This window comes from Ischnura elegans, chromosome 4 (assembly GCF_921293095.1).
Source record: "Ischnura elegans chromosome 4, ioIscEleg1.1, whole genome shotgun sequence".
NCBI classification, from domain to species: Eukaryota; Metazoa; Arthropoda; class Insecta; order Odonata; family Coenagrionidae; genus Ischnura; species Ischnura elegans.
Genome location: NC_060249.1, coordinates 73,468,424 through 73,590,319, shown reverse-complemented (window position 1 = coordinate 73,590,319; position 121,896 = coordinate 73,468,424). Strand labels below are relative to the sequence as shown.

General features: G+C 37.4%; 1 protein-coding gene across 2 annotated transcripts; it reads left to right on the top strand.

Annotated features, from left to right (window-relative positions):
• Positions 1-7,836: 7,836 nt before the first annotated feature.
• Positions 7,837-70,075, top strand: LOC124157666 (multidrug resistance-associated protein 1-like). Of its 2 annotated transcripts, XM_046532597.1 has the most exons (33): positions 7,837-7,927; positions 8,032-8,162; positions 8,527-8,703; positions 8,916-9,041; positions 9,179-9,316; positions 11,878-12,003; positions 12,395-12,588; positions 12,990-13,202; positions 14,776-14,950; positions 15,815-15,983; positions 17,304-17,455; positions 17,536-17,673; positions 17,895-18,041; positions 19,625-19,709; positions 23,585-23,778; positions 24,241-24,417; positions 24,869-25,036; positions 28,942-29,128; positions 29,845-29,992; positions 32,927-33,032; positions 34,512-34,716; positions 40,789-41,009; positions 45,124-45,213; positions 45,464-45,554; positions 45,687-45,795; positions 45,996-46,122; positions 47,702-47,800; positions 52,278-52,424; positions 53,205-53,363; positions 59,026-59,192; positions 61,944-62,058; positions 62,902-62,981; positions 69,049-70,075. In XM_046532597.1, exons 2-33 carry the CDS (start codon positions 8,133-8,135, stop codon positions 69,158-69,160), a joined length of 4,572 nt encoding a protein of 1,523 aa, XP_046388553.1. In that variant the 5' UTR covers positions 7,837-7,927; positions 8,032-8,132; the 3' UTR covers positions 69,161-70,075. The 2 variants fall into 2 exon arrangements, with proteins under 2 accessions (XP_046388553.1, XP_046388552.1); XM_046532596.1 differs by having other exon boundaries at positions 7,837-8,162.
• Positions 70,076-121,896: the final 51,821 nt, after the last annotated feature.

Here is a 121,896-nt window from a genome sequence, read left to right as displayed (position 1 = left end):
GAGAAGACCGTTTGCCTATCAGGCCCTTGTGCCTCCCCTCCCCAGAAAAGTTCTTGATCTGCCCTCAGGCAGGGATCAGGTAGGTGTGGTGAGTAGAGTGTTGGCCTCTCACCCAGTGGGTCTGGATTCAAATCCCAGCTATGGTAGAGATTTTCAGAGACCATCCGAACCCTGCCACGTGTCACGTAGAGAGCACTACAAGTATAGCAGTAGGAACGAAACCCTTGGGTCGGGTTCGCGGGATACACTCCTGGAGCAGGGACTATAAGCGATCAGCTTTTTTCCTCTGCCACCAGAAGGGGAAGGACGGGAAGGAACAAGGAAAGGAGGCGCCGCCGTGATGGGAGCCCGACGACGCCTCTAGGGGTAGGACGGGGAAGAAGGGGAGGGGACGAGGAATCCTGCACCGTCACAAAGGCGGGCAGGTCCTACTACTAACGAAACCAAGCTTACGCAATTAATATTCTACCAATTTTAGTAGATTTTCCTATGAGGAAGAAAAATCTATCGATCAAATCGGTAGATACTACAAGTATAGCACTCCATCCATCAGATGGGATGTGAAGCCATGATCCCCTTGGTCCCTTTCATGAAGAGTAGGCTAATGCTGATTCCAGGATGTTCCCCACTCTCCCATCCCTATCCTTCCCTCATGGTGTAAATAACCACATCTGTTGGTCGCCTCCTCCAAATACCACCAACCAATCGTGTGCATTCCCTTATTTACCATTTGATCTAATCTGCCATAAGAGTATCTTCCTTTATCTTCTCTCACCTCTTTTCAGCTTAAAAAAAACAGGTTTATTACATTCTACAGTACATCCTGCTCCTCCTCTTTTGCTAGTAGACCTACCTGTAGTTATTTCAAATGGTAATTAATGAAACAATATTGCATTATGATTGTTAATTTTACACCTCCCTTGCACTTCATAAACTCCTCTTAAACATTAAAGCACATGTCGATGAAACGCCCAGAGAAAGATGAGAGATAGTGCAGCACACAGCACATTTGCACACAAGATAGTGCAGCAGATAGGAATCCAATTAGGAAGTCCTCCATGCTCTTACATATGCAAAAAAAAATAGTTTTGGTTATTTATTTATAATTATCACAGGTGATGTTGGTACAATAAGTTGTTGCAGAATGTTGATGACTTTGGTGGAACAAGAAGATAAAAAACTAAAATTACACCATTGTGCATGGTATAGTTAACTATCGTCTTTAAATGAAACATTACAATGCCTCCACTGGTATAGGTGTTCAGGGGCGCAGCTAAGAATTTGTTTTAGGAGCAACTACTACCTAGGGTTGTGGGGAGTATTGCATACCCGCCAGGGTAAGCGGCAGTTGCGGGGGCCCTCCACAAAAATTTTAGGATTAATGGTTCAAAATGGCAAGTTTTACGGCTTTCTGAGGAATATTTGATTAATCCTAACACTATTCCATAAGTACTTCTGATCCAATTAAGTAAAATGGATTATGCTTAAAAATTTCTCTGAGCTCTGGGGGGGGGGGGGTTTATCCCCCAAAACCCCCCACTCGCTGCGCCACTGTAGGTGTGGAGGAGGCTGGAAATGGTCAGCATAAAATCTGGGAGGGTCATGACCTAGGTCTGGGGAGTATGGAAACCCCCCCAAGAAAGGAGCATTTTCCCATGTAAATTATTTTTATAATACCCATTTATTATGCATTTTGGAGCATAAAATATCATTTTTATTCTTAACAACAGATGAAATTGAACAATTTAAGACATTTAAGGATACAAAAAGGGTCAAATAATATGAGGTCACAAATGAGGATATCTCAAATACTTTTGGTAAAATACGGGGGGAGGAGGATGTCATGACCAGGGCTGGGCAGTATTACAAATACATATAAGTATTTTAAAATAAGTATTTTAAATACATTTGTAATTTTTATTTGTTATACGACCTGAATATATCTTGTATTTTGTATTTCAAATATGTACAGATGTTTGGTATTTCACCATTATAATATTACAAATGCATTTGTAATTGTACTTTTGAAGTAGCTCTGATAACGCATCTGTAACACTATGCATCAGAGCAGTGGCGTAACTAGGAATATGCTTTGGGGGGGATGAGAGGGGATGGGGAAGGGCGACCTCTCACCCACCACCCTCCATTTTAGGAAAATTTTGGAAAAATGACATGCCTTCAAATAAATTTTACATAATTTGAGCACTTAAAATTTGGGTTTCATTTAAAGGTCATGCTAAAGTTTACTATGAGTCAAAACTAGTTAATAGTTTTGAATATTATTTTTATTTCTCTGAGGCTTTGGGGGGGATCTATCCCCCTCATCCCCCCCCCCCATAGTTACGCCCCTGCATCAGAGAATTCTTCGTTTTGGTTAGAATAATTTTCTTCAATTTTGCAGCTATGTATACATAATGTGCCAAGGCAGGTTTTATTTTTTAAGATCACTTAGTTTCCATGCAAATGTATTTTTTATATTAAAGGTTTCTAAGCTACTAATTTTTAGTTTGTTTTTCAAATACCCAAGGCAAAGGTATGTAGTATTTTGCAATTCAAATACATTTGGAGTAGTATTTTGTATTTCAAATACTCCTCAGCCTGTATTTTGCCCTGCCATATCCATAACCCCCCTTAAACCACCCCTGATATTTTAGGAGAAAAGGATATTTTAGTATGATTTTACAACTATTGGGTAAAAGCTTCCATGGGATAAGAGGGGTTGTTAAATCCCTCAATAGAGGTAGGTTGCCACATACTCAGAGAATATTTATGGATGTAATGAAGAAATAATGGAAGCCCTATTAGAAGCTAGTAGTTGTAGACACGGATAAAACCAGTAGGGTAACTAGGAATATGCTTTGGGGGGATTAGATGGCCTGGGGTGGCAACTTCCCCCCAAGGCAATTGGGGGTCCAGGAAAATTTTTGAAAAATGACATACCTGGAAATGCATTTTACATCATTTTGGCGCGAAAAATTTAACTTTTTAGCAGTTGCAGCTGTTATGTATATGAAAAATAGACAATTGTTAAAAAAAAAAATTTTATTTCTCTGAGGCTTTATCCCCTTTGGGAGAGATAAGGGGATATATTCCCTTATCTCCCCCAAAATTACACTACTGGAGAAAGCAATATAAAAAATAAATAAACAGCCAAATGGGAATAGCTTAAAATCAATGCCAAATGACTACAAATTAATGATAACCCCTCTACTGTGGGCGGCATACACATATGTACAAGTGTACTGGTGACTGCAGGAAATATTGTCGGGACGGGGCTACTATACTACCTATCTTGGTACTTATGGGATAAGGTTGCTGAAGGAGAGCAATACAAATACTCGTGATTGAGTCGCTTTTATCGCAGCTTAACTTCAGTGATACTCTTATACGGGGGGGTTTGAGACTAGCACGCATGGAGTTGGGAGTCTGGGATATCAACTTACGTGGCAGCGAGTAGGGAGAGGCAATGCTGATGGTCGGGGTCCTGGGCGTTCCTGGTTCAAGTCAGCAATTGTCGTCATTCGAGGTCTACTGCAGTTCCCGCATCAAGGTCCCAAAGCGTTCCCGGAGAAGAGAGCCACAGTAGCCTCCGAAAAATAAAATGAATTTTAAATAAATGAATTTTTCACCTGACTCCAAATTATCGCATTGGGAAAACTGCTACCTACTTAGTACTTTGGGGAAAAGGTTGTCGAAGGAGAGCAAATCAAATACTCTTTGGGAGTTACTATACTCAGCTTTTATTGATGTTTATGCTTCAGTCCTTACAGTCCAGGGGGGATTTGAGGTTGGCGCGCACGGAGGTGGAAGTCTGGGTAATAAACTTAAGTGACTTGCTACTGGTAGATGCTGGTAAAGTAGATTCCGATTAATTGGGACGTATCAGATGTGCACACTTTGCCCCAATTAAGCGGCTGCCCCAATTAGGCGAACACTCTCGTATATGGGCATAAAAACCGTTAAAATGGTAGAAAGAAGACTAAAGAATTTTTATAATGCAAACAAAGTTTATTAAACTATTAATCTGTTTAATAAATCAGCGAGTTTAGTAAATTTATTAACATTTTTAATAATTGTATCAAATTTAGTTGAAAATATTTTTCATAGCTTCGGGCGATGCTGTATGAATGTCTTTTACTAATACCTACCAAAGAAAATATTTGCAGTTAATTAGTTAAGAAAATAAATGGTTCCTTAATATTTCCTATAGTAATAAACATGCAGAGTACTTGCTGTTCTAATCATATCTCCTCGTCTGATGACTTTGTCTACTGTACTATTGCCTTCTCGTCAACATCATCATCATATGAAAAAAGTTGGCATGGAAATCCAATGACGACATTAGGATGCACTCATAGCCTTCTGCATGAGGAAGAGTCGTAACCCCTTAATTAACCTCCTTGCATCCTGAAATGTCACTCGGCTACGCTCAGGTGCAATTTTATCTCCATCACTATACTCACCTTCAGCTTCACCTTGATGCATGTACAATATGGTTTCATCAATATCAACTCCACTGTTTTCATTGGTCCAAATTGCAGTCGATATTTTTTTACTCTTCATAGCTTGTTATTTGGTACAGTTTAGTGTTGATTTTGCTATCAGATTCTGCTGTAATGTTGAAAACTGAGTAAGAATGTTTGAAACCGAAATGAAAAAAGCAATTTGGAATTGTTGGACTGGTGACATCTGGCTAGCATTCACCCAAAAACATGATTGCTTGCAAAATGTTCACCTTTGAGCTTATTTCGTTGGTGGTGGATGACGATGTCAGAAATATTCTATAGGTTCCAGAATATATTTTACTAATTTCCCACGGTTAACTGTTTTCAAATTATTAATTATCCCCATATCCTGTATAATGTTGGGCATGATATGGTAGAAGTTCATAATATTAGAAAATTAGACATTGCAATATTTTCTCTGAGTTTTATAATGACACTACACGTTTCGTCGTTGATACTGTTGATAAACTTGTTAATGTTGTTTGTAATGACGAAACGCATAGTGTCATAATAATACTCAGTGGAAATATTGCAATGTCTAATTTTACTAATCCCCATATTCATTGGTTGCACCAAGGATGCTGTGCTTGGAGGCAGAAATTGCAATTGATTATTTTTTAACTCACTTAAGCAATTAGCATGTGCCGTACAAGTATCAAGTACAAGAAGAATCTTTATCCATTTTCTAGCTAATTCGTTATCCCAACTGGTCAACCATTGGGTAAAGAGGCTCACAGTCATCCATGCATTGCTATTGGCGTGGTTCTCCACTGGTAAACTGTTTGTTCTTAACCCTTTGAAGTGCCGAGGCTTAGCAATTTTCCCAATTAACCAGAAGAGTTTTTTTATCAGTTCCCGAAACATTTGAACAATACAAAATAGTGATGCAATCCATCGCTTTTTTGGAGTCAGTTAGTGCTACGTAACTGTAACAAAGAGAGCCATTTGGTGTTGCTCGATAGTACAGTTCTGTTTCATCGGCGTTGTAAATGTTATCAGCACATAAATTCTTGTGTAATCCAGAGAGTTAGTTCAATTTCAACTCCTCTGCACTCGCATCATCAGCACTTTTTTATATGTTTCTCTTGAATTTAATTTTATTTTTGGTCTTCCATCAAGACAGCCAGCCAACCATCTGTTGCCTTAAAATGGTCATGACCAAGTTTCAAAGCTAGTTCCTCTAACTTCTTGCTTAATATTGGACCGCTGACGCAAACCCCTCATTCGCTCACAGTGGAAAACCATTGATTTTGACGTGTCGATTGAAGCGTCGTCAACATCTGGATCCTTACCACAACTTTAAGTTTCAGGGGTGGTGCTTATTTTGAAAGGCTTTCTATTGTGGCTCCATTCTTCTCCAAGTTTATCCTGTTGCTTCAATAACTGAGCTATCATCAATTTCGGCACCCAGTTATCTCAGACAAACGGTGATGACTGCAATGGAGATAAGCTTTACTTTTGTCCAGTATAGCAATTTTTCCCACCAAATATGAGACCACTGACACTGGTTTTAGACTGTTAATTCACAAATGGCTAGTTACGAGTGAAGAGAAATATGACTTCTGTGCATGCATCAACTAATGAGATGGGGATGGGAAAAAGAGAAAGGAACGAAGAAAAGTTATAATCTTCCAATGGTGATAGCTCAGTTGTACAGTGGAAAGGGGGTAAGGGGATAGACCACATGAGGCACTTGAATTTTGTTCAATGCGTCGCAAACAAAATAAAGCTCTTAGAAAGCAAAATTGTTCATCTCAACCAGTCTCCTCTGCTTGACATCAGCCTATAATTCCTAGAAATTGGTCCTTACCAGCTCGTTTACCCTCATTATAGGTGTCGCCATCTCTTTCTTACAATACCGAGCTCATTCTATCATCCATAGTCCAGATACTGCCACAGAAGTCCTCTCCTTTTAAACACAACACTATGTTGAATGAGGTCTCATGGTCAGAAATGGAATCCTTATCCTCTGAAGGATAGTATTACAACAAGGGCTTTTAGAATAGGGCATGAATAGGAACTGGTACAAAGGAATAGGAATTGGTGCAAAATAAGAGTAAATCAAAGGAGGAAAATATAAAAAACAGTACTCTGAAACCAAAAAATTTTAATGTTGTCGCAAATATAGAGTCTATGTCGCCGACTCATGGCCCAATAAAGCGGCATGCTGTCCCAATTAAGCGGAGAAAACTCAGGGATATTCCTCTATTGGGTTCTGTTCTTCAATACCTGCCCCAATTATGTGGCTGCCTCAAGTAACCAATGGACCCATTAACTGGAATCTACTGTATTACCGGAAGGAAAAGGCAGATGAACTGGCTAAGGCCAGCATTGAACTGTATCCATATGGCCCAAAACCATTTGTGCTAGTTGCACCCTCATCAAGGATGGCTGTGATCAAATAATGGGGATCTACGTCCAACACTTCTCACAAGAAACACTGGGACTATGCCTGGCCAAACTCCTTATTGGAGAACCTTGCCCTAGACTTGGGAGAAGGCTAATTCTTATGAACAGAAGTCAACTTTGAATGGTAGTATCCATCTAATATGTGAGTGCCCCTCGCAATCACGTGGACTCGATATGGACATTAGAGCTCACCTTTAATCAGGGACGCCTACTTACAAAAAATATTGGGGGGGCCCAAACCGTGGATCTTGCCCCGGGAAATTTTATAAGTAGTGAGTTTTAAGTTTTTTAAGCATTTTAGAAGAGTCATATGATCAACATTAGAACCCTGATAACTCGAATATCGATATCTGGACACTCCGGGAAAATCGACAAGCATGACACATTTTTTCCTCACACCATTAACGAATTTTTGAGCTCGGGCCCCCTCAGGCCCCATGGAGTCGGCGCCACTGCCTTTAATAGAGCCCAGAGAGGTGAGAGATCTTCCTCTTGGCCTTTCGAGTGAAGAACAATTTCCTTGAAATTTCCTTTTGTCAGGGTAGCAAGAGATGAAAATGGACTTGTTAATGGTGATATATTTTACAGCACATTTTTAAGGGGTGCATGGTAAGCAACGTGTAACAAAGATCTAAAAATGAAAAATAGCAAAAATTTCCTTTTATTTCATTCAATGAAATAGTGGACTAAGTTTTACAGTAGAAGATAGTTCTCATTAGGAATATTTGAATATATAGAATTTTTATTTTTATTGTATAAGGGCAAATACCTGGAGTATGTGGAAGTTACTTATCGAATGTTAGCAAAAACTATTGAAATATGCTGGAATATGTGTTCAAATAATACAATTAATGGCGGGATTGAGGGTCGAGAGGATTTTCGATTCGTTAAATACGATGACTTAACAAAAGACTTACGGGAAGCACCGCAATATGTTTGACCGCCTCTATTAACTCGTATTTTTTAGTATTTCATATTGTTACTTGAATTACTAAGTAGCAATCGTTTAGTAGGTATGATTAGGTTTTTATACGGTTGTTAGAAGATGTATTGGTGTTATTGTATTTCTGTTTGGTTTGCGTCATTGCTTTATCTGCTGGAAACATTTATGATTTAGGCGATGACCGTATTGCATAAGTCGTGTAGCAATACTGCCCATTTGTTTAGCCTTCAGAAGACGTATGCTGATTCTTTCGTGAAGTTAAAAGAAGCTAAATTATGGATTCATTTTGTGGGTCTCCATTTTGGGTAAGTCCTAGGTGAAATTAAGTTCTATTCTCATCAAGTTTTCTGCATGCAGAAATTTTCTCGCCTATCATCACTAATATCATGTGTGAAGATCTCTCATTGGCTCCATAAGTATATTTAGTTCCTTTAAATGGTCTTTGTCTGTGTTCTTGGGATCTAAGTTATTTTTTAACTGCATTTATCTTGTCTCTGTATTTTTGACACCCTAATGTGAAAACAACGAATATTTGGTGAAAGTAATACCACCTGTCTAATGTCTTTTTATAATTATTTTGTTATTATTATAACGCATCAGAATGTCTGCTTAGTGTTATAATATGTCATAAGTGTTGTGATAAGGTTTTCCTCTCTCTATAATTTACAGGATTTGAACGTCACATGGCATACAGAAAATCCCGATGTTACGTTCTGTTTTCAAAAAACCGTACTTGTTTGGGCACCGTGTGCTCTTTTATGGCTATTTTCCCCTGTGGAATTTTATTACGCTTATAGGAGCAAGAATAAGAATATTCCTTGGACATGGCTGAATGTATCAAAATATGTGAGTAAATTTTTAATTCATTGTTTTTATAGACTTTAAAAGTTGTTCATATCAAATTAATTTTCCAGTAGAAACTACACTGTTAGCTTTTATAAATTTCCATGCCTTCGGTATTTTTAGCAAATGAGTTCGAATTTAATTTTGGTATGTCGGTCTTTTGTCGCTTTGTCTTAATATATGAATATAATATATAAAGAGTATTTATCTTCCAGGTACTTAAATTGATAATAATGGTGGTAGCCTTAGTTGATTTGGCCCATACCTTTGACTTGGATATGTCAGGTGAACAGGTCTTTCCAGCTGATTATTTTGCTCCTGCTATTCGGTTGTTCACTTTTGTGAGTATCTGTGTTTATGTTATATTTTTTTCCATTTTTATGTATCACCATATTGAAAAGCTGCATTAGGCTTTAAAGAAAAGAATTCACATGGGCACAGAATTTTTTATCTTAAGAATTTATTTTTACCGTAACAGGGATATTCCATGGTACTTCTGAATCTCAACCTTAGAAGAGGAATTAGGACTTCTGGGTTGCAGTTTATTTTCTGTTTACTGCTTTTGGTGTGTGAATCATTTCAATTTAGATCTCGTATAGTGAATTCCTCTCATGATGTAAGTATTTCTTCTATTCATTATGTATTAATTTGAGTCAATTTTGAGCTCCAGTTTGTTAAGTTAGATGTAAGTATTTATTGTCAGAATGAGTAATATTATGATGGATGATGAGGAATAGGCATTATATCATGCATGGGGATGAATTTTAAGGTTTTCCATTTATCCTCATCAATTTATCCACCTCAAAGCATTGGTAATTAGTATCGTGTATTTCTGAATGTTTATCTGGGAGTGGTACCCTTGATACCAATTCGCAATGCCAATTTAACCTTATGAAGGCAGGGTGGATTTAAGGAGGGCAGGGGTATTGAAATTACCATACATTCACAATTTGAACTCTTTTTGTCATTCTCTGCCAACTTGCTGTGCCTACTCCTCGGGTTAAAAGTTGCCTCGATAAAATATTACTTCCTGGAACTTACTGCTATTAATTTCTACTCGATATCTCTTTTTTGCTATTACCATGTCATGGAATTAAAATTAAGTGAAATGGGAGTCAAAGGATGAAGAAAGATCTGAGGTTTTCCTGGCGTATGATGATGTTGAAGTTATTTTGGGTTTCCCACCGGATGACGTTCTCCATCTCTGCCGACATTTCGATGGTCGTGTCGTGGCAGAGATGGAGAACCTCATCCAGTGGGAAACCCGAAATGACTTCAACAGAGTCAAAGCATGCTTATCATTGAATAAAATAACATTTCAAGGTTTGCTTCAGCATGACTCTAAAGGTTCTCAAGCAATTCAGTTGTATGAGGTTGAGTGTTGCTTCATATTCTTTGCCATCATGAAGCTTCCCTGTCTTAACTGTCATCAGAGTTTGGCTTACCTCAATTTCTTGCCTTGATCAATACGTAAAGAATGATGACCCTATGGATTCATTCAAAGGATGTTTTGTGTGATCTTCCCTTTATGCATTTTTCATTACAAACTTATGACTGTGGATATCAGCCTCAACCTATAACTCCTAAACTCTAATTTTTTCTTTAACATTTTTTTGCTATAGCATACTTGGGACTGGAAGACTTTCTTAGACATCTATTGTCCTGCCAAATTTTAAATTACATTTACCTAGACTAAGACCACCCTCATTGCATACTATAACTAGACTTGAATATCATGCTTTGCCACTTTTGGCAGCATTTGGTGGGTTGAAGGCACCTTCGTCATTAGGGTTGGATAGAATATTTGAGAACTTGCTGTTTTCATACATGGACTTTATTGTCCTCTCTTACTTTCAACTTGTTAGAATTGTAAATAGTTCCCAAGGCCTGGGTGGTGAAAACTCCTAGACAGAATGTCAAGCTGTGACCTCAGGATTAGCAGATGAGGGCTCCACCCTGCTTCTGCCAAGGCTGTGAATCATGCAATATCCTTGTTGTTACAAGAGCAATGTACAACTATTATCTGTACTCAATTGTTTTATAGTTTTGAAAACTTAACCTTTTTCCTGGTTCAAGCACAGGTATCCATTGCTTAATTATGCAACTTACTTCATTCGAGCAAACTTCGTGCTTTACATCAACTAAGGAACAATTCAAAACTCTCATGTCATCTTAATTAGCATGGGAAAAGGGATAAAGAAAGAATACCATTTACCGCATGACATCCTTTGATATCTATTGACCTCATGAAATAAACTCTACAAAAGATAATTAATGCATTAGCTTTGGTCACCGTGCCTTATTAACTGTATTGAAGCTGATGGATGTAAAATTGCCCCCAGAAAAGTCAGCCAATGGAGCACAAATTGACCACCTGAAATGCACCTCTCACTTGACGTTTTAAGAGGATATGTATTTTGTTAGGCAAGGAATAGCTGTATCTCGTAGTGGATGAAAAATTTTTCGGGGTAGCTTATTTATCACATATTTTTCATTTAAATTTTGATACACTTGATGAGGAGTATAGCAACCATGCAGCAACTGGTATTAATGGAACTATAGTACTTTTTTTATTCAGTTTCTTTTCCTAATTTATAATGTTTACAGATATACCCATTCAGGAAGTTTAACGAATTGAAAACATTTTATGGATGTGTAACTTTTGAGTGTAGTTTACTCGCAATGATTTGTTTTTTTCACAGTTTTCATGGCATCTTACCAAAATTTTGATTTATTGAACAATGTTTTACCCAGTGGTCCACCATTCTCCTACCTTTTTGGATGTCAAACAATACGAATTGTGCAAATGTACAGAAGTGAAGGATGGCAACATTCCTAGCTGTATCCAATCATAAAACTGAAATAACTTTCCAACCTGCATGGCTGGTTCCCCATAACTAGTTGGAAACTTTTTTCTTAAGTCATAAATGTGCCTACACTGGTTTGTAACTCAAATTACAGTACATTTAACCCATGCATCTTTTATGTTAGCCATTTTTAACCAAAAACTTAGGAGACTAAAAATACAAATGTGGACTGTTGATTGGTTTGAATTTCTCATATTTACACGGTCTGGACAGGGTGGCTCAATTTTTTGAGCTTTCCTCAGATAAAAATTGTATTTACTTGTGATGTCTTTGCTCTTTTCTCAAGAATGATTTTCTGTTCAATTTACAGGACTCTGCAGGGCGGAGAATGTCATTCATTTTATTTGTTATTTATTTTCCACTCATTGGCTGTCTTTTGTTGCTGAATTCCTTTGCTGATTCCCCACCCAAAAAACTTTTTTACCCTCCTCCAAAGGTGAGTCTTGTAAGTTTTTAGATGACTTGATGGAATGAATTTGTGTTTTAGTGTAATGAGACTACCAATTTCATTTGAGCAGTTGTAAGATTTTGAATATTCTTAGGTGATGAATTATTCTCCTAGCATCAATATTATGATGCTAATGTATTCATATTGACATATAATGACCAGTAATATATTGAGATTGCTTTTCATAGGTATTTGCACTATTTAATTAGCCATATATTTTAATGCTAATAACTGAAAACATAAGCATGCACATTCATAGTCTTTTATATCTAAACTGGTAAAGATTTCCAACAATCAAAGTCTTTAACTTTATTCTTGCTCTGATAAAAAAAAATGTTAATCATAGCTTCTCATTACCTTTCTTTTTTTTTCCTACTAGAACCCTTGTCCTGAAATAGGAGCATCATTTTTATCCAGAATGTTGTTTTCGTGGTTTGATAGACTTTCATGGACAGGCTTTAAGAAGCCATTAGAATTTAGTGATCTGTGGAGTGTGGAACATGAGCATTCAGCAGCTGAAGTTTACCCCATATTCAACCAGTATTGGAGTCAAGGCCTTAAAGGGAGCCCCGAGTAAGTATTTATTTAATTTTTGCTACTAATAAAAGTGATGAAATAGACTAAGGTACTTAAATGGTGTCATCATTTCAATGCAATTTCATTATTTACTTGTAAGTATTAAAAGAAAATAGAGATGGCAATTTTCCACAGGTTTATTTTAAGTACGACGCATTTCAAATGTTAGGTCATTATCAAGTACAATGTCAAGTCATTGTACTTGATAGTGATCTAACGGTTGAAACGCGTCGTACTTGTGAAAACCTGTGGAAAAATGCCATCTCTATTTTCTTTTAATACTTACAGGATGTCATTACACTACATTTCGCCTGCTTCTGTTACTTTTATAATTTACTTGATCTCATCGTGTGAAGTCAAACTTTTGCCTAAAGTTTATTTGGTCATTTTTTTTCTAGCTCCTATTATTCCTTGCCGAGAATGAATGACTCCAATTCGGCGATGAAAGAAAGTGGAAGTAAAAAGAGTCATATCGGAGGAGATCCTGTGAAAAAAACCAAAGTTTCAATTGTACCTGCCATTTGTAAAGCATTTGGTAATTCTTTCCTCTTTGGTGCTTCCCTGAAATTTCTTCAGGATGTTTTGACTTTTGTCAATCCTCAGCTCCTTAGGTAAGCTCAAATCAGAATAAGAAAATATGTACCCTTGTGAACTGATTTGCTAGAAGACATTAATGGAGTTACATGTATCAAAGATAGGGCTTAATATTTTTATTTTATTTTGTACTTGAACATGAAATGCTGGAAGAGATTATCTGGTTTATGTAGCATAGGCCTGGTAGCCCCATAATATTGCCAATGTATAATTTGGACTTAAGCGTAAATCTTTGCTGTGAACACCCTGTGCTGAATTCTGTGAGTGATTGTAATTTGGCTCGCATATTGTAATAATTCAATCAAAGGAGTTGGTTTGATTATGTTTAGTGAAAATTTTTATGCTTGAATATCATGATATTTGTAATCCTGTACCAATTGCAGTTGTAACTACTGGATTTTTCATATTCATGCCGATTTCATGGACTTCCAAATAATCCTTTTTGGGGGCTTTGAAACCAATTATTGGAATATTCTCTTTATTAGAAAATATGCTGCACATGAGGATAAATACCCAAATATTTTTATACAGTAAAACCTCTTTGTATCGTAATGGAGGGGACCCAAATTTGGGCAATTTCATGTATGGAGGTTCACTATAGAGAGGTTTCAGTGATAGGCTCCATTTTTTCATATCTTTCAGAAATGAAGGGCACTACTGTCTTTTAAACCATTAAATTTATGTGTTTAAACACACATGCATGCATCAGTGAACATACATATATTTATTATTTAATAATTACAAAAAGCAAGCACTATCGCGTGATTTTTGCCATGATTCGAGAGAAAACGATGTGATCTCTCTTAATTCAACAGACATTTAAAATGATTAGGATAGATCCTTTTTTTCTATTAATTTGCTGTTAGGTATGCTCTTATATGGAACAAAATGGCCACAACTAATGATTAACGTGAAAATTACAGCACATTAAAGGTGTATAAGAAAAAAAATAAGGGTTAAACATTTATTGCTGAAAATTTCATTCCATGTACGTAATCGCGGCTGCATTAATGGCATATAATTGTCTCGGTATGATTTGCAGAGGTAAGAAAGCCGTCTCGGGGGTATCTCAGTGGTATGATAAGTGGAGGTATTACGATATAAAGAGGTTCACTACAAAGCTCAGTTTCCCTATAAATTTACATGTAAATCTGACGGGACCGTAGGAGTGGTATGAAGTATGGAGGTTTATAATGTAAAGAGGTTCACTACATGGAGGTTTTACTGTAGTATGTGAATCCAAGGATACACATAGGAAAAGGAATGGATCCTACAGGCTGTGGAGCTTTTTATAGGTCCTTAATGATGTACAAAGATAAATTCTGTATTCAGCTTACATTGACTTTTCCAAAGATTCTTGTGATCCCAAAAGAAGAATAATAAAATTTAATTGGCATGTTTTCTAGTAAAGTAACTCATAGGATAAAACTGTGGCAAGAAATTAGTGGGTGGATGTTATTAAATGCATGGTACCTTTTCCATTATTTAATTATAATGATCATTTCGAGAGAATATAGAATCACCAAGCTATCCATTTTTCTGTTTCTCTTTTGCTATATTGTGAATTTAATTGCTTCTATTTTTTTTTAGTGCTGTGATTGCCCATGTTCAAAGTGGCGACAATATGTGGAAAGGATATCTTTATGCTGTGTGTATGTTCCTAGCAAGTATTCTGCAAACTATTATTTTATCACAGTACTATCATCAGATGTATCTTGTTGGAATGAAAATCCGGAGTGCCCTTGTATCTGCAATCTACAGGAAGGTGAGTGTAGCTGCCACTGTGAATTTATAATTGAATGAGCTTTGAGTTGTAAAATATGTATTGCACATTGATGGAGGTATGAAGGTGAACTGAAGAAAGGCTTATTTAACAAAATTACTTTTGTTTTGATGTCTAAACAAAGATATCATTGCGACTGGCAACATGTACCCTCTGAATGTGTCCCCCTGACAGTTGTTCTACCTGTGCTCATGAGTGTATCAAAGTAATTAATTCTTTGAGAATAGGAAGTACAAATTTTATGTACATATATGGAATTTAGTAGTCCTAAGATTGGAGTTTCAATTTTTAAATGTGCATAGTTTGCATGCACAAACAAGTCTTCTGTTGTTTCTATCCATGCAGGCCATGTAAAGAGTCAAATTTGTGGTGTATATATTTGTGATAAGGTACTGTTCACTTTATCGGGATGTACATATTAGTCTCAAATGGAATATTTTCATTGAGCTGTATAATCCATTAATTTGTTATCAGTTTTTATTCTAAATTTGTATTAAATTAATTAATCAGTGAGATATTTTATGTGATCGTAGTATACTCACTGCAGGAAGAGTTCTCGAGTTTCCCACTGGATAGAATTGATGGAGGTCACTAATTTTCTAATGGATAAGTCTTCTGTACTAATTACAGTATTTGAAACATAATGAAAATACCATAGCTGATCCAACTTCAGTGCCCTTTATTATATGTCCCTAATGAGAAACCAAAGAACTCTTCCTAAAACATATATCAATGTATGTAAATGTAATTTGGTAATGTAATGCCTTACCTCTGTAAGTGCTAAATCATATAACAGTTACATCCCATCTATGTGTTTCTGAATTATATATACATTTTTTTTTCTAGGCTATGCGTATGTCAAATGCAGCTCGACGAGAATCCACTATTGGAGAGATTGTTAATTTGATGTCTGTTGATGCTCAACGCTTTTTGGATGTGACGATACATATGAATATGTTTTGGTCGGCACCCCTTCAAATTGGCCTAGCATTGTACTTCCTGTGGCAAATATTAGGTAAACCTAACTAATTTGCCTGTAGATTGAGTTTGTGTTTAAGCACTTAAATGTGCAGTTGTTCTTGGATATTTTGTTTATAAATGAGCTGCTATAAACTCAAATGAAGAATGTCTTACAAGCATAGGCGGATCCAGGGGGGGCACGGGGGCACGTGCCCCCCCCAGACCCTCAAAAATATGCATGATTATTAATACGGTCCCATTATCATTGCGTTCGTTTTGTATTACGAGGTATCCTTGTGCCCCACCCAGAACAAAATCCTGGATACGGCCTTGCTTGTGCCCCTCCCAGAAAAAAATCCTGGATCCGCCCCTGCTTACAAGGTTACATTGAAAAAGTATAGTATTGGTCATACTTGGGGAATTTCTGCTCTCTTAGGAAAATGAATTCTGTGAAACCTCCTGTGCCCTTGTAACGTTGAGCCAGCTTGCACGAATGAAATATTTTCATTTTGGCAGTCTAAAAAAACTTCTGATAGCCATCTAACTCTGGCCACTCTGGCTCTGAATCCCCGTATTTAGTGACACACAATAGTTATGGTGTAGATACATACGGTTGAAGGATCTAGAAATTGCAAGAAACCTTATGCAATATCCTTAGATTCTCTAAGCATGTATAAAATAGGTTGGTAATGGAATTACATCCAATCTGTCCTGCTATCTAACATCTGCTGTGGTTTCACTTTTGTAGTCACCATGTCTAAAATTGAATAAAATTTATGGGGTGATGGAAGTAGAGCGAGCTTGCATGTTTTACAGATGCAGAAGGTTTTGGCTATGCTATGGGTAGCTCTTTAAATACATAGATAAGCTTTGTGACTAAATTCTTATATATAAGAGGAAAGTTTCATAGAAGAAACAATTACATAATTATTGCATTTACAGTGATTTAGAATACCTTGCGGTTCAGCTTTGGGAGGTTCCTCCTGTTTTCTTTGGTACAAAAACATTTAATTAGAGACTTAGACTGACTCATCAATGCATTTTCTCAAAGAGCTATTGATATACTAAAGACAGGACTGCTTTAACATTAAATCACTAATGTTTATAAATCCTTAAAGGAGAGGTAATTTTGAGATTTTATACTTTACATGCATGTATAATCAAGGAATAATGCACAAATTTCAACAAATGGATACGAAAAGTGCATTTTTCAAGGTGATAATGTGTTTGAAGTACTAGTGCTTGATAAATTAAATATTAACGATGATTCTATTTCATTCAATACCCTTATCCCTGATTTTGGATTGGATACAATACAAGACCTCTTTACATTCTGGAAATAATTTCATATTTGAATATTTAATCTGACTTCTAGGACCTGCTGTTCTTTCTGGTTTGGGTGTTATGATATTACTGATTCCCCTTAACCTATATGTTGCTAACCAGATTAAAAATCTTCAAATCAGCCAAATGAAATATAAAGATCAAAGAGTGAAACTGATGAATGAAGTTCTTAATGGGATAAAGGTATGTGTCATTTTTCACATGGAAAATTCTCTCACGTATATTTCACTTCAAATTTTCATAATTTTTATCATATTTTTCAGGTCTTAAAACTGTATGCATGGGAACCTTCTTTTGAGCATCAAGTACTGAACATAAGGAATAAAGAATTGAGGGTTTTAAGACTGTCTGCCTATCTGAGTTCGGGAACCTCGTTTGTTTGGTCATGTGCGCCTTTCCTGGTGAGCTAATTTTATTTTAATGCTCATGTTTCGGTACAGAAATGATGTATTTTCTTAGGAAAGCTATTTTTATTCAAATTGATATTCTCTTTAAATTCTTAAAAACTTCAGAGATGCTTTCAGTTCTGTTTCTGCAATACATAATTGAAATGATGAATATTCCAAAAGTTTGATTCTACTCTATTGCTCCCATTTGATTACATTCTATAATTACCTTTCAGGTATCATTGGCCTCCTTTGGAACCTTTGTGCTTATTGATGAAAATAATGTTTTAGACTCCCAGACAGCCTTTGTGTCGTTATCTTTGTTCAACATTTTGCGCTTCCCTCTGTACATGTTACCATTTATGATCTCAAGCTTAGTACAGGTAAGAAATTTCTAGTAAGTTAGTTAACATTATATTACCTGCTATGAAGTAAATATGTGCCACTTCATGGTGACAATTCTGGCCCATGAAGGGTAGTTGGAATGGGTGTAGATCACATTCAAGGTGTGTGTTGTTGGGGGGGTCTTTGGAATGTGTTGTGCAATAGAATTATGAAAATTTTATTTGCCATTTACATTTGTAAATGTCTTAGCAACTGTCAAAAAGCTAACAATAGATTACAGGATCTGAGTACAACATATATTAAGATTCAATTAGGTTTCTAATAATAAAATGAGTTATTTTAACTGAGATCAAAAAAATATAATTTGTTCTCCTATTCTCATCGGCGAGATAGAAGCATGTCAAAGCAATGATGTACGCATGGTGAATGACCTAACGTATCCTGCCCACTGCCCACCTTTAGTATTATTGTGTCTTCCACTTCATGCCAAACATGTCAGCTATTTGTCTGTGAGAAAGATGTACCATACCAAACACACTCCTATTACCCCCTCTCCCACTTTCTAATGACCGTCTTCCACCTCCAAAAAATTAAATAAATTAATCTTGTTGTAACATCCAGTACTGTACTGACTGCAGGTCGTATTTCTATATTTTACGTGAGTTCTTGCCCTTGGTGTCGTAAAGAGAATAATTACTCAAAAATATTTTAATTCTTTCCCGAGAGTTTATTTCCAATTAAAATCAAAACAAATAGATTCAATAAACAAATATCAAGCAATGAATTGGTACGTCTTGAATAGACAAAATTATTACACCTCGGAAATTGAAATCTACCTTTCGGTCATTTAAAAAATCAAAGAATGGGTAAAATTTAATTTTAAAAAGCTTTTTGTAGTGCAAATATGTCGTTCTCTTGTTAAAAAATTCAATGAAATACACCAATCAAATATTTTGCCCGTGATGAGATGAAGAGGAAGACCATTTTGCCAATTTCATAGTTTTTAGTGTGTTTTTATCCACTCTTTCAACTGTAGAAGCTAAATGTTTATGTTTTAACAATGTTTAAGGATTCATTGTTGTAGCCAAATAAACAATGAGTGAAACGGTATATGACACTATTCTATGGAGCTTCAGTAGAATTTTATACAAATGCTTAAAAGTTCAGCATTCTATGTTTTTTGCGGCGATAGTAGGCTGCTTTCAACAAATATGAAGGAGAAGAGGAAGGTTAACTGTTCTCGAAAGTTTAAGATACAGTTTCCGAGGCGTAGTATGACATAGCTGGCTATTATGAGACATCACTCAACAACACATTCATGCATATTTTGGGAAATGGAATTCTTCCATTCCGGAATCATTACATCACATTATTTCACCTTGAATATGATATAGTGACTGCTTATAAATATATTGAATATACTGCTTGAATATGACTGCTTATAAAAATCTTTGGATCAAAAAAATGTTTGTCAGTGATTATGTTACCATCATACATTTCTACAAATGGTCACCATCAACTTCTTAGTTGGTTAGTGAAATGGATTTAAGAATTTTTGTATAAATTAGAGATATTTATGGTTCAATTCACTAACATTTTTTATTTGCTGCATTCTTTTAAGGTATTTGTTTCTGTCAAGAGACTTGATAAATTTATGAATTCTGAAGAAATTGATTCTAAGAGTGTGGACCATGATACGTCTGAAGGTAAGGTTTTCTTCATCATTGGTTAACATAGAAGGCAAAGTTTTTTAGATTGAATACAGTGTACTGAAATTCATATTTTTTATCTTAGCTTGTGAAGTAATTGCATTTCAAGTGATTTAAGATAGGCAATCAAAATTTTTTAGTCAGTAATATTACAGCAGGTATTTTAAAGGTACAGCGGTTATTTTAAAGCTGTGATTCCCGAGTTGATGGTCCACAAGGGTCTCTGCAGTAGTCCTTAGGACAAATAGAAAAGTTACAGTTATGCAGGTATCTTTAAGTAGATGGCAAAAATGTGAACTCTAGTAATTTTTAATTTTTCCTTTTAACTATTTAACTACATTATCTGTGCATCTGGTTGGGAATAAGGAGCTGTGGCAGGGTTATTGCTTATATGAGGCTTGATAAGGATCAAAATGGTCTGTACAAGGATTAATTTTGGGCTGACTGATCTGCTAATTTTGACAGGTTTAGAACCAGTGTTTTAGAGCAATGAGGATAACCTATTTTAATTTGCATATAAAACTTTCAATTATAAAGAGCTCCATTTATCCATAGAAGTGGTTGGGAAAGCAAAAACTGATATGTAGTAAAAAAAGGCAGCTTAATTCGTTCTAGATAATTTTCATTGTAATTTGGAAATTTTTTTCTCTGTGTTCTTCTTGTTAATTACATTAAATGCCCTTTCCGTGTGGCAAATATTGTGGAAAATCTGGGAAGTCAAGAAATTTTATTTTATCTGGTTAGTCAGGGAATATGAAGGGAAATTTAAAAATGTAGAGGAAAAATCTGCTGTACTTGTCAAAATATGAATTTTCTGTGTCATCTACAGTAGTGGTTTGAGGATGAGATCGGCTTTATGCTGTTCTCCTCTCTTTACCCTCTTCATTGGCCTCCTCCCCTCCTCATCCAACCCCTCAATGAAATGTAAAATTTACTCTGGCAAAAAGTGGAGTCCATAGCCCTATTTTCTTCTTTGTAACTTCTGGTAGAAAGGCGACCACTTCTCAGTTTTTCAACAGAATGCTGAACTGGACTCTGAAGTCTTTTCATGCTTAACTGGACTAAATAAAATTTAATCCATCATGAAGTACAATAGCGTAGTATACTGTTTACAGCCGCATCAAAACGGGGACAACACTACAGACAAGATAACAGAATCGAAATGTCTGGCATTCTTGACTCAAGTAAGATTTAAAAACACGAAGAATAGAATGCCAGGTGATGTCAACATCTACTTATGAGGTCGATGCAGCTTCTTGGCTTGCATTGAATAAATTTAAACTTTCAATTCAATTTGTGATAAATAACCTATTCTTTATCCTTGTATATACATAAATATAATATTATTTAAAATAATGGAGTAATTTTGGGTATTTTAAAATTCTCATCTATCACAGTAATCATGTAAGATTAACCTGAAATTTTGTAAACTTTCCCTGGATAACTGAGTATTATGTATGAATTTTTCTGCTTTTATTGGCTGAACCCTCTGGTTCTGTGAGCACAGCGTTCGATTCCGCTTTGTTTGGAGTGTTGGCACAGAGAAATCGATGTCTTGGATCATTGGCAATTGGCTAAAATCCATGAAATGGGAACCAGAGTCTTGTTTAGAAGCGCTTACTATTCCTGTGGCTGCCAAATACGTACATATGTGACCCTTCCTGCGGTTAGCCTCCAAAATCCCAACGGTAGCCCAAACAATATGGCCGAGTATTAAAAATGCTTGCAATGACACTGTGGTATGGTAGGCGGTGAGTTCTCGTCAATATGCTGTGCACTGAACTCAATATTTATATGATAGGGTGGTCACAAGTTATGTGGGAATGTTTTTGTAATATCTCATGGATAGGGACATGCAAAAGGTGAGGTTATTTTATAGCCAAAAGTGGTGTTATTTTTTACAAAAGCAATGTTATTTTGCCCTGAAATCGGTGTTATTTTAACGGCAATATAATTGATGTTGATTGAGAGCCATCCTTCCAGTGGCCCACCCATTGCCCTAAATTTAGGATATTATTGACCAGGAATAATTTAAGCAATAATATACATGAAGTATTGACTGAGTTCACCTATTTTACATATTTTATCCTTCATGTATCCATATATCTAGCTTATATAGAGAGAAATTACTTTTAAATGTATGTAATTTCAAATGAAGTATTGCTATTGTGATCAAGTTCTCATCTTTTACATTTGTTCTCTTATTTGTTAACACTGCTATAGCAGGAAAGAAATCTTTCTCAGTCCACGTTTGCAGAGGGGATCCAAACTGCTTAAAGGCGCTTGGATGCAAACGGTGTCTCAGACATTTGAGCTCATGGATTGCTTTAATTATATCCACCGAACCCCGGGAATTTTGCTTTTGTAGTAATTTCTGTAATTCTCCCAACCCCAACATCAACTTCTCTGTCTCCATTGATTCCAGGCCATGAAGTTTTTGTCTTTAAGTCAGGGTTCATGTCTGTAGTCGGAACTTCTTGTGGATCAAAAACAGAGATCTTTTCAAATATGTACCTATTTTTCTTCTTAGGTCTTCTACCATAAGATAACTAAGTTCGGTTGATGCCTTTTCAGCCATCTGCATAGGTACTGACTTTACAGCAGCTGCTTTAGAGGTTGTCATGTTTTGCAGGTATAATTAGTGGTTTTATAAAAAAAAGTACTCTTATGAATATTCTCGAGGCTCATTTTTAACTTCCTTAACCCTTTCAAAATAGTGGAGTTCTCTCCACTGAGTTTCTCCAGTGGAGTTCTCTCCAAGAAGCAGTGGTGGATACAGAAAAAACTCAAGGGGGGGGCGCAAAGGATATCTTGAGCTACCTTTACTTTTATCGTAACATAAAATTAATCAAGTCACGTTGTGAAGTCGAAGAAAGTTATATTTAAACTCATTATACACGTATATAAGACAATATCTTACAATATAAAAAAGTTGCAATTGTGGTTCTACAATGTTCGGCAATGGGGGCGGCCCTGCAAGGGAGGGGTGCGCGACCCCTGCACCCCCATCTGTATCCGCCTCTGAAAAGAAGGTTGCCTAATCTATGAAGAATGGTATCCAACTGCCAGAATTAAGTTTCAATCCCTAATATTCTGTGATACTGGTTTACTTTTACCCATGAATATGTTCACATTTTCAGAAAAATTTATCTTAATTCCACATATTTTGTCAAACATTAGGACTTATTAGAGGTGAATTTCTGAAGGTAATATCATTTAATTTCATCAAAATAATATCCAAGACTAATTGGAAACTTTTATCAAGACTTTTACATTGCTTCCTGAGTAAGGTAAAACTAGGCTTGAGTCGAGAAGTGTTGATCATCAATGGCAAAGAATAGAATGCCGGGCGATGTCTGCAATTTCTATTAGAAGGTGTCTATGAATTAAGAATGAAAAATAATGCATGAATGTAATAGTATTGAAAAGTATTTCTGTAATTTTGGGTGTTTGAAAATTCTTATCCACCGCAGTAATTACTTAAGATTAAACTGGAATTTTGTAAAATTTCCCTGGAAAACCTGGAATTATGCATGAATTTTTCTGCTTTGATTGGCTGCACACCATTATTAAATAAACAAACCAAAGGATTGAGTTCACCATGGAAAGTATTTTACGTAGTCGGGATATATTTTCGTATTCTCAAATATTTTTTTATGGGGAACTTGGTCCTTAGGTGTATTTATCTTTGCACCTGTTTGTGTGACTGTGTACAGAGTCACTTGTTTCATGATGTGCTTTTAAGACTAATAATCAGAAACTTTCATGTAAATGCATTTTGCATTATAATGAAGGTGGCAATATTTGAAATGATGTGGTTTAATGTTTTCAATGGAAAGGCATATCTTTTATGTGAAAAATTTTCATTTCAGGGGATCCAATTGTTGTTGAGAATGGGAGTTTCAGTTGGGGTGGAACAGAAGGTGTGCTGTTGAAAGATATCAACTTCAATGTCGCTCAAGGAGAGCTTATTGCTGTTATAGGTAGTGTTGGTTCTGGGAAGTCATCTTTGCTTTCTGCACTTCTTGGGGAGATGGAGAAAATTTCTGGAAGAGTAAATACAAAGGCATGTGCAAAATGGTGTTGATATTTTTTCATCTTGGTTTGTTTACTCTTTCACTTTTCTCAAATCTGAAATCCCTGAATAGTGCTTCATAAATGAGAAATACTGTAAGGTCCCTTGCTTATACACTGATTTAACCGGTCAAACGATCACTTGCTTTGTTGTTGTGTCAGCACTGGTGATCCAGTGTCAATGGCCGGCTGCTAACTGACTTTTTACTGGTGCCAGTGCACCGTTGGTCAGTGTGCAAGCTCCCGTGCCCTCCCATTAGGATGGCCAATATTTTACCGGCGGTCCAAAATCGGTGTGTGTGCAAGGGACCTGAGAAGAAGTGTGGTCATTGTTAACCAGTTGAGAGTTTATGCATTTCCAAAAAGACCTCACGGCTAAATGGATATAGTTAATAAAAGTGCTTGGGGTATTGTTTTTTGACTTCGTTAATTATTTAATTCTTTTATTTTTTAGGGCACTGTTGCTTATGTACCTCAGCAAGCATGGATCCAAAATGCACTCTTAATTGACAATATTTTATTTGGAAAAGAATATGAAAAGAGAAGATATAATAGGGTCATCAAAACTTGTGCATTGGAGGCTGATTTCAATATGCTGCCGGCAGGTGATAATACAGAAATAGGTGAAAAGGTTGGTGGTCAAATATTTTCTATAACTTGCACCTCAAGGTGTTAAATTATGCTATTTAGTAAGGCTTAAGAAAATGAAAATGTGAATTTTGAATCTGGAAATTTGAGGCCAGAATGTTTACTACTGAAAAACTTCTATTTGAGGTTCATAAGTCATTATTACAATTATTTTGAGATTTTGCATGAAATTGCCCATCATTATCTTGTTTTGCCCACGTAATGCTATCTTTGCTTTGATAATCACTTCACTTCTTGCAAATAATGCTTAAAAAAGATTTTGCATTGGATATGACTCCAGAATATCCATATCTGATAAGCATGAAAATGGTATCCACTTATTACTCATCGTGCCTCACTGTTGATTAGGTCCTCAAAATTTCAAGGTCATTAAATCATTATCACATGTTTCTTCAATGTCATATTTCCCTTATCATTTTTATTCATTTTGCTAGGGAATCAATTTAAGTGGAGGTCAGAAGCAACGTATAAGCTTGGCAAGAGCTGTTTACTGTGATGCTGATATATACTTGTTGGATGATCCCCTCAGTGCTGTGGACAGCCATGTAGGGAAACACATATTTGATGGTGTGATAGGGCATAAGGGAGTTCTAAGAAGTAAGGTGATGTATCTCCTTTTTTGCTCATACGTATAATAGTAAGTATGGCAAAAAATAAGTATGATATTACGGTAGCGAATGACTACTTCAAAAAAGATTTCATTTGAATTACCATGAAAACTCATTTAAGAGGTGCATCCCCCATTTGAGCATCAAAGTTTGAGAAAATATTGAGTTTTTGTCCTGATCCTAATTCAAGTTGTTGGGTGTTGTAGTATGTGCTTTTGGCTATTACAGTAGACTCTCGTTAATACGAACAACGTTGTTACGAAGTTCTCGTTATTACGAAGCAAATCGTTGGTCCCGTCGAAAAGGCCTATCCAAGCTATAGTAAAAGAAACGTTATAACGAAATTTTCGTTTTTACGAAATTACGAACCTAACTCCCGGTCCCGGCGGTTACAATATGAACTTTATTACGAAGTTCCACGCACAAGTCACGGCATTTAGGTGGATATTAACTACACTTAAGTTTTAATAATCGCGCCACGTTTAAGTTCTTCTCGTGTACTGTGCCAAAGAGCGTCAATTATGGTTCTTTATTCAGTTTATACGCTACATTATATAACAAGCTTCATTCCTGTGAAGTCATAGTGACCCACCCACATAATGCACATTCGATTTACGAATTTTCAGAGATACGACCATTCAAAATTTTCAAATTTCGAATTTGGCCGATACTACGCGGTGTGGCGCTGGGAAACTCTCACTGTGATCACAATCTGAATAAGGTATCATTTAAGGTGAATTTAGGAACTGTTCAGCGTTTCGCCCGTTCTTCGTCACCGTGGGGAGCTGTTTTTTCGGCTCCGAATGCATCGCAGGCCCCGCTAGATCTGTTCGCCACAATCGTGAGTTAGCGCATACGTGTAATGCAGTGTTGCATTCCGCAGGATAACAGTACTCATCGATAACTTGCGTACAATCCGGCTGGCGAGGGTTTTCTGATTACGGCACAATAAGAGGGGCGGATAATCCTGCGCCAGCACGGTTTAAAGCCAATCGCTGTCCCCCAAGCGCACCTCACACCCTCGCCTAGTCATACAACGTTGTCAAATGCATAAACGAGCACCGAAATAAGCCTGATCTACCAAAATAAGCCCATTCTTCGAATCACAAGAACAAGTGATTATTCCTCTAGGTACTTCACGCTCGTCGTCCCTTCCGGTTCTTTTCTTCACGGAACAATTTGTAAGCGTTTCCCTTTCTTACCTGGCAGCCTTGCCCCCTACCCAGACCTAGACCATTTTGTCTGTTCTTGGACAAATCTTGGTGGCCGGACTGTAATTTTATCAACCTAGGAACAAGGTCTTGGGACGCATCTAGTATGAATATCGGAGTTCATGTATTCGGGAAGATATCAACCCTCGATTACGTCATGGCGTAGTCTTCTGTTGAAAAACTGAAACGAATTTTCCTGTTAATGTATATTCCCGCGTAATTTAATCGCGTTTATAATACACTATTTTTTTCGACGATTCCTAAAAGAAACGTTCTTACGAACTTCGTTATTACGAACCTCCGGTTTTTCGGTCCCGTGAACTTCGTAATAACGAGAGTCTACTGTATCTAGGAATTCCACACGTATCTCATAGTTTGTGTGGGCATGTTCCTTTGCATGGAACTTCGAAGAAAGTATCTTGTAATCATACAGCAGGCTTTCCACGGATTTGGTTGATTGTTTTTGGCTCTATGGTGGCTGTGTCTCTGTTAATTCAACGTTTAACTATGGCAATAAAAAGACCTGCAGCGATCATCAGTTGATAGTGGTGACATGTAGATATAATATAATTGTGGGGTTGGAAGCAAAGGGGTACAAGTGATTTTGTTTTTTAAACAGAGTTGGGTAGAGAAATAGGGTGGTTACCAATTATTTTTTATTGCCTAAATCGAAAGATTATTTCTCCTGGAGTACGTATTTCACACTCTTAGATTTTCGAAAGACGATATCTATTTTTCGCTAATAAACGAAAAGTGAAAATTTTCAAGCACGCGAAAATGAGGCGGCTAAGTAGGAATGATGGGAAAAGTCCGTGTGACGTATTTCTGGCCGCAGCCGCCCTGTGATGTGACCTTGAGGCAAGGCTTGAGCGCTGATACGATGCAGGCTGCTAGCAGGTAGCAGAGTACAGGCATCCCCCGAGTTACGTATGTCTCGACTTACGTAAATCCGTACTTACGTAAGCGATAGCCGTATTTCAAATGTTTACGTTAATTTTCGAATGCGAGCGCGAAGAAGTAGATATTCGCTCGTACAACCTATGGTAGAAAAAATATTGAATAGTTATAGAGTTTTTTACGTGCTAAAAATAACAAAGTGACCCATTTTTGTCATTCCTCGAAGGAAATTTCATTAATTTCTGTAGAAAAATCGCTTATAAATCCCAAGTCAGCAATCAACGTGAAAATTTGCAGTTCTAGCGATGGATGTGGTGGCGTATGTGGTTGCGCTCATTCCAGTACGATACAACTTGTTATACAGCAATCTCTGAAGCGCCAACGCAAAGGTTCGACTTACGTAAATTTCGACTTACGCATAGTCTGCCGGAACGCATCTCTTACGTAACTCGGGGGATGCCTGTACCCTGCTAGCAGGTAGCGCTTGGATTAAATATGGATTATTACTACCTTATCAAAAGAAGGAAGCTTTCCGGCCTTATACAGTTTTAATAAGTGATTATTAAGAGATGTTTCCCTGAGCTCTGTGACTCATGCACGTCACGTGGAGTGGCATCGCATGGGTGCCAATCTGGCCTTTTTCAAATGAGGTTAAAATTGACCATTACCATTCGTCTAAACTGGGATTTCTAAAACCAAATAATTAGTATATTATGAAAACCCTAATGGTGGGTAACGAATAGCAATCAATGCATTTCGTTTTCTTTGATGAAGGAAACTACCCTATTAGGTATAGAAAAAAAAACTAGATCAACTAGGTATTTAGCTGTGCAATTGATTTTTCATTCGATGTCAGCTCACAACAGAGATTCACTCGTATCCCTCGGCTGCCAAGTTTTTGTATCTCTCTTTTATCAATTTCTGTACATAGCTCTGTTTAGAAAAAAAACTTCTAACTGTACATGATCAAAAAACATTTATAATGGTGATGTTCATATACAGAAACAAAATTAATTATCGAAATACCTTCTAAATATATAAAAAATTAACATGTGACGGAATTACTGCCACGTCAACCTCCTAAGTGTAATGATATCAAGCATCTTCAAAACTCTGAGGAACGATGTATAATTTGAAAACTTTTATTAAAGCTCTGAATAATGTTTCAAATACTGATTTCATAAAATTCAATCATTTAGCTATTGATTTATCAAGATAAAATATTTCCAGCCTAAATTTTAATTTGTGAGAAAAAGTTGACATTTTCATGGAAATGCCCAAATATGTGTCCATCTCCTTATTACGTTTTAGGCTATTGCACAGTATACTTGCTCTATATCTTGTCAGGTTTTAGATTGAAATAAATTTTGAGTTGTCACATATTTTGAAAACATTGTTTAGCTGTGGAGAATTCATTGAGTCAGATGTTACTGAATAGTCCAAATATGTGAAGTATTATGATGCATAGAAGGAATTTGATTATACACACTGTATTTAAGATGAAGGACATTTTTTAATATTCAAACTAATTTTAATACTACGGTGATAAGTTGAAAATTCTATCATAAACAATGAAATAGTTTATATAGCATCCTATCCATATAACAAAATGGGTGTAATCATTGTAATTTTTAATTATTGGTATAGGTAATCATCAAGTTTGAGTGAAATTCAGCTAAGTGTAAAGGATTTACATAGATTTCAAGTTTAGATTAGGATTCCATTGGTCTTTTCTAGAATTGCCATGTGCCATGTAACCTTTTATTGTAACTTAACTTTCTTTTTCAGTAGACGCGAGTTTTGGTGACTCATGGTATCACATTTTTACCTCAAGTAGATAAAATTATTGTGCTTAAGGATGGAAAAATTAATGAAATGGGTACTTATAAGGAATTGATTAAACAAAAAGGAGCCTTTGCTGAATTTCTCATTCATCATCTCCAAGAAGACTCAACTGGAGATCCTTTGGTTGAGGAAGGTTAGTCTTTGTTCGAGGAAGGTTAGTCTTTGGTCATGCCTCATTCGAGTAATAGGAATTCCATATCTGGTAGTGTTCAGCATTTAGGTGTTCATGTTTTAACAAAGTTTTAAACTGAGTATTAGAGAGATACCGGTCAAAATTATGGGTTTGAACCTTCTAGCATGAAGCTGCCATTTCATTATTCACTTTTAGTGTTTATTGGCATAGAGGCAGTGATGGATCAAGGATAGTGACAAGGGGGGGGGGGGGGTGTAACCTCCCAGCAGTAGTGGGGGCCCAAAAAAAAATTACAATTCTATCTAGTGTAAATTGGATACCCAAGGGCAGTGCTATAGCCCTTCCTAGCCCCACTCTGGATCTGCCACTGGATTGTAACATACAATTACATAGACTGTAAAATAGGCCTTAAGTTTAGAGCTATGTAATTTGCATTTCAATTCGTTGAAGTCTGTAAATATATGGAAAATATAACTAAATACTTCAATTTAAAATATAATAAAACTTTGATTTTATCTAGTGTGTGTTTCAACCCAATGGGGAAGGAGGAGCTATAGCCCCCTCCATTGATACCCCACTGCGTAGGGGGTTAGATGATCAAGCCCCATCACATCTTGAAAGATTACAAGTTTATTCACCCCATCCCCTCCGTCACTTAGCTAAAAATGTGTAGACCTACAATATTTTCGCATCTCAACTGAGTGAATTTATTTTAGATCTTGAAGAAATAAAACAAGACTTGAAGGAAACAATTGGTGAAACTGTCTTTAAAGAAATTTCATCTCATGTGCTGAGGACATCTGAGAGTCAAAGTGAATCTACCATTGCTTCAGACATCAAATCCTCATCATCATCTCTGGCTGAGTGAGTTTTGTATGATATTTTGTTTCAAATAGCATTAAATACCATTGATTGAAAGGATTATACATCGTAGCGGGAAAATACTGATACCTCCACTCCACAAATGCTCAACAATCACCCACTGGATCAAATCCGCTCATCTAGGAGCTCAATTCTCAGAGCTTTGGAGGTGAGTGTTTGTGCTCTGGCTACTGCCAGCTGAGCGCATGCGTATTGCTGGGCTCTTAGATGAGCGCATTTGATCCAGTGGGCGATTGTCGAACATTTGTGCTGTGGAGGTATCTATACTGTAGATGGACGTACATAAATATTCATTGTATCTTGCCTACTCTTGGTGCTATAGTATGAGTTTAGCTTCAACCCTCACCTATCCAACCAATCTTCAGGTTGAATCACTGAGTGAGTGCCAACCCTTATGTGGCATTCTATGAAGCAATACTTCACCTCCATTAAATAGACAATACTTACATCTAAACTAGGGATGGTCAAATCAGTTATATCGGATCCAAATATATGCAGATATGTATTGCCCTTCACCAGATACATCAGATCCAAAGTCAGGGGAGACATCAAATCTGGAGCAGAAATTTTAAATTAAAGCTTCAGTGAATGCAACGCCCCATAAGAGTGGAAAGAGTTCCGATTCTTTCTTCAAATACACCAATACACTGTGATGCTTGTCCTAATCATGGACAATTTTGTTTAAAAGCTCTCGTGGGGGTTATGTGTGAATCTTTCTGTGGGAAACAACCATATGGGATGGATCAGCACTGTAAGATGATAACCATGTCAAAGGTAATCATGTCGAAGATTTCACAAAACCACTGACCCCCTCCCTCTCACCCTCCATCAGCCCTCAGCCCATGCCTCTGATGTTTATCTCCCTCTCCGAGACTGAATAGACCATAAATAATTAGCATTGAAGGAAAATATCGAGTTACATGGAAACATTATTCGTCCGGCCACTGTCTCACTGACTGACCTTTGTCAGCCTACCTGCTTCAAATTCACCCTGTTTCTATGGGTAACTGGTACGTGAGTCACCTATTGGACCCAAAAGTGTCTAATGATAGCTTTCGGCAATTGGAAAACATGCACAAGATTCAAAAAAGAATGAGACCAAACACGACACATTCTGACCGCATTTATGTATTTTAAACTCTAATTGATTGATACAAAGCTTTCTAGTTACAACAAGGCTATACTGATACTCAACATTGTCCAAACAGCCTAATTTTCAGATTTTTTCAAACAGCCTAATTTTCTCGTCTTGTGTGCGTTGCGTGAGCACACGCACACAAGACGAGACAGACTGGAGATGGAGGCTGCGCATTCCTTCCCCTCAACTTCTTCTTTATGTGCTTCTGCTGCCCAACCCCTTGCTGAGCGGTCATCTCGTTCTGTTAAAGTTTGCCACAGTTGACGTTTATATCCCTCGTAATTGTGTTTCAGATTGCACAGTTGCAATTTAATTTAATGATAGACTATACTTATAAAAATGTCTTCCATAGTGTGGAAACTACCGTATTTGGATAGGGAGAACTCAATATATGTCATGTGCGTGCGCTGTGGCATTAAACAAATGCGAGTAAGTGCACAATCCACCTCACCATTACTGAAACATCTGCAACTGAAACACAAGTCAGTATGCAATGAGAAAGGGACAAAATTTGGGGGATACTTATGTGAGGAAAAGTTGAATATGTACAGTCGATAATTTCTCCAAAGATAGAAGCCTACCTTCATGTCCAAACAAAACATATAATATATCCAAGCCCAATGGGTTCAATATCACAGCCTCTTCATATTATACATACATATATCAACAATAATGTTTTTGAAAAATAATTTGAATAATTTGAAAAATTTGAAAGCTTATAAAAATGATTTGTAATGAGTAAAAATATTAAAATGTGGATGACATTCAAAATAGCATGTTGTTCTAAACATTATCAATTGTGTTGCATATTGCGTAGTTGCAATGTAATTCATTGTTATATTGATAAAAATTTGTTTCATTGTGTGGAAACGTTGAATTGAGGATAGCTTAAAACGTGTGCCATCTGTGTGCACTGTGGCGTGAAACTATCGCAAGGAAGTGTAAAATCTACCTCACTACAACTGAAGCATTAGCGTGTGAAACACAAGTCAGCATGCTACGAGGAAGTGACAAAATTGGGGGAAACGTGCGTGAGGAAAATTTTAATACTGTCAAATAACTTGAAAGCTAATAAAAATTAATTTTTAATCAGTTAAAATATTAAAATGTGTACGAAAATAAAAATAGCATTCCTTTGATCGCATTTACCCAGGAGAAACTTGAATAATTTCTTCATTTCATAGTTGGCAATTAAAAAAGCATTTGGATCTGAAAATACATATCCGAATATCCGACACCTGAAATCAAGGATCGGATCTGGATCTGGATCCGAAAAAAATCCTGGATCCATCCATCCCTAGTCTATACATACATATTTGTTCTAATGCATTGAAGTGGCATATTGTGGGTTTTTAAGTTGCTTAGGCCAAGTTTTGTTATCACCTTCAATATTTGGTATTTGCTGTGGCAAAACTAGGAATATGCTTTGGGGGGATGGGTAGCCTGGGTGGGCCATGCAACGGGGAAAACTTTTGGAAAATGGCATGCCTGGAAATCATTTTACAACATTTTGCCTCTTAAAATTTAACTTTAAGCAGATGCAGTTAGCATTATATGTCAAAATTTCAAAATAGTTCTAAATAATTTTTTTATTTCTCTGAGTCTTTGGGGGGTCTGTCCCCCTCATCGCTCCCACAGTTACGCCACTGGGTACTTGTATTTGAGATTATTTTATGATCTAAAAATCAATTCTATTTTATAATTAATTATTTAAAATCAAATTCAATAAAGAGGATGCAATATAGGTAAAATAATTTTCTTGAATTGAATAATTACAGGCAAAGTTCAGATGATGGATTAAGTCTTGCTGAACGTAGGGAAAAAAAGCTGGATGATATTGCAGGTGAAAGGCTGATTGAAGTAGAAAAGGCAGAAACTGGAAAGGTAAGTGAGGGATAATATTGACATTACAATTAAGGAGCCTACATATCACAGTTGTTTGTACAGTGGCCTGGTAAGCCAAAAGTCTTCCTTCACAGTCTGGGAGAGGGCTATTTTATTCAAATTCATGTAGACCATATGAAAAGTTTGGGGTCACCATATACGTTATTGTATGGTTGGAAGAAAATTACTTTGCTTTTCTACAAAACACACACTTTATTGCCGACTAGTTTCGGTTCACTGTACCATTTTCAATACTAGTGATACAGATAAGATTTTGCCGGGATATATACTCTGTGGTCGGGTGATTGGAGGGGAAGGGGGGAAGTAAGTGACGGGAAGGGTGAAGGTGGGAAGGGATAGGGGAAAACCAGAGGTAGTTACAGAGAGGAGCAGAACGAGTCGGCAATAAAGTGTGTGTTTTGTAGAAAAGCAAAGTAATTTTCTTCCAACCATATAATGGAATTCTACAATGTAAAGGCCTCAACAATTCAGTGCATATATGTTGTTGGCCTATTTGAGTTACATATTTAAAAATTGGCCACTTTCAATGAAATTTTTTGACCAAATTACAGCTATTAAAAATACACCAAAAATTCTGGCGAGAGAAAAACAGTTAATTGTCAACTGGGACAATAACAAGACTAGCATGTTGAAAACTTCTTTATTTTGGAGTAGTGTCTTATTATTTTCATTAAATGGAAAAATATTTTAAGTTAAGTGGGGAGCATAATATAAATTTCACTATTGCTTAAAAATTGCAAAATTATGTTGATTTTGACAATTTTGTTTACAGCCATGAAAAGTGCTATAGGAGCAAAAATGAACTTAATGTGCAGTTCTTACTCATGTTAATGGCAGCATTATTTTAAATACCTCCATTGTGGTTGATTTTTTTGTTAAATATGACTTTGAAGTATGAAAAAATGAAATTTTTGCATAAACTAAATAGGGAATATCCCAAAAAATTACCAAAATCTGCTAAAAGATGAAAGCTACAATCAACATTGAGGGAAAGAAAACAGAGTGGGCTAAATGTTAAACAGTGATCTTGATTAAAATAAAAAGGATTACAGATGAATTGCATATGAACGTTGTACTATGGGTCAAAAAAGTTTCCCAGGAATTTGAGTAGTGCCGCTATGCTCTCAAAACGGCACTTAAATTTCTCTATTATTGTAGGTTATTGTGGGCATGAACCAAGACATTATGGGGACAAAAGCATTTGTTGACCTTTCAATCAGAGAATAAAATTTCATCAGTGATATCTTTATATTTACCTTGCTCAATCCACTCGAAGAGAGTAAATTATAGCATACTGGAATTTTAATTATTTTCTTGCTTTTCTTAAATTATGGAAAAATAACTTCTATTAAAGTTCTAGCGTTGAATGTAGGAGTCATTGCACATTTTTTAGATTTTCGAGTGCCAGGCACAGCAAGAAATTTGGACTTGGGTTTAAAACTAATTTTTTTTTTTCAGGTGAAGTGGAGAGTGTATGTCCATTATATACGTTCAGTGGGAATAGCACTTTCAATTGCAACCTTAGTGTTCAGTTTAATTCATCAAGGTTTTGCTGTTGGCTCCAATTTTTGGCTCGCTTATTGGTCAAGTGACGCGTCAAATTTTATACCCGACAGGAGAAATATGTACCTGGGAATTTACGGCGCTTTAGGTTTAGGGCAAGGTGAGTTGTCCTCTTGATTGTTTAATATGTTGTTTAAGGTTGGAAACGAGTTTTTTTCTATGTTTTTGAGCTTTGGATGTTTTTTGAACAATGACTGTGCATGTTACTTTGTTACAATGATATTGAAATTAATGTGCCCGGCTGTTTAGACTTCTCTTCTGTTGACATACTGTCAATGCTTGTCAGTGTTTGAGTGGTAGGACACTTATGTAACCCATGGTGTTGGTTAACTGTTGGTCTTGAATTTTCTGTTTCTGTGAGTTTTTATTTCTACATGTAGATGTACTTTTTTCAGTGGAAACACACGTAAATATGTTTATGTGCTCATATATAATGTTGTGTTATTAATGTTGAAAAATTATCCATACATCATTTAAGTGGAACGGAGCAGATTTTTATTGAAGTCAATGAGAAATTGAGGTAGTCTAAATAATGTACCAAAAGCATTGATTGGTTCTTTGCTTACAAATAGTTGTGTACTGCTGTTAAAATTATTTTTTCCCATGCATTTATAATCTTTATTTTTTATTATATTGTCAGTACTTTACATTAAAAAAATGTGTTGTATCATCTGTGGTCTTCTGGTTCAGTGATATTTCTTGGAGAGGGGAGCTGGGGTACTGATATAAATCCTGACTATGCCCATTTATGTTGGTTCTAGGCTATATTTAATAACTTAACAGTAGCGGCTTGTGCAGAAGATCAGCAATCTACAAACACCCTCCTACTGCCCCAAACTGAAAGATGTGGGAATGTAATCACTATGTATTGTCAATATTGAAACATGAAAATCAAAAGAGGACTTATTTTTGTTTTTAGATTTTTTTCAGCCGCGAGATGCATTAAAACCTTGCGCTAAAATGGGGAGTGTAGCTCGTCATCAGATTTCCATAATTTTAGCACTACAGTTGACTCTCGTTAATACGAACAATGTTATTACTAAGTTCTCGTTATTACAAAGCGAATCATCGCTATCCAATCGAAAAGGCCTATCCAATCTATAGCAAAAGAAATGTTATTATGACATTTTCGTTATTACGAAATTACTAACCTTAGTCCCGGTCCCGGCGGTTACAAAATGAACTTTATTACGAATTTATATGAATAAGCATGGCATTTTGTGGATATACACTACGTTAAGTTTTAATAATCGCGCCACGTTTAAGTTCTCCTCGAGTAATGTGCCCAAGGGCGTCAATTATGGTATTTTCTTCACCATACACGCATCATCATATAATAAGCTTCATTCCTGTAGAATCATGGTTACCCTCTCATAACCACTCATAAATTGGATGTGCAGTTAGTCCTCTTCCTATGCACATTCGATTTACGAACCCTCAGAGATATGAGCATTCAACAATTTCAAATTTCGAATTTGTGGCCTTTCGATTTGGCCGATGCGACATGGTGTGGTGTAGAGGAACTTACACTTTGGGCATAATCTGAACAAAGAATCATTGAATCCGATGTGAAGTTAGGAACTGTTCAGAGTTTCGCCCGTTCTTCCTTACCCCAGAGTGCGATTTTTTCGGCTCCAGCTACGTCAAATGCCCAGCTAGATCAGTTCGTCACAATCGTGAGTTAGCGCACAGTTGTGTTGCAGTGCTGAATTCTACAGGATAACCAAACTCGTCGATTCCTTGCATACAGTCCTGCCGGCGAGAGTTGTCAGATGACAGCCCAAAAGAAGGAGCGGAGAACCCTTCACCAGCACGGTTTGCTGCCAATCGCTGCCCTCAAAATGCACCTAACACCCTCGCATAGTCATACAACGTTGTCACATACATATGAAGCACCGAAACAAGCCTGAACTACCAAAACAAGCCCTTTCTTGGAATCTCCAAAACAAGGGATTCTTCCTTAGGGTACTTCACACTAGTTGTCCCTTCCGGCTCCCTTCTTCATGGAACCCTTTCGTTTACAAGTAAAGTTTTGCTTTCTTACCTTGCTACCTTGCACCCTACCCCGAACTAGACCCTTCCTGTCATTGGACAACTCTCGGTGGCCAGACTGTAGGTTTATCAACTTACGTACTAGGTCACGACATGCATCTAGTTCGTATATCAAGGACTTACTGTGTTTTCGTCATGCCGCATTCTCTATTGAGAAAGTGAAACGAATTTTCTTACTTTCATATACATATTTGGGCATAATTTAATCTTGTATACTATGCACTTTTTTTCGACAATAGGAGGAAACACTCAAAATTAAAAATTGGTTTTCATTATTTAAAACCAAAAAGGTATGAATGTAAAACACACACGCCAAATTACAGAGCTCAAATGCGATTTTTAACCAAGATAAGTAGCTTTATAAGTCTGCTAGGAGCTTCAACCACGCCCTTGACGCGAACTGTATTTCTATTGGCTGATGCCATGTGATGTGTGAACCTCATGAATGTCGCGTGAGTAATGTTTGAAGAAACCGTAAACACATTGGGTGTGAGGAAATAGTGTCCAAAAGTCCATCATGGCGAAACAAAATGTTAATTTTGTTCTGGCTGATTTCTCAAATGTACTGACATTATCTACTGAGACTCACAATTTTTTTTGTCTCAAAACGAAACGTTTCATTGACATGAAACTTATTGAGATGAAATGTTTAGAGTTTTGAGAGAGACAATAATCACGGAAATTATCGTAGATGCTTTAATTTGTGGACATACCATCGTAAAATCCTTTACTTACTACTGGTTTTTTGTTTCCGGGTGTAAATTATTAAATAAATGAACAAATGTGTTATAGCTATGCCTATAGCTGTTTTCCTGCCATCTGACGGGAGGAAATTTGGGGTTCTCTCCGTTTCTTATAGGATTAGCATTCTAATTTCGTTGGAACAGCATTTTTTAAAGCAGAGGCCTCGCTTTGGTCAACTGTGTTCATGATAATTCTTCACGTCAGTTTCGTACTATGAAAAATAGTGAACAAGTGTCATGAAAATGAAAAAGTAACTCAGAGATGGGAATTTTTACATGAAAATATCCGTAACTTCTCTTATATTTACATCAGAGTTACTCGTATAATCACGTTCAAAAATTTTTAGGACAAATTTTGTGCCACCACGTCTGCTCCTCAAGGAAATTTAGTATCCTTTACTCCTTTCGTAGTTTTCTGCTGTGCTCCGCTAACATTCTGCTTGTGAGTGAATATATATGCACCTGAAGGGATAAATTATTTCATACTGCAAATTTATCATTCCACTTCTATTTATGCATGATCTAATGATTATTTTGTATGTATTTACTGCATACTTGAACCGGTTTTCACCCTTACTTTTTATAATACTTAATATTTGTGTAATTTTTTGTTACCGAGGTGGCCAAGTGGCCATCGATTTGAGCTGTGGTAGTGAAGGTCGAGGGATCAGGACTGTCTTTCATAATTTTTTCTGATTGTTCTCACGTTATCTTTCTAATTTACAGGTTTTTTTTATAATCATAATTTTGCTGTCATTGCTATTACGCTATTATTAATGATGATGTGGCTTTTTAAAATTAGGAAAAAAATTGTGGATAAAATCCTGGTGTTGGCGTTAACGCACAGTTTGAAGTCTGGCAAAAGGAGTCACACATTACTTTGTATTATTTGACATTTATCCTGTTTCGATTGTGATAGTTCAAACTATTTGCTAGTATTCACTAGGTACGCATTTGCCTCTGGTTTCTCTCTTTTGTTGTAAGATTTGCAAAGTCAACCGTGTTTATTATTTACTATTTATTCTATAGCTTCTATTTATAAACCTGGTGGCACCGCGAGTCAAATGTGCTTATTTCTGCTTATTGTGAGTAATACGATATCATATTATTTCCTGGAGTACAAATTTGAGGTTATCATGCATTTCTTTGTACTATTTGACTCATCACCAGGTTAGCATCAAAGACCCTTTCCATTGCAGTGGTTGGCTTTTAATGCACAAGATAGAAACAAAGAGTGAAAACCAGGGCAAATATGCAGTAAATGCACTGAAAATAATCATTAAAACCAACATAAATTGAAGCAGAATGATATATTTGCAATTAAAAAGTAAAATTTCCTGTTAAGGTCGTATATATTTAAGTACATACGAAATTTTTGCGATGTTTGGCCAAAGAAAACAAAAGGAGTAATGGAAAATGAATCCCTAAGAGAAGCAGAAGAGACTTACATTAAAATGGCCCTCACAAATTCTGTAACAGCCTATTTCTGAAGGAATATGCTGTATCTGTGCAGCTTCATACCATCGCCTTCATCGGTCTGGGTTGTTTGGCACCACAAAAAAGTACTTTTCTGGTGTTTAACGAGAGGTAGATTCACACCTCGACACACAGCAATATATGAAAGGTTTCCATCCACTCATTTAAAATTCTCTGTTTTCTCTACTATTTATTTATACTCTAATTAAGGTATTCGACTATGCACTCCTTATGCAAGCAATTCAGATGTGATGAGGTTCACACATCATCAACATGGTGTCACTCGAGAAATACGTTTTTGGCGCGGAATTCAAAATGAAACTTCAAACTGCTCTAGGGGTGAAATTATTCAGCGCTCAGTGGCAATATTTGGCGAGAGCCTTTCTTGCACCCATAGCTTTATAAATCAAACGTAATATTTGGTGGTTTAATCCCTCCTATTCCAATAAGAAACGTTCATACAAACTTCATTATTGCGAACCTCTGGTTTTTTGATCCCGTGAACTTCGTAATAACGAGAGTCTACTGTATTAAGGGGAACAATATAAATATTTTGAAAGTTGAACAATGTTAAAACATCCATTATGTACGTAAAAAAACTCTTATTTCATGGAATTTGATGCATTGGAAGAAATAAAATAATTTTATACGAGTAGCAATAGCTGTTTTCTCGGTGTATTTAACTAGATACTTTATAGTATGAAATAATTATCTTATTATGTTATTATGTGTAGGTGGTGGATATCTCAAGTTTCACACAAATTTGACTTCGTAATGTTGCTCCACAGAAAGATCCATAGCATAGACAGGGGAGGCAGGTCAGGACTATGTGGAGGAGTTACATGTCATCAAAGTAGGGCTCATGAAGACACTATTCCAAAAACTTCATTAACTCAAAGGCAACTGAATGTAAGGGAGTTTAGTATTTTATATTCTTCTTCACCTAGCATAGCTGCCTCACCATTTAGTAAAATGCCGCGTGAAAAAATTGGTTACAATACATGTGAAATGCACCGTGTTTTGCTCTAATACTTTGGAAATGAGTTTTTTTTGCTATTGTGGAGGGTGAAGCTAAGTCTGCATTTAGCCAAATAATTTAACCTAATTAAAAAATTATACCACCATAGGCTCAGTTTTTCAGCTGTGTATAATTTTACATTCTATTTTGTAAAATAGATCCTGGCAGTATATATTTGTAGCTTTCTTCCATACATCACTCTTTACCATATATACCTTGGGATAAGGATGTTGGAATGTGCTGCATCCACCAGCATCTATTATTCTAATGAAATAATCAGTGTCAGGATGGTGGACCCATGAATTTTTATTATCTTTCAATTTGTGCCATCTTCTCAAGAATAGCGATAAATTTGTATTGGGCAATCGAGATTTCCACTACCATGGAACTATAATTCTATACATTCATTGATCTATGATACTAGTGAACCTTCTCTTTTCATTTATAATTAAGATGTTCTTTCATTTAAAGACAATGAGGCTGCATATTCACTCATAGTAATGCTTCCTTTGCAAATGAATCAGCAGTTGTAATACACATAGGTCCCTAGGGACCATAAATTCTGAATTTTTGGCAATGGTGAAGATTATCTTGGTTTTGGGTAGCTATGAATTTTAGTAGTGAGATAGCATTAGTAAGTGAATAGCGTAGATGGTATGATGAATGCTGTTCTTTATCATATTTTCTTTAAATTAGTTAGATTATGTTAACAAAGGATAGGTACCTTTAAGTGACGTATGTATATGATTTGAGTCTCTTTCTGGCATTAATCAAACCCGATCGATGTGACATGGATTTAGCTACTGATCCTTATTTTGTTGATGTTAATTATTGTGTCAAATTTTTTCCATCCCTTAAAATTCCTGCCCAATTATACTTGCAGCAATAACGAGCTTCTTTTGTGACCTGACACCGCGACTTGGATGTTGGAATGCTGGGAGAAAATTACATTGTTTATTATTGAAGGGTGTCTTGAGAGCACCTATGGCCTTCTTTGATACAACCCCATTGGGGCGAATCCTTGCCAGGTTTTCTAAAGATCTGGATGTCATGGACTCCTCTTTGCCTTCTGTTATAACAGATATTGTGTATTGTGCATTTGAGGTAACTTATATGCTTTTCATATGCTATCCATCAAATATATAACAATTATTTTACCATTTTATGTAACAATTTCTATAAAATATATTACATAGTTATTTACTTATTACCTTAATACATTTACTAAAGCATTAGGGTAAGCAATGCTTATTTTGCTCGCAAGTATCTACTCCAAAGCCCTTGCTAAATTTATTTTATTTGATAAATTACATGACCTGTAGCAGCTAAATAGCACAAGACACTAACTGAAGTTCTTTCAGGAATGGTGTTGCCTTGCCTTAATTCCATTTTTTTATATTCTGCTATTATCACCACCTATTGGTTTAATGTCTTTTCATTGGCATTATTTCATAGTATTTAAGGAAACGTCAATATCCATTATTGTTTTATAAATTCTGTACATCAGAGTATTTTTTTCATTGATTCATTCATTGTAGTACATCCCCATCCGGAATCAAATTCATGTGTATTAAGCAGAAAATTTAACATGGATAAGTCACACAAGCTACCACTCTACCTAGTAGCGTAACTAAGAATATGCTTTGGTGGGGGATGAGAGGGCTTTGCGGGGATGAAGGGGGTTAGTGGGGGTTTCCCCCCAAGGAAATGGGGAGTTCAGGAAAATTTTTGAAAAATAACATGCCTGAAAATGAATTTAACATCATTTTGACCCTTAGAATTTAACTTTTAGCAGATGCAGTTATTATATGTCAAATCCAGACAAGATTTTAAAGTAATATTTTGTTTTCTCTGAGGCTTTGGGAGGGGATACATCCCCCCCATAGTTATGCCACTGACTCTGCCTGTTTGATAGATTTTTAGTATTTAAAATCCAGTCAGTTACTTTTTGAGGAGGTTTGACAGCGGCTACAGAATTCAAACCAAGTGCTTAATTCCAACTTTATGGGATATTAAAAAGATATCATGCTGAAATATATGAAATTCTTTGATCTTGGAATGCAAATTTGGGGTACATAGTTTGCGGATTAGCATGCTCTCGAGGTTAATAATTTTGACTGAAATGCGCTTTTAGTAATTATCGGCCATGAAATTCTTCTAAAAAGCTCTATTGTGGAACAAGAAAAGAAACTGTGAAATCATTCAAATTTCAGTTAAGTATTAATTTTCATGAATAATCTGCTCTCATATACTTTACGACCCTCGATTTCAATATATATTGACATTTAGTCCTGTTCCAACTATCCATCCCAATTGTAAGGAATAGGCCAACCATATGATCGGAAGAGGCAGACAAGGATTAATGATAGTTTTTTTGCAATTGCTAATTATGTTTCAGTGTCATGCTCTCTCTTTATGAAATCTAAGGGTTACTTCAAGATGGAGTGAAATTTGTCCATGTTGGAATAATTAGGTAAACATTTCTATAAAAATCACTTCATTTGACCTGTGTTTTAATGTTTTGTACTACATCACCATGATGATGACGCATGTATTAACATCGAAGCTTAGATCGAATTAGAAGTCATTTTTGTGGGAAATTGGACCTCATTGTTCCAAAACTTTTTCCATATCTTTCCATCTATACTTTCGCCCCCTATTCCATTGAAAAACTAGTTGTTTTTAGTTGAGGAAGGGTAGGAAAGACAGAGTTTGAGTATGTTTGGCGGGAATGGTTGGGGAAGTCGAAAGGTGAATAATCCTACATTAGGTTGATCAAATGCTGAATAGTGGTGGCTCTTATGCAATTATTTTTAGAAATAATTTGAATAATTTAGTCAAAATAAATATTCTCAGTATTTCTAATCTCCTTTCCCATTCTTCATAAGTTTCGTGAAGTGGAATTATTAGCTAGCTACCATCAGACTTAATTGTCATGCATTTGTTTGAAAAATAAAATGTTTTATAAAGTGTTGTTTCTAATCACAACTTCCTTTTGAACTAATACAGCATGGATTTGTTGTTCAATAATTTGGTCTATTTATATTTTATGATAATCACAATGCATAGGTTGTGCTTTTTTGACTTTTTAACTATTTGACTAAATTTTTTCATGATTAATATTGGTGAATCATAGAAGTAAAGAACTTCATAGTATAAGGTGTAATTGTATCTTATCATAAGTTTCATAATGGCAATGTTTAATTTTTTATCTGAAAATTTTTTTGCTATCGGAAATTCATATTTCCGTTTTGGAAAAAATTCCAGATCAACATTTGAAGATTTCCATTAAGAAATAAATGTTTTTTTGTAAAGGGAAGTATTAAAGGATAGCAATACAGATCAGGCTCAATTCAATGAAATTTTTGTGTGAATCTTAAGTGCAAAAGATGACATAATTGATGAATTTCAATTCGCTAAGTATCAGGTTTTTGGTGGCTTGAGTTTCAGTTAAAATTTTGTTTGCCATTCATGAATATTCTTGTAAATATTCTGGGAGCCAAACCTATACCTAAATTTATAACAATTTTTGAGGCTGAATTGAGAATTTAATCTTGTTTCCTCATTATTACTTTTCAAAAATCTAAAGTCCATTTGAAAGCTGGTAAGTAGCTATTATAAATCTAATTTTAAGTCAATATGTAGAGTCTTCTCTTATCGTTCAATAAAGAATATGTTTTTCACTTCCATTACATAATTTGTATTCGATAGTGTTCAATAAACAAACCGCTATGAGCTTAAGCTCAAACACTAAGTAGTCATAAATACACACACCAATTATTGCGTAATAATCTATGATTTTCAGTCATATGACCTCTATCTCTTCACTACCTGATGGAAATTATAACATATATGAAGAGTTATATGTTTTTACCACTATAGGAGATAAGTAGATGTACTTAATTGAAGGTTAATCCTAGGTCAAAGCCTATGCTAAAGTAGAATTTAAAACTTAAGGAGGAGCATCAAAGTGAAAATTACTGTGGCACTATTTCTCATATTCACAAGACTATTTATGTTTTATTCACCATATCAACCATGCACTCATACACTTTGTATTTTGCTGTGTAATAGCTTCTTTTTTGTCTATCTTAAAAGTTTTTCCAGTGAAGCATGGGGGAGGGTTTTTGCAAAATTCTGTAGAGTTTTCAGAATTGTCAGTATCACATGCATGATTCTACTCGCACTCCATTTATTTAGGTGTGCTGCATTCATGAATGGCTAATGGTTGGGAAAGAAGTGAAATTTTATGACATGTGCCTGTTCTGAATTCACATTCTTTTCTCTTCACTCATGTTTGCAAACCTGCATTGTCATCTTGAATGTTGAACGTTATTAACTTGTAAATGTTTTTACGATAAAAATTGTTCTAGTGAATTTGAATTTAGTGTAAATATTGTATTTGTGGCTATGTTTTGTGGAGCATTGCTGATAGATATATATATAACCACCGTATGCTGAGTATTGAATTTACTAATTAATGATTAACAAAGGTACTAATTGCATCCAACTGACGATAGACCACAATCAAGAATTCTCTTCTTAGTGTTTGCTGGTTAGAGACTTGGTAATCATGTAAAGAATCATAAGTTAGGCAAATTTTTCATTTGATAGATGTTTACTTGAAAGAGAAGGATGGAAATGGACCTTAACATTGATGGAGCCATTCATATCATTTTGGTTTTCTGTATTAGAAAGGTAATACGTAAGCATTGTTAGCGAAGGATTGGAGCCAGGGGAGTAATACATGAAAGTAATAATAATATGCACATTGTAATAGAGGTACATATTTTTTATTATTAAAGTTTTTATTAGATTATTTTCTAAGGCATTCCAATGGTGATACTGGGACACATCTTGACCAAGTACATGGATTATGTATTTGACCAAATTTTATTTCTGTGGAAGTTCATGATTTAGTACATATGTATGTGGGATATATTCTACTGCCTCATAGGAATTTTTAATCCATTTCAACTTTTATGTTCTTGGGGGCTCTATGAATTTTCTAAATCCCATAAGATTGCCGTTAAATATTCCTTAAAGATAATATCTAAAATATCGTTTGGAAGATTATGAAGGTTATTTCTGTCTGTTAATTTTAAAGTTCAACTTTAAAAAACAAACTTTCCTTAAATTTCTCCTTGATTAAGCTGTAACAGAGTACATATATATTTGTCTTGGTTATTCCCTAATCAATTAAATTCCTATATTTCAGGTTATGGCAACACTGTTTGTTATAAGCTACAGCACCCCAATGTTTTTAACTGTCGTGGGAGGAATAGGATTGATTTACTACTTTGTTCAGGTGATGTAGCATTTGCACTGCATGAGTTAGTTTCATTTAAGAGTTTGTAAAAATATATGAGAATATTCTTTATGACCAATGAAAATTTAGTTTACTCTTGACGCAACAGCTTGTAGTTATTTACAGGTCTGGAAGCAAATGGTGTTTCTAGAAATGTTTAGAAGATATATAATTTCCTTATAAAATTTGCTGGTTAATTTGAAAGTTTATTTTTTTGGCTTAAGTATTAATTTACAGTATTTTTTTTCAGAGATTCTACATTACTACTTCAAGACAGCTAAAAAGGCTAGAATCCATTTCAAGGTCACCTATATATTCTCATTTTGGAGAAAGTATTTCAGGTTAGTGTGTGCTGTGATTCTGCTTGAATTGTTTATGAGAATTTTCATGGTCGTGGCAAACAGCCGCTATCAATGAAAAGAATATATATTATTTTGCTTTTAATTCTTTTCTTTGGATGATTTTTGTTTCAGGAGCACAGTCTTTAAGAGCGTATGGGGTGCAAGACAGATTTATTCATGAAAATGAAACCAGAGTGGACAAAAATCAGATGTGTTACTATCCAAGTATTGTGGCCAATAGGTAAGTGCCTCAGGAACATACTATGTTAAATGATTATGATCAGCATTTATCAGATGAAACTAAATTACTTCTGATTTTTTATTCAATATTTTATGGAATTGTTTAATTTTTTATAAAATACAAAGATCCCTTGAATTAACCCATTTCTATGTATCTAGGCTCCAGGCTCCTATATTTAAAACCTATTTTCTCACTTTCAGGTGGTTGGCTGTTCGTTTAGAAATGGTGGGGAATTTAATCATGTTTTTTGCTTCACTTTTTGCTATTATTGGCAGGGACAGTTTAAGCTCTGGAGATGTTGGTTTGTCAATTAGCTATGCCTTACAGGTGAGTAGTCGATTTTGTGAAGGAGCTAAAATTAAATCAAAACTACAATTACTTGTCTTTAATGTTTTCACTCACACACTTCAGGTGTGGTTCATCTGTTTTCAAAATTTTAACTTTAAGTTTCTACATTAGTTCTGGCTATAATTGGCATCATTTGAAAGTCTTAGACAAATTGTTAGACTGTCTTCAATTTCATATTAGTGTAAAAAAAAATTATTTTTCCTTTCACTATTACATAGCATACATACATACAATACATTCATGTAGTATTAGTAGATGTAGTTTTCCCATTAAAGCCCATTGAAAAATAGAAAGTCTCAGCAAAAGCTAAAATATGAAATGCTTTTTAACATATTATGTAAAGCCTTTTGAGTTATCATGATTATGCTACACTTTATTCATTTCACAGGAAATGAATTGTAATGCTACTTACACTAACATTTTATGTTACTTTATATAGAAACATATTTATTTGCTTTTTAGTTTGTCAGTTGCCTTAATGCTCTATGCTGTGAAAAATGATACTATTGAAGTGATTATCAAATACAGGGTGCATTTCAATTTTGTTATCGTATTTGTTCTACCAGTTTATGTCAGTCTGCATCGTAAAGTTTGTTTTCAACCTTGTCTTTCTTCCATCCTGCATTGAATTTGGTTTGGTTGGGCCAGATCAATTTTTGTGCCAAACTTGTTAGATATATAAGGAGGAATACTGCATGTGTACAGACAGGATCAAAATTCACTCATATGAATCTGCATCTTTATAAGAGTAAATGGTATCCGTATATGTACCTGACTCATTTTAAAAACTTACTAATGGGTGTAGCATATAATCAATTTCATCTGGGTAGGTTTATGTGATAAAGAGATCTTGATTGTATTTTACGGTATTTGATAAAGTGTCCCCACTAGCATGGCTGTTTATAGCCTCTGAGTGCCAGGCATTCGAGCAGCTGTCATTATTGTAGTATTAAAAGATTATACATACATAATTCCTTTGAAGATGGACAGCCCCTAGTGGGAGGCAAGATGCATTGGCAAATGAGTATGGTGGGATGCATACATTACATGGGTTTGTAGGAATAAGGGATTGTGTCCCATCTGTATTTTGCATCCAGTTGCAGGTCCCAAAAGAGTTTACGTGACAGACTTGGATCTATAAACATTTTTTTAATGGTTAAAAACACCAATAGCCTTGCAACAAAGCATAAAATTTTAACAGCTTTATAAGACTACAGTGTCTAAAATTTCCTAACTTAAAACATAAATTAGAAAATTTATTGAAGAAAATCCGCTCCGGTGTACCCTATGTAGATTGATTAATGGAAATGTCTTTCTAACAAGCCAATTTAATGCTTATTTTTGTTGAATTATGTTTATTGAATTAATATATTTATTTTTTTATATGTAAAAAATTATTAACATAAGTACAGCAGCTTTTGATTTAGAAATCGAAACTAAACTCCTCATTTATTTTGGGGAGGTATGAAGTCTGCTGGGTCAGCTAGTAATGCATAATACATAATGTGTTACTAAAGAAGAATATTTGGAATATTAATCTATACTTAATACTTCACAGGTTACTGAAGGTCTAAATTGGTGTGTGCGGATGGCATCTGAAGTGGAAACAAACATTGTTGCTGTGGAAAGAATAAAAGAATATGGTGAAACCAACCCGGTATGAGCTTTAATGGATTGAATTTTATGTCTGATGATATTAGAGCAAAGTCTTCCACAGTGGTTGCTGGACATGTATCTTCATTTTCTGGTGTTGCAGCGTGTGGCATTACTCACAGCTGGTGATCGTTTTCTCCTCAGTCACAGGAGGCTTCTTTGATCTGAAGACTTATGGAATTAAAACTGGTGTTCATCACACATGTCTTTAATCAATAAAATACAAAACAGAATTAAGGGAGACATATGAAACGTACATTGATACATTAAACGTAAGAAGAGTGATTATGTCAATTCAGTGTACAATGCAACGAAGACACCTCCTCTAATGGAGGAGAAAAAAAACTTATCATCTGTGAACACCGACATTTGCTGCAGCACTGGAAAAATGTTTTTTCTCAAGTACTCGATAGTAATCTGTAGGTTTTGAAAAACCCAAAACAGTAAATACCACAGATTTCCATGAAATATCATGGGTTTTAGACTATTGCCTTTCAAAAATATTCTGTGCTCTCTCTCAGCATTTAGTTTTTAGTAAGACCTAAGTCCTCTTTATGAATGAGCATTTACAAATAAATTGGATTTAATCCACCCTTTCAATTCTCTCTCTGTGGTTTTTCAACATAATCGTTTGTTTATTAATTCTCCACGAGGAATATGTAGAGCTGAGGTTTCTAGACATTAATCCAAAACTTGTTCTGTGAGATAACTCAATTAATATGATCTGTAGTCTATTTTTGGATTTATTATTACCTCCCATAATGAAAATGAAAAAGCAGGAGCAATTTCCACAATTTTACATTTATTAATACTACCGGTTTCGCTTTTCAGCATCATCAGGTACAAAAATATCAAGTGCGCTACGCTTAAATAGGAAGGTAGGAGGGGGTGGTGGGCGGTAAGGCAGGGGAAGGGGATGGAGGGAGGGTGTACAGTCACGGGGCTTGGGAAAACTGAGGATGGGGTTAGAGAGGAGTATGACAAATACACTAATTGTCCTTAATGTCTTCCTCCAAGGTGATGGTGGGAAGGCCCCTGGTACTAGGGTGTCCCAAAAAAACCGAAAGTTATAAAGTTGAGGGGGCATTTCCATTTTCCTATGCGAATGCATGAAAAAACATCCCATAAAAAATTTCAGCTCAATAGGACAAAATTTGACCCTGCCGAAACGCATTCAAAGTTTGAATTTTTGAGTTTTCTAGATTTCATGCAATGTTGCCTATCTCTAAGGGTCTTGGGGGATTTAAAATTAGAAACCTCTGTAAGAAAATGCTCTATTATTATTATACTGTCACAATACGGATACAAATGCACTGTGAACAGCAAGCAATATGAAAAACTAGAGTTTTTGCCACTTTTTTCATGCATTTTCCTATGCCGCATAACAACTAGGAACAGATGTTGCCTCTGAGCCTCATCATTTGTCAATTTTTTCTTGACTAGAAAATATTTTATTAATTGAACTCCTCTCTCTGCAGTATCATTAACAATCTTAAGGTGTTGAACTATAGATAGGCCCTTCTGATAGTCTACGTCACTTTTCCATGTGCACGGATCTCGCAACAAAAATGTCGGCGAAATACCAATAATTTTGAAAAACCTCACAGAATTTTTCGAAGCGAAGTCAGCGAGAGTCAGCTCACTAATAGGTCGACTAGGCGGAAGAGTAACCCGAGGTGCGTCATCATCAGACCCCTCATTGCCTCTGATTGCTTCCGCAATGTCTCTTTTCTCGTCGTCAGAAACCACTTCATCGAAGAGGGCCATACAATTCAAGTTTTGAAAGTTTTAATCATAGATGGTTACAAAACTTGGCCAAAGCTGCTGCGTAGTGAGGGTCTTTCTTCCGACCAAGGACTTAAAGTAGCCCAAGATCCATTCTCGGAGCGCTCACTGCCACGGGACAGGTGTACCAATGTTCCATAAATGCAATTGCAATGAAGCAACACAATTTGAATAAATTGTCACTGTCATTTTTCGACAAACGCAAATGCTTGCCAAAAATCCACGTTTTAAAAGCGTAAAGCTCCTTATTCATCCACCGTGATTTGTCAGTTGGGCCTGGGGGGGGGGGGCGAACCACATACTTCTCTTTCTTGGGAACCACACCACCCAACCACACTATACACAACTCCAAAAGTTCTTTGTAGTCGTCTCGAGGATGGTGGTTCTAAAATGATATGGGGCATAATTTTAAATACTAATCCTGAGGATGGACTTTAAATCACCCTGAACATCCTGACATTTACCATTTACGAACCTGCAGCTGAAGAATACAAAATTTGATAATGTCATCTACATTTGAAATATCCTTCAAACAGCCTCTTGTCGTCTTCATTGCTTGGAAGTAATTTCCCACCCCAGTGCACTGCTAAAGGAACTTGAGGGTGAAAGTCTTGCTTGATAAGCCTTACTGTCTCAGTCCTTTTATTCACTCTCATTCTACGTAGATGAGATTTGGAAGATACTAAATTGATTTCATCCCCTTTAAAACCCAATGCAGATGCTGTCGCATTGGCGACAGCCTGGAATATCATAGACCCAGCGGCAGAGGACGTCTGAGGCCAATCTAGGGAAGCAGTCACAAGGCTGTCGGACATTTTACTTACTCTACGGTGCTTTCCGGACCTTGTCCGCATTTTAAATTCTGTTAAAGTAACAAAATGTTATTTCTCCCTTTCTTCCGCCATATTGGTCACCCTTCCCGCACCCGGAAAGAGTTACTTTCTTCCGAATCCGACGTGCTTGTCGTGCTCTCCGCAGACATCTGTCGAACGAGGTCCACTTTCTCATCCAATATTTCCTTTTCTTTCTCATGCCGTTTTTTTCCTTAAAAAAACCCTCTTCTTGAAGTCTCTTGCGGTTTTCTAAATGCTTACACCACTTTATATCAATACCCGCCATATATCCTTTTCAATCAGTTTTCATAGATATGTAAAATAACTTGTCCTCCTCCACAGTAATGTTTGAAAGGGCGTTTTTGCAGCCGATGTCAAACAGATGGTCGAGCACTTTGCTGAATTCCTCTCTTGCGGACACTGACTTCTCACTAGTTTTATTTTTGTCTTTCCTAAGGGCACGGTAGTTCTCGTAAGCTGTCAGGAGCTTCTTAATGGCTGCTCGAACCTCCTGCGTAGGAATATTAGACTTTCCCCACATAACAAGTAACTCTTTGATAGCAATCCTTGCTGCATCTGCCGCTGACATCGATTCTGGAGAACAGTGTAGGTTGTAAAAGATAACTTTGAGAGCTTCACGCAGCATTGGGAGTTTACCACTGCCGCGCAAATGTTTGGACTCATTACCCACCAACCACACACTTGTCGCACTTCGCATAACCGGCGTACCCTTCGACTTCACGCTCATTCTGGCCACCTCCGAAACAGCCTCGACCTCGAAACACACGACAATACCTCATGTTATCAGTTAGTGCACAACACTAAACTCCACGAGTGACTGATAGACTAAGCCGGGATACTTTTAACATAAACAGAGCGATGTTCTGAAAGCGCATAACTCGAATCTCAACGCGACACGGCGGGGCAATATGCACTCGACTGGCGCCTGGCGGCCGCAACGGCGAGCGGGACTTGTAAACACACCTAGTTGTGGCTATGAAGCTCATTTTGACTCAAGTGTTGCTGTCAACGACTATAGAGCTAGAGGAGATGGTTTGAACTTAAAATTCGTTGTTTTTTAACACTCGAGCCTCCTGCAGGGTAGGCAACATTGCATTTAATTTGGAAAACTCAAAAATTCAAATTTTGAATGCGTTTCGGCAGGGTCAAATATTGTCCGATTGGGCTGAAAATTTTTATGGGATGTTTTTTCATGCATTCGCATAGGAAAATAGAAATGCCCCCTCAACTTTCAAATTTTCGGTTTTTTTGGGACACCCTACCCTGGTACCCTCTCCGCTGGGTTCCAACGCTCTAGTCGCTCGGTCCGGTCACCTATCCCTGGATGCCTCATGGTTTTCCCAAGCCCCGTGACTGTACACCCTCCCTCCATCCCCTTCCCCCGCCTTACCGCCCACCACCCCCTCCTACCTTCCTATTTAAGCGTAGCGCACTTGATATTTTTGTACCTGATGATGCTGAAAAGCGAAACCGGTAGTATTAATAAATGTAAAATTGTGGAAATTGCTCCTGCTTTTTCATTTTCATTATGTCACGTTTCCACTCCATCTCGCCTGAAACCTCAGACTACCTCCCATAAAAATGAGTAAAATGGTTTGATACGTAATAAACCACTTGGACGATACCGTTTTCTGTGAGATTCAATTTTTTTTATGGTGTTCTTATTTCATATTCATTTCTTCTGCAAGTTTCTTGGAAAAAATCTGTGTCTGTATGCATTTGCCTAATTTGTGTGTGCTCTGACTGGAGAACTTATGTTTATGGGAAAGAAATATTGCATTATTTCCCATGCTAAGCACACAGAGGTCGTTCAAATTATTACATATTTTCTATTTCTTGCAGGAGGCTCCATGGGAACTCAAATCTCTTCTTCCAAGAGACTGGCCATCTAAGGGAAGGGTAGAATTTAGGAACTTTGAAGTTCGTTATAGAGATGGCCTTGATTTGGTCCTCAAAGGAATAGACTTTGATGTATCTGGAGGAGAAAAGGTATGATGTATTCAGTAATATTTACATATTTGATTTTGCCAAAGGGCATATAAGAAATGTTGATGCCCATTAGGGCAGATTGAAAAAAAATATTTTTTCTGAGGAAACTTGGCTGGTTGAAAAGTTGTCTAAGTGGCTCAAACCAATACCCAAAAAACTTTTAAGCCCAATTACACACCCTCATGTTGTATCCATTCATGAAGGTAGAGGGTAACAAGAAAAATTGCATGACTTATAGGTATTCCAGTAGATTTTTCCAAGTTGCAGATTAAGGGGTTGATTTTTTATATGATTTAAAAATATACATTCAACCTCCCACTCAGCCCCTTCTGATATTTATGGTCCAAACTCTTTCTTTCCTGAAAGGCACTGTAGGTGACCCTCCATTTTACCTCAACCAGTCCCTCCCTAGCTTTCTGGTGACCACATTCCATTGCCATGAGCTGTAAACCTTTCCTCCAATTATCTTTAATGAGCTGTGGTTGTCTCGATGGAAGGGATTTTATATTTACAGATTTCTTTTTCATATCTTGTATTGAATCAATCAGAAAGTTGTGAAAACAAATCAATATTTTTTTATTGATCAGGATAATTATAGAAAATATGTTAATAAGATAAGAAGTTCATATGTTAAATTATGAGCTTTTACAGCTACGATTCTTAGGATATTTTTTTTACATATGATTTTTTGGATGACCAATTCCTTGTTTGGGGAGGCATTGAGTGTTATGTTATGAAATCCTATTACAGATTTATCCTTTTGATTTGTGTACTTTATAGGTTGGAATCGTCGGTAGGACTGGTGCTGGCAAGTCCTCCCTTACCTTATCTTTATTTCGTATAATTGAGTCAGTGGGTGGAGCAATTCTCATTGATGGTATTGACATCGCAAAATTGGGACTGCATACTTTAAGGGGACGTCTTACAATTATACCACAGGTATGTTATCTTGTTTACTTATTCATAAATTTTTCGTTGTTTTATTTCTTGATCATTGTTACTTTTTTTGCTGAGTAGGCATGGTGTACTTGCCTTTTTACCACGTTTTTTTCTATTTTTATTCAGCTACCTATAACTCAGTTTACCAGCAGCTTAAGTCGTTAGGGATGTGATTGAGGATGTTTTTGATAATGATAAAGGGTTTTATGTTTGCAATTGGTTCTTTTCTTCTTAATAATTTGGCATGTATGAATTTAAATTGCATGTACAATTGACCAAAAAAGTATTCCCAAAAGTGGAGTGATGCCACTTCCCCTCCTAAAAGACGTTTGACTTTCTCTGTTGTTGTATGTTGCTTATTATGCTGTCTAGCCCACAAACACTAAGACCTTAATATAAGCACCATAATATTGGATTTTTGCCGAGATTTAACTCTGCATGACACATTTTGAATAGTGCCACTTGAAAGCAAACAAATGGGCTTGAAACTAAGCATATCCATCTTTCCACAATGTTTGGATGAGTGCAAAACGGCATCATTACTTACTCATGCAATAATTTTGAAAGTTCATAATAAATATGGAAAATGTGGAGCATTATGAAGGAATATATATTTGTTAGTACATATGTTACTCTGCTGCATCAACAAACTCTTCGTAAACCTGTCTGAACCCATCATTGACTGGTATTAAGCAAGCTGGATTGTGCATTTTGCAACAATAACAAAATGGTTCATCTAATTTGAGATTTGGTAAGTCTATGAAATCACTTTCTGTTGCCACCATATCCCATGTATAAAGTACTGCTATACAGTGCAACCTCGATATAACGACACCCCACGGTGCACTAATAAACACTCGCTATAGCGAATTGTCGCTTTACCGGAGGTGTAGCAAATAATAGCCAATATACCTGTTGCGAACAGATATACAGGAACAGGAATGGTGCGGCGACAGATAAACATCTATCCGATAAACGTAAGCATAAATCCAGACGAAAGGCGATGTTTTTCTTGCATCACTAAATTTCCTTACTCAAACAACGACTAACTATTCAAACAATTTATAAGCGCTGCACTGAATAAAAATCATGGAAAGCATTGTTTCGTCAATCATTATGCCAATTCACAACCGACGAAGCCATTTTTCTATGCACTTAATTAGTTCATTTACGTGATCATTCTATTACTTTGGTATTTTCCACTGAAAATTCAAAAATTAACTGATGAAACAGTATCGCGGTTATTTAATGCCTCAAATGTTTCCATTGGTGTATGTTTATTGTTTCTGTACGTTAAGCGGCAGTGAAGTGAAATAATGCATTACATTTGTTTCTACAGGCGAAAACGGTGGAAGGTTGTATAACGCTGCCGCCTTGGAAGACTTTTTTCTATCAGATAATGTAATATCTTCATCATCTACGGTAAAAAGTTTGCTAAGCTTGAAAAATGATGTGATTAAAATTGCCGTTGTTGAAAAAAAGTTTCTTTTTGAGTGTTACGCTTGCGACGTATTTTAAATAACACACCGAGTTTACCACGGCACTGCAAACGAGAGTTAGTTGTTCTGTGAGTTCTTCCAGCGGCCACCAGGGGATGCTCGGCTACCCACGTGACAAAAGAGAGCGCCAGTACGACTCCGACCACTGACGCGAATAGTTCACCCTTGTAAATCCGCAACGGAGAATAAATACGTCCATCCGGACAATTCACGCTGAGTATCATTGCTTCGTACATCCTACATCATCGCTAAGGCGCACTACCTACCTTTAGAGGCATCATTGCAAGAAATACCTCATACTGCAAGGGTTTTTTCGGGGAGTTGTATGTAAAAAAAGTTCTGTTTCGTCTATGTTATATGACGCGGGGAATACTTATGATCGGAGTCCTTTCTTCCTCGACTTCGGGTTTACACCGCAGGCATCACCAGCAATTATGAGGGGAGATAACGCTTTGGTGCTTCGCATTAGTATAATCAACCTTCCGCGCTCTTAAAATTCTCGATTTGCAATCTATCCTTGAAATAATCCGCTTTAGGCTTGGGCGTAGCCTCTTTCTCAGAAGTTCCCGCAGATTTGAATGGGCAAAACCACCCGAACAAATCTCCTTATAACTCTTCATCGTCTGCATTCCTTGGGCGCTTTTTTTTTTTTTTTTTTTTAATTTTCAGAGCGAATAGGAAGATCAATTAATTTCGACACTCTCATATTACTCCTTTATTTTTATTTTCTCGCTTAGACGTGTTTGGTGTTTTTTTGGCCATGGTGACTGCCTGCCATCAAATGCTTTCTATTCACGCAACTCACGAACGTGCGGGTATGCTGCTGACTGCTTTCTGCCGCCCGAGGAACAAAAGAAGATGAAGCATTCGCGAATGCTAATGCCACAATATTTTCACCAAAATTAACTACTTATTTATCGAACGACAGTTTACCACATAAATTTGAGACTGAGCACTCCATCAACTTCATTTCTAACAGATCGCTAGCAATTACAGAGGTTAAGGAGTCTTGATGAAAGTCTTCCGGCGGTGAAACCCTCGCTATGGCGAGAGCCAACACCAAAAGGGTCTCGTAAAAACGAATTTTTTAACACGCTTATTATAGGGTCAATTGAGGGTGCATCGGCTATCTCTCATTATAGCGGGAGTGTCGCTATAGCCCGTACTCGCTTTAACGAGGTTCCACTGTATTGTATTCTTGAATAGTATATAAAAATTCATGATTGGTATTAAGAAAGAGTCACTTCTTTAACCTGTCCGATCAGTTCTAGATATGGATTTTTAAGAACTGAGAGTTTTGCTGTTGGTCGCGTTGCTAAATACATAGTTCAAAGTTCCTTCTCCTTAGAATCTGACCATTTGATGCAACACAGGTAGATGTACCATGATACCTAAGAATTAAACTTACTATGAGTAGCTTTTCAAATTATTAATTACTAGAGATACATGTGGAAAATTGAGTTATCTTCTACACAAAAGCACAACAGGTTTTTGATCTATTTTCTCTGTTTTTCTTAGATACTGAATTCTTTGCCAGTTTCTCTAAGGCTTCCTATTTTTCTGCCATCTTGAGCACACGAGAGCATAGTAAACACATAGCATGAAAACCAATCTCAAGACATGAGAACCAATTCATCAGAGCATAGTTTCTAATCCTGAAATAAGTTTATATGTGTATGCTTTAAGCTACTATATAAATCTGTTCTTGTTGTTAATTTAGAGTACTTTATAGTCATTAAATACTTAAAAACATTTGTATTGCTTTTCCTCCTATTTGGTGTGTGTTCATCTTCATATATAAACCCACTTTAACAGAGATATAGAGTAATATAGATCATCGGCCAACAAAAGTTATCCATAACTACGCCTTAAGTAAAAGTAAGAACATGATTTTTTCCGGTTTTTTTTGAGACTTTAAACGAGGAAGTTAAATACATATATTAGAGGTGACAGGTAATGAGTGAGCAAGGTAACGAACTGCAGGGAAGTTGATCTATTACTTCATCATTGCAAATTCCAAATTATTGCATGGGAAAGTAATGCTGCCATTTTGCACTAATCCAAGAATTGTGGAATGAGGGATATAGTTACTTTCAAGCCTATAGCCAGCTTTAAAGTTGCTGTAAACAAAAATGAGTTGCACTCTGCCAAACTTTGGCATATATCCAATATGTAATACAGTGCTTGTTTTTTTCTATCTTCATGTTTGTGGCCAGAACATGCCAATGTTAGTTAACAGCCATTACTGGTTGCCTAGCACTCGATATGGTGGCACTGTTTAAGCTTTTAGAAGTGGTTTAAGGCCTGGTTACACGGTACATGAGAATGTACAAGAAAATGTGAGAATGTCTGAATCTCAGAATGAACGCGAAAATGCACCGTGTAACCACGCAAAATGTAAGAATGAATGAATTTCTGAACGCCTGCTCTAATTTCGTTCAGACAATCATACAATTTGAACTCAGAGTCACCTGGTGGCAGACTACGAAAACGACACATTCATTTCATCTGGCTTGTATAGGCAACTTCTTTGTTTACGTACGGCCCCGATAGTTATTTGGACTTGATATGATCTTGCTTGAATGCTATGGGCATCGCAGTAATAAATATTGAATTTACCTTGCCAAAAGCCTCATATTTCTCGTACATTCCTGTAGCGTGCGCCGATTCACAGGAGAAGGATGGAGGGAAATCACGACACACTCGCTTTCAAGACTAAAATTCAACTGCATTTATTATGTCCTGTTTTTTATATCACAAGGCTTAAGGGCACGAGAAAATTTTAAAATGTGCTTTTATTATGGAAAACTACTATCCAACAAAATTTGAACGATATCGGCGAAAGACACTTCGTGAATATTCCTTGGCTCCTTTCGACGAGAGGCCGGCCGCCCATTACATTCCTTATTTTTCTCCGTGGCTTAAACGTAATCAGTATTTATTCTCGTAAACAGCCACTTTCCTTTTAATTTTATCCTACAATGGGTAGAGTGATAGGTACATTTATAGAGTTGTTTACAAAGTGAAATAATTAACTTGATAAAATCCTGCGGTAACCATGATTTAAGAGTGTACTTACGTTGAGGATATCCCGTTGACAATATAGATAATGTATTTGACTTCATTCTGTGAATCATAAACCACTTATTCCTCTTATTTTTGTCCTTTCGAACACAAGCAAAAAACTTCTCCGGCGAGTAAATAGAGGTACTAGACGACGGAGCACTTTATATGCTTTTATGGGATACACGATTTATATGGTTTTCACACGTTTTTCTATTGAAGGTCCATGCTGCAATACACTTACTGCATTAAGCAAATGATGTAGGTGTGTAACATAGATCACAATCTGCAATCAACTTATTTGGATTTAATCTTTCCAAAGCTCCCCAAACAATCGCCTTTATTTATTTCAACAACGCCTTGGCAACCTAATATATTCACAATCCGAAGTTTGACGTTAAAACAGCAATTTATATTCGCCAAATTTGCGTTTGAGTCCCTACATAGACAGTTTTTCTATCCATTTCCTCAGTCTGTCATCAGTGGATACCGTGCCGTGATGAAACGCGCGCACGCTCCGTCACGTGTTTCCAATCAGTCGATTAAGATTATTTTTAAAGACTCATATCTCAGCTATAAAACATTATTCATCCGTGAAATTTTCGGCAAGTACATTTGAGGTAAGGCTCTTATTATTCTAGTACTTTTAAAAAAGTGTGCAACTTCCCCATTGGTTTATATTTGAAGTTGAAATAATTTGTTGCGCATTTAAAAATGTACGAAAAAATGTCCGAAAAAATGTACCGTGTAACCACCTATTCGTGGATCTTGTCCATGAGAATGTACAAGAGTCTGTTCAGAAAACCATTCAGAAAAATGTACAGAATCTTGTACATTCTCATGTACCGTGTAACCAGGCCTTTAAGCTTGGTGCCACCACCCTGAGATAGTGTAAAAAGACTATTTTGATGGTTTCTTTTTGCACAGCAAATATTATTGGTAGTGAGAAAATAAAATTTTCTGAATGCGCAAGATTCAGTTCACCTCAAATGGTTTTGAATACCTGAAGCAATTGAACTTCTTACAATTTTATTATTTTTATGTAGTTTTTGACTTCCTACTGTTTCATTCTTATAGTTAATAATTATTTTTTGTCTTAGGATCCAGTATTATTCTCTGGGACTCTAAGAATGAATTTGGATCCGTTTGAGAAGCATTCTGATGCTGAAATATGGATTGCATTGGAACATGCTCATCTAAAAGTCTTTGTGAAAGGACTTCCTGCTGGTCTTCAACATGAAGTGGCAGAAGGTGGAGAAAATCTCAGGTTAGAATGTTCAATACATACCTCATTGGAACCAATAGCTGTGAAAATGAATGAAGTGATCATGCTTTGCCGATTATTTACTTGCTTTAGTTCTTTTTTATTATTATTCACTCTTGATTATTATTGTATTTTCACTGACATATCGGTAGAATACTATAATAATAATGGGTCATTCCATATCAGTTCATCCAGGCATGACACCCACCGACTCGGATTTTGATGAAACTTGCCAATTTTCATCCTTCCATGCTAGAATGAAACGGTGTAAAATATTTCTTGGCTATCTCTAATAGTTTTTTTTTCACGACCATTTGAAGTTTGGGTGAAACTGAAGTTTTTCAATGAATGCGGTCTCCAGAGGCACTTGTACCTCCAGAGGGAAATAATTTGTCTCAGCCATAGTTTTCATCCGATTCTTATGAAAATTTGCAGGTTTACTATAGAAGTCATGAGGATTCCAAAAACTAATTGAAAAATATCCTAAGGAATATTGGAAATTCTCTAAACTCGTATGTTTCATAAGATTTTAGAAAATTTTGCGTCAAAAACATGGTTCTTTAAAACATCAAATTTTTACCTGAGGCAATGTCTGAATCAAGCTAAATTATTTTTTCTAATATTCCTTAAGGTATGGCCCACCACCTGTAAAAATAAAATTCATGGCTTTTTACTTGCTTTGTTGTTAAAAAAAATTTTATGCAAAAAAAATCCCTTTTCACGACTCTGGTCGTCAGTGTTGGGTCCTCCTTCAAGTGTGATGAAATGCTTGGGTTAACTGTTTTCTATATCTAAGAAAATATTTACAACATGTATCTAGTGCATAATACATTCAAAAATTAAAACATTTTTTTATGTGCAGGTTGTTTTTCTCCCGATAAGAAAAATATGTTTTTGAAATAGAACATTTTAAGGAATTCATAGCACTTACCCGTCATTGCTGGGGAAAACTTGATTGTTGCTATATAAAACACATCAAAATACAGGATGCATGTCAATACAAGTTAACTTTCTCCATTTTGTATTGACAAAAAACTTCACGAATGTGTTTTACTTCATTAATGTTGCACAACTTATAAATGAACAATCACAATATATAGTCACTTTTGTCTTTTGTTTTGAAAACGCTATTTTTACATGTGGGAATTCAAATTAAAAAGCTGCATACAACTCATTTAGGTTACTTTGAAGTAACCTCTTTTGCTTGTGGACATTTTTGGACACACTCACCTTATCTTTCATTCCTGGCATAAGGCGTGAATACTCGTAATTTTGGTAGAATGTCTGAGCTAAGTCCACTGCAGTTTGTTCTATGTTTTTGCCCCTCCTTGGATCTGGTATGGCTATGATGCCTTTCATTCCTAGAATTCCCTAGCATGCCGAATTGTATATTCACTAATATTAATTTCGGTGGCTACTTTTTTCATAATCCACGAAGTCGGAGCCAGTGTTAGTAGCTGAATTATCTCTCGCTGACTGCCTGCTGTCACCAGTTTTTCTTTTAGTAACCCAACTAGCACATCCATATCACTCGCTTTATCAAGAACTTATTTAACTACAAACTGATGCACAGACAAAAGTGACTATATATTGTGATTGTTCATTTATAAGTTGTGCAACATTAATGAAGTAAAACACATTCGTGAAGTTTTTTGTCAATACAAAATGGAGAAAGTTAACTTGTATTGACATGCATCCTGTATTTTGATGTGTTTTATATAGCAACAATCAAGTTTTCCCCAGCAATGACGGGTAAGTGCTATGAATTCCTTAAAATGTTCTATTTCAAAAACATATTTTTCTTATCGGGAGAAAAACAACCTGCACATAAAAAAATGTTTTAATTTTTGAATGTATTATGCACTAGATACATGTTGTAAATATTTTCTTAGATATAGAAAACAGTTAACCCAAGCATTTCATCACACTTGAAGGAGGACCCAACACTGACGACCAGAGTCGTGAAAAGGGATTTTTTTTGCATAAAATTTTTTTTAACAACAAAGCAAGTAAAAAGCCATGAATTTTATTTTTACAGGTGGTGGGCCATACCTTAAGGAATATTAGAAAAAATAATTTAGCTTGATTCAGACATTGCCTCAGGTAAAAATTTGATGTTTTAAAGAACCATGTTTTTGACGCAAAATTTTCTAAAATCTTATGAAACATACGAGTTTAGAGAATTTCCAATATTCCTTAGGATATTTTTCAATTAGTTTTTGGAATCCTCATGACTTCTATAGTAAACCTGCAAATTTTCATAAGAATCGGATGAAAACTATGGCTGAGACAAATTATTTCCCTCTGGAGGTACAAGTGCCTCTGGAGACCGCATTCATTGAAAAACTTCAGTTTCACCCAAACTTCAAATGGTCGTGAAAAAAAAACTATTAGAGATAGCCAAGAAATATTTTACACCGTTTCATTCTAGCATGGAAGGATGAAAATTGGCAAGTTTCATCAAAATCCGAGTCGGTGGGTGTCATACCTGGATGAACTGACATGGAATGACCCATATTTCTATTAACTGGCATCATTTAGCATGCATTGTATAAATGTCCTCCTCTTTAGGTTTTTCCCTTGAAATTATGTAAATTTGGCAGGAATACAAAAGCTAATTCAAAGTTTCATTTGCAAGCTGTCGTTAAATTTATTTAGCTTGCAAGCTGGATTAATCTTCCTTGTTCTTTGCTTTCACCATTTTTGTTGTATGAATGACTTTTTTAAAGACCTATTTACTTCTTCTGCTTTCAGTGTAGGACAAAGGCAATTAATATGCCTTGCCAGAGCACTTCTGAGAAAGACTAAAGTTCTTATTCTTGATGAGGCCACGGCTGCTATTGATCTTGAAACTGATGAATTAATTCAGGTGATTTTCTTTAAATATAATTCCAAAAATGTAATCATTAAATCCCTGTATTTATATAAATATTAACTACTTATAAATTGCGACTAAATATCTACAAATATAATGTATTGATGAAAGTTTAAGTGGTGGCATTTTCCTGGTTTTTTTCAATGTATTTGGGTTCTTAATGGAAAGATGATTTTGTTGTATTACAAAGTTTTGGAACAATTTACTCACCCTTTGATTCAGAAGGAATGTAAATGATAATATGTACATATATTAAACTCATCAATATCAGAGTAATACTGCTGGGATCAATTTAGTTTTTGATCCAATAGGATTGGAAGCTTGGTAAATATGTCAGTAAATTACATTTTGAAGTACATGCTTTCATTACAAAAAGCTTTCTTTCCTGATAAAGAAGAATTCTTTGCTGAAATACATATTTATTCTTCCCCATCAGGTGTGATGCTGTGTCAACAAATAATGTCGTGAAGAATTACTATTTCAATTTATACCTATTTAGATAACAATGAAATTCTCTCATAAGTGCCCAGGCCACTTATGAAATAATTGTTTTGGTTAATTGAAATAATATGACTTTACTATAGCAATTAAATAAGTAAAAAAGAGTAAAATATAGCCTAGGAATAGACCAGCCAATTCAAAATTTTATATCGTTAAGAATTTGAAATTGTAGTATTAAATTGCTTTTAAATAAATAAAGTTCTGAAAATTTTACAATTATTGTAGAGTACTCTGAAATAAATATGTAATTAGAATTTTTCCGGGCATCTGTATGATTTAATATTAGTATTTTCTCTGATGTACATTATTTCTCTTGTTGCATGAATTTGGATGCAGATGACAATACGAGAGGAATTCAAAGAATGTACCATATTGACTATTGCTCACAGGTTGAACACCATCATGGATAGTGACAGGTACTTCATATTTACATATTTTATGGGGTATTGATAGAATTTTTTACTCATATGCCCAAATATGTTTTTAAAATTTGAGCCATCTCTCCTTTATTTGGAAATGTGAATGTATCTCGAGATGTGGCCAATCAACATGTGTTCATTGAATAAGCTCTGTTTTGCAAGATATAATTTTCCAATTACAATGCTGACCTCTGTGTTAGAAATTTTATATTCCAGCCAGTTCCTTATATTTTGGATGCTAATAAGTTTAAAAATTTTCCTATTGTGATGATGACTAATGTGGCAGAACAAAATAGGGTGGAGCTGCTAATTGGCTGAAATGAAATTTAGAAGTGTTTCTCCTAAAGTTAATTAAATTAGAAATTAATACCTTTGAAACCAATTTTCAGTTATGTATGCATCCATTATTGGATGGAATTGGATTGGAAAAGAAGAATGCGTCTTAACTTGAGTGAAAGATTCCTTTACTCTTACCACGTCTTCGGACTGATTAAAATGTATTCTCCTTTTTGATAAAGGTTGCCCAGTGAACTGAAAAACCGGTTTTGGAGTTATAAATCCCTATTTTAATTAGTTTTAGGAGATACGTTTATAAATGATTATATTGGTTAATACATAAATTATTTGGCCTAAATTTCTTATGGGTACTTAATGAATATATTGTCAAATGTTAGCCTTCATTTCTTCATCAAGTTTCAATCGCTTTTCTACTTACAGTGGAAGTTGGTTAGTATGTTCCTCCTTAGTACGTTTTCCTCCTTAGTATGGCGATTTCTCTCAGTCTCGGTACAATCCGAGCAAAATACTGGTAAAACTATTTGGTTAGTACGCTTAAAATAGTGTTGCTTTCCTGGGTAGTATGCTCAATTATTTGCCATGAAGCAACCCACTGCAATTTCACGACGTTTTAAAATCTGGTGAATTGAAAAGACAAGTTGACATACTATTTCTAGATTTTAAGAAAGCTTTCGACACAGTACCTCACAACAAACTTTTATACAAATTACAGTCATGCGGATTAAATGAAACAGTTGTAAACTGGATGCGCAACTTTCTGAGAGATCGTAAACAAAAAGTAGTTCTTGACGGAATTAGCTCTGATATTGTAAAAGTTACATCAGGCGAACTGAATAAAATACAAAGGAAGGCTGCGCATTTCATCAAAAACTGCTACGGGCGCACAGACAGCGTTACCTAGATGGTAAGCGAATTAGGCTGGGAGCCGCTGGAGACTCGGAGGCTGCGCATTAGGCTTAGATTGCTTGAACAATTAAGAATGGATATCTTTAGGAGTGACACTGAGAACATAATATTAGAGCCACACTATATTTCCAGGTCCGATAGAAGCGATAAATTAAGAGAGATATTTAGCCAAACGAATAGATATGGGAAATTGTTTTTCCTCTGGGGCCGTATTCTGTATTTCGTCGGTGCCGCACCGGTCGGTTTCCCTTTCAAGCCCACCGACTGGGCATCAAACCGTACCGACAACGGATTCCGCACCGACGACGACACTTTCAGCGATTCTGTAAGGTCGTCGGTTTCAAACCAGTCGGTACGGTACCCTCTCCTCCCCAAACAGGGAAAATCCGAATATATCCGAAGTTTCACGTGTATCCACCAATGAAAGAAGGGTAAAAACAAATGAAGACTCATTGGCACAGTTTGTTGTCGTCATTCTCAATCTTTTTCTTTGCGGAAATTACGACTTATGGCTAGATTAAGATTAACATATTGGATAAGTTGTTAACAATGCATATATATTGTGTGGTAGTAATGCTGTACCTACAGAATCGAAGGAAACAATATTACAACATCACAATAAAGTTTGTATGTGATAGAGATTGTTGTTGCTGGAATGAATTATTGAAACTATCCTTGAGATCGTAGTTTCTTTTTTTAAATATTGGTTCCGTATAATGCTATTTATTCATGATTTGGTAATATAGTTGTCATTAAGTAAGTTCCGTCTAAATGTTATCAACGGAAGGTTATGCCATTGGCACCGTAGCAGACGAAAATAGCATACTGTAATGGCCCGAAATTCGGGGGCCATTTGCAAATTATTTCGCGGAGGACAGGGCTGTTTGCGAGGCAGAGGACGATGCACAAACAGCCCTGTTTTTCCTAAAATGGGAGATCCGGGAGGAGGAGAAGGAAAGGCAATGACCGAAAGACTGGCAAATAGGAATAAACACCATTAATGGAACGCTCACGGGTTCTAACTTTTCGAAGGGGGGGGTCTAGTTTAAAAGATATGTTTTCGCGGAATACCCCCACCTGGGCTTTTTGAACGTCTCTACGTCATTCGAGAGACACTATATAAAGGTAAACCGGGAGATACTTGTGGTCTTCTACTTCGAGTCTTCGACTACTTCGGGGTAAAGTTTTTGATCGCGAAAGGCGTGATTGTGCACGCCTTGATTATTGTAAACTCTCGTCTCGCGCCTGCTTGGCTCGTCGATACCCGCTTCCCGGGATTTGGTATTTTTGCTTTCACTCTCTTCATAACTTGCTTTTAGGCCCTCTCTGGTGGGCCAGTTTCGCCATCAGCTTCCGTTACTTGTGAAATTTAGACTTCATAATCCCTTCCCCCTCCGGGAACTTGGGAAATTCCTCGCGCCCTATCCATCGCTAGACCAGTATTTGCCAGTGCGACCCGGCCCCGGATAAGCCGGGACTCGAATCCGAACTATTTTAACGTGGGCTCTTGCCCTTGGCGTCGGGTATCAATGATAGTACATGGATTGCATTTTAATAAAAGAAAAAGGAACTCTACCTTTATTTCCGGCGACGGCACGAATCACCCTGGGAGGCTGGAGGCAGGAGAAGGCGGCAGCACGCTGTGGCGACAGGCGATAGACTGGCAAATACTGGTCTAGCGATGGATAGGGCGCGAGGAATTTCCCAAGTTCCCGGAGGGGGAAGGGATTATGAAGTCTAAATTTCACAAGTAACGGAAGCTGATGGCGAAACTGGCCCACCAGAGAGGGCCTAAAAGCAAGCGTCGGGTATCAATGATAGTACATGGATTGCATTTTAATAAAAGAAAAAGGAACTCTACCTTTATTTCCGGCAACGGCACGAATCACCCTGGGAGGCTGGAGGCAGGAGAAGGCGGCAGCACGCTGTGGCGACAGGCGATAGACTGGCAAATACTGGTCTAGCGATGGATAGGGCGCGAGGAATTTCCCAAGTTCCCGGAGGGGGAAGGGATTATGAAGTCTAAATTTCACAAGTAACGGAAGCTGATGGCGAAACTGGCCCACCAGAGAGGGCCTAAAAGCAAGTTATGAAGAGAGTGAAAGCAAAAATACCAAATCCCGGGAAGCGGGTATCGACGAGCCAAGCAGGCGCGAGACGAGAGTTTACAATAATCAAGGCGTGCACAATCACGCCTTTCGCGATCAAAAACTTTACCCCGAAGTAGTCGAAGACTCGAAGTAGAAGACCACAAGTATCTCCCGGTTTACCTTTATATAGTGTCTCTCGAATGACGTAGAGACGTTCAAAAAGCCCAGGTGGGGGTATTCCGCGAAAACATATCTTTTAAACTAGACCCCCCCCTTCGAAAAGTTAGAACCCGTGAGCGTTCCATTAATGGTGTTTATTCCTATTTGCCAGTCTTTCGGTCATTGCCTTTCCTTCTCCTCCTCCCGGATCTCCCATTTTAGGAAAAACAGGGCTGTTTGTGCATCGTCCTCTGCCTCGCAAACAGCCCTGTCCTCCGCGAAATAATTTGCAAATGGCCCCCGAATTTCGGGCCATTACAATACCATGGAACGTGAACGTAGGATTCAAATGCAAATGTAAATGTCATATTAGAGGAACAAGTTAGGAAATTGTTATAAAAATATGGAGCTGGGTCTAATTAAAAGAAGTGTAATGACGAGGAAGTAAAGAAATCGTGATTGGGTGAAATACATATGTATAAGTTGCGCATTCCAAGTGAGAGAAAATGATAATATTGCGGCAAACCTCATACTTATTAACAAATATCTTCTTTTATCGTCAAGGGAATCAATGGCTGACAATGAAATGAAATATAGTTGCCTGTTACAAATGAAAGAAACTGATACCGTTGTGGCAAACTTCATGCTTAAATAAAAAGATCTTATTTCTATTCCGAGAGAAACGCCAAATTGATGATTGAGTGAAATAACAGTCGCCTATTCAGAGTGATATAAAGTGATAACATTGCGGCAAAACTCATATTTAATTAAAAATATCTTTTTTATGTCAAAGGAGCAAATAAATGATGATAGAGAGAAATAAAGCCTATTACAAGCGAGTGAAAGTGGTAACATAAATGAGAGAAAGTCATTATATGTTAGCAAACCTCATTTTTTTAAACCATTATTTTATATTTCTGTCAAGGTATTTAATATAGATGATGACACAGTGAATTATAGAGGCGTATTCGAAGGGGCAGAAAAAGATAACATTGGAGAAAACCTCATTATTTACTCGGTGATGAGGTAAAAACAAAATAAAACGTACAATGCGCACCGGGGAGTTCATGAAACCCACTAGTCGGTTGCCGAATCGACACCTTTTTGCTGTCGGTACGGCTACCGACGATCTCCCGTCCTCTCGTCGGTGCCGCACCGATTGGGTTCGTACAGAATCGCACGACTTCATACCGGGAGTCGGTGTGACGTCGCACCCGACGAATCGGTGCCGCACCGATCGGTTTGGAGTTACAGAATACGGCCCCTGAACCGTAAAGGATATTAATAAAAGCTAGTCCCAACCTCGTTAGAGCACTTCTTTTTTTTTATCTGTAAACGGCTGGTGTCATGCCTCACGCCTTTTAGGTGGCTTGTGGGGTATTATGTAGATGTTGATGTAGAACCCGCTAGTCGTTTTGTAGTACATATATTGTGAGTGTGTAAACCTCTGAATTCATTATTTATTTTATTATTATTAGCCATTGAACTTTTTACATTCATCGCACATCTCTCTTTCTACGTGTAAGTGTTCCGGGAGCAGACGATGCTTTGGATCTCCACGCGAAACTTAATGCAAAAATACTTGATCTTGGTACAAGAAATAGAAAGCAGACTACATTGGACAAATGGTTTAAGAGAATTTAAACTGAAGATTATAAAAATCTGCTTGTAACAATCTTTTAATGTCTTATTAATCGTCATATCAATTTCATTATATCAATCGATGTATTCATTGATATGGGATCATTCTGAGAGTGTGTACGGCTGTTGCTGGGATTTATGGTAAAGGAAATGTTGCCCAATTTTTATGATTTTTTTTAGAACAGCCATGTGACACAGGTCAGGGTTTTATTTATTTATTTCCATTACCCCCGAAAACAGCACAATGAGGCCATTACTTCGGGAGTTTTTAAACAATCAACAGCAGACGATAACACACACCCATGTCCTGGAAGGGGCAGCATATCCAGGCGGGACTCGAACCGGCGACCTTCAGTGTGGTAGGCGAGGAATTATCCCTGCCGCCACCGAGGCCGAAAAATCGTAATTTTCTAAGAGTAATCTGTGAGAAGGAAGAAATAACTTAGCTTGACTTGTCTTCTTTATACATTTACGACAAATCACGGGAGAATGGCAATTTTTTAATGTAATATCTCCTGGGAACTCTATGAAAACATTGTGATTTTAATTCACATGGTAGTTTTTTGGCAGTTTAGTGCTAATTTTCTTGATTTTAAATGTGAAAAGAGTTTGGGAAGTCGATCCTACAAGAACTTAGGGTAGTGATATGTAGTAATTATGACAACTTTTCCACGGATTGCAATTACCCCAATTGCTATTACTGACTGCCCTGGTTGGCACGTTTTCTGCCCTGGTTGTCACGTTCATTTTTTGTAGTCTCTTCAAAAACGTACTAAAGAAGTTCTACTGTAGTTATGATTAGTGAGATAATTAATATATTACTTATATAAGTGTACCTCCTTTTTGTTAATCGTCTCTCAGAATTCATACCAAAGTTGATTCTACAGGGTACTAAAAAACTTGGTACATGTACTTTTTATAATATCATTTGGCATAAGGATTTGTTATATACCCTATCTCTGCTTTTTCAGGGTCATAGTATTAGACAAGGGCAGGATAGTGGAGTTTGACTCCCCAACCAACTTACTAAGCAGAAAGAATTCTGTGTTTTATGAAATGGCAAAAGATGCTGGAGTAGTGTAGGATTTCAATCATGCCATCTTTGCAAGGTGATCACCATTTGAAGACTCATCTGAACTTGGCTTTGTGGAGGTATTTGCTCATTCTGCCTCTAATTTCTATTTATGCATCACAATTATTGGACGTCTGGTGGTTTAAGGTCTTGGTGCTATAACTGCAAAGAAAATTGTGACTTTTTCAGTATACATCTACAACCAAAGAGCATTGTTCTGTATATATTGAATTGAAAATATATAATCAAAGAATCGTTCCAAAGGATTATTCTATGCTGAATCTCGAATGTGGATAGTTTATTGCCATGTATATCTTAAATTTTCTCTCATAAATGCACAACATAATTTATGGCTGTGTAAAGATAGCAGCAATGCAGTTTCATGTGATAAAAGAGATAATTATTTTAGATTACTTTTTGGTAAAGGTATTGGGTACTTAACCTAAATATTACATATTGTGATTGTAAAATTATTTATAACTCATTATTTTCTGGTTCTTTTTAAGTTTTATGTGCAATTCAAGCTCTTATTACAGTAGCATTATGTTAATGAAGATATTTTTTTGGTTATTCTATGTTGATCTGATAATATTTTTTTTATAGCCATAGAATATTTTAGTTCCATGAGTTCTATCTTCTAATATTTTATAATGCACATTTTTAGGGGTAGATTAGTTCTCAACTCTCATATGCATACCACTTGTGCCTCAGCTATCAATCATCTGAGTTCTTACCAATTTTTTTTGTATTTAAGGATAGCCAAAATTTTAAACCTGAATGAAGGTTGGTGTTTTTTATGTATGTCTAACAAAATTTTTGTTTCCCCTTAATACTGAACCATCCATATCTTTTGCATCAATGCAATATGCTTGTTACCAATATTCCAGTTAATCTTGTTACCATAAATAAAAGAATATGATTGATAATTTGTACTTTTATTACCCTATGAATGTCTCATTAAGTCATGCAAAATAAACAGAATCCTCGACAATATTATGAAACATTTCAGTTAGATGATTAGCTCAGGTTTTCATTCACAATACATGTTTAACATTGGCATACAAGAAGTTAGTGAAAAAGTTGATGTGGAAGAAGTAAAGGCAATATTCTGTCCTGAAAAAGTTATTCCAACTGGTATAGAATATTGCTATGTTTTAATTAGACATGGGTGCCGATTGTAGAATGATGGTTGAGGTATCCAGAAGTAATTTTTGCTGCATGCCATGGCACACAAACGCTCTGATGGCCTTTGTGGTGCTAATTGGTAAAAAAAAACTGAAAATTGATTTTCAATTGCTATAAATGGCAAAATATAAAAAAATTAATAAAGATTAAATACCCTTGAGTGCAAGTTCTGGGAGATGCAAATACATATTATTTTGAGCCGACACGGAAGTGGGGTAGTGGCATGGACCAGTTTTTGGTGTTAGCAATATGGAGATGTATGGGTCTAGCTTGAAGTCATTAAACTTCTTAACTGGCTTAAATGCATAGTTGGTAGCCAAAATCTTAGGAGTGAGGAGTGTGAATATGGATGTGCAGTATAAATTATGCATACATACATTTGTGCCTCAACAGAATGTCTTTCCTTGGACCTTTTCGGATGAGAAAGTAAAAGAAAAGTGCTATTTCACCCTCGTCCTACCGTACCTTGAATATGCAGTGAGCTTATGGGACCCGGTGCAGAGAGACTTAATCCATGAACTGAATAAAATACAAGGGAAAGCGGTGCAGTTTGTGAAAAACTGCCACGGGTGTACAGACAGCATTACCCAGATATTAAGCGAATTAGGCTGGGAGCCGCTGGAGACTCTGAGGCAGTGTGCTAAGCTTAGATTGCTTGAACAATTGGGAATGGATATCTTTAACCTTTAAAGGATGGCTTAAAATCCCAGATGTATCACTGAATGGTTGGGCATTTAAATGGCCTAGGTTTAAAATATAAACAGCTCTCCAGTTATCTCTCGAGCGACGAAACTCATTATAAGCCGATTTTAAATGTAGTTTGTCTCAGTGATCCCTAAAGGGACTGCAAGGCCACAAACGAAAACATTCGGTGGTCCCTTTTGGGACCGCAAGGACGATAAAAGTTAAGAGCAACACAGTGAACATAATATTAGAAACAAACTATATTTCCAGGTCCGACAGAAGCGATAAATTAAGAAAGTTGTTTTGCTGAAAAGATAGATATGGGAATTCGTTTTTCCCCCGAGCCATATAGGACTTTAATAAATGATAGTCTTAATTTCCTTAGAGCACTTTCTTTTTATGTGTAAATGGCTGTTGTCCCAACACCCCCTCCCACACGCCTTTTAGGTGGCTTGCGGGGTATTATGTAGATGTAGAACAGTTGTTAGCTAGTATAAATTCGATCTTCACCAAAGTTAATCATCATGCTTTTATCTTGTGCATCTTAGAGGGGATATTAGTTGGAGTTACCTAAGCCTTTATACACCAATCACTAACTGATTTCAGATTTCCGTCTTTCCTATCTTCATGATTTATTCATTCTCAGAGCACTGTCATTTCTTCAATAAAAAGTTATTTTCCTGACTTGTGTACTCAGTCTATCTTGTTTTGCTTTCTAAAGTACACGGATGTGCAAACAAGTCTGTGGTTTGAAAATATCTGCTTCCCAGGTTACATTGAAAAAATATGGGTAGTCAGGTCCCAGCTTCATGTATCTGCGAACAGTTATACGAGATATTGTAAAACCTTTCAAGTAGTGAGCCAACTTTTCCATACATATATCATGTCCCCGAACTATCCAGAGAACAAACATACAGAATGTTATTGAAACATGAGTTAAAGAAGCTATCTGTGGTGCTAACTCATAGAGAATATATGCATGGGTATTTATCACTTTTTATTGATTTTAGCTGTTAAGTTATCCCATCATGTTGAATTGTGATTTCTTTCATTAGTTCCCCAGCGAATGGAATGTCTGAATTACACGCAGATTGGTCTATAGTGTTTACCTACACTTACGAAGTGGGAGTTAACTTTGTGTTGTGTTAACTAGTGTTAGCATTATCAATATTTTTGGTGAAAAGCTCACCATCTTTATCAAATAAAAAATCTTAGGAGATGAGTTTCTCTGAAGCTCTCATGCGTATGACCAAAAAGATAAAGGATTTTCTTTGAGTAATTCACTGTGTAATTTTTTCTTGAAATTTTGCAGTGCCTTATGCATTGGTTTCCTCATTTTTAAAAGTTGGGCAACGTTACTTTCTTTTGCTCCAAATTCTTGACCGAACTTAATAGACTTCTTGAATAAATTGTACAGTTTTATCTGATTCCTAGGGTCCCTTCTAGCATCGTTGTTGTACCAGCAAGGTTCTTTACCAACAAATTTGAGTTTATGTGGAATATGATTCCTTGGTGTAGATTTTCTAAGAAGTATTTCCAATATACATCAGTGGTTTTATCATCTGTTTTAGCAATGATGTCAGTGTATACTATCTACTTCTACTGCTTTACTGTAAATACTATCTACTTTGGAGTTTGGAGGTATGTAAAAAGAGCAAACATGTAGGTACTCCTTTTGTTTCATTGTTTAATTGGACACTGCACCCTTTTTATTTCTTTACCAGCAATTTTGTCTGCACTGCTTTGTAAATGTGATTTAACCAGTGGCGTAACTGTGGGGGGGATGAGGGGATAGATCCCTCTCCAAAGCCTCAGAGAAGTAAAAAAATTGTTTAAAAATATTACCTAGATTTGACTTATAAAAACGGTATCTGCTTAAAGGTTAAACTTTTTAAGTGCCAAAATGACGTCAAATGTATTTCCTGGCGTATTATTTTATTTTTAAAATTTCGCAGAACCCCCGTTGCCTGTGGGAGGGGGGGGGGGGTGCCCACCCCCAGACCCCTTCATCCCCCCCAAAAGGTATTCCTAGTTACGCCGCTGGATTTAACTGCTGGCGGAACTCGGCCACCTGTCCTAAAGTGTCGATTTCCTCTGTAGATTTTAGTTCCTTGCATAAAAAAATTTGCTGTCGCTTCTATCCTTTGCAAGCTCTCTTGTCTTATAACCACATCTGCGTCCTGAAATATATGCTCGATTTCTACGAGCTTGTTTTTAACTCCACGGAATTTAACAGCAGCAAAGTTAATGTCATACTTTGTGGGGTGAGAGTCGGTTGGTTCCATTACAAGCTTATTTGTAGGTAGATATTAGGTCGGCGATTTTCACTAACAGTACTAATCAAATTAGATACAATTTCCTTTTCTGGATTACGCGTTTTGGGAATATTATCGCTATTTTTCGGCATAACCGCCCCTAAGTTTAGTTCGATGTGAAGATTTTCGCAATGCTGATTTCCTTGTAGGCAGCAATGTAGTGTTTATGATCTTGGAGTATAGGTATAGGTAAGGAGAAGAAACTGTATTCCTTGTAGGCAGCGTTTAATTAACCTTCCGTCGGGCGCAATGGATCTGACAGGCTCGGTGCGAGAGTATTTTCATTCGCGCCACCGATGGCACAGACCCTCGACACTTGGAGAAGCTGTTTGTTTGACATGCTTTATGCAGCCTTTTTATTTTCGCATCTATGCCGACAAATCAGTGGCAGATTATTTAGCATAATCGAACAAAATAATGGCACAATAAAACAAAATAAAAGCATTATTAGCTAAATAAGTTGGCAAAATAAAAATATTGATCTCATAAAATTCAAATTCTGAAATACATTACGTATAGTAACATTTTCTAGCCTCGTGAGCACGTTAAATCGCACCTTGCTGAATCGGTCTAGGGCCGAATGACGGCATAGTATGGGGTATATTATATATGGTAATCATAATTGAAGTGTTAGACTACACTAATAATGGTCCTTTAAAGTAAAAAGGTGTACCACTCAGCCATGCGTAGAGTTAGCAATGTTTTTTTTTCACCTCAGTGCCTGTCAGGCACATTGCGCCTGAACTAAGAAATTCCAATATTGCGCCTGACGGAAGGTTAATTATTCACGAACCCCTTTAGATGACCTACCCTCTTGTCGATAACTATCTCCAAAATGCTCAAATATCCTACAGGCCACCCATTCAGACGCCTCTTCAGAGGAATGCACCTCAGACGAATTGAGCGGAGTGCGGCAGGAACTAAGCAAAGGCCAAAGATCCACGATTTATGCCCCAATGCTCACACAGAATTCCCACAGCCTCCTGTTGATCGAGGCTACTCTGGCCCAATTTAGAGGACCTCAGTCAGTCCGTGGAACAATTCTGCATATGGATAACCGCAGACCAGTGCCCTTCCGAACGCGTTCCGCCTCTGGATTAATGATGGAAAAATTCAATCAAAATCGATTCTTGATCGAAATGAAAAGCTCGAATTTTCAACAATCATCGCATTGGACCAAGTGATCGATCAATTCAAAAAATAAGGTAAAAAATTAAGATCGTAGAAAAAAATGTTTATTATTCTTTCGAAAAACACTCACAATACAAATTTGAGTAGTAGAAAAAATCCCAAAAATCTTCGCAGATATGATTGAAGTATTAGTTGTATAAATTTTTAAGTGAGCGCAGATTAAAATCTTGGCATCACCGCTTTTAACTAGGGATGAGTCGATTCCACTTTTTTTCGATTCCGATTCCAATTTCGATTCCTTCAAATCGATTCCCGATTCTCGATTCCGATTCCATCGATTCTTACTCCTTATAGCAGGTGGGATTTTGATTTATCTGTGGTATTGCTGTCATTAAAATTTAAGAATTGAATGGAATAAAATAACTAGGGATGGACGGATCCAGGATTTTTGGAGCCAGATCTTTCGAATCGGATATTTTCGATTCCAAATGCATTTTCGAATTCCTGCCATTAAACAAAGTCATTATTCAAGTTTATTGTGGGTATATACAATCAATGGAATGCTTTTTAGATTTTCATACACATTTTTATATTTTTATAAATTAAAAATTATTTTATGGGCTTTCAAGTTGTTTTTTAAAAACATCTTTACATACTCACGGCCTAAACTGTAACGCTTGGGTTTGGAAATGAAAATAGGAAAAATCTTAGGATGAACCACTGACCAGTAGCGTAGCGAGAGGACCCCCCAAAATATAAAAACACAATTACTTTCCTTCATAAAAGGAAACAAAATATTAAAAATCATGAATTTACAAAAATGAAAAAAAAATTAATCTCTGAAAAATGAAGTTTTTTCTATTATGAAGGGCGTTAAAATTAGTTTGAAAACCTCTCCTTTGTACCCTGTTGTTTAAAAATTTTCCCCCCTGGTTTTGGACCCCCCCCTTAACAAAATTCCTGGCTACCCCCCTGCTATCGACTGAATTCAAATTTTCCTCACACGCTTTTCCCCCGAATTTTACTTTCTCGTCGCATACGGACTTGTGTTTCATCCGAAAATGCTTCAGTATGGTGAGGTGGATTTAGCACATCCTCGCAATAATTTACGCCATAGTGCACGCACACTGCATTCATTGGTTCTCCTGTTAATGGAAATTTATACACAATGAAAGACATTTTTATTGGTGCATCATTAAATTAAATTGAAACTGCACAATCAGCAACACAATTAAAAGTATTTAAAACGGTAATAACGTCACGTGCGACGAGGTGCTCAACCGCTCAGCATGAGGAAGGAGTGGGCAGCAAAAGCGTGTAAAGGAGAGGTGGAGGGGAAGGAGCAGTGGCGTAGCCAGGAATTTCAATTGGGGGGGGATCCAAAACCAGGGGGGAAAATTGTTGAAAAAACCGGGCACTTAATAATGGGTTTTAAACTAATTTTAACACTTTCCCAGAAAGTCACTCTCCTAGCATTTGTAGTCTAGAAACGGAGAATTGAAGCAGGTAGGCCAAAAAAGGTCAGTTGGTGAGACGAGGTAGGGATGAAACACGCTTCAATTGTTTTCGTGTGATTTGATATTTTCCTTAGAAGACAATGATTTTTGGTCCGTGTGATTTCGGATGCGAAAAAAAAACAACAGAGGCACGGGCTGATGGACGGCCGAGGGTGGTTTTCTGAAATCTGCGACATAGTTACTTTTGAAATGCTGAAAATGCTGGCCACGGCTGAAATTCTACTTTCAACCTCTGCGAGAGCTTTCAAACAAAACAGTTCATGAGTAGGACAAGAATCGCATGCGACGGCGCATTCGAAGAGAGAATCGGAAATCTTTCCACTCTTATGGGGCGTTACATTCACTGAAGCTATTATTTAAAATTTCCGATCCAGATCCGATGTCTTCCGCGACTTTGGATCCGATGAAGGGCAATATCCGCGGGTATTTGGATCCGAGGTATCCGATCCGACCATCCCTAAAAATAACAATAGCCGCGGTGGCTACATTCTCGTTTGGCCGCGGTGGCTAAACAATAATGTAGCGTTCATCGCGTCGACACATACCAGAGCAGCCCGGCGGGTGCGCCGTGGCGGCCGAACGCAACCTGTCGAGTCCGCCCGGAGGCCGCGGCGGCTTATGCCAAGCAAGTATAAACTTCCTCAAGGGTTGCATTGATGAAACTGGGCTATACAAACGCGAATGTGTCTAATTTTTTTATTATTGACGCAGGCGCGTGTTAGTCTAAAAAAGTTACTTATATAAAAAACCGCTCTCAGCGCGTATTTATAAGAAACTTTTTTCACAGAAAAACTCGCTCTCTGCACGTTTTTATTATCATCAGACTTCAAATATCATTCGAAAGTAAAAAAATATATTTCGATCTATTATACTTTAAAATTGGTGGTCCAGATGAATTCTCCGAATGTGATTCATAATCGTAACAATTTGATTTGCCGTGACCAGCGGTTAATAAAAGTACGGAAAACGCATGCGTTGCTTCCCGATCCCGTGGTTTCCAATTTTTTTTCTCTGAGAGTTGCTCATGAACACGAGGTATTTCAGGGTTCGTCGGTTTTTCGCTCTTGCCGACATTTTAATGTTTCCGAGGCCGCTTAGGTATGTTCGTCGCAGCACCCGCGTGCGGGGCGTATCCTCCGCGCGGGCAAGGCTGACACCGCGGCCGCTTAGGTGTGTAGCAGCATTTATGCCCCAAACTTATAGTCTATGCTCAAAACATTTATCTTCCTGGAATCGATGGAATCGGAATCGACTTTAGGCGATCGATTCTCGATTCCGATTCCGTGCCCGAGAATCGGTGGAATCGAGAATCGACATTTGGAATCGACTCATCCCTACTTTTAACCATTTGGCTGCGCGAAAATTTTCAAGAAAGATCAACTGATTGAATTGCTCCGATTTTCGTAATCGTAATCGATTTTTCCCTCACTACTCCCAAGTCTAGATCCCTAAAGGAATCCAGAGTCTCATCTGCTCTGCGTTCGCAAGTATTGTCAGTGCCGACACAGGCCACCAACCTAGGGCAGCCCGTGCCTTTTACTGCTGATTCTACCGCCGCCATAGAATTGGCACGAATTCCTCCAGCATACACCAGGAGGTGACCCATTTGTCCTCTTTGTCTCTCCTTCCCCTCTTCTCCAACTGGAGTAAGATCCGCTGGACGTTTTTCCTTCCTAACTATATGATCCCTGCCCTCCCAGCCTGGAAATTATACATCTTTGACTTTCTTAGAGTTGAAAATTGGTATTTTAACGCTCAATAAATATTATTTTGCCGGAGACGGATGAACTAGTTTTAGACATGTATCCTTTGTGTGATTTTTATGAACAAATTTGAAAAATGTGAGTACACCACGCTCGATTAGAGCATGAAGCGTATTACTACAATGATGCATAATATTTTCCGTACTTCCTATTATTTTCTCACAGGAATTATTTACGGTATGCCTTAACTTATTGTTTAATAGTAGGTATTATTAAATAAACGACGAAAAGGAAAAATAGCCTTAAAAATTTTACAAGAGTAATTATTTTCCCCCTTTTATCTTATCTAGCTATCAGTGTTCTTCACTCTTGATTAAGGCCAAATAAAAATTGCTATGACAAGACGAACGATTTTTCACGAAACAATTGAGCAATTTGTTTTACTCGGGTGTGACTATATCCGTCGTCGTTCACAAAACAGTTAATACCGTATACCAATGAAAAGGTAACATAACTATATAGCGTTTTCACTGAAAATGCTATAGAAAGGTGAAGTTCATGACATCACATTTACAACAAGGCACAGCCTTTATTATGAACAGTGGATTGCAACATACTCTAAACACCACGTACAATTAGCAGGTGGTACCTAATTTCTGTGAATTCTGATAATGAGTCATTGCTCCGCATTGATGTAATGCGGACAAAATATTTGCGGAACATCAGCCAACATGGATAGCTATTACAGCACGATAATCCACAGGAATGTGAATTGTTCGCTTTCTTGGTCAAAATATTTTGCAAAAAATTTTCCTTTTTGCCGTTTTTCGTTTTGAATACAGTTTACCGAGATTTGTTCCGATGGCGCCTGGGTTAAGTCCCTGACTGCTAACCTAGAGGTCGCGGGTTCGAATCCCGCCTGGATGGTTTGACTACTATCCAGTGCATGGAATATGAGATTGTCAAACAAGTTAATTGTGAGAGAGGACTATCTAGTCCTAAATTCGCTTGTGAAATAAAGGCGACATTATTATTATTATTAGACTGAATAAAGAAAAGCGCATCCATGAAGGAACTACGAGAATACCAAAACGAAAATGGTAAATGTAAAATAAAATTGCGTTTCATATTTGCCACGAAGGCTGGATAAGCCAATGCAGAAGCCTATCAAAACTCATGACACTATTTTAAGGAAGAGCATCAACTCGTAAATGATTAAATTTATCAAAAAACGGAAATTCCGAGAAATCCTTACTAACTGCGAGTATAACAATGAAAAAATCCTGGGATGCTTTTAGAAGAAGTGATGATCAAAACAAGTAGAATGCCCTTATTTGTACGTTATGTAAAGCCATGAATTTCTTTTCTCCGCATGAAATTCAGAGTTAGTTTGCTCAATACCGTTATAATATAATTTTGTTAACTATAGAGGAAGATGTTCCCCTACTTCCGGGGCATTGAATCTGCAGAGAAAAAACTCGCTAAGAAATTCTGACCGATTATTTTATTTTTGATTACTATTGCAATTCACCCATAATTATTATTAATAGTAAATCATATGCGACGAGAATGAGCTCATGAGAGGGACGTCTGGTATTCGAGGAAGCTCCATAACAGTCGACTAACGCCAGGCCGTCTTGAAGACGCCAGGCCCGCACAAAATACATTTCCTGGCCTCGCTCCGCAAGCCAATTTTCTGGAAATAGGAAATCGATTCGGCTCGGCCAGACGACCTCGACGTTTAATGAACGTCACATGGATGCCTTCGCAATTAGTCGCGACCCTGTTTTCTGACTCCGTCCACGTCCTTGTCTGTTCCGATTCCCGTCCTATCTAGCAGCGAGGGGTGTGATGCGTTCACCGACGGAAGACGACACACATCGACATTTTACGAAAAATACGAAAAAAAATCGTTTTTCAGTTTTTTCTTAGGGTTTTTGTAATAAAGAGAAGTTTCTATGGTACTTTATAAAAATTTCATTGAACTATCAACTAATAAAGAAAGCTGCGGGAGTCGTAAAAAACTACAACGGCCGTAGTATAAATGACTAATACGGACGGGAATACGTTTTCACGGATTTTAAGCAAATTAGGCTGGGAGCCGCTTGAGACTCGGAGGTTACTCGCTAGGCTAGGATTGCTTGTGCAATTAAGAATATATGTCTTTCAGAGAGGCACGGAGAACATCGTGTTAGAACCCCACTACATTATCAGATTCTACAGGAACGATAATTTAAGAAAGATATTTTTGGAATGGATAGGTATAGGAATTCGTTTTTCCCTAGAACAATAAAGGACTTTAATGGATGCCTGGCGAATTTCGTACCCACATTTCCTTTATATGTACTCGTATTTGTTAAAGGCTGATGTCCTAACACCCACCAGCACACACCTATTGAGGCAGCTTGCGGGGTAGCATGAATGTGTGGAAGTTGGTTTATTTTGATGCACATTTAACTCATGTTAAACGTGGCTTCCACATCATAACAACACACGGAGCACAACCATATCTTCTATTCTCGTAGTAGAATCATTGTTCTAGTACAAAGTAAAAGTACGAACAGTCACCCGGGAAGAGTATGACCCTTTCCTCTGAAGCTTCTGGTGTAATAAAAACGAAGTATATTGATCACAGACATGTTAACATTTACGGAGGGTTAAAATACCACTTTTCAAATTGAAGAGAGTCCAAAATGTATTTGTTGCTCTATTAAATCAAATAAAGAGAGCAAATTAAGCTGCTACATGGTGGAAGGAATCCGTAATAATAATTAAACAAGTTTAGTTTCTTCTACAGATTTATTAGATTTCAGCTGCTGGACCATCTTCAACTATTCGGGATTTTCAACGGGTCGGGTTCTCAATCACGGACGACGCGACGTTTCGATGAACGAGTCGTCAATCGTCATCAGGGCAGACGCCTTGATGACTATGCTTGGCGGTACTGTGATCATTTTCACAATATTTAATTGGAATATAAAATCGTTGAAAATTAAGCAGTGTTTATATTTTGACTGCGGTATAATTATGGAGCCCTTCCACCTCGTCATAGCTTCCGATTTCGATTTATCTGACCTCGTTCTATAATTATAATTACGTATTAGAGTTGCTTAAGGTTTTCGCACATTTAGCTTTTTTAAACCTGACCTCCGCAGCATAAGAATTCAATGGCACAACTATTAGATTGTCTCCGGCTAGAATTAATATTTTGTGTGTGCTCTGTAAAAGTTGTGACCATGTCGTCTCAGACTTTTAACAAAGTAAAAACACACTGGCGCATCAATCTCAGGCGTCATTATACAGGGTATTTTAGAAGGAATTTGCAATACTTCAGGAGGTGATAGGGGAGACATTTCTAAGCATTTTTTGTCCATAAACATGGGGTCGCAACTCCTTAGTTACTGAGGCATGGAAACGCAAACACTTTTTGAAAATTTTTTTCAGTTACCATGACAGCGTTTTTCTTGGGTATTTAGCCTTTTTCACATTTTATTTAATACTCTGGATTTTCAAAGGTATTAAATAATTAAAGTTGGATGAAAATTTGCGAATATAATTGTCTGCAACAATTAATTTTTGAGCTTCATTACACGCGAGATTTCAGATAGTATCAACAATGCGATTGCGCAATCTCGCCCATTTTAAAAGGTAAATTTACCTTTTTATTCAGGCGGACCCTGCAGAGTGAGAGTAAAATGGCACAAACTTGATCTTTAGTCTCGTACTTGAATCACTACTCCTGTATTACCGCCGTAAAACTACAATCATTCACTAGGTAAGCGTTTTATTCTTTACTAGCAAGCCACACGACATTGCTCAGGAAGGTACACAAAGGAGTGGGAAACTTGGAATTTGGAAATCACAGTCGAATAGTAGGATTTTCATATTTTCTCTTTGAACGTGTCAATAAGAGTGCCTACCCTGTATGATGTCAAACAGCAGATGTTGTATGACGTGTCGCAACAAACGGTGATGAGAGTAATACGTAAAGGACGCGTCGGACGTAACCAAAAATAGCACTAAGGCGTTTGGGAGCAAGATATGCATCTATGTACTTCCTTTGGTTGCAATCCGTGAAGCCGTAAGGAAACGCATAGCGGACAGACAAACAGACATCCTCTTTTACATATAAATATTTCGTGGCTCCTCGTAGCGTTTTAGTTCAAATGGGAGCTCAATATTCATGCCCTGTTTGTTCAAATCGTTTCCCGAGTCCTGGGTAAGAAGTTGGGGTTTAAAAAAAAATCGAGTGCGTGTGAAAGAATGGAGTTTGTCTGCGGCGCAGCGTGTGTTTCTCTGAGGAGGAAATGCGGGCGCAGCGGAAGGAGGAGGGGGAATCTGTATTTGCAAACGATAAGGCGAATTGAATTCGGCGCGGAGTGGCCTGACGGACCTCGATAAGGGGGTGAAAGCGAAGGGATGTGACAGCAGCAGGGGGCTACAGTCAATTTCAGTTCGGAGGGGGGGATGTGCGGTTGGAGTTTGACGGTTGGCATAAGGAGAGGATATAATGCGGGAACGCGGATTGCGACCGTGGAACCAAACCGGTAACTGTGATTTCTCCCCGGAGACTTGAGAATAAAGAGAATCTCGAGGTTTGATAGTGGAAGGATTGAAGGGAATTGCCCCCCGATAAGTAAAACTCTGTCTTCAGTTGCTTGGTATTGTAATATGATAATTTTCACAATATTTAATTGGATGATAAAATGATTTTTCGTTGAAATGTGATCCGTTCATAGAGAATATATTTTGAGTTTAGTGCCGTATAGCCGTGTGTAATTTATGGCATCTGTGCCTTCGAAGATAAATAGGACTTGTTAATTAAGTAAGCTTCATTAGAGTTGAGCAAATGCAATGCAAAGCAAATGAGCGTTACTCATTTATTATTCGGACATGCTTTCCGACTCCCAGAAGTTACTGAAATTTTCTAGCTTGCGACTCCTTTGTGATATTTTTACTTCGCGTTGCTTGCACCCGTAGCGAAGCTCGTTGGAATTGAACTTTAATTGTTTTTATTACCTTGTAAGAAATTATGTACAGAACTCTTTAAGCTAATAAACGTGGACATTTCCGTACATGGTATTTTTTACAATTAAAGATTTTTAGAATAGAATCTGTCCCTAATGTGTGGAATCCTTCAATTGAGACGTATTAAAGTAATTAATAACTTATCCGGTTCAGTTAGCGGTACATCTTCTGGTTCACGAGCCTCCTGGTCTAGATTGTGTCACACAATCTCGAAACCGATATAGAAGGAAATAGATAGTCGGTGAAGCGAGCGTTTTTCACCAATTAATATGGCACGATGATGAAACGCATCGTGAACTATTTTATGGAGGTGCAAATCAATCATTTTACTGAGGAAGATGTTTATCGGCTGTTCTGAGGGTAGAGTTTTTTAGGGAGGTTAGCAAAGGCAGGTAGACAATTGCTATGTGGTGCCAAGGGATTCGTACAGTTAAATGCACTCTGGTATTTATGTTTTACCTAGCTATTAAAAGTGTCGTTATACTTATTCATTTTCATTACTTAAAAAATTCATGTAAAACATTATTTTCACACCCAGTAAGCCTCGAAAATTTATTACAAGAATAGGTAAACGTGTTGGAAACTGAAATTTTACCGAATATTAAACTATCATTTTCCAGTAAAGCACTAAGAATCATCATGATGATTCATAGTGATCAAGTATTATAATTATTGCTGCCGCGTAATTTATACTGATTTATATGGTGATGTATAGGTACCATGGAACATCTCTTTGAAAAATCTTTTTAACCATCCTCTCTTATAATTTTCAAGCTCAATTTATTCAAGCAATTCGTCTTATCTTTTTGCAAGTGATGTTTTGAGCGAAAATTGTGAAAGTTTATTTTTCCCCATTTCGTTGCTTCTAATGTCTTTCATTGCTACATCAGCTTCCAATCATGTGATTTTCAAAGAAATTAACGTGACTTTCAGGTAATTCAACTTGCCCTATGACTTTTTTTAATTATTCCAAATACGTTATGCTTTCGCACTTCAATATATACAATGATTTACGTCACTTAAAGCTCATTACGAATTTCATGTTTCTGTCACCTGTCTACATTTTTATTTACGGAGCACATTTAGATTAATTAATTTAACCGTCAAGTATTCTTTAAAATCACAAGAATGAACCGTATTACCAAATAAGTACTCATTTTTTGATACTGCTACTGACGAACATACTTCTTATGTAGTTAATTAATGAAACGAAATAGGGTTCATATTTGATTACAAATCGTTGATATTATTTAGAAAATTTTTTTATCCAAGGATAGTAAAAATATTATTTGAGTGCATTAAATTCATGAAATTTTGAGAGTTAGAATCTACTCACGCCGTGAGGTGTATCTGTTGGGATATATATTTAGTATTGAATAATTCTGAATGGGCCGACTTAACACTTACGTTGAAAACTAAGGAGGAGCGAGGTCTGGCAAATATTTTCCTGTCATTATGATTGGAATGTCTTATTTGGTAAATAGATACCAGATAATAGAAAAATAAAAGAATTACGTTAAAAACCTCACGCACATATTCAGAATTATTTTCCCTAGTATCTCTCTTTGCTTGTGCTGCAATTTTAAAGTTTGTAAATAAATGTTTGGTGCAGGGAATAATACCCCCTATAATTACCATGTTATGGCTGAAAATATATCAATATATACTCACAGCTTCGTACAATTTCGCTATTGAGCTTTTGATTCTAATTACTGCTGGTGCGCAATTCTGTATTATGGTGGCTAGTCAAGTAAAGAAATATAAATAGGAAGAGGAGAGAAGCCTTAGATTTCACCATCATTCAATTTCATTAAAGAGCCATGGATTGTAATTACTGCTATTTAGTAATTCTTTATGATAATGGACTCAATATACGGTGTTGAAAAAATAAATTATCCTCTCTGGTAATGGTGACTAGTCAAGCAAGGAAATATGTAGAGGAAGCTGAACGAAGCCTTGGAATTCACCATCAGTCAATTTCACTAGGGAGCCATGGATTCTAATTAATTCTTTGAGTAATTCTTTATTATAATTAAATTAATATACGGGGTTGAAAAAATAATGTGTCCTTTCTGATATTGGTGAAGAGTCAAGGAAGTATGTAGAGGACGTGGAAAGAAGCCTTGGACTATTCTACGCTGAATAGGAAAGGAAAACGTAAGAAGGAAAGTCTTTCACATTGGAATTTCACGCACATGTTCATGATCATTTTCCAAGTCATCTCTCTTTGCTTGTGGTAGCAATTTTAATACTTCTAAATAAAGAGCTACTGCAGGGAATAATACACTCTACAAAATCTGGTAATGCCTTAAAATGTATTAATATGTATCCACAGCTTCTTACAATTGCAGTGTGCCCTGGATTCCAATCACTGCTATTGAGTAATTAATTCTTGATCATAATTGACCCAATACGCGGTGTAGAAAAAAACATTTGTCCACTCTGATAGTGGTGTATACTATACACTGTATAGTCAAGTAAGGAAGTATGTAGAGGACGCGGAAAAAAGCCTTGGATTATTTTGCGCTGAATGGAATAGAAAACGTAAGAAGGAAAGTCTTTCGCATTGGAATTGATATATGTACATTGTGTGTGTGCATGGAATGAGTGGGGTAGCCAAGGCGAGGGTTGCTATAGGAGAGCTGGAAATGGTTAGGTTGGGGTGAAGAGTGTTTATATGGATAGTGCTGGGGGTGGCGGAATATTTGGGGAAACAAAGAGAGGGGTTGGGGAACTCCCTCTGAAAGAGGTTTTGGGAAAGAGGGGTAAGGAATAAGGGAATGGGAAAAAGTTGGCTCTTCCATTTTTTTTCTCTCCGGAAAGGATATCGCCGCTGAATGAGAAATCGTGAGTGTGGATTCGTGTTTTCTTCTGCCATAAATCGCATTTAATCCAAAGGTTTTTTTCCACGCCTATAGTATTCCCTCTTCCGTCTGATCCACACTTTTTTCCTTCCCCTAACTCCCAGCATCTCTCCTATTTACCTCCCCCTACCCAAAATTCCCCTCTGAATCCGAAGAGAACAGCTTTCTTGTGCGACAACCCGCGACTAGTTTTCGTGGGTTTAGTCTCTCAGAGTCTGCATATACAAGAGCGATTTTCGGGTACTGCGCATTGAATCAAGATTGAAATAGAAAAAACAGTGGATCACTTAATAATTTTCTAACTACGACGACATTGCTTGTTTTCGTGCATTTTATTTCGAGGGGAAATTTTATTTTCATTAAATTTTATTCCTGACGGAGAAGGATTAGTTTTAGAATTCAAGTGAATTGCAGTTTTAAGTATTATATTTGCTAGCAATGGCTGTTGCTAGTTGGGGTTGCCTTATTGGCCTCAGCTTTTGGTTCTGCGCAGCCACCTTGGGTACTCATGTTTGCATTCACTCTGATGGACTGGTTCAATTTTCGCCATTGAGTACTGTGAACAAATTTAGATGGTGACCCGGTTGTCAAAAGGGAAATCGACTACCGATGGTTAATTGATATTCAATTTTTTCAATTGCCAATTTTACAGAATGTACTTCTGTTGCAATTGGTCAATTATGTATGATCAACGATTTTACATTATCACATCATCAAAAAGCAGTTGAACATGTTTTATCGCAATAGAATTTAGATGCTTCCATCAAATACATAAGTCACAATTGCTATGCTTATTCTCGGTTCCATGGACGGTCATTTCGATTGATTGAAATATAGAGAAATTCGCCCCATAAATCTGTTTGCGCCTCAGGGAATCTTTCGGGTAATGTAAGACCTCGGGGAGGAGAGAGGAGTCAGGCATGACTGTGAATTTAAGGCTTTGCTCGAATCAAAGGCAGTATTGAAGTCAATTTACATAGCATCCAGTTACGGAACCCGATTTCCTATTTTAAAAATTTGAGAGTGAGTCTCCTAAGGAGAAGAATGTAGTGTACGTGATGTATGTGCATTTTTACGCTTACGCTATCCGCAGGATGGAAGCAGTTGAGTGCGAGGATGAAAACATTGACCAAATTTTGTCTCTAATATTACGCTCCGCTCTTTACTGTTGTAAATGGTATTTTTAAATGATTTCAGCAATTGTTTCCTCGATGTATTTGGGACTGTCGGTGATTTTCAGCATGGGTTCTAAAGTTTATTAAAAGTTTGTGTTTCGCTGGGAACTAGCGCGCTACAATTTAGCAAGTTTTATGAAGAATTTTTCTTACCTGTTTAACACACAATTCTGAGGTATTTGAATACTTTTATTAATTATTAGGCTTTGTGTCACCTACATCCTCTATACATTTTATGATATTTCTGTTGTTTATTTAATGTCCTGGAGCAGAAGTCTATTCGAATCCTACCTTCATTTTGACCGATCTGAATTTCCAGCGCCTTGAATTCAAATCGAAGCTTAAATCTGGCAAATATTTGATCTGCTCTGACGTAATCTCGCTGACGGTGTGACGTGTTGACGGTACCTAAAGAAACTTTCCAGGAATTTGTTATGTACGTATTGTGGCAGGGGATGTCATGATGCGAAAATGAGTCGAATCCCGCGTACTTCATTGGTACTTTGGTATTTAGTGTAAATAATGATTTTCCATCAATAATTTAGCTGGGAGTACTTTTGGAATATTTTATGACGGCATGACCTTCAACCGTATTTATTGAGACGGTTGACCTCGAACGTCAATTGCGCTAATGCACAGTTACGGAATATGGGTGACATGAAAAGTTATTTATTTTCAATGAATTCTTAATGAGGGCAAGAAATGAGCGGACAACAGGGATGTATAATACCTTATGAGTGACTGTGAAGTGGCGGAATGACGTAAGGTGTGCAGTTACGGTGAAGTGGCTCAGGAGGCCTGAGTAAAATTTTGTTCATAGTTCTGAAGTTAAAGTTTTTCTGAAGAATTTATTAGAATTTTTAAAATTTATTATGAATAAAAACGTTGAAATCAGTTACCTACCAAGGTTTTTTGGCTTTGTATTGAAGCGAGAATCTTGGTTTTCTATTTTCTTAAGGGAACTTAATGGTGCAGCTGACCAGTCAGATGTACAGCGAGTACCTGCTGGCCTGACTCGGCTGCTGAGAAATACGAAGACAACTAGATTTAGGAAATCGCCATGTGTCGATGGATGATTGAAATAAAAATGGTGGTGAATTTCCTGATGAACAGTTGCAATCTTCCGCGTGAATTTTTCACCGCAGATTAGGGGATATTTTCTATCTAATTTTTGAGGTGATATTATTTATGATAGAAGGCAAGTGAATTATGACTATCGATGAGCGTTTTAATTTATGGTTAATGAAAGAATCAATTGGATTTTAGTTAACATTCAAGATTAGATGGCACGATTGCATTTATTTCATATCGCTAGTTTTAAAAAAGAGGTTCTGAAGTTGATTACTCAAATTTGTCTAGAGGTAGCATATTTTAGTGATGTTTTATCAGGTGGAAAAAGGGAAATAGCACCGGCATCAAAAGTTCCTACCGCATCTTCTAACTTAATATTGGTCATGATATTCTCATCTCCCATCTACCTAATAGTGTACTCGCCGTTGTAGTTGCCCAGCAGAAAGAAAATTTTCTGGCATTTAGAAATCACTCAATGTAATGGAAGGCAGAAAGCCTCTCAATGTATACCACAGTCCAATTTCAGGGGAATAAGTCGTGCGATATGATTTTTAAGTATGGCCTCCGATGCCTCTAAAATTGATAACCAATTTGTGAGAACGTTTTTGGAGCGGTGGATGAATTGCCCGGAGCCCAGGTGGATACGAATCAATACCCCTTTCCTTTCTCTGCCCAATCTCCTTAGTCGTCTTCTTTTGCTCATTCCATTCTTTAGCCTGTGTGAACTTGTTCACTTCTTCTTATTGCAGATTCCCTAACTTAAAATAAATTACCGTTGACCTAAATTACAACGGTCGTTTAACTCAGATTTTAGTTTTTTTCTGCAATTTTTTTCTCTACCATGACTTTTAATTCTTGCTAACACATAATTTTTCTATTCTTCTTGCGCGTATGAATCAGGTGAATTAGTCTTCATGAATCAGTGGTCTCCAGGCCATTCATTTGGAACATAATGGAAAGATGCTATTTCTATCAATCGATTGAATCTTTTTCAATATTGGTATATGCCCTTTGAATCAATATTTTTAAAGACCATACAAGTACCTTTTCCCTTAGACGATGGTGTTATTATGGATAAAAATAGTGCTTTTATGGATTATGTTTCGGGGAGATGACGGCAAGATGCTAGAATGTGCACAGAAAAAAAAAGAAATTTGTTCCCAAAATCCTGAATATTTCTGTTCACCGTTCTGTGAACTTTCCGTTCCATATACTCGCCGATTTTATGGTACCCAACTTTATTACTGTCAGTTGCGAAACATAATTCAGTGTATGCATAAAAATTAAATAATTTTGATTGGTTTCACTTAGTACCAATTAGTTATATTTTAGCATTCGTAAAGAAATACTATCTAAGCATTTTTCCATATAACTTACACTTTCAATCAAATCATCGTGTCCCCAATGAAATCATAAACGCTGCCCTAAAAGATAAATTGTGTGTTTGTGAAAATCTGTCGATTTGAAATTCAAGATGAGCCCACTTATTTGCCCATAAATCATGTGGGATGATTTCCTGGGATGTTCACGAAGAGTCATTTTAGATGCCATTTCACACATCTAGCTAACGATGCCTCGTTTTCTGACAAATTTATAATTTATAGGTGAAATTTTAATATCGAAAAACTATGAATGCCGAAATTTCAAATTCATTCAACTGCACACCTTTTAATATCGTGTGCAGAAATTTTATTAGCCTTCGGTGATTCATTTTTCTCGTTTGGTTTTTGACGACCTCGCAATTTCTTAAGGAGATGACACATTTGGATACAATAATTTTGGAACTACAAGGGCTATACGAAATTTCGCTTGCTGGCAAATTTTAATTGAATACGATTGCGGAGTCTTGAAAAAATTTATAAAACCATCGAATAATCATTAGGAATAATACCCCTTCATAATTTTCAAAATATGTGCTTTCGTCACTAAAACTAACGGGAGTCTTTCGCTTCAATGAAGTGAAAACTTACGAAGTTCACAAAACAATTGAGTATTGGGTTCTAGTTCACGAAGTAGGAGGCACAACATATTTGATAAACGAGTTCTAAGAACTGAAGACTATTTCACACTTGGTATATAAAACTTTGCACCGTGCTCTTGACTGCGTACCAATTTACTTGTTCGATGCAGTGCTTGGGAAAACATCCGTCTGGGAATTAAGGATTAATTTCTCCAACAATGGCTCGGCAATGACTGGATGTCCGTCTCATGTGCCACAGTGAGGACTTGAGTCGTCAACACCGGTTCGATAAACCTTGAACTGAAGACTCCCTTTTCCTTCCGGGTAACATTAAAATCTTCTCATGGCATTGGCGTATAACAGCCATTCTATGGCGTTGGCAATGCAGTGATGTAGACAACCCTATACATTTTGATTACCGAAAAAATACCTGCAATCACAACGACTTTATCTTTTGCATTATAATGGGCTATAAAACATGCCGAGAAATTGGGAAAGAGAAGATTACTCTTAAATAAAAATTTAAATACATTTTTACCATAGAAAATGGAACTGAACCATAGAATTAAAATGAGGCATAAAATTGGGAAAAGTTAGTTACATCCTGGTAGTGGTATCTGTATCGGTTGGTATCGCTGGTACTGCTGGTATAAGTAGTAGTATACAAGTAATGGCCGGAAATCGGGAGATTCGGGTTCGAATTCCGGCTAAACCAAATGATTTTTTCATGGTGAATTCAATCATTGGTGTGTGTGACCCATAAAATTTGTAATCCCTGTAGTGAGCTCAATTATTTCACGTTTTTTTTCGAAAGCGCGCGGTATTACTTTCTTCCATCCCATATTCCTGTTGATTTTCCATTCTCTTTGTCCTATCATTAATTTTCGCCACCGATTTCTCTACCTTTATTTTCCCCTGAGCCTTCATCTTTTTTTCTTTTTGCCACGGCCCCATGATGCCCTGTTTATTTAGTCCCTTCCTCTCAATTTCTCCCGCCTTTCATTTCCTCCAAATCCTTTCCCCGCCAGCGCCTGCCGAAAATCGTTCCATTATGCCCAATCATTTCTCCCTATAAGTTTCCGCTCCAATATTTTACCGTCGTGCCTCCTCAGTCATTTTCCTGACAATACCTTCAATCATGGGTGAGTTCAAATGTCGGGCCATCTAGCGAAAGGGAAAAATGTTTCGTCACGCATTCGGAGATGGGGAAAAATTGGTGAGCTTAGCTTGTGCTCCATTTCAGGGCGTTCATCTAGATGGGGCGATGCGTCACGTAAACCTTTATTCCGTTATTTCGGGCACAACGGCATGTTTAATTTATATATTGACTGTTCGCCATTAGCACTAGTTATTCATTTACCCAATTTTGAAGCCTATGAACATTTTTATGGTTTTCACACATCTTAAATTTATAGTAGATTTCCAAGTGATATCTTATTTATTAGGTATTAGACTTGATAAGAAGAGAACTCTTTCTTCTACAAATGGCAAGAAAATTGACTCAGATTGCTGCAGAGAGATGCGTGTGTTTGTTCTTGATGCGTGGCATTAACTGAAATTTGCGCTTTGCACTATTCAATTATGATGCAACGAATTTATACTGCAAACACAAAAAAATATTAAATATCTTTTTTGTCTATGCTAGACGATGAATTGCAACTAATTTATCCCAGAAATGGCCATCTCACCTCTAGAAATAGTTTATTTCTAGGTTGCCGAATTGTGTTCCGTATTTAGATTGGTTAAAAGACATATTTATGTTAAGTAGAATAACATTATATCGTATTGTACCACTACGGATGGACATAATTGGGATGATGTAAATACGACGGATTCTTCATTAAATCAAAACGCCTGACATTTCTCATTGACTATGACATTAGTACCATCTCAATTGATGTACTGGCCATGCCTGCTTTGATTCAAACCTGCTTTGCGCTATGTGATGCGCAGGCGTGGATCAAGCGGAAAAAGATTTGTCTCCAAATTATGACACAGACGGGGGTGGAAAATTTATCTATCCTCTAAGTATTGATTTTGAATCTTAGCGAGCTTGATAAAGAACAATTAAGCTACCAGTACCTGGTTGCAATTAAATTCTCCCAATTTTATTCCTCACTTTGGCACTATGGTTTGGTTCCATTTTCTATGGTCATCATGTATTTAAATGATTATTTAACAGTTATCTACTTCTCTTTCCGGATTTCTCGGCATATATTTATAGCCCGTAAAATTGCAAGTTATATACTTTGTGTTTGTATTTTTTGGGTATGAAAATGTAGAGAGTGATATAAATCAATAAAATATTGCTAAGTGAAAAGTTGATGCTAGTAGAGCTTACTGTCGCTTGTTAATGCTACAAGCATTCAGATATTTTGTCCTATTGACTGATTTTTTTGGATTGAACATTAAGAGGTCCACTGCTACTTATTACGACTCAGTCTTCAAAAATAATATAATTTATTTATTGCTCCTTAAATAATTTAAGCATGTAACTATCAAACATACAACTACATTTTGGAACTTTAGGGTGACTCTAGAGGCTATTACGTGTTGGAGAGATCGCCTTCAGGAATACAATCGTAATACTGTGCATGTTTTTGCTTAAAAATGTTTCCCAAATAAACTTTTTATACATAAGAAATATGCAATAATGATAATCTTGGAAAAAAACAAAGGAAATGAAATCAAATTAAAAAAGGATTATTTTTGCAGCAAAATTGTAGCAGCACATACTTCTGGAAAGTAGTTATGTTTAAAGTCAACTTTCTTAGGAGATATGTCGTGAAATTTAACTAATGATAATGATAAACGAAGGTATCGTATTGTCCACAATTTATTAACCGAATACTACACGTGTTTCGATTGTTATACAATCATCATCAAGTTCTAATACAAAAATAACAAAAAAACTCAAATTCCAATTCAATTCCGGTTAATAAATTGTGGACAATACGATATCTTCGCTTATCATTATCAAGTATTTATGTTGTTACTTTCCTCGATTGTACCTTGAAAATTATCAGACAAGTGTCGTGTATGCATTGTTTTGTGTCTTATCGTATTTATATCGTATAGTATAATCAGCATTGTCTTATCGTCTACTCATCGTCGGTTTCGGGCCCTCATCACATAGATATCGAATTTCGGCGCCCCACGAATCGCAATATCGCTCTGGTTTGATTGACATCTCCTCAGAGACAAACTCCTTCGAATCTTGCGCGGTACTTCAAAATCCACGGTAACCCCCTTCCAGCTTTCTTGATTATTTCTTCCACTCCTTCGTTCCCAATTGTTCGCATCGTTAGCTCCGCACATTTTACGGGGTGAAACTCTCACATTTTTGCCTTCCCGACCAGACGTATTAATCCACAGCCTCTCTCTCCCCAACCCCCCTCTCTGAGAAACCCTCCCTATACTCCTCACACTATCTCTAATCTATGCCGGCCGTATCTCCTCTCGATCTCCCCGACGAAGCGACGACCAGCCTCAAACTCTCCCCATCCTGGCCCCTTCTTACGATATCCCTCTTTCCCCCCCACGAACGATCTCTTTTATTCGCATATTTTTTTTCGTAATGCGGCCTCTCTCGTCTTCCGCGTGGTAGGTGGCCGCTCTTTCCCTACTATCAGCAGTGAGAGCCCAGATGAATGGATCTGCAGTGGGGAGAGAGTATTTTTTTGATTTTTTTTCGTCAGGGTTCGATGCCGGGTCCTCGGGGCAGAATGGATAGTCTTTCTCGTCTGACCGGAACCTTCCCTAGCCAGCTCTGCCCTCAACTTAATCCTCTACCAACTCGCTATCCCAGTATCCATCTCGAACGCCATTTCTTCGACCACCCTCACGACGTTTTCGAGATCCTCTGCTCGATCTATTGTTCTTGTGGGGGTCATCCGTTCAGCAAGAGGTGGAGAGGAAGATCGTCCCACGGCCAAGTCCTCCAATTAAGTCCCTGAGTTTCTCGAAAAAAAAATTAAAATTTTCTTTCCCTCGGAACTCTTTCCTCCACCTCCAGCTTCCTCCTCTCCATGGGTGTCCTCGTCTCTTTAAATGCATCTCCATCTTCTCCCTTCAGTCCCCTTCTCCCTTCTGTCCCATACAGTCATCCCTCTGTGCCCCTGGTCTGATTCAATGAGTCGATAAATAGGAACTGTTATTCATGGTGTCCATTTATGCCCACGTCCATCGAAGAGTTGATGAAAACATTCCACGTGGATGGAAGGCGCGAATTATTTTATTAAACGATCCAAGGAGGTTAGCATTCTTGAGAGGTCGGAGATTATTATTTGGGCCATTAGGATTCGTCAGAACGGATTGCAGAGACCTTAAGCGAATTATATTTTATTCCGGTTGTTATGAAAAATGGCATTTACCTATGATATAAAATTCATTAAAGACAATTCTGTACTTCGGAGGTAAAGGATACAATGTCTGTTTTCCTAATTTTTGAGGAGAGAAGTTTTAAGACTTTTTAAAAAAATATTTAACCAATTGTTACTACAAGATAAAGTTTACAACATTTTCGTATCAAAATGTTATTGGGATTTTATCCAAATCTAGTAATTACAGGTAAAAGTTTTTAAAAATCTTAAAATTGCTTTCCTGAAAAATTAGGAAAAACTGACATAGTGTCCTTAACCTCTGAGGTACAGAATGGATGATTTACCACAGTCGGAGACGATCGACAGTTTATGGCCATCTTGAATTGGCACCTATCAAATTAATTCTCTCTTTTTACCCTGTTTTCTTCCTGCTTCAAAGCAGTATCTCATTCTTGCCTTTTTAGAAAAGAAGTAATCGTCATGAAGAAGTCAATTAATTAGTGCATTGCGCTAATAGCAGCCGCTCTTAATCTACGGGGGAGTCTTTCTGTAAAAGTTGCGGTAGGCAACAATAATTACATTTTACTTACAAAGGTATCATAGCTTAGTACCTACCAACGGGTCAGACTGATCACAAAATATGACTGCCCGCACTGCGGCTAGCGTAGTCAGGTTTTGACCGAGCTGCATAGATTCTTTCCCGTTGAATTAAGTATTGCTTGCGCCAGGCAGGCGAGCGCTTATCTGACGGGGAGACAGATTTTGTATTCTATTTAAATACGTTATGAACTTAAGGAGAGGGATGACCATCTTTCACATTGGATTTATTTGGGTTTTTGGCTGTTTTAAATCATTGCGGAAGCCCTCGCACCAGCTTCAATGAGTCCATATCTTCCCTACCCTCAACGAAGTTAAAATTGATTTGCCCGTCATGTACCGTCCGTACCTTGTCGGATTCTCGATTGATTTATCAATGGGAGTAGCATAGATACTTCTTTTTTAGCTTAGTAGTCAAAAATATTTTTTATCGCACAGGCATGTATTGCATTGTTTGTTGTACCATTCCTTATATTTCTATTATGTCCTGTTTTTGAATTTTGATGTGAGCGGTGATGTTTTTGTTGTTCATTTGTTTTGTAAAAGAATCAGCTAGCTGAAAGCAAGCAAGCAAGGTTTTTGGAGCTATTTTTACCAGTTGTTGTCGAATATCTGTCGCAACGAATCGGATTTGGAGATATACAAGTTTTTTTTTGCAAATGGATTGCCATGTTTAATATTTTTCTTTCCAAGTGAGTGGAGCAGCAGAGAAAGCAAGGACAGAGACCTTCGAAATTAGATGCTATAGAGGAATGATGAGGATCATATGGATAGACCGAGTTAGTACCGAGCAAGTCCTAAGAAGAGTAGGAGAGAAGAGAAGCCTCAAAAAACCTTAATTAGAAGACGAAACAACCTTATAGGCCACATCTTGAGATATGATGGCATGACAGAATGGTAAGAAAGGAAATGGAAGACCTCGAACGGAACGTATGGAGTAGGTAAAGAAGGATATGAAAGGAAAGAAATACGTAAGCGTGAAAAGATTAGCTGAGATGAGAATGGAGTGGTGAGCTACGTCAAACTAATCTTAGGATTGTTGACCAGTGATGATGACCAGTGAGTGGAGATTATAATGCTTAAAACCGATCGACTAACTTTGCATACACTTTTTTTGGGATTATGCGTTGATATCTCAGCAGGGAAACTTATATTCTTGAAAGGCTCATAAGGATCCATATTTTGCTCGTCTTCCCCTGGGAAAGAACCCAATTCACACTCTCGGTACTGACAATGATTCATGATGATTCATGCGCAGCTGGTGGGAAACTATAGGTAGACAGACACGAGGCATCAGTTTGCCGTTTCCCAAGAACCGGTCTCAAGAGTCTATAGACTCTTAAAAGACGACGGGCACTGCACTCTGGGGAAGACAATTCTATGGTAACTGTAAGAGGTGGTATTTTGGAGGGGTATCGTGTGGGTGGAATGAGAGGCAAAGCTTGCTGCGATAAGGGCTAGGTATTTGATCGAGACACTTGCGAGAGACGTGGATGCTGTCAGGTGGGAGGGGATCATAGCGGATTTAAATGATTTATTTTATTTTTATTTATTGCCGCACCACCGGAAGAAACTTTATATGGCCTGGATTTTATATATACTGGGAATTTCAAATAGATTATACACATTTAAAAGTACTGTTTTGTCCAAATTATCGTTCATTGACATCGAATGTTTCCGATGCTGCACGAAGACAACTTAATTTTTCAACAAGACGGGGCACCCCCTCACTGGAGTCAACAAGAGGGTGAGTATTTGAATGAAACTCTACTGAACCGTTAGAATGGTCGGCAAGTAGCTGGCGACTAAGCATGTTATAGCTGTGCTACCCGGTCACCGAATTTGACACCTCGAGGCTTTTTCCCGTGGGGTTTCGTGAAAGACAACGGTTATGTACCACCACTGCCACGGAACCTAGAAGTTGAAGAGCCGGATCCGTACTGACATAACATCAGTGAGGAAGGACATGCTTGCCCGAGTGTGGGAGGAATTTGAGTATAGATGTGATATTGTTCCTGCCACTGATGGAGGACACATTGAACATCTGTAATCTGAAATTGAGCGGTTCGTAAATATATGTGCAAAGTTTTATATTTGCATGTCTCAAAGTTTAATTAATATATACATTCGAAATACGTACATCATTCTCTGAATTTCTTCAGGGTTTTCTTCCGCGTCAGCTTGTTTATAGACAACAGTTTTGATTGCAGGACGCCACCTTCGACCTGAAGACGCTAGCAGGATAGCCAGCGAAACTGCTGTCTATAAACAAGCTGACGCGGAAGAAAACCCTGAAGACGTGGAAAGATCAGACCATCGTCGCGGAAACCTACGTTCTAGCATATTTGGAGCATATCTGTTTGGTATTCCCACCACAAGTAGATTTTGATTTCTACGATAAAAAGAGGGCAGAGTGGCCTCGGTCGGATTACGATTGATCCACCCAAGGGGAATGATTAGAGGAGGCACGATTCCATCTCATTGAAGGCTGATTTTTGTTGCCGCTTCAGTCGCATTTTAATGGGTGCATCAAAATGTCTTCGACGCGGTGATGAGTGCAATGCGATCCCCTTTTTTCCAATATTCTGAAGTATAATATTTGTAATTGCGAGGAATAGCATTGAAAAGTTATGAATTTCATAGATCACATCATCGTTTATATGAATTTCGGATAATACCTACAATTAGTTATACCTTATTTCCCCGTGAAACTCGGATCAATTTGCCCACCAGCGACACTATTGGCGACTTTTGTGAACTCATTTAAAAGCGCGGTGGGTGAAAACACATTTCGAGGCCGACTCGAGGACCCTCTTTTGTAATATTCGTGGTTCCAGCGATCGTTCTAACGATACTAGGCAGAATGAACTAGTGGTGTGAACGCATGTCCGGACAATAGCACACTTAGTTTCGAACGTTGCCACTTTACGATAGTTAGGCGCGGCGGAACCGGAAGAGGAAGCCACAAGAGAAAGACAAAGTTGGTGAAGCTACTATTGCTTTTTTTATCATGGAGTTGTCCCAGTAAGGAAAATTCTGGGCGGTAGAACAAACATACGTTAAATACACGTCGAACATAATAATATCTTCACCCTACTTCCCTCAACAGCTCTACCAACCGTCAGTTTCTCGTTTCAGGACTTGAGGACAGCACAGGTTTCACCGTCGTAGTGTGAATGCGCAGTAGTTCGTACGATTGCTTTCTCAACGAGGCATTAGGGCACGAATATTACAAAAGAGGATCCTCAAGTTCCCCTAAATGTGTTGTCAACCACCGCGCATTTAAATGGGTTTACAGAAGTCGCCACTCGCGTCGCTGGTGGACAAATTGATCCGAGTTTTACGGAGTAATAAGATATAGTTAGGGGTGTCAAGCGAAATTTATATACATTAAAAAGTAATATATCAAATTCATTATTTTTCAGTGGAACAAGTATTCCTCGCAAATACGAGCTTTTACTGTAAAATATCGAAAAAAGTGGAACGCATTGCACGTATCACCGCGCCGCGGATATTTTTGAAAACCGATTAAAATGCGACCGTATTGACAACCGAAATCCGCCTTCTATAAGATGGAATTGGGCCTCCTATATGAAGTCCCCTCGCATGAAGGACTTGCGTCTTTTAACCGACACCTGTCGGTAATTTTTGGCGCTACGAATGTTTTCCTGGGTTCATGAGTCAACGAACTGGAGACAGTCGCTGTCACGCCGTGCTAAAGGTAGCATCTAATCATCAAGCCACCCGACACGTGCTCTAGAAGGAACCCTTGGGTAAGTCACTCATTGCTCTGTGCCATTTATTTAACGCAGTCCACTATTTTTTTAAATCATATTATATCCGACATTATCAATATCTCTCAAGTTCCGGCCAATTGCGGACGGAAAGAAAGAATATTTCTCACATTTTTCTGGGGATTTGACTGCCTAATCCTCCCGCTCGCCATAACCTTGTATCGTAGCTTACAGGGCATGAAATCGTCACAGGTTGTGAACAAGTTATAAGGGAGAGCCGGCCACTTCTTCCTGAATACTTATACTTCAATATGTAGCAGTAAGAATTTTTTTAAAAATAAAAACAAGTTTCGGAATGAATGTGCACTTTGCAGAGACACTGGGGATTAAAGTGGTATAAACAGGTGCGAACGATGTCACGGGCATTTTTGTCAGCGTAAGGTAACTCGCTCGGATCGCGGCTGGGACTACATACCTCCTCGAGCGGTAGCACATTTACCACGCTTTTCCCCAAGTTGGTGAAAAAAAGGATGACCGTACGTAACACGTAGCAATCCCTTTACTCGGTATCCAAAAAAAAAACATCCATGGATGGCACCGCTCACCAAACCCTCTACACTACGCGGGAGAAAATAATAAAAAAATATATGTATATATCCAGGGTTAAAAAGGTTTCCGAGGGAAGATATGGAATGGATGGGGGGTGAGGTTAGGATATATATATATATATATATGCATGTGTTTATACGAAAGTGCGAGGGGTTAGGGGGTGGAAGTTGTTGCAGTAGGGGTGTGAGAAGAAGGGTATAGGTTAAGGAAAAGGGACATGAGGTGAGGGCAAGGGAGAAAAAATGGGGGGGGGAGGAGGGGGGGTCGTATTTGATAAAAGCAGTTTGCCGGTTGAAAGGTTCCCGCGGAGTCGCCAGGCGTCCAATTTATGGGATAAATAATGGAGCCGGAGGGCGTCCATTTGCCTTCCTTCTTCCACTCTGTATCTCTCTCTCCCTAACGCATATTCACTCCCGTTTGCAGTCCTTCATGCTTCTTTGCGTCCGGCTCTCCCCGAAGGTGGGGGGAGCGAGGTGAGTCTCTTCCTATTTTTCCTCCCGTCCGAATATGCTGCGCTCCAAACTACTCACTCACTCTCGACCACTCCGGAGAATACCCACCTATTTTTCCAGCCTCTCTGTCGAATAAAATACGAAGGTTCAAGCGTGATGGAGTGGAATTTTTTCATATTGAAATAAATACTTGCAATTTTCCTGGACAGTGCTGAAAACTTGCCAGTATTTATTTCAATATTGAAAATTTCTATATTGGAAATGTGAAATAAAGACTTGAAAATGATATTACAAAATATTATAATAAACACTTGCAATTTTCATGGATAATAATGGAATATACTGGTAATTTCTAAGTATTTTTTCAAATATCTCTGTGGAATGCCTATTTTCGCATCTTTCCTTCGTCTTAGTTTCTATTCCGTGATCTTCATTTTTTAAATCTATATATAAAAGTGGTGGCAGTTTTTAAATGAAACATACTGCTGCAGGTTTCTTCGGCATTTCTACTGAATCAAACTCAGCATTTCTTCGGACGTTTCGATACATGATGTGCATATTATATCGAGGCCTGAATTATTTTAAGAGGACCCATCACTCGCGCTCGACTGGTTTTTTTCACGTTCAATAACTAGTTAAAAACTTGGGATATCATCTTGAAATTTTCAGATAAATAGTTTATGCCCTTAAGAACTTTCCCGAAACTCAAATTTAAAACTTTTGGTCTAATATTTTCTCAGGAATAATTTTTTTATTTTTGAGATAGACATGCTGACCAAGATTTGGTATACTAGTGCGGGGAAAAACTGTGTCACGAAATTTTTATTTTGGATTACCCAGAAAAATTATAGATAGTTACGCGAGTTTTAAGAAAGTTATTAATGGCCGAAATAGGAACAAATAATACTGATATAGAAGTAGTGTTACGTCCCCATCTCTTTAACTCTAGCCCGTGACGTGAAACCACCCAAATTAATAATTTTAAAAACTGTATACCCCAGTTAAATTTCTGTAATTGACCGTGATTGCCTTTATTCCTGTAGGTGACAATAATTTTTACGTAAACACTGCTGCCTTATTCCTTTATCTCTTATAAATAGAGATGCTTAAACCTTGAAATTGCTTTCGTCTTTAATCGGTAGTCTTCATCTTGTTAAGTTATACTTGAATCATTGTTTCTGTAATGCACTTTTTAATTGGTTTAGTTTCTACTTCTTTTCTTTAACCATAAAATTTTTCCGTTTATTCGTAAAAATGTCTACGACTTTCGATTTTTTATTTTCTGCTTGCGCGATTATTATCGGTACTCTTCTTTGGTACCGTGATCGGTTGACTATGTCAAAAAAGGTAGATTTCTGAAGTCACCAGAGCCTTTTAAAATGCGTAAGTGGTTCGGTAGGGGAAGATTTTTATTGTGAAATGTCCGAAGAGGGAGCTTCAAAAGCATCTACTCTAGCTTGACATCAATGGTAGGTGCCAAGGCTTTTCGAGTTTTATGGCTTGCCTATCCAATGGTTTGAATACTCTGAGCGTGATGTCGATACTTTATAAGAAAGCGCGGCTGTGATTTCATTTCATTACGCTGGAGTTAACCTATTTGACCGTCTCTTGCTGGTTCAAAAAATTTTCTTGTTCCTTGTTTTTTATCTAATTAGTTTTTTATCTGCACCATTACTGCTTTCTTTCCAGCATTAATGCTTTTTGGAGTAATTTAGGGGGTTACAATTAGCAAAAAAATCATATTGTTGGCAGTTCATGATGATTGCAATCTTCTTAGTAATCATGAAATTTTTATGCAACGGATTGAATGTTGGTTTTGAGGAAACCTCCTTCGATCAGAAAAATGTTTCTGGTGAAAATCGTTACCGGTAATGATGAAAATTTATAACATCAAGCAATCATTGATTTGAAGTTACAGAAAACCTTAGTTTTCGAGGATTTGTCAGTTATGTCACGCGATGAACGAGGCTTTACATTATTTGGTGTTCATGATTAGTGCTTCCTGAAATAAAAAAAAGATTGCTTAATATGAATAAAGAGTGAGTAGCGTTGAAGAGAACTCCTCTACACGACAATTTGAAAAAAAAAAGTCAGCGTGAAATTGGTCTTTCAAAGAGTAACACGCCCTTGAAGATGGGAGACAAGTCTTTTCTCGAAACGTCGACTTATACGACAGAATTAGCCTGGCTGAAAACTCGAGAAGAATTCATCAATGGTATTCATCAGGAGAAATTAAAATCATTTAACCTAAAATTCATATGACCAAAAACTCATTTCGAAAAGTGGGGTGCATTGCATCTGAAAACCCATGGATACGCCACAGACAGAAATGTACATGCACTATCCTTTCGTTAAATTTTCACACATTTATTCTTGGAAGAAAATATATATCAAGAAAAGTGTAGATATTATCACTCTCTTATCTCTGAAAATGGAAACTGTGTTTATGTCCGAGAATCCGGGAAAGAGTTAGGGAAGCCACTGTAACAGGGCAGTAGGAAGAGGGATAAGATAAAAGGGAGAAGGAGGAATAAAAATAAACCACGACGGGATGTAGGTCGGAGAGTGGGAAGGAGTTATGTGGAGGGACGCGGAGAGATATGGTGGTTTGACGCAAGTCTGGAAGCGAATGAGAGATATGTGCGAGGGGCTAAAGTCGAGATTTACGTCAGATTAGGGTTTAGTGTATGTGTTTGTGTGTGTGATAGGGAGAGGGTGAGGGACTGAACTGGGCGGTGATACTGTGTGAAAAGTGGGAGGGGCTATTCCTGAGAAGGAGGAAGGGTGAGAGAGTAAACCCATTTCCTCCCTGAAAATTGTATACTTACGATTGAGAAGGTATTTAGGTAGGTTGCTCCTATGATTGTTTTAGGGTAATCCAGTGAAATATTTCGTTCACACATATGATTTCAGAATCACCCGTAACCGTACAGCCACAGATTTTCTATTTTAATAGAAATTGATTTTTCCATCACTAATCGCGAGTGACCTTAATAGAGTACCCATTCAGGGATCAGGATTCCTCTAAAAAATCTGCGCGATTGCCGAGATATGGATTCGGAGCTTTTAGAGTGAGAAGCCAACACACGAGCAACCACATAAACCCGAAGTAAGATCTGATGCTTTCCCGGCGAGTATAGTCAAAGAAGGCTATTCGGGCTTCCAGCCGGGTGGTCTCTATCCATTCTGCAGGAAGAATGGAGGGAGACTACCCGGCTGGAAGCCCGAATAGCCTCCTTTGTCACATAAACCCGATTCCTCGAATTAATTACCACACGGATTACGAGACTTGGGGGCTACAAAATTGTAATATCCATCTTCAATCAATTAGAATTGCACCTCAATTAGGATAGCATACTCTGCTACTCCCTTGAACCAAATTAAATCGCCTATGGTGAGGGACCAAGATTTTCACCAATCCTCTCGCAGGAAACTTTCTGCTTGTGATGTTAAAGATATTTAGAGACGTTGTACCCATTTTCGTCATTACTAGACCAGTGAAATGTGTTGGTGATACGTCATCTTTTTTCTTCAGAATCACCCGTAACCATAGAGCCCCTGGGTAATAACGAGGTCTGAATATAATCTTGATCAATTTCTACGAGTGACCGTTATGGAAAGGATGAATCTTCAGGACAAGCATATTTTTGGATGAAGGAAAGTGAAAATAATGTGTACAATTCGATTCGCTCTTTACTTCTATTATATATGCATGTAATTTACAAACAGTAGGCGTCCATATTGAATTTCTGTTTCGCGCCCAACTAAAATGTATAAGATAAAATGGGGAAGATACAATGCATAAATAATCCTTATTTATTCGTTGGAAATGGATTGCGCATTTAATAATTAAATTCATGTTTAGATTTGTAATTCCTTTGAATATTCATATGGAGCCTTATACAAAACTACTCTCAACTATTCATGGTGAAGCTAAACCCAGTGCTATTCCACAAACTTTTTATTATTAGCTGTCAACTACTTTCGACGTTTATACCGTCATTATCAAGACTAACAGAGCAATAGTGTACAACGTCCAGTCTACTCCAGATTTTACTCTCAACTGATTTACTGTTTTTTTGCAGATTTGATCTGATCTAATCTGCGGGCCTTAAGGATGAATAAGGTAGGTTCATTCACAATATAATATATATTTTGAAGGGAATTGAAATAATGAGAGGTTAAGCTACCTCCCTTGCATTTTTTCTTGCAGAGCTATCTTATCTATAGGCATTTATTATAGACTATATTTTGGTTGATCTATACTATAAATACTCTACACAGGATTCTCCACTCCCATGGTTCCATAGATTCCCACTGGTCGCAATAAATAGCGGCACTCCAGTCGCTAGGATACAAGTCAACATACGTATTCTACATTACATAATACCCCGCGAGCCGCCTAAAAGGCGTGTGGCAGGGGTGTTAGGACACCATCCGTTTACAACTGAAAAAAATGAAGTGCTCTAACGAGGTTGGGACTAGCGTTTATTAAAGTCCTTTATGGTTAGGGGGAAAAACGAATTCCTATATCTATCCGTTCGGCAAAACATCTCTCGTAATTTATCGCTTCTATCGGACCTGTAAATATAGTGTGGCTCTAATATTATGTTCACTGTGTCGCTCTAAAAGATATCCATTCTCAATTGTTCAAGCAATCTAAGCCTAGCGCGCAGCCTCCGAGTCTCCAACGGCTTCCATCCTAATTCGCTTAACATCTGGGTAACACTGTTTGTACGCCCGTAGCAGTTTTTGACGAAACGCGCAGCCTTCCTTTCTACTTTATTCAGTTCGCGGATTAAGTCTTTCTGCACCGGATCCCATACGGTCGCTGCATATTCAAGGTGCGGTCGGACGAGAGCAAAATAGCACCTTTCTTTTACTTTCTCATTCGAAAATCTTCCCACAATACGTTTGACGAATCCTAATTTCTTCAGTGCTATGCCGCAAATATTCTTTATATGTGTTCCCCACGTGAGATTCGAGGTTATCGTTACTCCCAGGTACTTCACTTCGTCTGTTGCCTTTATGTTAATACCATCCACTGCATAAACATGGTTAGATGCATTGGCCCGCATGAGATACGCTACGCGTTGAATGTAATCGTTTATTGCTCAAACTCCAGCTCAATTAATTAATATTAAGCTCAATTTCATATCTATTAGTTAAATAACGCAGTTAAACATTTACAAGTGATACGTAATCCCTTGAAAACGTATATTAAATATTTGCAAATGTGGTCCAGTGGTTACGTTACTGAAATAGCACTCTGAAGTTCCAAGTTCGATTCCCATTTGTGGTGATTTTTTTCATAATTTCCCTCTACTTTTTCTTTTGCCGAAACCTGCTATTCACAGCCATATTCATGATTTTCACTGAAATTTTTAATTCTGTGCGATGAAATGTTTTTGTACACTTGCGACGACTGATGTTTTCCCATTTTTTCACACGGAAGCTTCCTTTGGATTATTTCATTTACGCGTCGCAACACGACGAATTTTTAAGATACACACGTATTTGGTTTCCAATTATGTTGCAATATGCTATTGTGGACTCATTCGTACAATTCACGCCTAGTTTTCGAATCGGATTTCGTAATTAGTTGAACTTTTAATACCCTGTGGAGTAGGAAAAAACATAAACGGAAAAGCTACACTCTTTGACGATTAAAATTAATTATTGTCTTGATGAAAAATGCAAAATTTACCAACCAGACGCTTTTCTTGTTAAATGAGTGAGAGCTCGCTGAGTGGAAAGATGGTTGACTGTCCCCAACTCCAGAGGAAGAACCCATTCCCTCCCTGGCTCGCTCTATCTGGTTTTTAACGTTTTTTTTACAGCGATTCGAAAATTAGGCTTTAATTGTAAGAGTCCACAAATCCATTTTGCAATATAGAAGGAATCCAAGTACATGTGTATCTGAAAAATGCGTCGTGTTGCGACAAGGAAATATAACAATTCAAAGAGAAAATTGGGGAAACATCACATGCCACATGAGCACAAAAATTCAGGCACAGAAAAAGTGAAAATTTCAGAGAAAATCATGAAAATAAATGTGAAAACGGGCTTCTGTAAAAGAAAAAGTAGATAGATATATTGAAAAAAAGACCGGAACCGAAGACTCGATCTTGGAACATCAGCGAGGAAGTTCAACACCGTATTCATTAGGCCACGATAGTGTTTGTTTCTTATGGAGTTCTGAAGGGAACTCTAATCGAAATACATTTAAAGCTACCGATCCTTGCGCCGTTCGTGACTAAAGTTGGAGTGCGAATTAATGGGCAGAGACCGGTTTCACAGTAACGCGGCAACTGCTCCCTAGTGGAGCCTCCTGTTGTAATATAAAATCTATGATCTATACCATGATCAGATGTTTTTAAGTGTGACTGTGGGAAGTATACTAAACTACACCTCATATCCACGAAGGGGGCTACCTCAAGATATTTGATTTCTCATATATCGCATCTTACCTCTACTCTTTTTCAGCGTCCATTTTGTAGTTGAAGTTGAGGTGAACTTTATTTGTTCGCGATATGTATTATGCTCGTCGAAAGGCTCATATAATGAAGACTATGTGTGATCGTACGTTACCCGTTCCTTTGAATGTTACTCTGATGTTTTCTGTTGGTAAAAATTTCTGGTTTAGGGGTTAAAATTTATGAAAACATAAGTTCCGTACCTACGCATGTAGCGGAGGTGACTATGTGCACACCATTTTACTTTATCAAGCACGGGAACTCGTTGCAGTTTTTTAGGATAAAGAATAGTGATCGGACAAGGCCGACATTTCATTCAACAAGACGAGGCCGTTGGAATCACGAATGAATATTGAGACCATATTGTATCAATGAGAAACCTAAATATATGTATCCTCCCAAGGGACAGAAATTGCGATTGGGAAACAATATATTCGCCTACTTTGACTATCCTTTTGAAATGGAATCTAATTGCATGTACTCATAAAAAATAATACCCTGGGGAGTTTTAAGAAAAAAGCATGTCAAACACATGCGTTTACACTCCGAGAAATTTGTGTTTGATGTGAATCAGGTATATCGCAACTACCATATCATTGTTTTAGGTAACTTTACATTCATGTTTTCTACTTTAACTTACCTATCCCGTGATGTATGATGGGGCACAATTTGTGGGGTAATATTGATAGTTCAACAATTGAAGATTTGATTCTGAAAATCGTAGTGCGTGCAAACTCGTTAACAATTAAAACTTTTTGTAAATTAAAATATTATTACTAAAATAATTTCGTAAATATTCATTACATTCTCAACGTAAGCAACTTCCACGAAGTTAATCTTCATGTGATTGCATTAGACGCACGCTTCAATATTCTACCTTTCTAAATTCTAAAGGAATGATTCCGTCTAAGGAAAATCTAACAAAAGAAAGATAAAACTGCAGCGGGAAATTTAAGGGAAGATGTAAGGAAATGATTAATAAGAACTAACTTTTGGTGTAAGCTTCTCTACAGAAATGAGGAATGGAAAAAGACAGCTGCATAGAAATCATGGGTAGAGGCTTTCGAAATGTGATGCTAGAAAATAATGATGAGGATCAATTGGATTGTCCGAGTAATGAGTAAGTCCTAACAATACTATGAGAGAATACTCATGAAAACGTTGATAAAAAGACAGAGCAATATTATCGGGCATAGCAGACGCGATGGCCTGATTAAGTCAATCGTCGAGGGACATGTGCAATATGCATTATGCATGGCAAGAACGGACAAGGAAGACCCAGAATAAAATATGTGGAACAGATAAAGGATGCGAAAGAGAAGATATAGAAATGTAAGAAAAGATAAGCTGATATTAAATTTGAGTGGAGAGCGGCGTCAAACCAATCTTAGGATTGTTGACCAGAGGTGATGACGAAGAACAATTATTGCTCGTTGATTAAGCTTTATCTATCTGAATAAACGTAGTAGCAATTTTAATTTTATTTTTCTCCTAATATTAGGAAAAAAGCTTAGCATAATGATTTCTTAATGAAAATAACAAAATGGTTGTATCTATTATTTCTCCACAACTGATTTACGAAAACATATTTGCCATTCTGAATTTTGCTCTGACTTTGCTTCGAAAACCTATGTTCAATTATCGAAGTTATTGAACTATTTTTGACATATTTTCCTCCACTTCCGCGCTGTGACGACTCAGCATGCTGTTGTCGTTGAGTGAAAAATAATTAGATGCGAAAAACTTGTTCTCTTTTATGGAATCGTGCTGAGTATTACTCCAACTCATCAACTGAATTCCTAAAGTATCGGCCGACCATCGTTACCGCGATAAATTATTGCCATATTTAAGGCAAAAGAGCGGTTAGCGGTTTCCGAATTTTAGTAATGAGTATGAAACTATCGACGTGAAGTCTTCGCTAAAATATAAAGTCAATGCATATTTTCTTTCTATCTTATCCAAATAGACAAATTGGAAATTGAAAGTTTCGTAATTCATCGAATTTATTGTTTTTGGCGAAAAATAGTCGCAGAAAGAAGTGTAGAATTCTGCTTTATTTATGACATCCTATTTTTGGAATACTTTTCTCAATTATTTATCGACTACATCTTTACAAACTACAATCACAAAAACTTACAATCTACATCTTTAGTCATTGAGAATATGATTGGACCGCTATAGAGGGAAATATATTCCGCGTACTGGCAGCCCATCACAGAGGCATCTTCGGCATCACGGCTATCTAATCCACGTAATCGCCGTGCAAGAGCGATTCCTCCCAGGGGATTCGGCTGCTGCTCTTCGGTTGCGGGGTTGGTCGGTAAATCTGTCGCCTTGCCAATCCTGCCTTTGGGGATCCGGCGACCGGGATTAAACCCGGGGGATGGCCCCGTCACTCCGCGGTTCCTTTGAGTCCCACGGAGGCGGGAGTGGTTTGCGGGGATCAGCTAAGCTGATCCGGAAAGAGGGATGCATCCGACCGCATTCACTCCGCGTCAACCTTATCATTATCGAGTCCGTGGGGAATTCGTAAAGAGGAGGAGGATGATGCACCGTCCCTCCAAACTGTGGTTTTTATAGAATCACATGCATTTCTTACGGACTCTCTTTCCACCACAACGGAAACAATTTCACCAACTCCCCTTCACACATACTCATATTGATAGGATAGTTTCCTACATCAAAGACAACGATAGGCATTGATTTCGATTCGTTATCCACCATTACTGTATTCATAATATACAAAGAATTGGGTTGTAGAAATCCCAGTTTAGACGAATGTTAATCGTCAATCACCTCATTTGAAAAAGGCCAGATTGACGCCCATACGATGCCACTCCACGTGAAGTCACAGGGACCCAGATGCTATATGAGTAGTCGCGAGTTTTACATCGTCTGAGATTACCAATGCATGCATGAGGCACAGAGCTCAGGGAAACATTTCTTCATAATCACCTATTGAAATTTCCTATAATCGGAAATTTTCCATCGTTTGATAGGGTATTAATAATCCTTGTTTAACCCAAGCGCTTCTGCTAGCAGGTTACTCTGATCTAATCTAACACTAGCTTTTCCCAGCATTCATGCTAAGTCGTCGCGTTTTCGCGCGCTTGAAAATTTTCACTTTTCATTTAATTGTGAGAAATAGATATCGTCATTTAAAAATCTAAAAGCGTGAAATTCGTACTCCAGGAGTAACAATATTTCGATTTAGGCAATTAAAAAAAAATAGGAAACCACCCTATTCAACTTATATTATTTTACAATATCATTGCAGCCTTGATTATATAGAATTGTACAAGCCACGGTTGAAAATTTCGTATTTGTGTGGAATGCATTAATTAAATTTTCTTTCCAATTTTGTGGTTGCATAAGAGTAGCCTCAATCGGCAAAGGGTGTTCAACTTCCATGAAACAGGACAATTTTTTCATATCAAATTTGTTTTTTTTTTCAATCCACAACAACTGCATTTTGAGTCATTGAGGTGCAGAAGAACAGGAAAATATGTCAAAAACATTTCAATAACTTGGACAATGGAACATAGGCTTTCACAGCAAAGTCCAAAAAAAATTCAGCATGGCAAAAAGTTCTCGGGAATCTGTTTTGGAGTAATAATAGGCACAACCATTTTGTTATTATCATAAACGAATATTTACGCTAAGTATTATTGGAGAAAATATGAAGTTAAAATGTGCGTCGACAAAATATTAGAGGGTAGGGCGTTTACGAATTGTTTTTGAACATAAAATAAATAAATATACGAAATAGGTATTTTACAGTTTACACTCTTTGCCGATTTACGCTATAGGTACTATAAGCTACCACAAAATTGGAAAGAAAATTAAATTTGTACATTCCACACAAATACTTTTTTTGACCATGGTTTCGACAGTACTATATAATCAAGGCTATAGTGATATGGCATGGAAATATAACATCGCCTTACCCATGAAATTTTATTACTGAACGTAACCAGAGTACTACTGAGACGACGCGACGCGGCGGTCGGACTTAAGATATTATTTTTGAATGTACTTAGTGTATTTTCATTTCGTAATTATAATTATATGAGCTTCATAACTAAGCAATATTATATTTTTATATGATTGATAGCATAACGACTTTTGGTAGAAATATTTTGTCGCAACATTACTTGTTCACTGCTTCTGAAGAAGGAATTTTTCATGTACTTGACTTTCGCCGCTTTGAAAATCCTTGCTTTTACAATACACATTGACTTACCTCTCGCCGCTGCAGGTAAGGGGTTTGTCCATTGTAGGTTTTCATCATGATATAAGTACCTAAGAAACGGTTATTTATGAATTTTGGATATTTATGCGACGAAATACCACCTTTTTCATTTTTACGTGTATCTTTTCTCATCAACGATGTACTATGTGTATTACGATCCTAATATCGGCATTGCTTGCCCTCCAATTCTCCTTTTTCTAAGCTAACTCCGTCTGTTCTATGATACTCTTCTTTCTCTGGTTTTTTCTCTATCTGACCCTAATTATTATCCAATTACCTTCCATTGTTCCTTTTATAACTTTTTCGCGTATTTGCGGTGTCCTATGACATTGATTATCAACTTGGCCATTCTATAACGTATGGATCTCCTTAGCTCCATTTCTATCTTCCCCTAGGATTCGATAGTACTCATTTCTCAGCCTTTTCGCCCATTTGATCTTAATCAACCGCCTCCAGTACCACTGGTGCTACACCTTCTTGAAGGCTTCAAGTATTTTCTAGCAAGCTTTTTCAATGTTACGTACATGTTTCTGAACCGTGGAGGGCTACTGCTCTCACAAATTTTTACTCGTGCAGCTGTCTTGTCCATTCTAATGCTCTTGGAACAGCGTCGTGGGATTTTTTCATTTAATTTGCAATATGTATACGTATGATATACATAAATCCTGAATAACGTTATTTTAACACATACAGGTTAGCATTTCGTATTAATTCATGGGTATTGCAAATCAAAACCGTGTTCAGGAAAAAATTGTGTGAGGAGAAATCGTCCGGGATTCCGGAAAATTTTACTCAAAATTGATTTTTCTCCTTCGAAGGAGCAGTTTGGTCTTTTTTTATTCTGGTATATTTTCTCTCACTCTCTCTGCTTCTCGAGAAAAAGAGCGGAGATCATTTTATGGGCGCGGAGTGTGTGCATATGCGTGAAAGCGATCCACGCATGCGAGAATAGGCGATTTTGCGTTAGGGGGGTGGGTGGTTTGGGGGGGGGGGAGGGCGCGAGAAGGTTTTTCTCTCCGAGGAACGGGACAAAGGTTGGAGCCGAGAGTTGGGGAGGAAAGGGGAAGAGAGGGATATATCCATTTTTCAAAATTTTATCAATACTGCACAGATGGATTCTGACTCTTGGAGGATGGCTTTTATGACTGGGTATCAAAGCTTCTGGAGTTTTTTTTTCGGGGGAAAAAATAAGAGGGGGTGGTTATAAGGGGGTGTTTCAGCAGTCCGTACGGGGGTGGGTTTCGAAGGAGGAGAAAGGCCTTTCCTTTATGGACGGGGGTAGCGTGAGTGAAGAGGGTTTTGGTGAGGAGTATAAGGCGGAGAGGGGTGGTTTCGCCGACATGGTTTATAAGGGGATTCCAGACTGGCGAAGGGGGTTGCGCCAGTCACCCGGTTGAGGGGTAAGGGGATGATATAGGCCGTCTCGGGAAGGGCAAGGGGTGAACGACGATAACCACGAGATGGAAGGGAGTAATTTCCAATGACATATGCATTAAGTCGAGGGATTGGTATTTTCGTAGGGATGGTGGCGATAGTGTTGGAAGGCGAGGAAGCTTGAAAGCGTCGTCTTTCTTGGTGGAAATGGCAAAATGGCGGTTATAAGGGAAGCGGTCTTGTGGGATAGTGTGGAAGGAAGGAGTGAAGAATACAGTGTTGGGGGGGGGGGGGGGAGAAAATTTGGTTTGGGGGGTTGGTAGTGGGTGATCTGGCGGTATCATCCCCTCCTTCTATTATATTGGCCTCGGGGAAGGAATAAAAACCTTGGCGGTGAAGGGTAAAAGGTATGTTTATATATATAAATCCATAGGAGGGCGTGTGAATGGTTGGGGTTCTCGTGGGGGGGGGGGGGGGGGGAAATCCAGGGTTATCGTAAGTCTTTCGACTTTTCGTGAGCGCGTTCGAGGCAGGGAGCGTGGTGACAAATTCACGTATAAATCCAGTTTTAGGCGCTGAAGCCGCGGATTCATTTTATGCTAGGTGGTGGCTGAGAAAGTTGTCGGAGAAGTTACGTCACTTTTTCCACCTTAGGGTGTACTTAAATCAGCAAAAGCAAGTGTCGATAACTAATGTACTTATAATAGGAGAGAAAAGAGAAAAGTGAATTATTATCTGCCAAATTGTTTTTATAATTTTAAGTACGTAGTTAATTACTTATTTTTTTAAGGTTCCACGAATGAGTTAAGGCGTCATATTATATTTATTATTTGATTTTTCCATTGAAGTCCTAAGTATTGGTCACACAAATCATCTGAAGAATATTTGTTATTAATATGATGATCACCTTGTAACTCATAAGTCTCGTGGGTTACATAGAATATCTAACTTATGCGAAATTCCTTTTATTACACCTTACAATTAATATTTTAATGGATAATTTTAATTTGATGATGCAAAGAAATCTTTAAACTTACTCACTGTTACGTATCGTACAGACCGTCTGAAGTGGAAATTTTACGCGTTGTAACCATCCTACATGAATTCTGATAAAAAATGTATTATTTCTAAAAAAATCTATTAAACGAGAAGGTACTCTTTCCATACCTACCGATGAAAAATCTACATTGCAAAACAACTCTAAAAAAATCAGCCATTTGGAATTTTCTCGAGTAAAGGCTGTATTTATATGCTTTTCTCTGGTCCTCTGAGGACTTGTAGCCATTAAATCACACAATCTGTCTAATTTTAACGACGAATAAAATACTTAAACCTAGAGTGAGGAAATAGCTGCCTTAGCTCATGATCACTTGGTCTCTATGTGAAGTTTTTTTTTGCATTAATTCATGATCTCACAGTCTATAATGACATGAAATATAATAGGTATCAGTAATATGGATTAAGGAAGGAAGAATTAAGGAAGGAAATAGTGATTGGAGGAATTGATCTTTGAGGTTACTAACTTAATTCAAGGGGGAACCAAATGGATATGCTTCGGGTGCCATTTGAAATGAAAACTTGCGATTTATTTTCTTAATAGTTGATAATATTGTGTACTAATACTAACATAAGTTTAGAAAAAATCGTGCTTCATTCTCTAATATCTTGACTGAAACCTTTAACGCATCCTTGCATGCACATTGCAGCGAAGTTTTGAGTTACATGTCGATTTTTTGGGACCTAACCTCCCTCACGCTTTACCGCAGGCTACATTTTAGTAGAGCAAGAGGGTATTTGGCTACCAGACTATTTTTGAGTAGGGAAAAACAAAAAAATATTATTTTCACACTTTAATGTTTGAATTGTAGGTATAGATTGTATAACAACTTGTTTTTATGCCATTCTTACTGCCATAATTTCTGATTTCAGAACCTTTATCGTTCGTAATCTATATTAAGTATATTCAACTATATTCAACAGATTCAGGCTTCAATTGGTGGAAGTTAGACATATTTAAATAAATACTTGAACCAGGTGATGGCTCTGTGAGCCGAAACGCGTTGTACGCAGTCAAAAAATGTGGAAATGTACTACAATCTTTTATTTATTTAAATAGTAATCTATATTTTCCTTCCTTTCATGACTAATGACTTGAGATACCCTATTCTGAGGCTTTTCATGGCGTTCGATTTATTTAATTCCTCTCCGTTATTTTCGCATTAAGTGATTTCTGAATAAAATGTACTAATCTTTGTAGGAAACTCGAAAATATGGCGAAGTCACGTAGGGCAGGTTTTGTATTCAATTGAGGTGTCTTATAAATGCGATTAAAATAATTGTTGAATTTATGAATATTTTGATTATCACTCATTATAATATATGAATTAAGGTACTACCATGCCATTATTTTTGGATAGTATACTTCTTTGCAAATCGAAGGAAATTTTAATCTTAGAATTTCCTTACTTTCGTTTATTCATTGGAGGCTCTAAACAGCGGTGGTTGTTATTTGTTCCGGTTAAGATTTATTCGTCCCAAGCTTCAAAACATGGCAGAAATATCATCGGAACCTTGGAAACTTTATCTTAGGCTCAAGGATATGAACCTATCTTCTTGAAGAAACAAAAGAGGTCATTGATTCCGCTCCGTTGGGAAAGTTATTGGTGGAATTCGTTTTTTTGTCTCTTGTAGGTGGGTCGGGGCGACACTCTAGACAAGATTTTCGTGGGATGGTGGGAATAGTGTGGATTTGAGGAGGTTTCGTGGGCGTGGTCTGTGATATCCTGGGGACCTTGGGAGAGCTTTTATGGGCCTTTTTGATGTGTGAGTTGGCCGTCGTGGAGCTGGAGGGATGGCTGTCCTTTGGTTGTCGAAGGAGGAAGGAAGGGGTGGAAAGTGCGAGATGTATTGCTATCGCTTTTATGGTTACTGCGTCGGGGCCATTACGAATCTCTTAAGGGAGGGGAGAAAAAAAGAGTGCGCAGAACGCTGTGGCTCGGATATGGGAACATTTTGCGTTTGAACTGGTTTTATTCGTGAATGAACGACTCTTCGCCTCACGTTAATATTTCGTTTGAAACCGTTACTATATTCACTAGGGTTAACCCTTGGTGGTTTATTGTTGCTGTGTACAATTGGTGTTGAATATTCAATATAGTTATTCTTTTGTTTTCCATGTTACTTGAATGGCTGTTTATTTAGTTGTCATGTTTTCTGTTAGGCACTATTGTTGTTGTTGTACAAAATGGTGATATGAAAAAGAACGGAAATCGAGTGCAAATAGGAACATTTCCTAAAAATTGGATAAAATCATTGAATTACCAAGGTTATAATGTCGTAGGCTCTGCGCTCAGATAAAAAAGGCTGAAGACATATTCTTTCCTGAATGGTGATAATTCAGATTTTGGTGAACAATTTTTATTTGACAATTGCTCCGTAGTTCATTTGATAAAATTAAAAAATGCATCATTTATGCTATTATAGGCTGCTATGCTGAGTTATTGGATTCAAAGAAGGCTGTGGAATAGAGTAATGCGTGTAGAATTTTGCATTATTTATCTTGCTCTCAGTCCAAACTTAAGATATTAATAAGCACGTTTACTGGATGATCTCACGGGTTTTTGTTGTATGAATTGGAATTTCTTTTAATGAATCGGCCGTGTATCGTTCAATAAACACTTTAATCGAAAATAATAATTGATCATACACGTAAAGAATTAAATGAGGAATGTTCACCATGAGTGATATCTAGAATCATGTATTAAATTTGGAAATCATACACCAAGATATGGTTCTCCGCTTTTTCCAGGGTTTAATGTGACATCTTTTGAGCTGTTTTCCCCCTTAAATTCTATCCGACCAGAAACATTGATTTTCGATTCCTTAGAATTATCCGATAAGTTTTAAGTCAATGGCTTGAGAGGGCTTTATGGGACGGTTGGCGACTGTGTGGACTAAAGGCTGAGCGGAGGAAGAGAGTGAATGAGCGAAAGAGTGGTTGAGAAAATTATGGTGTGTGTGCGACTCGAGAGGAAGTCTCGCTTGAGTTAGTGGATAGGGGAGAAAGAGGTGTTGCCGGCTGGATAAGGAAACTAGGGGGATGAAATCGAAGGTCGTGATATGGTAGGTCATTCAGGAGGGAAAGAGGCGATCCTGTGAGGGGATTTGAAAGTGATGTGAAAGGATTTATTATTTTACCTCCCCAGGACCGTACTCCAGAATGTTACTCAAGTCTCAGAATTGACTCAAACTTGACTCATTTGCCGAGTTGGCATTACTAGACCTCACTCGAGTCCAAACAAAGGATTTATTATTTGACCTCCCAGGGCCGTATTACAGAATGTTACTCAAGTCTCAGTACCGACTCAAACTTGACTCCGTTGCCGCTTTCGCATTATTAGACCTCACTCGTGTCCAAACAGAGGATTTATTGTTTTACCTCGCCAGGACCTCGCTCCATGATGTTACTCAAGTCTCAGTATTGACTCAAACTTGACTCATTTGCCGAGTTGGCATTAATATACCTCACTAGAGTCCAAAAAAAGGATTTATTATTTTACATCCCCAGGACCATATTCCAGAACTCCACTCAAGTCTTGGTCCTGACTCAAACTTGACTCGGTTACCACTTAAGCATTACCAGACCTAACTCGAATCCAAAAGCCCGCTCAGAATATACTCCACAGTTGATTTTAGTCCTAAACTAAATTGATTCGCCAAGTTCCAAGATATCCGAGGATTAGGTATATGAGGTGGCTAGAGTATTGACTTTCCTCGGGGTTCGGTTTCAAAAAACCGAAGGTGGCAGATAATTTTCAGAGACTTTGAGATTATCAAGATGTCCTCCACCATAGCCTCACGTTTTTCAAATGAAATATCTCTCGTAAAAATATTTCTAAGGGTACTATAGTATCTACTTCAACAAAGTAAGTTTTTGATTCGTGGGAGATCACGAGTGACAAGAGTTTAAGTAAATATTGTGAATTTTACCACTGAGCGTCACCTCAATTACTAGTGAGTTGAGTGGAACTTAGTTTCTGAAATACGAACTCAAACTCAACTTGGGATGAAGGTCTGAACCACAGAGGCGGAGTAAGGACTCAAGATTGAGCGAGGTTCTGGAAAACTTTCCTTACACATAATCAATGACATACACTTTGTTACTTCCACAAAATATTTATAAAAATAAATATATATAAAAATAAATTTGAACACCGGAATTTGTCCCTGCACACTCACTCCTGTGGCAACTCAAATTCAAGTCGATTTTTGGCCTCGCAAACAAGTTGTCTCCAGACTTCTCTATCCTCCGCCATGTCAACCTCTTCCAAGTCTTCTCATGTATTCAAAGGCTTGGTGATTCCATCCTATCCTAGGTCTTCCCCGTGGAGGCCTTCGTTCCTGTTGACCTCTCCACACTCTTGTTAACATTGAATCCTCCTCCCTTCTTCTTACATGACCAAGCCACCTAATTCTCCTACTTCTTATCACAGCCACAATTTCTGGTCACAGTTGCGTAACTTGGAATATGCTTTGTGGGGGATGAAGGGGCCTAAGGTGGGGGCCACCCCTCGGGCAAGGGGGGTTCCGGGATAATTTTTGATAAATGACATGCCTGGAAATACATTTTACATAATTTAATTGTATGGCACTTAAAATTTAACTTAAAGCAGATGCAGATTATTATACGTCAAATCTAGAGAAAAGCTTTAAATATTTTTTTATTTCTCTGAGGCTTTTTTGGGGGGGAAATCTATCCCCTTATCCTTCCCCATAGTTACGCCACTGTCTATTAATATTTACAGTTTCCTGAGCTCTCAGTTTTCAGTATTCTCCCTACTACTTCTTCAAATGTTGACCCCATTTATCCTTCTCAATGTATTTCTTGACAGGAGTTTACTCTTCATCTGAAGCAATGGTGTGATGGATAGCATGGTCAAATACTGAACTGATAGTTATAGGTAAGTTCGAACGCTTCCCATCTCACTCTAATCTCAGATCGGGAGATCGGGATAAACTCGACAGGATATTTATTAATTTTTAATTATTTATTTCACCACCAAAATCCGCACAAAGCCTTTTACAGTGCGAATGCATGTCCTGACAATAGTTACTGTAGTTCCGAACATTGCCACTTTACGATGATTAGGCGCTGGGAGACCGGAAGAGGAAGCGACGAGAGAAATACGAAAAGTTCGTAAAGCTCCCTTCGCTCTATTTATTCATGGATTTGTCCAAGCAAGGAAGAATATGGGTGGAAGAAAAATGATTCGTTAAATACACGTTGAACACAGTAATATCTTGACCGTAAATCCCTTAAAAGCTTTTCTAGCCGTCAATTTCTCGTTCACTTTATATGTCAGCACTAGAGGGCAGCACAGATTTTAACCATCGTTGTGTGAATGCACGATAGTTCCAACAATTGTTGGAACAATCGTAATCTGAAAGGAATTATCAAAAATAAGATCTTACCTTTTTGAAACGACTCCACAACAGCATGTCTCGATCCACTGGATTCGAAGACGCAACAATGCAAACTTCTGAAACTTGCTTCGAAAAGATATCACTGTCTTTCTCTCTAAACTTTCGTCAAAGTGTGCGTTAGGAATTGATAGAGTTATAAAGAATCTATACCGGTAGTATACGCTTCTAGTTACATCTCAAAGCCTACCTAATGGCCTGCATTACAGGAAATAGGTAGATTTTGATTAGAATCCCTGTGTAGTTGATTTTTAATACCTTGCCGACTGACTCAAGTAGCAGAAAATGTTGCATGGATATCCAAAAAAGGCTGAAAATATTCAAATGTCGTAACATCCAACCTGTGACATTCCCTGGATATTTTATGGATATTCAGCAGTAATGTCCATGAAAAGAAATCCAGGAAATATTCATATAATATTTTCGCGGAATGGTGATTATGGCGCTAACTAGTGGCATTCTCGAAACGGAAGTGCGAGACGTAAATATCAACGGTGACGGCCTGGTCGTCTGGTGACGGAAGTTTGTTGAACACGTTAAACGTTCGATTAGAGAGTCTTGTGAGTATTGTCCTAAAGGGATCGAATGGAATCCGCGACTTCATAGTTTAGAATCGAAGTTGGAATTTGTGAAGCAGCAGTTTTTGGTGCTCCAAAGATATTTTATAGATATCCATGTAACTGTACAATAGCGTTATATGGATGCTAGCAATGGATATTTATTGAATATCTTAAAATGGGAACTTTGGATATTCTCTGGATATCCATACAAGGTTGTACAAATATGCTGGATATCTTATAGATATTAAGGAGACTATTTTATAACATTAAATGGATATTATATGGATATTATCTTCTACTTGGGGAGGGGGCAGGCCAAGTTTTTTGGGGGTTGTGTGCGGAGGGCGCGTGATTCCCTGAAAACTAACCAAAATGCGATTTGCGGAGCCCAGCCTCCGGGATTCAATCACTTTCAGAACTCCGTGGTGTATTCTTCGTAAGTTAGATGTATTGCTAAGTGGGAAGAAATAAATGGAAAAATATTTATTGTTCAGGAAAACAATCCATAAAAACAAAATAATATAATCATATTTAAATAAATTATGTAATTAAATACGAGGAAGTTTGAGTGCGACATAGGTTTCCCGTCATTCCACATGGAGTCGGACAGGGTGCACATATTTCCTCATCTGAAGTCGGCCAAAAAATCTCTCACTTATAGAGAGAGGCTCCTATATTCTCACTAAAACGGGCTTTCTAGGTTAAAAATGACGAGACTTGGCAATGAGCTTCACTCATAGAAGTTCCTCACCAATCCAGTTCTCTCTTATAGTGGTTTAACTGAATTTGTTTTATGGTAGTAATTAGCAAATATATTTTAAAAATTATAAGGAACTATAATGACTCGTTTCGTTATATGTGGCCTTCGGTTTAGATCCTTATGATGAATATATCGTCTCCCTAATCGCGATTTTCATAGTTTGAATTCACGAATGGCCTGAAAATCACCTGGATTTTATTCAAGTGACCACGAATGAGTTTGAAAATTACTCTGTCGTAAGTGATGATGCCATTCAATCTCACGAAATTTCGCTTACATTTATTATTTCAACGGTGGATTTTGAAGATTTGTTTTTGTGAAAATCCTCCAAATTTACGGCTCTCTCAATAAAGTGATAGTTGCCAGAGTGCCACCTCTATGTCTACGTCGAGCCCATGACAATTACTAGTAGTTAAATGAGATCAGAGATTTCATTCCATCCAAGAGAAAGCTTGATGTTTGAAAATTAATTGATTTTTTTATGAAAGCTTCAATGTGCCTACTTACCCTTAATCAACCTGCATGCACGTTTAGGTAAGTATTAGGAATTTTCATAATTTACCCCTCTGTATGGGATTTAAAGTATCCGAAAATATGTATGTGTCCTACCTTCACCTAGACCTTTGCATGACAGGAGAGTTGGAGATTCTCCGATTCCATCGATGGCGCCGTACATTCGCTACGTGAGTTTATTTTATTTTGATAGATAATTTTACCCGATAAGTATTATAGAGGTTATCAAGGGCAATAAGGCTGGTATTTTTAACACTTACAATAACTTAAATTTGACCAACTGCATTCGAAAGACCGAGTTCATCACGAAATCGTTGTCTCGGCTTACATTCACCTTCTGCTCAGCCGTATAAAGCGCATTCTTTATATTTACTCTTAGCTACATACCCGTATATATTGCAAACCCATGCGCCAATGCGTCGCACAATGAGGCAGAGCGGAGTTTAAAGGGCACAGACACAAAATGCAGTTAATAAAGCGCGCTCCCGTGCATGAGAATTCGATTGATGACCGCGTCCGACCGGCGCTAAGTCTATAATTTTATTTTTATTTGAGAAATCGGGCATGAATTTGGCTGAGGGGAGAGAGGGAGGACCTATTTCCAGTAGCCATTTTTTAATCAAATTTTCCGGCCTCCTGAGTTTTCGTCGCGGAAGAGTGGAAAAAGACAGATGAGGAAAGAGTGGAGGAGTGTGGGTAGGAAAAGTAAAACGAAACGAGGAGTGCGGAAGATGAGGAAGGAGAGTAGGGTTGTTTGGGGCGGGAGTAACCATGGCGACGGCGGGCGGTAAGGGGGAAAATGATGATGGCGACCTGTTCCATCCTACAGGCGCCATTTGACTGTGAAAATCGCCAACCGGGGTGCCAGTGTGGAAAGAGATGAAAGGTCGTGGAGGTGAGGCGTTGAATCATTGGTTTGTGGATGTAGTAAATCAGGTTGCCTCTCCTCCCTCTACTCATCGCGGTATTTCGACTCTCGGAAGTGGGAATACCATGAGAAATAAAGCTTCTTTTTTGTCTCCCGCATACTCAAGCGTGCATTCATGCATGCGAGTATTATGTGCGGGAAGAGAAGTATGGCGAGGAGGAGGAGTTTCACGAGTGGTAGTAATTTAAAATCAATGAGGGCGCATAAAAATAGTGATGGCGGTGCGATTGTTGGTTACAGGGGGGCTGCATAGAGGGGGCCCATTTCCATCTCATAGAAGGCTGATTTCTGTTGTCACTTCGGTCGCATTTTAATCGGGTTTCAAAAATGTCCGCGGCGCGGTGATGAGTGCAATGCGATCCACTTTTGTTTTCGAATGTTTTACTGGCTTATGTTTTGTAATCGCGAGGATTTGATAGATCACATAATCATGAGTATACATATCGGTTAATACCCCTAATTATACCAAAAACAAATAATAAACAAATATGTGCAAAACTAAGCCCTGAGGAATGTTTTAAAATAAACCGAAACGTCGGAAAAAACTTTTTACATTATATGATCTATACTCCAGGAATTTTTTTATCCCTAATTATACCTTACTAGCTGACCCGGCGAACTTCATACCACCTAAAAATCAATGGACATATTGGTTACACCATTTATAAATCAAGAACGGCTGAACAGATTTTAATCGTATTTGGCTAGCTAAAATAAAATAAGGAGAAAATTCAATAAAAATACAAATATCAGTATTAAATTGGCCTTTCAGAAAGACTTTCTTCATTCAATCTGTATGTACTATCTATTTACTCTTTTGACTCACAAACCTTTTGATGTACAACATTTTGGATCTTATTATCAGGCGCAAGAATAAATAAAGCGGATGCTTTACCAACCCGTGGACATGCAACATACTTTTATTTGGCCATGAGAAAAACAGGGGTTTTCTAAATTCAGCCCACAAACACTCAACGATTATGACAATGCTACTCATTTGGTTATTTAGTCTACGATTTTAATTGTTATTTTAAAGTTACCGATTAGGGGGCGCTGA

Bases quoted from the DNA above. Each gene is read 5' to 3' on its own strand.
- LOC124157666 (XM_046532597.1), top strand. From the start codon at position 8,133: ATGGATTCATTTTGTGGGTCTCCATTTTGG. The intron at 17,456-17,535 runs GTATGTGTCATT...CATATTTTTCAG, and splicing joins AAGTTCTTAATGGGATAAAG to GTCTTAAAACTGTATGCATG. The intron at 23,779-24,240 runs GCATGTGCAAAA...TTTATTTTTTAG, and splicing joins CTGGAAGAGTAAATACAAAG to GGCACTGTTGCTTATGTACC.